The 136,887-nt window shown below is 50.5% G+C and overlaps 5 protein-coding genes across 9 annotated transcripts in view; 2 read left to right on the forward strand and 3 right to left on the reverse strand.

The window, feature by feature from the left end:
- Positions 1-58,361: 58,361 nt before the first annotated feature.
- On the reverse strand, positions 58,362-63,864 carry SOST (sclerostin). Its single transcript, XM_032322824.1, has 2 exons — positions 63,065-63,864; positions 58,362-60,354 (listed from the first exon to the last, which is right to left on the reverse strand). The coding sequence occupies exons 1-2, from the start codon at positions 63,282-63,284 to the stop codon at positions 59,933-59,935; spliced, it is 642 nt and encodes a 213-aa protein (XP_032178715.1). The 5' UTR covers positions 63,285-63,864; the 3' UTR covers positions 58,362-59,932.
- A 9,494-nt stretch (positions 63,865-73,358) lies between these two features.
- DUSP3 (dual specificity phosphatase 3) lies at positions 73,359-85,335 on the reverse strand. Its single transcript, XM_032320589.1, has 6 exons — positions 85,212-85,335; positions 84,952-85,003; positions 84,409-84,533; positions 83,705-83,864; positions 80,898-81,124; positions 73,359-75,177 (listed from the first exon to the last, which is right to left on the reverse strand). The coding sequence occupies exons 1-6, from the start codon at positions 85,270-85,272 to the stop codon at positions 74,972-74,974; spliced, it is 831 nt and encodes a 276-aa protein (XP_032176480.1). The 5' UTR covers positions 85,273-85,335; the 3' UTR covers positions 73,359-74,971.
- Positions 85,336-85,418: 83 nt separating this feature from the next.
- CFAP97D1 (CFAP97 domain containing 1) lies at positions 85,419-88,491 on the forward strand. The gene is made up of 6 exons (XM_032320591.1): positions 85,419-85,591; positions 86,101-86,171; positions 86,439-86,557; positions 86,952-87,075; positions 87,804-87,860; positions 88,363-88,491. The coding sequence occupies exons 1-5, from the start codon at positions 85,468-85,470 to the stop codon at positions 87,858-87,860; spliced, it is 495 nt and encodes a 164-aa protein (XP_032176482.1). The 5' UTR covers positions 85,419-85,467; the 3' UTR covers positions 88,363-88,491.
- Positions 88,492-96,392: 7,901 nt separating this feature from the next.
- On the reverse strand, positions 96,393-121,619 carry MPP3 (membrane palmitoylated protein 3). 2 transcript variants are annotated; one of them, XM_032320587.1, is made up of 20 exons: positions 121,516-121,619; positions 121,126-121,202; positions 120,200-120,262; positions 119,919-120,037; positions 119,589-119,666; positions 118,155-118,235; positions 117,773-117,910; positions 114,037-114,118; positions 112,614-112,699; positions 111,123-111,197; positions 108,124-108,320; positions 106,055-106,119; positions 104,703-104,723; positions 104,170-104,211; positions 102,704-102,868; positions 102,520-102,600; positions 100,072-100,165; positions 99,781-99,889; positions 98,082-98,204; positions 96,393-96,723 (listed from the first exon to the last, which is right to left on the reverse strand). In XM_032320587.1, the coding sequence occupies exons 3-20, from the start codon at positions 120,222-120,224 to the stop codon at positions 96,547-96,549; spliced, it is 1,758 nt and encodes a 585-aa protein (XP_032176478.1). In that variant the 5' UTR covers positions 120,225-120,262; positions 121,126-121,202; positions 121,516-121,619; the 3' UTR covers positions 96,393-96,546. The 2 variants fall into 2 exon arrangements, with proteins under 2 accessions (XP_032176478.1, XP_032176479.1); XM_032320588.1 differs by lacking the exon at positions 121,516-121,619 and having other exon boundaries at positions 121,126-121,358.
- Positions 121,620-135,934: 14,315 nt separating this feature from the next.
- CD300LG (CD300 molecule like family member g) overlaps positions 135,935-136,887 on the forward strand; it is a 13,104-nt gene continuing 12,151 nt past the window's right edge. For all 4 annotated transcript variants that reach the window (XM_032322096.1, XM_032322099.1, XM_032322098.1 and 1 more), the window contains exon 1: positions 135,935-136,052. In XM_032322096.1, the coding sequence (XP_032177987.1) occupies positions 136,010-136,052 (43 nt within the window). In that variant the 5' untranslated portion in view covers positions 135,935-136,009. The remainder of the gene's footprint in view (positions 136,053-136,887) is intronic.

Below are 136,887 nucleotides of genomic sequence, written 5' to 3' on the forward strand. Positions count from 1 at the left end.
TGGGTTTATTGGAGTTGGGGTTAGAGTTCCATTTCCAGGCTGGGAGATGGAGGAAGCCCCTCCCTGACACCTCCCAGACACTGGGTCTGCAATTTCACAGATCGTCACCAGGTGTCAGTGGTCTCCCCAAGGCGGGCGGGGGCGGCGGGGGAGGCCCCTGAAACCGAAATTACCGCTTGGGGGCGCTGGGCTGTAATCAGGGCTGGTCTAACCCCATATTAATGGGGTTAGACCTGCAGTTCTCGCTTCTACTGCCCTGACACACCTGTGATGATATTCACTGGCACCCTGCTGGGAGCTCTAAGAGTCCTATCACACAGGATCTTTGGGAGGATTAAATGACTTAATACAAGGTCGAGTGCTGAATCAGAGCCAGGCCCGTGGCTGCGCTACCTGAGTTCATTAGCTCTTATTCTAATAAGGCCCCACCCTACCCACTTACTGTTCACTTGCGTCAGATGCCAGGTTCAGAGCACTGTTCTTTTAAGATGGTACAGAAAGAGCTAGTCAAAACCGACCTCTCATCTAAGACAGCAGGGCTGGCGCCATGGGTGGGGGGACCTGTATGGTGACACCGGCCCCGCCTTAGAAGGCCTCACATTTAGTTTCTTCCTCTGCTGTTGCCATCTCAATATTCTTCTTCTTTAAAAAAAAGAAAAAAAGATTTATTTATTTGAAAGAGAAAGAGACTGCATTCAAGTGGGGGGTGGGCAGGGGGAGATGGGGAGGAGACTCCCCACCCAGCGTGGAGCCTCTGGATACGGAAGGCCCCTTGCCTCTCTCCTCCTCTGCTCACATCATCACAGGTGGGCGCCCCTCGTGGATTTGCCCCAGCCTTTTCCCGCCCCCCAAACCAACAATTTAATTAAAAAGTTCAAGCATATACCAACACTGGAAGAATTTTAGAGTCCACACCGTGTACCCCATGAACCTGCTATGAACACTTCTTGTACCTGCTTCATTGCATATCTATGGTGAGGCTTTTGCCACCTTATCGACGCTCACTCTGGGTAGCTGTCAAGTACTGGGCTGTCGTCTCTGCTTCCAGGCGAGCTGGGAGCTTCCGGCCCTGCTGTCTGACCCAAGGAAGACTCCTGGGCTCCAGGCTCAGACGGAAGGCAGGAAGGAGGAAGGAGGAGGAAGAGGTTCTGGAATACCCGCCGGGGAAAGGTGGGGGCATCAAAGTTCCACCAGTCCTGTAGGGTGGAGGTTCAGAACAGATTAGGAGAGTTCTAGAATGCCAAGAAAGATGTCATTCTGGAGATTGTGGACTGAGATTCCTGCTTGTGACCACAGTTCCCATTAGTTCCTTATGTGCTTTCAAATGCCCCACATGGGGCTCCAAGCATTTGTCCCAGAGCCCCGAAGCCTTGTGAGGGGGGCAGGGAAGCAATGTTTCTCCTTGCTTTGCAGTGAGGGAAACTGAACCTCACAGGTTCCTTCAGCGACCGGCTCAAAGAGGCAGATCTAGGAACAATGTATAGGTCCTTGGACCCCCCCCCCCCCCGCCGCTTTCTTTTGATCCCATGAGAGAAGGGCAACAGTGTCACATTCCCCTGATAATTTGAGAAAAACCAAACCACACCAAACCAAAAAGCAAACAAAAAACCAAAACAACCCCCCTGCAAACCCAACCCCTACCCTGCCCCCCCCACAAACCCTTTCTCTTTGGGAAAAAAGAGGGTATCTGTACTGTGATTTACCTCTGAGAGTGTGGTTGATCACCCTTCAAAGGGCTAGAACTCATTTCTCCAGTTTTCCAGCTTGGGCCTGGAGCTCAGAACCTTGGGCTTCTCCCTGCCCCGCCCACATCCCCGCCCCCTCCCAAGTGCCACAGGCGGGCGACACCTGTATTATTGCTAAGGGTTAAAAAGCCCCCGAATCAATAAAACCCATTAATGAGTGTTGGTACCTCGAAGGCTACAGATAAACCCCTTCTACTCAGTGAGTTCAATCCCATAAAACAGCTCTCCCCTTTCGATCCTGGCATTCATTTGATAGAAAATGTGGAGAAATTTTTAAAAGGTGACTTACTAATTGCCTGTAAAATAAAAGGCAGATGGAAGCTTTATTACAGTTGAAGGAAGTCGGGAATATTAAGGTAAAATGTCAAATAACAATTGATTTTCCTCAGACATAAAGGGGCGATTTATGGCTTCCTAGTTACTACAAATGAGAAATTATTTGAAGTTCTAAAAAGTATGAGAAGAAATAAAGATTAAATAGAAGATGAAATCATAGGGATTTCTCGGGGAGGTGACCTCAGTGCCCCCTGGGGGCTTGAATTCATGTGGCTGAGGGCCCGGGCAGCTGGGGCTTGCGTGGCAGCTTCAAGATTTAGAGGCGAGGGGTCTCTAAGGGGTGTTTGCTTTGTTAGAGGAACGAGGAAGGGGAGATGGGGTGAGACATGGTAGCAGTTGGGGTGACTGCATTCAGGATGAGGGCAGATGGGATTATTAGAGCTGGAAGAGAGCTCTGCCCCCCTATCTAGCAGGTATTGGGCATCTGGGAGAGAAAAGGGCCAGCTGGCTTCCCTGGGACCACGAGGACCATCTTCCAGGCAGGTGGGAGCCCAGCCTTGCTGATCCTTGGACAGCAGGGACCACACACCCATCTCATGGTACCACAGCACTAGCCAAGGTTCTGTGGTCACTCCCTGGTCTGGGCTAACCTGGTCTCCACAATGAGAACCTGAGAGGACTCACTTCCTGGCTGTCAGACCCTGTGTGTAGGCTCGTCTTAGCCTGGGGTCCCCCACCAGAAGCTTATTACCTGAGACACATATTTAAGGGCAAGCTGTTTATCTGAGAGGTGCTCCCAGTAAACTCCAGTAAGAGAGCAGGGAGTGAGGCAGGGAAGGGAAGGCGTCTTACAAAGGCCTGGCATGAGGCAAGTCGCCCCAGTGCGTGATGATGGCTTCATCCCTGAAGCTTAGGCAGCCAGTGTGGGAGCCTCACCTCCTGAGTTATCCCACCTGAAGGGGAAGGGAGCTGGGGTATTTATACACCAACTCCACTGTCACTGGGGGGTTGGGGGGGTGGGGACATTCATCCTCTGGCAATTCTAGGCCCCTAGGGACTCAGACGTTTAGTCCTGTGGGCTCCAACAAGACGGAGTCCTGGGGATCTGGGCCAAACACCTACAGCCTTGGCCTCTGTGCAGAATGGATTTGTGTTAATCCTTGTAACTCCCATCACATGCATATCAGAGCTCATGCTTTGTGGAAGGGACACTGGGGCTGAGGGAGGTTTTGACTTCCCTGCTAGTCATTAGGAGGGTTCAGCCCAACTAGAAGGGTGCTCCATGATTTCTGACCTTTGTGCCCAATAAGTTCTTCATGGTAAGACACACCTGGGATGCGTGTTAAGTGGCCTGTCCCACCCCCACACCCCCGACTCTGCTCTGGCAAGGCAGAGTGTGGGGTAAGAGGGGTGTCCAGAATATGCACTTTAATGAGCTGCCAGCCAGGACAGGCAGGGCCACCAGCCAGACTTTGAGAACCGACTAGACCACAGCCACAACTGGCCTCTTTGTCCCAAGTTTCCACCTTCCCTCCTCCCTTCCATTTGGGTCTTTTTCTGGGGGCTCCCTCTGGGCGCCCTCTGAGCCACACCTCTGCCCCTGAGGGCCCAGGGAGAGAGAGAGGAATCCAGACCCCCACAGCTGAACTGAGTAGGGGCCCTCTCTGGCTCCCAAGGTCATGAGGGGTGGTGGGGACGGGGCTGAGAAGGGAAGAGTGCAAGGGAAGTGTCCAAGGCTGCTGTTTCTGCAACCTCTCTGGAGTAAGAGAAGTCCTTAGGAAGAAGGGGGAGAGTTTAGGGCGTAGTGATAACCCTTGGGGGGAGTGGCTTCTTCTCCCAATACTGGTGCATCAGGCTGCAGAAAAGCCTCAAATAACCCAGAAAAATGGGAGAAAAGCCCCCACTGCAGCCCAGCGCAGAAGAGTGGCATCACAGACTAGGGGGCAGCAGGTGTGGGAGGCAGTGATATGCACAGTGACCCCAGGAGATGCCACCCTCTCCAGGGGTGATGTGGAGGGACCTTTGGGGTAGGGAGTCTGCAGACATTGTCAGGTAAAGTTGCTGTGACAATGTTTCTCTCTAACCCTGTTAATTTCCTTTTGCTGCTATAACAAAGTAGGGCTCATTTGGTGCCTGAAAACAACACAGATTTAGTATCTTATGGCTCTGGAGGGAAGCAGTTCTAAAATCCAGGTGTCAGCCAGGCTGCGCTCTTTAGGGGATGAGGATGTGGACATCTTTGGGAGAGGGTGGGTCTTGGTTCCCCCCACTTGTGTGATGAAGGTCAGCCCCTCCAGCTCCTTCGCCCTGAGTTTTTCATGGAGAGTGTATAGTCATTCCGGTTCAGGGCCTGGCAAGTCTCCCCGCTGTGTGTGCGCTGGGACGTGTGTGTGTATGTTTAATCCTCTACATTTGGAAAGGGTCCTAATCCAATAAATGCTTAGGAGATTTCTCTAGAATAGATTAATTTTTACTAGAAAAAAAATATAATTGGTTGATGTGAAGGCTACTGGCCTGACAAATCCTCCTTGGCCATCTATCCGAGAAAGGAAAGGACCCCATAGACTCGCACATAAATATGCCATCCTCCCCGCAGGCCTGGCGAAGCACTCCGGGGAGGTTTCCCTCTGTGATTTATTCTTCATTAATAAGCTCTATGCTATATTAGGATCAGATTTATGACGCTGCCTTTCCAATATTTCTGACATTTCATCTGCAAAGAATTATAAACGGTATCTTGAAACTTTGCGGCTTCTCCTGGATGGTGCCTGGGCACCACAGGGCCAAGGGGAGTGGGTGGGGAGCAGGACCAGAGGTGTGTTTCCAGGGGGGAAGGAAACTTCAGCTTGCTTTCGGGTGGCCTGAGGGTTGTGAGCAGCTTGGGAGGTGAGCGGTTCCGGATCGACGGTGACAGACCCCGGCCACGGGCCGCAGTGATGACAGGGACATCTTGTAGACACCTGCTAGGGGGCCGGGCATGGTGATTCACACATTCATCAGTTCAATGAGTATTTATTGAGTACTTACTCTGTGCCAAGCGTGGTGCGTGTTGCTTGCCGGTGGGGATACAGCACAAAAACCCCAAATGGAGCAAAGACCAAGATCCCGGCCCGCTCACGGATGATGTCTAGCAGAGGCAGGAAAGCGGGGGCACCGCAAATGAGGGGAAAAGGGTTTTGGCGGAAAAGGCAGGGTGAGGGGGGCTAGGATGCGGCGTGGGGTGGGCTGCAATGCTCGACTCGGGGCAATGTGACTCCCCCCTTCACCGATGAGCAAAGAGGCTCAAGGCAGATAAGAAGCTACACGGTGATGAGTGACCCGTAGGGATGGTTTGCAAAATGCCCTCTCAGCCTCGGTGTCCGTTCTTCTCCGTGGCTGCACACCAGAGGCTCCTGGGGACCTTAAAAATACTGTCACCCGGGTCCCCATCTCCCCCCCCCCGCCCAGGACGTGGGGGTTTCAAGCTCTCCATGCACCCCCCCCCACACCCCCGGGTAATCCTGTTGTGCTGAGAACCCCTGGCCTCAGGGCCCAACCCAGGCAGTAAAGGCAGGGAGAGCCGCCTGTGAGTTCCAGCACTGCCTCTGCGCCGCAACCCCCAACCTGTTTTCTCACCTGTAGGATGTGGGCACGAATATTTGCCCCTGTGTTGTGAGCATGGTACGTGGGCCATAGGGGCCATGTCCCAGGCTCCTGGGCGCCTTCTCCCCCAGCTCCTCACTCCCAGTCTCAGCCCACTCCCTGCCCCCCTGCCCCACAGTGGCTCTGATGATTCCACACCCACTCCACAGCTTGGAGGCCACTTGCTCAGAGATCCCGGAGCTCCCACGTGGCAGAGGGAGACACAGACTGGAGACCTTCGATGCTGCCAGATCCGGCTGTCTCTGGGGAAGCAGAGCTCTCATGCTCCTGAATCACATCGAGTCTGGGGCCCCCACCCTGGAGCACAGGGAAGCCACCTCCCACCCCCAGTATTTACCGGTGTGTATACCTCTGAGCACCCCACGGGGCTGGGGCAAGATCCGAAGGGGCCGGCTCGAGGATTCACAGTTTGCCCTGGGGAAACCCCTGGCTACAAGGAAGACCCAGAAAGCCCAGATCCTCGGGCACTCTGTAGTGCTGACAAGTGCCCCTAGAGGTCACAGCAGCGAGCAGTGAGGGCAGCCAATGCCTGGAGGGAAGGGCGGCAGGAGGGTAGCCCTCTGTCCATCACCCCCATTCTGTTCATGGGCTCCCAGTAGGTTCCAGCATGGAGGGATGGGGCACTCACTCTCCACCCACTCCCTTGTTTGACAGATGGGAAAATTGTAAAAACTCAGAAAAAATTAAGGCACTGGGTAGAAAGGGCAAATGACAGGTGTATGTGTGAGGTGTGTGGGGGCAGACAGAGGTCCAGAGAGGCTGTGACTGCCCTGCCTAGCAGTGGGGATATTCAACCAAGACAGGGAGGCTTCCTGGAGGAGGAGGGGCTAGGAGAGGCTGAAGGAGGGAAGCCTCATGTGGGAGTTGGAGGGCGCTGTGAGGGCGTCTACCACCAGTCCTCTGCCTGCATTTCTCCCAACATTACCTTTTCTCTCCGGAGGGCGGGGGAGGGGGCGCTCTGTAGGCAACAGCTTGACTACAAGCTGGCAGGATGAGCTGGAGGGAGAGGAGCCCAGCAGGGCGAAGGGAAAGGCCTGGAAACCCAGGTGGAGGGGGAAGGTGCTTTCAGGCTATGGGGGCCTTGAAACCAGGCCTGTGCACTTGCACTTGAGCACTGGGCAGTCAGCATAGCAGAAGGGCGTGATGAGAATCCAGCCAGGGGTTAAGGGAGGAAGCAAGAGGCTTCAGGTCACAGATGCTAGGCCAAGTAGGTGAAAAGTGATTCAAAAGCTATAAACCTCGGTGCAGGTTCTGATGATGCTACTGCCTGAAAGACTCACGGAGGCCTGGGGAGGCCCCTGAGGAGGAGGCTGGAAGATTATAAATACCCCCACCTCGGACCAGTGGGGGCTGAGAGGAAGGACAAATCCAAGGGAGACACTGGGACCAGGATATTCATCTTGTATAGATGATAAAGGTGGAAATCAGCAATTGTCGGAGCTAGAGAAGGGGGAGGGGTGCAGCTGCCATCTACTGAGTCCCGCCGGATGCTATAATAGTGCTGGGGAAACTAAGGCACAGAGAGGTTAAGTAATTTGCCTTAGACCACCCAACGAATAAGTAGCAGAGCCTGGATGTGAAGCCAGGCAGACTCATTCCAAAGTCCTTCTAAAGCCAGATTGCCCAAATTTGTCCAGCAGTAAGAATTTCCTGGGAGGTTATTACAAATGTAGATTCCCAGGCAGAGGTTCTCAATCAGTGGGATCAGGGACCTATTGCTTCTGTCTGTTGCATTGGCTAACTAATGCTTCCCTATTACTCAGGTTCAAACACAACGTGGATGATAGCTTGTGTCTGGCAGTAGCTATCCACAACCAAGTCCAGACATGAATAATGGTAACACCAGCTCACCTTTCATGAGCACTCACAGGGTCAGGCTCTAGGCTAAGCATTTTACGGACATGATGCCATTGAATTCTCAGGACAACCTGTGAGGAGGCGTGTTCGCCTCGTGTTACCTCAGAGGAAGACCCGGAGAAGTTGTGTGACTTGCCTAAGGCCACACAGCTTAGAGAACCCAAGATTAAACCTGTTTTATCCTGGGCCAGAACTTTCCTTATCACTCCACTCTACCCCACGTAATGTTTGGTCTAGCTGGCCACTGAATTCCCCCTCCCCCTCGCAGGGGAATGAGATTTTTCAGCTGTAGGAAGTCTCTGTCCTGTAGAAATGCACCCGGGATTGACTGCACATTAAGGAGGTTTTTCAAATGTGTCCACATCAAATATTATTTCTCAAAGCAATGTCCTTCCCCTCCAGTGTGTACTGACAGCCTCCCCTTGCCAGGCCCTGGTAGAGAGAATGAAGGAGTTGGAATCCCTACCTTCAGGGGCCTGAAGCCAGGAGAATTTTGTGCTCACTAAAGCAGAACTCTGAGCCTCGGCAATACAGATATTTTGGACCAGATCATTCTTTATCATGGGGGGCTATCCCGTGCACTGTAGGATGGTCAACAGCATCCCTGGCCTTTGTCCATGGGATCCTAGGAGCACCATCAAAAAATGTCTTCAGATATAGTCAAGTGTCCCCCAAGGACCAACGCATACCCAGTTGAGACTTCTGTATCTTGTGCTCATTGTGGACTTAATTTCATTGACTTCATTGACATTGATCTAAAATGACCAATTCCATGTTCATATTAACATTTTTTTTTTTAACCAGCAGCCTTTTATTTCCTAATATAGCACCACTCAAACTGAAGGTACAGCTAGATTTTGTGAATAATGCCTAAAGGATTTAGTTTTGTGGGCTGCCTAGAAATTTCTGGTAGCTCAGACAGAAGTGAAACACCAGTCGGTGGCGCCGCAGCTGAGTTCTGACCAGCACTCTGGATCCCCTTTAAAGCCATCTATATTTGGGATGCTTTGCTATGTCCTGGGGGTTTGAAAAACATATTCCTCCCTTCCTGTCCTTGAGGTTCCGGTTATCTAGGTCTTGGGTGCGGCCTGGGTGTCTGTGCGTTTTGGAAACTCTACAAATAATTTAGAGGACCATCCAAGTCCATTTGTAATATAATATTTCCTCCCATTCATTGTTGTCCCCAGCCAGGCTAGAAATTAAGCCCCGAGTCTCGCTGGGATGCAGTTCTAAAATTGGCCACGAGGTGTCGCTCTTCATCCATAATTCCCGGCCCAGTGGCCGGTGGACAGCTTGGATGCAGGTGTTTCGGCCTTCCCAGATAGGCCTTGGCTGATGGGTCAAATCCAAGGCATCCTGGTGCCTACTAGATGTATAGCTTCTCCACAGTTGTGAACTGTCCTGGCTCCCTGCTGGCCCCTGTCTCAAACCAAGCCCCTCTGCCGACATGAGCTGAAAGGTACCAACAGGGCTATGACTGGTTCCTATGGTGGTGTTTGGAACCACCAAAGGTAGAATCATTAGGGCAAAGGGACCCCAGAACATCCTGTGCAGAAGGCTGCAAAGTTTTAAGAACATGGTGTGGTTTTGGACAAGTTGTCTACTCTCTGCCTCAATTTCTTCGTCTGTAAAATGGTGTAAGAATGTATCTTATATGGTCAGTCATTAGGCGACTAAAGACAACAAATGCAGGTAAAACACATGCTTATGTCCTCCATAAATGACAGCTTTTGTTGTTTTTATAGCTTCACATATGGGTAAACTGAAGCTCTGTGAAGGGAGATGACTGACCCAAGGTCACTTAGTTAGGTCAAGCTGGACCTGGAGATCCATCTCAGAGCTCCTCATTCCTGGGCCACTCGCATTTTCAGTGTTCTGACTCTCCCTTTAGGGAAATGTCAAAACCTCAGAAGACAGCACAAAGAATAGTAAAAGATGGCTTTTGAGGCAGTAAGTTCCACTCGAAGTCTGGTGAAGCCCTGATTCTGGCTTGGAGACAGAGTGGCTGTGGGTGAGGATGAGCCTGTATCCCTGGGGGCCACGAGGAGACCAGTGGCTGAGCCTCCAGGGGCACAGTGAGTTCCCAACCAGAATATCAGAAAGCCATAGCGACTTGACAGATGTCAACGTTCAGCGTAATTGGAAAGCTATGGGACACCTCCCCCAGCTCCTAAGAGGGGTGGTCCTTCGCAGGGGGGCCGTGAATCCAAGACTTAGCACCAAACTGGGAGCCCAGGGACTGAGGCCTAAATCTGGTTCCACTGCAATTTGCTGTTGGGCCTTTGTCAATTACCTCCTCATTTGCAAACTTGGGGAGTTGGATGAAAGTATTGGGGAGTTTCCTCCTGGCTCTCACCATTCTTTCGTGGCCCCCACAAGCTCTTTGATTTAGCTAGCAGAGTCCCAGAAAGGGCTAAGCAGCCCGCAGCCCCTCCCCAGAGGTGGCAGCCCCTCTCCTCCTTCAGACAGGAAGGTCGGGGTGAGGCCAGTATGGGACCTGGCCGCTGGCGGTGAAAATGATAATATTTATTTCCTAGACTGCGTTTGTTCCCTCTCTCTGTAGCCTGGCCTGCAGTGCCTTCGTAAAGATGTTGGCGTGGAGCGGGAGAGTGGCTCAGCCCCCCTCTGAAATGGATACACCGGTCACACCCCCTCAAGGCTGGTCTCATTTGCCTTCTTCATTTTTAGACACATTCCAAACTTTTCAGCAAATTACAGTGTTTGCCAACTGGCCGTCTGGGGCCCAGGAGAGATGCTATTTATAGCGGTGCTGGGACACTGCCATCCCAGAGCAGCTTGTAAGAAACTGGTCCAGGGTGGCCAGGAGCAGCGTCCTGTGCCCTGGGGAGAGGCTGGAGCTCCTGAAGCAGGGTGGCAAAACAGGGCACCCCCCCAACATACACACCTGGGCCCCGGGGTCTGCCCTCTATGCCCTGCATATCAGGGGGCTCCAAGGAGGTTCCCAAGAGCCCGGGAGAGAGAATGCAGCACTGCTCTGACCACGGAGCAGAACTGAGGTGAAGACTCACCAGAGATCAGCTCCTGATCATGCTGATTGCTGGTCTGTTCCACCTCATGTACCCCCTCATCCACTCACTCCTTAGGGTCCAAGTGCAGCCCGTCACTCCCTGAGAGTGTCAAGTCACCTGAGCCTCCATGTTCCCTGCCCTGTAGACGGCAGATCTGAGCTCCACGCTTCCTTGGGGCCATAAGTGTGAGACCCTGCAGGGGGGCTAACACCCAGTAGGTGCATAATAAATGTGTTTGTATTGCTGTCCTGCCCTGTGCTGGGCACTGGAGCGCACAAGAAATGCGAATACATGTGGTCCTTGTCCTTGAGAGGTTTGGTCCCCGGACCAGATGTGGGACACAGAGCAGGGCCTTGCCCAGGAGAGCAGCACACCCTCCCCATTAGTGCTGGGCTTTACAGTTTACAGAGGGTTCTTGGGGGTACTTGCTGTTCCCTACGAAGTATGGTGATGCCCATTCTCCTGGGGGAAGGCTGGACACTCGGTGAGGCCAAGAGACTTGCTCAGGGTCACAAGGTCCGTAAGTGAAGGAGCTCGGGCCTCCTGGTACCTTTTCAGGGCTCTGTTCTTTATTTTAACCTGCTCTCTTGGACTTCCTGGACTCTGGGTCTCCCCTCAGTGGGAACACACCACTTTCCATGAAGAACTCAATTCTCCTGTTCTCTCTTCTCTAACCTCGGAAAACCCTTCCCACTCCAGAATAAGCTTTGATTTGGTCACAGCCCACACCCAAATTACGGAGGGGTCCCTAGTACTGGCCTCATCTCCCACTGAGAAATCAAGGCTGGTTTACCCTCCTCTCTAAGGAAAGGCTAAGGAAGATGCCTTTTTTAAAAAAGGAAGCCATAAATGTTCTTAGATTATGCAGGGGTTTTTTTTTCTTTCTTCTCTGTATTTTCCATATTTCCATAAGAAGCATGTATTACTCCTACAATTAAAAAAAAAAAAAGTGAACCATCATCTTAGAGAATAAAAAAGGCAAGATATGCTTAAGTGCCAAATGGCCAAGGGGCATACGATGCACTGGTCACTGAGGACGTGACTGGCCCAGCCTTGAGGGAGGGGTGGGAGGGGGGAGAGCAGGGAAGATAGTGGAGGCACAATAGCGGGCCCTAGAGACTGTAAACTCCATGAAGACAGAGGCCTGCTGGGAGCCCCTTTGTCCCTCAGCACCCTGGACAGCGCCTTGCACACAGTAGGCTCTCCATAAAGATCTATTAATTACAAGGCAAGGCAAAGACCTGAGACCGAGTGCCCTGAGGCCAGGGGAGAGGGAGTGGGGGACCCAGCTAGGCTGGAGGGAAGGGTTTACCCAGGGAGCAAAGGAGAACTGAGACCCAACTGGAGAAGCCCTTCAGTGCAGGGCCTAGGAAGTCAAAATGTCAGCCCCTGAGGAGTGACATTTTGAAATCAGCATTTTAGGAAAAAAGCTGGTGGCTCAGCAGGTCAGCACTGACCTGTGAACTTGAATGGATTCTGGGAGGGGTTTATGAAGCTCCCAGGTTTCAGACAGTCCTTGGAGAGCCCCTCACCTGCTGATGGGCTCAGTTTAAGCCATGTCCAGGGTGAGAGGACCACAGGTCACCTCAGAGACATGTCTAAGCAGGGAGCCAGTGACAGAATGCCCAGGGTCCCAGAGACAGGGTGGAACTAGGGAGCTGGGAGTTGTCCCCACCTCAAGGGCTCAGCTGGGGCTGGCTGGGAAGAATGTGAAGCAAAGGGCTGGGCACTGGGGAAAGTCCAGTTAGGAGCAGTGGGGAGCAGAGAAGGCAGCAGGGACAGCTGGAGAGTTGGAAGGGGAGCAAGGGTAGGGAAGGGTCATCAAGACAAGGTGGGGAGAACCTCAAAGAAAAGCAGGAGAATGAGGGCTGGGAAGAGGCTTCTGGACACTGGCTGGAATCTGGCTTACACTAGTCCGGTTCTCACAGATCTCAAACCAGGGGACTCAGCCAGTGACCATCCCCTCCCGCAGTCCCACTTTGTCTTTTCACATATTCTCAGGCTTTCATCAGACAGCTAGAAACAAATTATACTAGGTGTTGTTGATAAAATTCCATGTCCTTCCCACAATCTGAGCCATCTCCTGTCACCCCCTCTTCCCCCCGCCCTTGATGCCTCCTGCTCCAGCCACAAAGGCTCACTCCTATACAAAGCTCATACCTGCTTCAGGACCTTTGTACTTGCTGTTACCTCTGCCTGAAATTCTCTGCTCTAGTTAACGACATGATTCATTCCCCAGCTTCCTCCAGCTCTCTGCTTACCTTACCCAACAGCCTTTCCTGGCTGCCCAGCTACACACTGCCATTCTCTTCCCCTTCTCCAGCTTCCTTTGCATGCGTCCCTGTCACTATCTGACACCATACCTTTTCTAGCTGGCTGGTTTATTTTTTGTTTCTGCCCATCTTAGTTAGCTCTTGCTGAAATACTGCTGTGGAACAAACCACCCCAATACCCGGGGGCTTAAACAACAAGAATTTGTCTTATTTATGAGTCTGTTAGTGAGCTAGGTTAGGAAAGCTCCAGGCTGCGTCTCGGGGTCAGATCTGCTCTTCAGTCTCCTTGGAGCAGGGCATAATATTCTCATGGAGACCGGCAGGAACATAAAGCCACAGCACATTTTTAAAAATAAATTTATTTTAGAGGGAGAATGAGAGAGGGCACATGGGGGAGGGACACAGAGGGAGAGAATTTTCAAGCAGATTCCCTGCAGAGTGCACAGTCCTATGTGGGGCTTGATCCTACAACCCAAGAGATCTCAACCCGAGCCAAAACCATGAGTCAGATGCTCAACCCAACAGAGCTGCCCAGGCACCCCAAAGGCACAGCACGTTTAAAGGTGCTCATAACATGCTGCTAACATTCTACTGGCCAAAGAAACATCATGGAGATGTGTCATGTCAGGAGAATGGGAAGTATAATCCTTCTACAACAGGTGTGTAAATGTGTGGGTGGGTGAAGATGGGGCAGGTAGCGATCCAAACTATCACATCCCCATAAAACAGAAACACCATGGGGCTGGGACTGCGGCTATATCCGCCTTTATCCCCAGAACCTAGAATAGTTCTCCTTTCATAGCAGGGGTGCAGTAAGTACTTGCTAAACGAATATACAGAGCAACCACTCAGCACTCAGATGACAAGGCTGTCCCTCTCTTCCCACATTCTGTGCCTGCAAAGTTAATTGTCCCCCCATCTCCCTAACCCAGCTCACCTGCCCCTGCCCATCCAGCAGAAGGTCTTGCTGCTGTAAGAGGACATGGGAGCCTCTTGTCTGCGCTGAGGTCCTAGTGGTCCTTAGTGAGGTCCTAGGGAGTGGCTCACCCCTCTCCCTGCTCACCTAGACTTCCATCCCCCAGGACCCTCTGGAAGAAGCTTCCAGGGCTTCTCAAGCTCAGCCAGCTCCTACATCCAGCCCCTCTTGTTGTCCCAAGCTTGGACTTGTCTTCTGACCTGAACACAGCTTCTTACCTGAAGCTGACTTCAGAGTCCTGGCCAATGGGAGGCTAGGGAGTGGGGAGGGGAAGGAGGTTGGTTCCCTGGGGACCCTACTCTTGAAGAGTTGGTCAGGCAGGATTGGAAAAAAAAAAAAAAAGGTGCTTAGGCCATCACTGGGATTCAGAAGTGGACTGTATGTTAGATCATAGTATTGTGTTGATATTCCATTTCCTGATGTCGATCATTCCCCTGTAGGTATATAAAACCACGTTTTTGAAATACTTAGGGAGGAATGTCATGATCTCTGCAACTTCCTCTAATGGTTCAGCAAAACAAAAGGCTAAGAAAAATAATGTGTATGTTATTATGTTAGGTATACATATGTATACAGAGAAAGAGCTTGAAGCAGATGAGGCATAATGTTAAGAATGAGTGGAACTAGATGACAGGTACATATCTAGGTAGAGATAGAGTTTAAAAGATTCTTGTGACTTTTCTGTGGGACTGAAAATTTTCTAAATAAGTTTAAAAATAAAACCAAAAGCTGACAGGTAGGGCCTTTTAAGCACCGTCTAAGGGAGATGTCCCCCCCTTTCTCTGTCCCCTCGTTTCCTCTCAAGCATCCCTGCCCCCACCCAAAGGCCCAGGGTTTTGTTTACTAAACAATGAGCTCTCACCCCCTGATTTCATCAATTATAAATGTGCTCGCTACTCACCGCAGGGCAATTTGTGACGGACTGTGGCTTGTGGTGAGAGTAGGACCATCCAAGTTCACCGCAGCCGTGAGCAGAGACGAGGCTTAGGGCCAGACACAGGGCTGTGGGGGCGGCAGGGGCACCCAGGCAGCCCGGCCACCTTCCTGTTTTTCAGCCAAGCCAGGCTGCAGAGGGCAGCGGGCAAGGGGGTCACTGGTCAGGCAGGCTGCTGCTGCCAGGCCAGCCTGGTCCGATCTTGTGCAGCCAGACCTAGAGGCTCCTCAAGAACCTGAGGTCCCAACTCCTGGAAACAAGCAAACACTCTGGCTAGCCCTGCTTTAAGTGCCTTATCTATATAAATTCATTTTAAAAATTTAGGAAGAGCTATTGTTATTATACCCATTTTGCAGATGAGAAAGTGAGGCACAGAGAAGTAACCTTCTCAAAGTCACTGGTAACAGAACCAGATTTTACTCTAAATTGTGCCATCTTACTATGTAATTTATACTAATAGATATTATATGTTTATCTGACATCTAAGGGCTAATATGTTTAACTGACATCTAAGAATTAAAACCAACATCAGCAAGGATTTCACTGCTCCCTGAGTAACATCCTTGAACCCCATGTGAATAATATCTTTTCTTTCTGTAAAAGCATCCATGAGCTCTTGCTGCCAATTTCTCAAGCGGAAATCCCCAATCTGTGTACAGTTCTCTTTCCTACCTAATTTCCCACCTCCCATTCCGCTTTGTTCCTGTAATATCCCGTTTCCTGCCTGCAATGCACCTAGCTCAGGAGGAGCCCACCCCACCTAGCCAGGCTTCAGACCAGTCACGTGACCCGGGCCTGCCCACTCAGGTCACTGAAACCCCACCCCTTCCCTCTGATTGGATTAGGGAGAGACACGTGACCCACCAGAGCCAGTGAGGATCTCTCCTGGGACTTCTCTCTGAACTCCTGGGGAGAGAAAATCTCTCCTAGTGCTGGGGTGGCAGAGAGCGAACGCGGGTCAGGAGCGGTTTGCCAACCGGCATGCTGTTCCCTCAACTTCCAAGTTATCACTCTTAATAATTCCAAATCTTTGGTTTCCTCTACATTCTTCCTCCCACCAATACTACCACAGCACTCCAGGGTTTATGTGGTTTCTCAGAGTTTGGGAGTTAAAAACTGCTTTTGGCCTTGTGGCTTCGCTGGCCACAGTGAGGGTCTGAGTCCTGGCTGCTCGCGGCTGATCACGGGGACGGCTTTAGCCGGCCTGCCCTTCCTTCCCGGTTAGTTCTCAGAGCGCCGGTGCCCTGGATCACTCTTTTCCGCACAGGCAGTGAACGAAGTCAGATGGTGGTGGCCCTCAGTGTAGAGAGGTTGGTGGTGAAGCAGAGCGCGCGCCAAAGTGGGGGCGAGAAGACTTTGGTTGGAAGCTAAACTTTGCTAGTTCCTAACCAAGTGTCATCAGGCATGTGCGTTAATCTCCCCGAGGCTCAGTTTCCCCCATCAGTAAAATGGGTACTGCTGAAGGCTCAAGAAGGCTTTAGAAGCTTTCCCTGGACTGTAGGGCACCCTGCTTCCTGACGGAGACAGAAGTGAGTTCCTCCTCATTGAGCTTCTGGTCACCATGAGGTGGGAGACTGAGCTCGGGTCTTTGAGCATCCAGGTGTGGCTGGTTCTGTACCAGTGGGGGCTTTCCCAGCCAGCACCAGCCACATAAGGAGCCGCCATCAGTTTGCAGAACGAGTGAGTAGATGGGGATTGTGCCGGAATGCAAACGTAGATATTGTCTTGCTTTAGTGACTGTTAACTCGAAAGGATCGTTCTGGCCACGGTAACAGCGCCCAGAACCCAGAAATTCCAGGGTCTGAACGGAGCCAGTGTTCATGACACAAAGTGGCTTTGGGACTCTCTTCTACCTCAGAGTGGGCAGAAAAGTCATGGGCTTGTGGGAGTTGTTCTTCAGAAACGGGAGATCACTCTTACCGAGGAAAATTTAAAGGAAGGTGGGAGACAAAAATAAAGTTGCGTTTTGATGATACTAACTGTGCTTGTTCGGCCTACCAGTTATACCTGCCACCACAGAAGTCATGAGTTAGGGAACCCAGCGGTCTAAAATTATATCCAAAAGGCCTCTGAGGGCATGGGAACAGGGGGTTCTTTGGTTAAAAATGGGAATTAAACCCCAAGAGCCTTCTTGGCCTGTCAGCCCCCATTTCTAGGGACTCTGTCCTTGAGTCTTGCTGCTTCCCCCATAGGCTGCTAGAAGTCTGAAAGCTTCCTCCCAACCCCCCTTCTCCAGCTCCAGTCGTGGGAAGGGGAGACCCCAAGAGCCAAGCCAAGTCCTTTTGGACCTGGACCCAGATTCCCATCCGAGGGGTGGTCTGGGCAGCAGCCAGCCAAAAATGGGGTAATTATTTCGAGGTACAGGGAGCTCAGGTGGGCCCCCCAGGCCCCCACCTCCATGTGGCCAGTGAATGGCCGTGGAAGAGATGGTGCCAGCAGGCGCCTGCCCACCCCTTGCTGGGTTCCCAGGCCCCTGGAGCCCTCTCATAATAGGAGCCATTTGCCCCATAACCAGTGGGTGACCAGGTTTTTAATCTTAGAGGCCCCTTGGATCTCAGCTGGGAAGTGGGATTTGTCAAATGGGGAGGGGAGGGCCTGTCTCCAATGGGCCGGCAGCTAAATGTAAATGAATGCCTGAATATGAAATTGGGATGGCTTGTGTTGCTAGTAAACACAGGGGGGTGTCAAATTGGGATGCCTCTTTGCTTGACCCTCGTCCTCTCTCCTTTGAAGCTTCTTCTCTGGCTTGCTGTCTGTCAGCTACTGCCCAGCAGAGACCTTCTACGCAGTCACCAAAGAAGCTCTGGCTGTCAGGAAGGGTGAAAAGAGCCTAGTATCCAAACCTGCCTTACTCTCTGCTATAGATGGATGTGTGACCTTGGGCAAGTCACTTCTCCTAATCTGGGCCTCAGTTTCAGTTGGCAGACAGACTTGGAACTTCTTGAGGTACCATGTTTTGTTTTGTTTTTTAATATTTTAGTTATTTATTTGAGAGCATGCATGTGTGCAAAGTGGGGAGGGGCAGAGGGAGAAAGAGAGAATCCCAAGCAGGTTCCACACCCAGTGTGGATCCCCACATCAATCCCCATGTGGATCCCCACATGACCCCGAGATCATGACCTGAGCTGAAATCAAGAGTTGGACGCTTAACTGACTGAACCATCCAGGCCCCCCTAGTTACCAGGTTTTTTATGCCCATAATCCATGACCCATGGTCCTGTGACCCAAGTCTTCTTGCCCTCAGGTTACGGGGAAGAAGACACCACCAGGGAGAGGGCAAACAGTTGTCTCAGGCCTCACAGCAAGGCCAGCATCTGAAGCCACGTCTCTCCTACTCACTGCCTAAGCAACTTCTCCTTCACTGGGATCTCCAAGCGAACCTTCCAGACTAAAGGTAGGGAGCTGAGATTTCAGCCCCCAGGCTCTCATGCCTTCTTCATGGCATTCGCTGCCTGGCCACCAAGCATCTTTCTGCTGAGATTAGTTCTCCTGTCTCCTCTTTCCCCAACTTCCCCGCCCCATCATTTTATTGAAAAGTCATTAACATCCACCACCATTTAAATTAAGGTGTGATGGCTTGATTTACATAGATTGTAAAATGATTACTTCCATAGATCCAGCTAACGTCCATCTTCTCATGAGATACGATAAAAAGAAAAGAAAAAAGGAAAAATAAATTTTCTCTCTGTGATGAGAATTCCTAGGATCTACTCTCCACACGAATTTCCTGGGTATCCGACAGCAGGTGCTGGCTGCATTCCTCACGCAGTCTGCTCCGTCCCTGGTTCTTCTTTATCTTATAACTGGAAGTCTGCACCTTTTGACCATGTTCCTCTATTTCCCCCTCCCGCAACCCTCCACCTCTGGTAACTGAAATTCTGATCTCTTTTTCTTTGAGGGTTTTCTTTACTTTTTCGGATTTCATAAGTGAGATCATATGGTATTTGCCTCTCTGTGTCTGGTTCATTTCACTTAGCATAATGCCCTCAAGGTCTGTCCATGTTGTCCCAATGGTAGGGTTTCCTCTTTTTGTGTGTGGGGGGCGCTGAATAACTTTCCATTGTATATATACACCACGTCTTCTTTATCCATTCATCCATCCATGGGCACATGTTTCCATGTCTTGGCTATTGTAAATAATACCGCTCTGACCATGGGGCTGCAGGCATTTTTGAGTTAATGGTTTCATTACTTCCGGATAGATGGTAGTCCTACTTTTAATTTTTTGAGGAACCTCTATACTGTTTTCCTTTTTTTTTTTTTAAAGATTTTATTTATTTGAGAGAGAATGAGAGAGAGAGAGAGAGCGTGCACACGTGAGAGCAGGAAGGGTCAGAGAGCGAAGTGCACTCCCTACCAAGCAGGGAGCCCGATGCAGGACTTGATCCCAGAACTCCAGGATCATGACCTTAGCTGAAGGCAGTTGCTTATCCAACTGAGCCCCCCAGGGGCCCCATACTGTTTTCCATAGCAGGTGCACTGATTTATGTTCCCACCAAACAGGGACTCTCTCTTGTCTGCACATCCTGGCCAGCATTTGTCACCTCTTGTCTTTCCAGTGATGGTCATTCTAACAGGTGTGTGGTGATATGCCACTGCGGTTTTATTTACTTTCTTATTTATTCTGCCATTGTGGTTTTAATTTGCATTTTCCTACTGACTAATGATGTCAAATATCTTTTCATGGACTTTTAGCCTTTTGTATGTCTCCTTGGAGAAATTTCTACTCAGTTCCTTTGTCCACATTTTTAAATTGGGTTCTTTGGTGGGTAATTGTTTTCTTTTCTTTCTTTCTTTCTTTTTTTTTTTCCTGTTGCTATAGAGCTGTATGGGTTCTCTCTATATTTCAGATATCAGATATGTGTTTTGCCAATATTTTTTCCCATTCTGTAGGTACCCAAACTTTTTTATGCGTGCACAAGCTGCTCAAGGTTTGACCTTCGAACTTCACTTTCCTTTTCTGTAAATTCAGCTTCCTGGGGTTGATAATCTCAGATGTCACTTCCTCAGGGAAGTCTTCCCTGACCGCATCACATGAACTCATCACCCTCGTGGGGTCATATTATTTTACATCTTCATTTGTCTCTCATCACCTGTTTCCCCCACTAGAATGAAAGCTGTACAAAGGTAAGGGTTTTACCTGGTACTCCTGCCCTTTTAGCCCCAGCCCCTAAAACCATGCTTGGGAAACACAGTGCTCAGTATGTATCTGTGGTTTGGTGTTTTGTCCATGTACCGTATGAACAAATGACTTGATTCATGAAATGACAGAGATACCATTTCTGGAGTGTTTACTGTGTGCCAGGCCCTGTGTCAATCTTCACCCCCACCCACAGCTCCAAGGAAGGTCAATTACTGTACCCATTGTACAACTAGGGAAATGGAGTCCTGGGGAGGTTGAACAACTTGCCCCACATCCTACAGTCTGGCTTTGAACCTCTGCACATCTGAGCCCAGTGCCCATCAGAATGCTTTGTCAACTCAAGGTGCCCTAACACTCAAATGGTCTATGTCAACAGAGCATCTCCTGGCCTTGTTATGAGCCACACTTCGGACCTCAGTGGAGTCCCAAGCACATCCAACCTTCTCGGCTTCTTGCTCTTGCCAAGGGGAGAAGCACTGAGGCTCCACAGGAGCCCCGAGTACAGAGCCCTGGATCCTTTTCCTCTCATGGGCAAGGGTCCAAAATTGAAAACAAACACTTTAAAATAAAAGCCATATTAAAAAACAAACCCAACTTTCTGCCTTAAAATATTGTGAGTCAGGGGGGCAATTAGCAATTATGCTGTATTTTATTATGAGAAGATGGAATTCTAATTGGACTGATTTGAATTCCACACACCTCCACAGATTGTTTTGGGAATTAAGGTATCAGTTGTATCGGTAATTATGGTTTACCATTAAATTACCCCCCCACAGAAAACTGTTAAATTGTCTGTGACGGTGCTTAAATTTAGCCCAGACCCATGTCCTATGAAGACTGCGCGAGTCAACACAAGCCACCCGGAAACCGCTGGGTGCCCTGTGCCAGGCGGTAATTAGGGGTTGAGGTTTCCAAAATTTCACCTGAGACAGCACGGACAAGCCCCTGGGCTGCAGGATACTCACGTGGAAGGCTTGGACGCCCCCCCGGAGTGATGTTCTTGGATCTTGCCCTGCTTTGCTGAGCTGTAGTAAGCATTCTGGAAGGCAGTGTGCCTTGGCTGATAGGTGACACTTGGTGACAGCAGCACAGCAGGAGCCCTAGGCCTATGAGGGACAGTGTATGGCTCGAGGGCATCACAAGCAGACCCCCCTCTAGGAACCTCTTTCTGATCTTTCTGTGTGCGACACACACAGCTGTCAGGACCAGTCGGGAGGGAAGCCTGGTGGTCATGACATTGAAGGGTTATAAACAGGGCTTGTTGCTTGGGATTGTCTCAGTGTGTGAAAGACCTTCTCCCTCTCTCACCTTGGCTTCTGCTGTGTCTTCTACCCAGAATGATGTCTCCCCATCCAGATTTTACAATCCTACCCACTCTTGAAAGCTGGATCCAAATTCCATTTTATGGAAGAAGTTTTCCAGATTTCTTAACCAAGACAGACCTCTCCTTCCTCTGGCCCTATTAGGGCTTGCTTTCATGGTCCTGGCCAGGGTCTGCATGGTTGGGATTTTGATCTTAGATTTGTCACCCAGGCAGCAACTCTGAGAGGTGACCCCCATCCCTGCCCATCGCACGGTGTTGGATCCAGGGAACAATCACAGGGCGTGTGTTAAATGGAACAAAACTGCCCTCCCAAAGTGCTTTTTCTCTTTTCAATATTCGCTTCATGCCAGATCCTTTATAAACCCATACTCTGTATTCCTCCCCATCCCTATGAAGGGTAATTCTCTGCTTTATAAATGAGAAAACTGGGACCACAGAGAAGTTAGATAACTTGCCCATAGTCACATGACTTCTTAAGCAGGGCCGCTGGGATGCAAACCCGGGCCTCAGAGCACCATGGCCCAAACACGAAACCTCCATGACAGGTGCCCTCTGCATCTCTCTCTCTGTCTGACAGTGCTTTGAAAGGACCCAGCCAATGCAGGAGTATTTTCTATGTATTTTCTATTTCAAGAATTCCCCTCACTCACAAAAGATTCTATGGACAGTTCCTTTCCTCTGAATACAGAACCAAGAAGTGGTAATAGGAAACTGGCTTTTTAATCTCACGATGCAAAGGAGCTAGTTTTGCCATGGCCTCCTTGCCACGACCTGGTGGAGCAAGGGTAGGATGAACCACACCACGTGAACTAAGGAGATCGCCCTCCATGGGGGGCGGAGTGGAGACGAGATAAGGAATCTTGCCAAAGGGTATAGTCTTCGAGGAAGATAAGGATCACAGGCAGGATCCGGATGGTTCCTTCTAGCACCATCAGTGGCTGACACATGGCTTTTGGCTCAAGTCCTGGTTCTCTGCCAACTTAGCTAGTAGCTGTGTGACCTTGAACAAGTCACTTGACTTCTCTGATCCTCGGGGTCTTATGGGGTATTGTGGGGGGCTATTGTGAAGATACAGGGAGATGATGAATGTAAAGGGCCCCGTATAAGACTTGACATTTATGAAGTGTTTAGGATATATTAGCTGTTTCTATCGTAGGATTCAAGGCTTCCTCATCTCTGGCACAGACCGCGACCGGAGCCTCAAGCCCACCATCACTCTCCACAGTCCAGTCATACCAAGCAGCCACGATGGCCTGAGCAGCCTCTGATTCTGTCATGCCTCTATGCCTTTACACATGCTGTGCCTTCCGCCTGGAATGCCTTTCCCTTTCTCTGCTACCCGCTCGAGTCCATCTCCTTGTCCCTCAGACCCAGCTAGACAGTAGCTTCTGTGTGATGTTGTCCTAACTCCTGGGCAGGCCTGCTGCTCCCTTGACCATTAGCCCCCCTCCCCTTTTTAAAGATTTTATTTAGTCATTTGACAGAGAGAGAGAGAGAGAGAGAGAGAGCACGCGTGCGCACAAGCCAAGGGAGTGGCAGACAGAGGGAAAGGGAGAAACAGACTCTCCGAGGAGCAGGGAGCCCAATGCAGGACTGGATCCCCAGACCCTGGGATCATGACCTGAGTGGCAGGCACATGCCTAACCCACTGAGCCACCCAGGCGCCCTGAACTTTAGCCCCTTTAGTTCAACCCTGACCACTGTGAGGATGAGATGGAATGACATCTGAGAAAGCCAACGGACAGCGGCTGGCAGGGAGTAGGTGGCCGTAAATGATAACCAGAGCTGAGGTTGTTTTCCCATCCACGTCCCTGCCTGGCCAGGGCCTGGCTTCCTCATGTCTACATTCCAGCACAAGAGTGATGCCTGGGACATTCTCAGTAACTATTAGACATTTGTCTTTTGGGGCTGGGGGGCAGTCCACATCCCACTTGGGGTGTGGTACAGGCCTGGAGTAGGCCTGGAGGGAAGAGATCCTACCACACTAGTCCAGGAGTCCACATCCTCTGGCCCTCTCTGGGTTTGGACATGTAACCCATGCTGGGCCTGCCAGATGCTTCCCCATCTTGCCCAGAATCCACACATGGCAGTGACCTCACAGCAGAGCGGTGGCGGCCAGCAGGGGTGGTGCCTGGGCAGCCTCCTAACCCAACTTCCTGAAGTGTGACACTGGCTGGTTTCCTGTCCCCCAGCCTCCCTTGCCCATGCCATCCCGGTGCCCAGCCTTCCTGCAGACCCCCTGTGCTCACTAATCGCCTTCCAGTTAACTCCTCTGCCACTTCTCAGCCAGTGTCTCTTCCTGTCACTTGCAGCCAAGACCCTGATCGGGGCAGAAGGAGTGGAGGAACAGCCGAAATTGACCGATGTGCATTTCAGAGCTGGGCTGGACACGGAGGTGTTCAAATGCCCCGTAAGTGCTGCAAGGGGGTCCTGACACTCTGGGGAGCCAGACGCTGTGTGAGCCTGTGAACAAGAACACGGTGTGAGGTTGGGCTAATGGGCCCGGCAGGCACTTGGGGACGATGATGTAGCGCGTGTATCGGTGGGGGCCCAACACAAAGTATAAAATAGATTATGCCACTAGAACTGGAGGCACTGGACAATATTTCAGATTAGGGACTGGGGCTGAAGGGACTGAACAGAGCTGAGTGCGGCGGCGGGAGAGGATTGCCTGTTAGTAGGCAGCACTTGTGGGAAAACATGGCTCAAAGCAGGGAAGAACCAGCCTTGAGTGAGCAGCCAAATCCCCCAGTTTATACCCATTTCCTCCCAAGGGGAAGTCAAGGTATAACCATGACCAGTCCAGGTAGTTCCCCTGGGTGTGGTCTTCCCTCTGTCCTCTCCAGCAGGGTAGCCAAGGGGTCATGAACTTCACCCAGGGGGATGGAGAGTCAGAGGCGCAGCTGGATCCCAGAGCCTGGTTGCCTAGTCCTCGTGTGATGCCCTCCGGGGATGGTGTGGTGGGACGTCCCTTAGGCAGCAGACTCTGGACACAAGAGTGGGGCCTTTGGGGTCATCAGAAAGCACTGTGGTACCTCAAGCCCAGCTCTCCTTGGCAGGTAGTGATTTATCCCAGGAGCTTTCAGATTCCCCGTCCTGCTCTCTCTCTCCCCCGTCAGATGCTCAGACTTGTTCAGCCACTGATGGCGCTGACCTACCCAGAACCTCATCTCCTGAGCCAAGTTGGGACTCACGCCCCCTGAGCGGCTTAACCAAAGAACACATGGGTTTCTACAGAAGAGGAGAAACCAAGTCTGCCCTCCCTTTGCCCAGCTGTCCCCTCCCATTGTCCCCTCTCTGTGGGAGACAAAGCATCACACCAGGTGCTTGGAGTGTGGACAGGAGACAGTCTGTCTTACGTTTCACCTTACAGTCCCTGTCTTTGTAAACACAGAAGGTGCCACTGCAGCCCAACCTGGAGAAGACTTGGCTGCTCCGAGAGGGCCAAGAGGGACCTGGTTTCTCCCAGCGGGATCTCCAGCTGCCCCTGCTTAGCCCATCACTGAGGGATCAGCTCCACTGCAGGGAACAAAGATGACAAGAAGCCAAAGACGAGAATCTCTCCCTTTTCATGATAAGCTGGCTCAGCAAATCTGCTAAAGGGAATTCTGAGGGCTGGATGGCGAAATGAGGGTTTGGGGGTGACAGGTCTGAACATCTGATGGAGGGAACAGACGGGGCAGGAGAGGGAGTCCAAAATCCAGGAAGTGTGCCCTTCCAGAAAGTGCCGACACGGGGGGGGGGGGGGGGGGGGGGGGCTCTCAGTCACCCTTCATCTACATCCACTTGGAGCTGCCCCCAAGGACCCACTCTGCTGATCCCCAAGGTTATACGCCTTGCATGTGGCTAGCAAAGTGCTTGTACACTTTTGGTTAAACTCCTCCTTTAAAACTGTAAATTATCAGACACAGCCCTTTTGGAAAGCAATTTAGCAATAATACCAAGTGACATAAAAATGTTCATAGCCTTTGGCCCCATAATCTTCCTCCTGGGAATTAATCCTAAGGAAATAATTCATCAGGAAGAGAGAACCATTCCATATCTACAAAGACATTTACCGCGATGTTATTTATGATAGGGAGAAACCGAAGACACCTTCTCCAGCCAACACAGGGGGATGGTCTTGTAAGTGATGGTGCAGCTGTTCAGTGTAACACTGGGCCGCGGGTATTTCACGGGAAAGTGGAAAATTCTCTAACAACCAAAACCAGTATTTAGAAGTTAAAGGGATGCGGAGAGGGAAGGGGGGTAGTTAAAAAAAGAAAAAAAAAGGAGCACGGTATTGTACCTGTGCCACGATTACGATTACTACGGCGCAGACTGATCTGTGCGGTTCAGGGGTGAGGATAGGCCCGAAGCTAGGAAAACTGAAATCCCCTGCAGGGGGATGGGAAGGTGGGTGTCACCGAGCTTCAAATGTCCTCCTCCATGGCTGCAGAGCCCTTACTGAGAAATCATGTGTGTGAGATCATACTTGGCCACCGCGGGTTTTGGCTTTCTTCCTCGCCTGCTGCCCGCCCCCCCCACCCCAGCCGCCCGTCTCCCACCAAGCCTTGGGTTTGGCGCCCCCGAAGGAAGGTGCCGCTGCTCCCCCAAGTCCGCACGGCCGCGGCTCCCATTTTGCTCGGAGCTCTCGGCGGCAGGCAGAGACTTGGGGTGCTTTTTTCATGAACCTAATTCAAATTAGCTGTTGAAGCCGGTCCATGAAAAAATAGCAGCTCCGCCCGCACGCGGGCCTGCGGGGGCGCGGGGAGCGCCGGGGCGGCTGCAGCGCGCTCTCCGCGGCGGCCCGGCCCTGAGCTCATTTCCTGGGGCGCGCGCGCCGGGCTATTTCAGCCTGGCGCTGTGCAAACAGGACAATTTACTGCGGCCAAAAGGCGCCCAAATTACAATCGTATCGCACACAAATATCCGCCACGCCAGGCCTCCGGAGGCTGGGGAGGGGCCTCTCTCCCAGTGCGGGTGGCCGCGCGGGGTCAGGCGGGTCCGCGGGGCTCAGCCCCTGGGGCCGGGAGCGCCCTTCCTGCTGCGGCCCTGCCGGCTTGGCCCTGCCCCAACCCCCGTCCCCAACCCCCATGAGCAACGCCTGCTCCCCCGTTGCTGAAAGGGGGACTACAGGAAGATGGGTCCTCTCTGAGCCGCAGTGCAGAAAACCTTAACCTTCTGGGGGTTCTTCCTGACTTAGGGCTGCTTCTCTACATCCAGGATGAAAACCGTCCCTCCCTCCAGCCACTGCAGCCCTCAAAATCCTATCTCCTTGCTCGGAAAGCTCTTGCCTTTCCATCACCCTTTAGAAAAAGGCCCTGAATCCTTAGCCTGGCAGTCAGAGCACCGGGCTTCCGGGCCGGTTCGCTGTCTCAGAGTGAGCCCCCACACCCCTCGTGTTCAAGGCACTGAGAACATGCCAGACCTGTTACCAATGTCGTGGCTTAGCAGTTGCCTTTTCACTTTGCCTAAATCTTTCCAGTTTTCTCTTCCTGGTGAGCTCTCATACATTCTTCCAAGACCCAGCTCACTGGGCGCCTGGGTGGCTCAGTGGATTCAGCCCCTGCCTACGGCTCAGGTCATGATCTCAGGGTCCTGGGATCCAGCCCCGGCATCGAGCCCCGCATTGGGCTGTCTGCTCAGCAGGGATCCTGCTTACCCCTCTCTGCCCGACTCTCTGCCTACTTGTGATCTCTCTCTCTGTCAAATAAATAAAATCTTAAAAAAAAAAAAAAAAAAAAGACCCAGCTCACACGTCCCCTCCACCACGAAGCTGTCCTCATCCTCCAGGCAAAGGCAGACCTGTTCCCTTCCCAGCACTGTGCAGAAGTATATGGTACTTCTCCTGTCCTACAATTACTTGCTTAGGTTCCAGTGACATACTGCCTCGTTGTTCACGAATATGCTCTCCTCCTCGCTGGAGGAGAATTCTAGTTCCCTGGTCCATTGGCCTCACTCAGGCTTAGCCAAGTGACTTGTGCTTGCCAGTGAGTGGGACGGGTGAGTCAGTGGGGAATGGAAGCTTTGAAGGGCAAGCATGGTTCACCGTGCTCTTTCCCTCTGCTGTGAGGATGGCCCTGCCCCAGCCAGAAACCTTGTTGCTGGGGTGGCATGGGGCAAAACTAGTTTAGAGTGCAGCAGGAGCTGACACATGACACCCATGAAGGGTGAGAGAGAAATGAACTTGACCATGGTGCTTGACGCTGAATCATCCGTTCCTGCCGCACAAACCACCTAATCTTGACTTCTACAACCTCTTCTCTCTTCCCAGGCTTTATCGTCACCAAATCAAGGTTCTTCGAACGGCTGATAACATTCATAGCTAAGGTTTGTTGAGTGTCGATTGTGTGATCCCTCTTGCCAGGCACAGTATCCTTTCAACAGCGCTGTGTGATGGTTACTCTCACAGAGAGCTTGCAAAAGAGAAAGGGGCTCAGAGGAATGTTAGGGACTTGCCTGAGTTCTTCAAATCAAGAGAGGGGGTGTGGGTTTTGAGCTCAAATCTGTCTGATGCCAGAGATCTGGGACTTTCTGCCATTCAATGGTGCGTGTTCTCACTCCACCAGCACTTCCCAAGGAGGACCTGTGGAGGGCAAGACGGAGGCTGTAACTATGGTGGACACCTGTCTCTTCCCCTGGGCTAAGAGCGGCGTGACAGCGAGGGAGATCTTCATCATCCCTGATGCCTCATTCATTCAGTAACTCCACAGAGATTTACCAAGTCCCTATTATGTGCTGGGCACCATCTTATGGGCTGGGGACACAGAAATAAATAGAGCAGGTAGAAATCTCTGCGATCAGTGGTTGTCTGGGATGGGGGTGGGGGTTGGGAAGGGGGGGAGTGCAGGATGGCTGCAACTTTGGGGGGGGGTGATGGAAAGTGTTCAGTATCTTGGTAGCAGGTTACTTTCACAGGTATATCCGTCCAACAAGACTCAGAAATGTACTTTTGGAATGTACGTTTATAATATGTACTGATACCTCAATTAAGTTGGTTCTAAAAAATCTTTGCTCTTATGTAGAACCATTCTACTGGGAAAAACAAAGTAAATACATAGATAAATAAAACATATCTCAGAAGGTGGCAAGAGGTGCTGAGAAAAATCAGGGCAAGGGGATCCGGAGTGTGGGGTGTTGCAATGTAAGATAAGGGGCTCCGGGGAAACCATCCCCAGAAGGGAGAGTGCAACCAGACCCCCACAAAAACACACCTTCAACTGCACCCCCAGCTCATAAGCCTTTTGGAAGCCCCTTTAAAGAAAAGGCATGGAAAGATTCATTATCAGATTCTAGAAAAAGATAGTGGGACTTAATTACCCCACAGTGAGCAGCTTTGGACCCAGGGTTCTATACATTAAGTGAAATTGACATGACTTCTGAAAATCGGGCCCCTCCCTTGGGCGCTGATGAAACTCTGTAGCAAGGCTGTATCCAGGGATGGCACTGTTTTCTACGCGTGGTGAATCCACAGCTACTGTATGTGGGATGAATACATGCCTCTTCCTCCACCCTTTTGTTGCTCCGTCCCTAGACCATTCATTCACACAATTTAGCTGTTTCTGACACCCCCAGTGGGTGTTCCCTGCTCCTCTGAAGCCCAGGGTCTCAGTGTCAGCTCCAGGCCAACTGGCCTGATGCTCCTTTTTCTCTATATAACCCCACCTGTCCAGGATCCAGGTGAAGCCCTGAGCTAACTCTGGTCTTTCCTAAACTCTAGACATTCCTTTCTGTGCCTTTTTCCTCCTCGTGGAGTCCCCTTCCAGCATTTGGTTCTCTCTTACAGTTCTTTTTACCATCTTGCTATGGCAGTGAGGGTACAGGAAAGAATCCTTTATCAGTCATTTACACCTTAGTGCGAAATAGTTTAGATCTGTGTGTCTCCCCCTCTCTGATTCACAGAAGGAAGGTTGACCTTTTACTCTTAAAGAAATTTTAGGCTGAAGTTAGGCTGGGGAGGGGATATGATATGACCCTGACATTGCTCTACAGAGAGAGGCAGCAGTCCCTCTCTCCAGAGGCTCTGCTGGCCACACCATCTCTGCTGTTCCTTGACAGGTGCTCCGAGAGGCAGAGGCAAGGCTGGGTTCTTGCCAGCTCCTTACAACAGAACAAGAAAAATGTGAAAATTCTCACTCAGTTTTCTCAGCTTTCTGTTCAGAAGAAACCCTAAAATCAGCATGGCTCAAGATTCAAGTGGTCCTCAAAGAGACAGGATCACAAATGTTGGCGAGGATGTGGAGAAAAGGGAACCCTCATGTACTGTTGGTGGGAATGTAAACTGGTGCAGCCACTGTGGAAAACAGTATGGAGGTTCCTCAAAAAATTAAAAAATAGAACTACCCTACAACCCAATAATCCCACTTCTGGATCTCTAGCCAATGGAAATGAAATCACTATCTTGAAGAGATACCTTCATTCCTGTGTTCGTTGAAGAATTATTCACAATAACCAAGATATGGAAACCACTTGTATCCATCAACAGATAAAGGAAATGTGAAATATTATTCAATTACAAGAAGAAAGAGGCCCTGATGTCTCAAACGACAGGACTAGGCCTTGAGGGCACTAGGCTAAGTGAGATAAATCAGCCAGAGAAAGGTGAATACTGGATGACCTCACTTATATGTGGAATCCGAAAAAGCTGAGCTCATAGAAACAGGGAGTAGAATGGTGATTGCCGGGGGCTGGAGAAATGGGCCAATGTTGATCAAAGAGTATGGACTTCCAGTTATAAGATGAGTACATTCTAGGGCACATCTAACCAACAGCATGACTAGAGTTAGCAACACTGTTTCGTATACTTGAAAGTGACCAGGAGAGTGGGTCTTCACATCACAGGGAAAGCTAATCATGGGAGGTGATGGAGGTGGGAGCTAACTTGATAGTAGGATCATTTTGCAACATACACGTGTATCAAATCATTGGGTTAGATACCTTAAACTTACACAATGTTATTTGTCAATTGTATCTCAATAAAACTGGAAAAAAAAAAAAGATTGGTTGTATATTTTCAGAAAGAGATTTGAGGGCACCTGACTGGCTCAGTGAGTTAAGCTTCCAACTCTTGTTTTAGGCTCAGGTTGTGATCCCAAGGTTTCGAGATCGAGCCCTGTGTCGGGCTCTGTGCTCAGTGTGGAGTCAGCTTGAGAGTCTCTCTCCTTCTCCCTCTGCCCCTCCCGCTTGTGCACTCTCTCTCTCTCTCTCAAACAAATAAATTTTAAAAAATTGATCAATCAATTAATTACCTAATTAATTGAAAGAGATTTCAAGTGCCCCAGAGAACATCCAAGAGAGGGTACTAAGAGTTCAAGTTTATTTTAACACCCCAAAGCTCTTTTACCACTTCTTAACTTTCATGACCTGAGACTTTGGCAGCATCCAGGGGACTTCCCTCATCTGAAGTCAACTTTGCCCCAAAGGTATCCATTCAGACCTCACTGATTAAGTGCCGTGTGCCAGGCAGTGGGAAAGCAGAAATGTGTAAGGTCTGTCTTCAAGGGGCTCAAAGTCCACGGGAAGGAAGGACTAGAAGCAAATTAGAGCACAACAGCGTGCTAAGTGCCACAGTAGCCAGCCATGTGCGTGGCTGGCTGAGAAAATACAAAGCAAGGAACCACCACTTCTTATGGGAAGCTCGGGACGAAGTTTGAGTTGAGCTGAGCCTTGAAGGTTGAAGAGGAGTTTCTCACACAGAGAAGATGGAACAGTGTCTCGAATACATTAGGAGTCAAAACGTCAAGTGCAGGGATGCCTGGGGGGCTCAGTCATTAAGCAACGGCCTCTGGCTCAGGTCATGATCCCAGAGTACTGAGATTCAGTCCTACAGATGCCCTGCTCAGCAGGGAGCCTGCTTCTCTTCCACCTGCCTTTCTCCCTGCTTGTGCATGCACTCTCTCTCCCTCTCTCCCTCTCTCTGACAAATAAATAAAATATTAAAAAGAAAAACATAAACAAACATGAAAAATGTCAAGTGCTTACCAAGCTCAGATAGGTAGCATAAGTAATGGGTAGGCAGGATTAAGGCAGCAGGGATTGTTGGAGGTGGTGAACTAGAAGGCACACATTCACCTACAGGGCCTCTCTGCTGTGCAGACAGCCTTGTTTGGAATCAACTTCCATTTGAGCCATCTGCCCAGTGCCTTTGTGCAGTGCACAACCCACACAACCAAACATGGCTGCCCTGACTGTTTAAGCTGGCCATCAGCTGCATATTGCCTTGCTGAAGAAGAGAGCTTGGTTTTGCTACATTCTGCTTTTTCAAGAAAAGCCAGACACCCAGGGTATCATGTAGAATTTTCTAATTTATTGAACACTGTCAAGGCCAAACAAAATCTAACCTTAGACTGGATCAGCCCTAGAGTTCTGGTTTGCAGCTCCAGGGGCAACAAATCCCCAGGACATGTTTTACTCTCTCTCCTTCCCACGTGCATCACAAAACACAGCCTTTTTGCTGGGAACTGACAGGGAAAAACACAGTCATTGATGACCCCCCTACAAGCTGCTGCAAAGGCCTGACAGAAAAACCAGACTGGCCGCCGAACAGGAGGAAACAACGTGCAGCTGCACAACAGTGGCCACCCCATGAGATGAATGGGTAAAACTTTAATTTATCTTGGCACTTTGCTTTGAGAGAGCCTCCCCTACCCTCTCAGCTGTCCCGAACCCAAACCCCTCCTGTTTTGCTAATGATAAATGACAAGTAGTGGACGTGACTAATTAAAGTGCCCCCAGTAGCCAGCGCTAAAACCCACGGCCACAAGCAGAGGACATATTCAAAGCATTCCTGCTGCCCCCCTGCCTGGGGTACAGGCCCCAGTCTCCTTCCTGCCCTGGCTAGAGCAGGCCCCAGCGGCCTCGCACAAAGGGCCTTCCTAGGAACTGTCTGGGCTCAGACCTGTCAAATGAAAATCACCCATACAGGCCACACAGTAATTAAACTCCTGGCATTCTGTTGACAGAAAGTGTTCCTCCTGGGGATTCCCACAGGCTGCTGAAGAACTGTCTGGGCTCTACAAGCTCCCAGCTGATTACCAAGGGATTTTTAAAGTTGGCCTTGACTGTGGATCAAAAGGGGGATCGAAGTTCAGGGCGTGAGGGCAGGGGTGGGAAGTGCCTTATAACAGAATTTCACATGTGATCTTTCAGCTTGAAGCACCAGCACCTGCTTCTGCAGGACCAAGATGGGGACAGATAAAAACAGAGGTTCAAGGTCCTTTTCTTTATACTTCAACCGTTTGTTCACTGACGCATCCCGAGCACCTAAAACGGAGCCTGGCGTCTAGTAGGTGTTCAATAAATATTTGTTGACTGATCAGCTGGAGATGTGCAGACGTGAATTCTGCAAAGCGGCAATAAGGAGCAATTCCTGATTGAGGCCCTTGAACCAGCGGTTTCTAACTGTTGCCACAAGATGGTAGATGTGATAAGGATGAGGCCAATGTCTTATTCAACTGACTGTCCCCAGAACCAGGCAGAATGCCCAGCCCAGGGCCGGCACGCAGTGGTTTCTTAACAGTAGCTGTTGACCGAACGCCCCCGGGGGTGAACCGCATTCCCGAGCTGGTCCTTTGGAGCCTCACTGAGGTCTGACCTGGGTGTCCTTTGGCAGCGCCTTGAGCTGCGGTGGCATCAGCCGCTGTGGGGGCAGTGACAAGGTCAGAAAGGCCTGGAGTCAGACCTGCGGCAGACGCCACAGCTAGAATCTGGTGCTCCTATCCCACTTGACTACTGTGTTCAGCCTGAGCTGTGGATGTCCATGAAGGGAGGGTCACCAGCCACAAGGACATGCAGAGGAGGGAACCCAGGTGATCTGGCAGCATTTGGTCCCCTGAACATCATCCTGGAGGTCAAGAAAGCAGGAAGGACTCACACCAGGCCACAGAGCATCAGGCCAAGAGCCCTGAGCCCTCCTCCTGAACCAGACCCTACCCCAGGTTCTAGCATATTCTGCTGCAACAAGCAGGGTATGTGTCACTGTTTTAAATCATGGCTCAAAATTCTCGGACACTCTTCCTCTTGAGATCGGGGGGTCTATGTCTACTTCCGTTGCACATTGTGACACGGCTTCAATGAGTAAAGAATAGCAAAGTGGCACCTTGGGACTTCCAAGTCTAGGCCATCCCAGGCCCCTGGTTCCTGCTTTGTTACCTGGAACTCTTACCTTGAGAGCGTGAGCTTCTGGGTAAAAAGTCCAATTACACCAAGGCTGCTATGCTATGCGGAAGCCCAAACCACATGCAAAGGCCCTGTGGTCGACAGTCCCTGCTGGCCATCCCAGCCCGGGCTCGGGACATTTGAGAGAAGAAGCCTCCAGTGCTTTCCGCTCTCAGCCCTTCGAGCCACCTCCAGCCACCTGAGTCTTCCCAGCTGATGCCGCAGACATTGCGGAGCTGAGCCGAGCCACCCCATTGAGCTCCGGTCAGATTCCTAACCCTCTGAATCTGTGAGCCTAACACAATGGTTGTTGACTTGTGCCACCAGGTTTGGGGCGATTTTCTCCCTCGGCCACAGGTAACTGAGATGGAGTGCCATCTGGGCCTACCCGGATCGTCTGGTATCTGTGCTTCCGTCAACCCACTGCTTAAGCCGTATCCGCTGGCCAGTAAAGGTGTGACCCTTGCTTTTGGGGACTTGGGTGAATGAAGGCCTTGCCGTGTGTGGCTGGTGAAAAAGGGATATGGATTCTGGAGCAGGGCCCTGGCAGCATCCCAGGGATGGAAGGAAAGAAAATGGAAGGAAAGTGAGACGGACCGGCGACACCCTCCGTTCCCGGCCCCAGCCATCCTCCTCCCATTTATTCAACGAGGGCTCTTGGAGCATGGACGAAGGGCCAGGCCCTGTCACTTGGACTCTGGGACGTGGACACAGACCCGTCCAGCCAGAGACAAACATTAGATGATCCTTTAATGCACGTGCCTTGTCCCTAGGAGGGACTTGCTTCTTCTTGTGACCTCCTCCTGAGGTGAGCATTATCATTTCTTTTTTGGAGGGGGACCCTGAGGCTCAGAGAGGGTAAGTGAGCTTCCCCAAGTCACCCAGCAGGGGAGACATCAGATGGAAAAGAAGCCCAAGCAGGACCCTCCAGTGTCCCCAGAAAAGCCCAGGCACAAGTGACCACAACTGGGCTGGCTCTGGGAGCGACAGCTGGGCCAGCACGCTCAGACTGGCCACGTGAGTCCCAGGATCAGGAACAGCATGAGTCCCCCGCAAGCCACAGGCACTTGCTAAGCCGGCTGGGCCACCCCATCTTCCCAAGAGGAGGCGGTCCTCTCCTGGGAGGGGCTGATGGGGCTTCTAAGTCCTCTGCAAGTCCCTGGGCCATCACACTGATTGGTCACTTGTTAAATGCGGGCAGGAACAGCTGGGACGCCCAACCCAGGCCTTGATTTTGAGTCCCAGGGGGCAGGGGTGGGGCATCCGGGGCTGAGGTGGGACGCCCAGACTGCCTGGAGGTGCTGCAGGGGAGTGGGTTTCAGACCTTGGGGTGTAGAAGGAGAACCTGCGGAACAGGTCAAAATGCTCAGCTCCCACCTAGAGAGCTTTGGATTCAGTCTGTCTGTCCATCTGGAGGGAAGGCCTGGACACCTCTATTCTTGAGTTCCCCTGGGGGTTCTGACACACAGGATTCACACCCCAGCATTTGGGTACCGCTGTCTTAGAGCACGCTCTCCGATGCCCTCAGCGGACAGAAGGGGTAATTAATTCAGGGGACTGTGAAGAGCGCCCTCACCTCCGTCAGAGCGCTCAGCCCTGGGCCAATGGCAGGGGGGTCTGATGGAGACACTCAGCCTCCGCCTCAGACCCCCACCTCCAGCTGTTTCAGATTCCAAGGGAAATCCTGTCTTCCTCTTCTCATTGAAGTGGGGAGTCAAAGTCATGGCCAGGGGAATCAGACTGGCTGGATCTGATGCCCAGCTCTGCTACTCTCTAGCAGTGGGACCCAGCAGTTTGGGTAAAGAGCCAGCAGGGTATTCTAAAATATGTATTTTTATGTTTTATCCTTTTTATGCAGTCTTTAGAATAACCGAAAGGGGAGAGAAAGCTAGGACACTAGAAGAGGCAGACAGGCGATTAAGCAAATAATTCATTAGGTAAATTGGCTGCAGGCTAATCGTTCGATTCCCGTGACACTGGACAACTTACTTGTCCATTCCAAACCTCAGTTTCCCCACCCATAAAATGAAGCTGATGAAACCTACTCACAGGGTTGCCCAAGGGACGTTGTAAAGTGGCGTGAGTTACGTGCCAGGTAGATGGTAAATATTCAATAAATTTGACTTCCCTCCCTTCCTGAGCATTCGGACCACACAGAGGCCTCCCCTGCTCTTGGCTTTGGCTTTGAGGAGCTTGTGGTCGCCGGCAGGATTTCACACTGGAAGTACATGCATTCCAAATTGATACCTAACTGTATATTTTTTGGTGTAAACTATATGTCGACTCTAACTTTAGCCCGGGGTAGCTTTGTTACTTGTTTCCCTTTCATGAAAGCTATAATAGAGGAAGAGAAAACCTTGCCTTGTACATTCCAATTCCTGAATACACAATTTACAATTTTCTGGGATATTATTTAAGTTTATTTTAGTTCTGGAGTCTCACCATCCCCACGGGGAGCTTTTTTCAGTTCCGGGTGGGCTCTAGAAAGGACTGGAATGTCTCAGAGGGTGGGAAGGATAATCTTCACATTTGTTAAAAAGCAGGGCCTGGGGTCTTTGCAGGATCTAGGACTTGGAAGCTTCCCAGACACCACCGAGGGTCTCAGGATGGAGGCTGAGCTCAAACCAAGCTGTCCTTCTCATGGCCCGGAACTCTGGTAGTTGGGCTCCCTGACTTTTTCATTCTCTGCTCATTCTGAGCCACTGAGGGACATGCTGGACCACAGTCTGGCCATGGTCCGGCTTCCTCTCTTCTTTCTGGAAATGATCACAGGACTCTGCTTGTAGGTTGCCCCACTGTGTGAAAGACCTGTGACATTCGTCTGGTTCTCAGAGGACTCGGGGGACCCCTGAGGAAAAGATTCTATTGGCCATATGGTCAGTGTCTTCCTGTGTCCCACCCACTCCCTGCCTCAAGCCCTGTTCTTGAGACAAGACCTCTGGCACTCCATGACAGGACCCCAAGGAAGGCCCTGGCCTTGCTAAACATCCTCCAGGAGGAATTCCATTCCTGGCCCTGCGGGGTGTGCTGTCCTTACGGGGGACGATGGTACGGGGCAGCCTCACACGATCTCCCTCCTTGTTCTGGCTGCAGATAATAAGTTCCTGTCCTGGAGTTTCACACTAGGATTCTCAAACTTCCGTGTGCGAGAGAATCTGATGTGTTTTTAAAAGCACCCCGAGGGATTCAGAGGCAGGTAGTCGCTTGTAGAAACTCTTGGTTACTGAAGTTGTTTTAAAGCTGTTCCAAGTTGCTGGATGTCTTTGAACTGTTCAAAGTCCAGAAGAAGGAGGCACCCTTTAAGAAGGCTCATTGTAGGGGCGCCTGGGTGGCTCAGTGGGTTAAAGCCTCTGCCTTCGGCTCAGGTCATGATCCCAGGGTCCTGGGATCGAGCCCTACATCGGGCTCTCTGCTCAGTGGGGAGCCTGCTTCCTCCTCTCTCTCTGCCTGTCTCTCTGCCTACTTATGATCTCTGTCTGACAAATAAATAAATAAAATCTTAAAAAAAAAAAAAAGAAGGCTTTTTTGTAAAGCAGAAGACCCACTCCCAAGGAGAGCAGGCTCTGGGCCCGATAATCACAGGAGCAGCGGGGAATGGTAACATCATGGGGCACTAAGCACGGTTCCCCGCGCTCACAAACCACAGCCCCACGAAGGAGGGACTCTTTATGTTTTCATTTCCCAGACGAGGAAATAGGCCCAGAGAGGTTGAGTGGGGTGTCCAAGGCCCCACAGCTACCCTGGGTCTTAACATAAGAGTCTGGTGGAGATACAACCCAGGTCTTTGTAGAAAACGGCCAGAAGCTCTCTAACCCGAGCCAAGAGCACAGAGAGAGGGATCAAGGGATGCACACACTGGTGAGGGGAGCTTGGCACTTATATAATAAAAAATTTGCCTGGTCTTCGTGGGTTTATGGGAGAGAGCTTCTAAACCCTTGAAATTTCCCCAGTGATGGGAGTCTTGGTAGGTCCCTGAGATCACCCTGAGTTTCTGTGAACAAGGTGACTCCTGGGGACCCCTGATAGTTTCAGGTTAGGGGTTGGTCATCTGAAAGGGTTGGGGTTCTGAGCCATGTGATACCAGCTTGTCCTCCGGGGAGGGAACAGGGGCCGCAGATTGGGTTCTGTCCTGTGGCCCATGATCCAATCATGGATGCCTATATAATGCACCTCCAGTAAAAACTCTAGTGATTAAAAACAAGTTTGGTTGAGGGTTTCCAGTTGATGAACACATTGCTGTGTAGGGGGAGAGGGACACATTCTGATCCCACGGGGACAGGACAGGGAAGCTCTGCGTGCAGGACCCTCCTGAATCACTTCATTTGTCTTGTCCTGATTTGCATCCTTTATAAAATAAAACTGTAATGGTAAGTAAACTGCTTTCCTGACTTCTGTGAGCCATTCTAGCAAATTTTCAAATACGAAGGGGTTGTGGGAAACTCCAAATTTATAGCCAGGGACTCAGAAGTTCAGGTGGCCCGGAGACCCCCAAACTTGAGGCTGCTGTCCGAAGGGAGGGCAGTCTTCTCGGGACCCTTAACCCCCAGAGTCTAATACTCCTTCCGGGTCGTGCTGAATTGCATTGTGTATCATAATACTAGATTCATGAGTGCCTGATTCGAAAGCAGGACTTTATTTGCTTAGTGGCTGGGAGTCACAGGCTTATAAGAAGGTTATTGCCAGGATTAGTAACTGGGATTCTGGAAGTATAATCCAGCAGAGACTGAGGCTGGCCAGAGTTCTCCTTGAGCCCCAAGCAGCCTTGGTCATGCAGACTCAATACAGGCGGGCAAGTGCTGGTTACCCACGATGCTTCCTTTCTAAAAACAAGGAGCCGCTACAAAGCAGCCCGCATGCACTGGGAGCGTTGGAGCCCCTCGGGGTAGGCCAGCCAAGAAGCTGCAGAAAATTCTCAGTTCTGGGAACAGAGGGGCAATGGCTTCTTCCTGGTTCACGTTCTGCAGACATCAAAGGCCATGAAAGAGTCCTGGATGCAGACCGAGCCCAAGCCTTCTCTTTAAAACAAGGGGTGTCAGGGTGCCTGGGTGACTCAGTTTAAGCATCTGCCTTCAGCTCAGGTCCTGATCCCGGGGTCCTGGGATGGAGCCCCACGTCAGGCTCCTTGTCAAGCAAGGAGTCTGCTTCTCCCTCTGCCCCTCCCCATGCTCCTGCTCTCTCTCTCTCTCTCTCTCTCTCATGCACAGGTGTGTGCAAAAATAAATTTAAAAATCTTAAAAAAAGAAAAAAGCCCACACACAAGGGGTGTAGCAGCAAGAAATCAGGGGACAGCTTCCCCTCAGGTATTTGGGAAACCCAGAGCCTCTTTTCTGAAGCTTCTTGTGCTCTCCAACCTGCTTCTTTCCAACGACAGCCAAGCGCTGGGAAATTGTATTCCGACATTTCTTGAATGTCCACGGCAAGCTGGGCAACGTGCCTCATGCTCCCCCCGCCCTGCTCCGCCCCACCCCGCCCCTGGATCTGATTCAGTCTTCACTGCAGCCCTACCCAAGGAGATGACTTAATCTCTGGGCCCACTGAGTGGAGCCACGAAGTTCAGTTGGATTTTGCAAGACAAAAACCTAAATCTATTTTGTGGCTGCCGATACACATTCCGACTTCACCACATCCGCGGTCATTTCGACCACAAACACAAAAGGTGCTATAAATTCATTTCCATGCGGTATTTCATTGTTTCTGGCATCCTTCATTTCTTGATAACTCAGCCAGTCCAAATAGCCCGTCCAGGTCTGTCATTGATCCCAAGAGCCCCATCGAGGTGTCCTTGATTTACTGACGGTGTTAGGCCTTAATGGCTTACAGCTGTTTTTTTTCCACGAACTCTATTTTCTCATCGAATTTGATGAGAAAAAAATTTTCAGAGAGATGCTAGTCAGGAAGTTTAATTGCACTCACAGAAGCAGCAGGCTTTTTGCATTTTTATTTAATCTCTGTATTAAATAATGGTCAGCAGAGAAAACTCGAAAAATATGGGCATATAAAGAGGTGGAGGAAAAGCACCCATAATTTCATGGCCGAGAGATAACTGATATTAACGTTTTGGCTTGCTTTCCTCTTTTTTCTATGCACATGTACATGCTTGAACCTCCCTGGGATTATCTCTCTAAGATTTTGCCTTTGGTCCCAGCAAGCAGCAGAGGGATCACCTGGGATCCTGTTGAAAATGCAGAATCTTGGGGGGCCTGAGTGGCTCCGTGGGTTAAAGCCTCTGCCTTTGGCTCAGGTCATGATCCCAGGGTCCTGGGATCAAGCCCCGCGTCGGGCTCTCTGCTCAGCGGGGAGCCTGCTTCCCCCTCTCTCTCTGCCTGCCTCTCTGCCTATTTGTGATTTCTGTCTGTCAAATAAATAAATAAAATCTTGGAAGAAAGAAAGAAAGAAAGAAAGAAAGAAAGAAAGAAAGAAAGAAAGAAAGAGAGAAAGAAAGAAAGAAAGCTACTTCCAGTCAGTGAACGGGAGAAGAATTAGGCACAAACAAGTCAGCTGCAAGAGACTGGGAGCAGGGGACAACAGTCGAAAAGACGGCTGCCCTGAGCAACTCCACAGTCTCACTTTTATTAGATAGAAACAATAACCAACAGAAGAGCAAACAGAAGGTCAAACAATCACATGTCTTGTGGACAAACAAAAAGGAGGGTAAAGTTTATAGTTAAATAAGCACATTCAAAGGTCTCATCTAACTAACAACAGGCGCTTTAGGGAAAAGAAAAGAGATATCGTTTTTTCCCCCAAAGACCTGTTGCCAGTATGTTTTTTTTATTATTTTAAAGATTTCATTTATTTATTTGACAGAGATCACAAGTAGGCAGAGAGGCAGGCCGAGAGAGAGGAGGAAGCAGGCTCAGATTTTATTTATTTATTTGACAGAGAGAGAGGGAGAGAGCCCAAGCAGGGGGAGCGGCAGGCAGAGAGAGAGGGAGAAGCAGACTCGCTGCCAATCAGAGAGCCCAACCTGGGGCTCGATCCTGGGACCCTGGGATCTTGAAGGCAGATCATGTCTGTCCCGAGCTGAAGGCAGACACTCAACTGACTGAGCCACCCAGGTGCCCCAACTTAACTGACATTTAATATACACTGATACAAGGGCCGAACTTAACTCAAAAGTAAAGTATAAAACCCATAGGAAACTTTCCATAGACTTCTACAGAAGCACTATGCCCATCTTAGTGCATAAGTCTAGTCATTAATTATACCATTATCATATCCAATAGGTTTATTACTGTATCAGAGAACCCATTATCCTAACCATGTCAGATAACAGACACTCCATTATCTCCAACATACAATGCAGAGGATACATCAAGTCAGAGTAATTCTGAGACCAAGTTCCAGATTATGTAAGATGTTGTGGGTTCTGTATTTTTAAATTTATTTTATTAAGATACAACTCATCTACAAGGCACTCAACTCAGTTGGCTGGTGTCTGACTCTCGATTTCGGCTCGGGTCATGATCTCAGGGTCATGAGATCAAACCCTGCTTTTGGCTGTGTGTTGGGCATGGAGCCTGCTTATGATTCTCTCTCTCTCTCTCTCTCTCTCTCTCTCTCTGTCTCTCTTGGCACTCTCTTGGCTCAGTTGGTTAAGTGACCAACTCTTATTTCAGCTCAGATCGTGATCTTGGGGTTATCAGATTGAGCCTTGAGATAGGCTGGTGCTCAAAGCAGAGCCTGCTTCTCTCCCTCTCCGTCTGCCCCCCTCCCTCAAAGATATAACTCCTAGACCACAAAACTCACCATTTTAAAGTGTACAGTTCAGTGGTTTTTTAGTATATTCCCTGTCCCACATTCCCTGGCAACAACTGATCGACCTTCTGTCTCTAAGGATTTGCCTCGTCTGGGCATTTCATATAAATGGAATCCTGCAGTACGTGGTCTTTTGAGTCTGGCTTTTTTCACTCAGCATCGTGTTTTCAAGGTTTGTCTATGTTGTAGGAGTCTCTCACTTCCTTTCACGTTATGAGTGAAGAATGTTCCATTGCATAGAATTAGTCCATATTCTGGACATCCATTTCTCAATAAATGGACACTGGGTTGTTTCTACTTTCTGGCTATCAATAATGCTGCTATGTATACTTGTGTACAGGTTTTTTATATGAACGTATCTTTTCAGTTCTCTTGGGTGGATATGGAGGGATGGGCTTGCTGGGTCCTCTAGTAACTCTGTATCTAACTATCGCGGAGCTGTCAAACCACTTTCCACAGTGGCCCCACTATTTGGCATACCCACCAGCCACATATGAGGGTTCTGATTTCTCCATAGCCTTGACAACGCTTATTATTTTCCTTTGTTTAAATTTTGGATGATAGCCATCCTAGTATGTGTGAAATGGTATCTCACTGCGGTTTTGATTTGTGTTTCCATAATGTTTCATGATTTCAGGCATCCTTTTTTGTGCTTACTGGCCATTTGTTTCTCTTCTTTGGAAAAATATCTGTTCAGACTCTTCGCTCATTTTAATACTGGGTTATTTGTCTTTTCAATGTTGAATTTTTAAATTCAATATTTAAAAATTTTAAAAAATTTTTAAAAATTTTAAAATTCAATATTATTATATTATTATATATTCTTGCTAACCTATAAAATACATGATTTGCAAATATTTTCCTTGTGGTTTTTCTCTTCACTTTCTTGATAGCATTCTTCGATGCACAGAAGTTTTTTAACTTGATGAAGTACAATTTACCTATTTTTTCTTTTCTTGCTTGTGTTTTGGTGTCATATCTAAGAAACCATTGTGTAATCCAAGGTTGTTGAGATATACAACTATGCTTTCTTCTAAGAATTTTATACTTTTAACTCTTTTTAAAATTAAAAAAAAATTTTTTTTAAGATTTTATTTATTTATTTGACAGACAGAGATGACAAGTAGGCAGAGAGGAAGAGAGAGAGAGGAGGAAGCAGGCTCCCTGCTGAGCAGAGAGCCCGATGCGGGACTCAATCCCGGGACCCCGAGATCATGACCTGAGCCGAAGGCAGCGGCTTAACCCACTGAGCCACCCAGGCGCCCTAAAATTAAAAAAAATTTTAAAGATTTTATTTATTTATATGAGAGAGAGAGAGCATGGAGGGGGAGGGTCAGAGGGAGAAGCAGAACCCCCACTGAGCAGGGAGCCTGATGCGGGACTCAATCATGGGACTCCAGGATCATGAACTTAGCTGAAGGCAGTCGCTTAACCACCGAGCCACCCAGGTGTCCAACTCTTTGTTTTTTTAAAAAGACTTTATTTATTTATTTGAGAGAGAGAGCACAGAGGGGGCAAGGGGAGGGGCAGAGGGACAAGCAGACTCTCCATTGAACTCGGGGCCTAAGAGACCCAATGGGGGGGGGGGCTTGATCCCAGGAGCCTGAGATCAGGACCTGAGCTGAAGTCAGATGCTTAACCAGCTGCATCACCCATGTGCCCCTGTACTTTTAACTCTTACATTTGGGTCTTTGATCCATTTTCTAGTTAATTTTTGTATATGGTATGAGGAAGGCTCCAAATTCATCCTTTTGCGTGTGGCTCTCTAGTTGTCCCAGCATCAATTGTTGCGAAAACTATTCTTTTCCCATGAAATGGTCTTGGAACCCCTTCTCAAAAAAGAATAGAATACTTAGGAATAAACTTAACCAAGGAGGTGAAAGACCTGTACACTGAAAACTACAAAACACCCCTGAAAGGAATTAAAGACACCAATAAAAAGACATCCTGTATTCAGAGATCACAAGACTTACTATCATTAAGATGTAATATTACCCAAAGCAAATCTACGAGTTCAATGCAATCCCTATCAAAACTCCAAAGCTGTTCTGTGTTTGTGTGTGCCAAAAAAGAACAATCCATCTTAAAATTCATTGGGACCACCCCAAAGATTTTGAATAGCCAAAATCATTTTGAGAAAGAAGAACAAAGTTGGAGGTTTCACTCTTTCTGATTTCCAAACTTACTACAAAGTGAGTAATCCAACAATGTCGTACTGGCTTAAGTCAGACATATAGACCAATGGAATAGAGAACCCAGAAATAAAATCTCATATGTATGGTCAAACAATTTTTGATGAGGGAGCAGGTCCATTCAATGATGAGAGAACAGTCCTTTCAACAAATGGTGTTGGGAAAACTGGACACCCACAAGCAAAAGAATGGAGTTCAACCCTTCCATTAAACCTTATGCAAAGATGAAGTCCAAATGGATCAAAGACTTAAACTATAGTTTAGTAAGAAGTACCACGATAAAATTCATAGAAGAAAACACAGAGAAAAAGCTTCATGACTGGCTTTGACAATGACTTTTTTGGGTATGACCCCAAAACACACACAAAAAGAGGAAAATCGGTAGATGGGACGACATCATGATTAAAAACTTAAGCGAGTCATTGGATGCATGAACAAATGAACAGAGTTAAAAAGACAATCTGCAGAATAGGTAACAAAATAAATAGATAAACAAAATGAGTGACTGATGAATGGGTGAACAAAATGTGGTATATAACGGACTATTACACAGCCTTGAAAAGGAAGGGCAGTCTCACACATGCTGCGATATGCATGTACCTGGAGGACATTGCATTAAGTGAAATAAACCAGCCACAAAAGGACAAATACTGTATGATTCTACTCACGTGAGTTCCCTAGACTAGTTGACTTACAGAGACAGAAATAGATGATGGGGCCAGAGGCATGGGGTTATGGGACGTTATTGTTTAAGAGATCAAGAGTTTCTGGTCTGCAAGATGAAAAGAGTTCTGGAGACGGACAGTGAGTCTGATGGCACAACATTGTGAATGCACTTAATACTACTGAACTGTACATTTAAAAATGGTGAAGATGTTGAATAATATGGGATGTGTGCCTTACAACAATTAAAAAATTTTCTAAATCAATTGACCATACATATATGGGTTTGTAGAAGCTTTTTATTTTTCTTTTTATTTTTTAAGATTTAATTTATTTATTTGACAGACAGAAGTCACAAGTAGGCAGAGAGGCAGGGAGAGAGAGAGGAGGAAGCAGGGTCCCTGCTGAGCAGAGAGCCCGATGCAGGGCTTGATCCCAGGACCCTGGGATCATGACCTGAGCTGAAGGCAGAGTCGTTAACGCACAGAGCCACCCAGCATAGAAGCTTTAAAAAAAAAAAGCAACAAAAAAAACACTGTAGAAGCTTTTTAAAAAATACTTTTTCGGTACCCCAATTCCTATGCCCCAAGAATCTATTGTTCCAATAAGCGGCCATGCTTTGCCAACCCGACCTAGGATGGGATGACCTCCAACATTTTAGCAGCTTGCCTCCATCCTAGTTGTTCTTTGAGCAATAACCTCTCTCCTGTTCCAGGCGGTCCTGATGCTACTGGTCATGGTGGGGCACCGGCGCCCTCCCCTCCCACCGCTGACCCAGCTAGAGCCATCAGGCTTGTCTCCCTGGCATTTGGATCTGGAGGGAGTCATCAATGGGGAAGAGCAGAGATTCCTGCCAAGAGCATCACACTACAATGTCAAGGCCTTGGGGGTTTCTGAGAACCACGCCCCATCTGGCCCGGCTCTAAGATCTGCAGACAGCCTGTATGATATTCACTTATCGATTCAGTGCAGCCACATCTACTAATGACCCTTAAATCCTGTGCAAATGTATTCAAAGTGGCCCCAGGGGTTAAACATCTGGTGGTTCTCTCTCCAGCAGCGGTATGCTGCCCCACAGCCTGAGAGATTTTCCGTTCTGCTTGCTATTAAATATTTAGTTATTGCATATTAATATACGTCAGAAAGGCACCCTCTCCCAGCCTGTGTGGGTCATGGGGTTATAAAGTGGTACCTACCTTCTGGAAAGCAATCAGGCAATATACGTTAGGAACCCCAGAACTATCCTCCTCCTGGGAAAATAGATAATAATAAGTACAGAAAAATCAATTTGGGCAGAGATGCTCAACATCCGCGTTGGCACAACCACATGCCTTGCATTCTCCCCAGCCTCTCCGTGGGGGACACAGGATGGTAGCCAGCTTCTTCTTAGTTAGGGTGGATCTGCAATGTGCCACCCTGATGATTTATGATGTTCCAAGGCTCCCTGTCCAGTAGGGATGAGGACAGAGAGGGGAAGGAGGCTGACGAGACCAAAGAGTCCCATCTACCATATTTATAATAAATTATGATAACCATATTTATAATAATAATTCATTTATAATGAAAATATTTCAAACCATCCGATGTTTCAAATGCCCTCTTGTGCAGTCAAGGCTATGACCAGAGTAGGATCCCAGGGGCTAGGGATGGGGTAGGGAGGTAGTCTAAGCAACAAGGCATCAGATCTGAGGATGGCAGGCCAAGGCCAAGGGCCAGTACTAGAGAAGCACTCTGGATTACGTTTTTTTTTTTTTTTTTTTAATTGGGTAGGGTGGGCGGTAGGGGTTGTCTGGAGGGCCATGGGTCCAGATCTAATATTCTCATGGGTCTCCCGTTTAGCCTTCTACCATTCTCTTCAAGTGTAGTTGCACGCTTCGTGCTAGACAGTAAGTCTGATAAGACCCAAAGAGGACATTTGTCCCTTGGCCTTGATCGTGTTAGTACCCTTGGATAGCCAGTGCCGCTTGTGCTGCCTTAGGAATTGGTCCTTTCCTTGTGAGTTTCATTTTGCTACACTATTGTCTAATGAGAGCATCCAGCTGTTCAGTGTAAATATTAAAACAGCTGGTGATCTCTATAGCCTCTTTTGGCATCTCTTCATTGCACGATATTCTAGGAGTCTCAAAAATGGTAGGTAAATCAGGTTTTTCCAGTCTTTGAGAAGGCATCTTCTAAGTTGTGAGATCTGAGGGGTGAGTGCAATCCTCAGACCGGAAGACAAAGCACAAGGTCTGCAGCCATGAGGACTCAGGAAGAGGTCAGGGAGGAAGGGACAGGATTGAGAGCACCAGGACTTGGGGCTTGAACAGGACTGGGTACACTGAGTGGGGGCCTGGCCCTAGGATAGGACACAACACACTAAGGGGAGATGGGCTGAAGACCACAGCCAAACCTTAAGGAAATCATGGCCCATCAGCTCAATGGCCCAGGTAGCTGTTAGGAATAATGGTTTGGAAGCCCCCACAGCAACATGAAAAATGCTTTTGGGAGCACCTGGTTGGCTCAGTGGGTTAAAGCTGCTGCCTTCAGCTCAGGTCATGATCTCAGGGTCCTGGGATCGAGCCCTGCGTCGGGCTCTCTGCTCGGTGGGGAGCCTGCTTCCCCCCTCTCTCTCTGTCTGCCTCTCTGCCTACTTGTGATCTCTGTCAAAAAAAAAAAAAAATATTAAAGAAAAAGAAAAATGCTTTTGTTATTATGCATAAGGCATCACTTTGTGGATTTCCAACACATGCGCACGGAGGAAGCAAGACTAGAGTTACACCTAAGTGCAAGCCATGCTTGTGTTGACTGGGAGGGGTGGAATTGTGGCTATGTTTATGTGCTCAGTATTTTAAAATAAAATAATGGCACAAATCAAGGATCACTGAGTCCCGATCTCATCCAGCAGCGCTCGGACGCATTGGGAGAAGCCCAGGGCGTGCCAAATACCCACAACACGGCTGAGAAGGCCTGGGAGGGCTCAGGGTCTCTCTCTCTCTCTCTCTCTCTCTTCCTCGCCTGGGGCCCTGAGCCACCTTCTGTGGGGGACAAGGCAGGGATTAGGGGCAGATGTTGAAGCTGGCAAGGCCCGCCTGTGTGTACGCCAGCTCACTCAGTCCAGCTGTCCCAGTTCCAGTACCTTCGAGGTCCATCTGAAGCAGCCTTGAAGAGGGTCACGCCCACCCCACACGTGCCCAGTTTCCCAGCCAATCAGGCCCAAAGGGCCTCCAGGAAAGTGTCTTCCTCACTGCTGTGCTGGGGAAGGAATCTGCTTCTTGCTCTAGCAGCTCTGGAGACCGGCACAGAAGGTCCTCAGAGCACGGGCTGCTATGCCGTCCCATGCGTGGGCCTGAGCCCACCCACCACCCACTTAGCTCTTCTCAGCATTCCTGAGAAGGCAAGGAGACTTTCTCGGGGTCAAGGCATTGCTGGGCCTCCGTGCCCAGGCCAGGCTCCTGGCAGGGCTCCACAACTCACCTCTACATTTATGCCCATGGCCTCCTCCCTGGTGGTCTGCCTTCAGCCCTTCAGGGAATGTGGGAACATTTAAATCCCCTAGGATTTAAAAGCCCCTTGAGGGCTTTCAGTGAAAGTAACATATGACCTATAGGGACTTACAGATATTTTGACAGTAATTATTGTTAATAGATGATGCAAATGTCACTGATTTTTCTGCTAGAAGAAACAGATGTTTCTCCTATTAAAGAATCCAATTTAAACTATAAAAAACAGATTCGGGCCGGTCAGAGTCAACCTGGTATGGTGGACTGCCTGCGTCAGAATCACCCGAGGCGGTTGGTTAGAAAAATGCAGATTCCTGGGCTCCGCACCAGAGCCACCAAACCAGAATCTCAGGGAGGCCAGGACTGGGAACCTGAATTTTAACAAAGTTCCCCGGGTCATACTGGAGGACAGAAGTTGAGTGGCTTCTGGACCTGGCTCCCTGGCCAGAGCCCCACACCCTGAACCAGCAGGCACGTCCTTGTCCCCAAGAGACTCTGAGATCTGGGGATCCCCCAGGGGCCTCTAAATTTAAAGCAGAAAACACAGCAGGCAATGGGGGCTGCTTTATGGGTTTGTGACAAGCCCTCTAGGAGCACAGGGTTGGGGGGGGTGTAAATCGTTCAGAGTCAGGGCAGGGGTAGGGGGCCGAGCCGAGAAGGCTGGGGAGCTGGGTGGAGCAGGCTCTGTGCCCTGGTTCCCTTAAACTGAGAAAAAACGCTTCCCAGAACCCCCTTCTCCACAGGGGCCTGCAGCAGAGTTGCTCAGAAGAGGAACTTCCAGAAGATTTGGAAAAGAGAAGAGAGGCAGCACCATGGCTCTCAGAAGGTTGTCTTCCACGGGTACTGCCAGAGACAGAGGCGGGGATGTCCCGCTGTGCCCACTTGTCCTTGTGCTCCTCTGCGCCCTGTCCTGCCCACGGGCCTTGCTGAGCAACGGCTCCCACAGCCTCTCCATCGGCTCTCTTCCTGCCCCCCTTGGCCAGCGGGACACGCTTGGCTTCTCAAATTTCTCGGCGAGCTCCAACTTGTCACCCATGGCAAGACTTCCTCTGATTGCCCCAGTCTCCTTTCAGAAACATCACTGACCTCAGCTCATCCCACATTTGGGTAAAGTCTAATGCCTGTAATAATTCCTTTATTCCCATATGCGTGGCTGCCCTGGCTGGACCCTTTCCAGTCCTTATCATGAATCCCTTTTCAAGAGCAGAAAAAGCTTCTTTGTAACCGCCTCTCCCAAACACACACACACACACACACACACACACACACGGCTTACCTGGGACAGATCTCTTAATAGCCAGGGCTGAAGAAGGAGAGGTCCCTCTCACCCCCACGTGTTAGGGCAGCTGTGCCCTCTTTCGGGCTGCCTCCCAGGAGGAGGGGGAGGTGGCCCGGTCCTTCCGTGAGGCACTTCCTCGGCTTCAGGTCCTCTCCAGGAGTCCTGGAGGGCTGTTCTCTGGTTTGGACTTCTGGAAAGCAATCAGGCCTGCATGAAGACAAGATCGGACAACAGGTTGTCTAGGGCTCCTCTTTTCCCCCAGGGGCCTCTAAACTCAAAGCAGTTTCCCTCCAGGGAGATCAGATCATCCCCGGTGGAAGATGGTTCAATTCATATCCTTCAATACGAGTCCCAAGTCACAGGATTTTCAAATCAGGGTCTTTCTTCTCTGCAGTCCTGAGCGTGACAGCCAGCCCCCATCCTTGGGATTTGGCAGTGAAAGAGCACTGGCGTAGCAAGAGCAAACTGAGGGAAACTACAACCCACCGTGAGAATACCACAGCAGCAGCGGGGCGGGGGGCGGGGGGTGTTGCGGGGAGGGGGATGCTCAGAGGGCACTTCCGGCGAGAGCAGCAGGTGAGGCAGGAGAGACTTTCAGTGAGGGGCAAGCGGCATAAGAACGGGAGGTAAGAGACAGCTGGGGCTTCGGGGAACTGAATGGGGCCCAGGGAGGCACCTGGGAAGTGTCCGGGCAGCGGAAAGAGAAGGAGCAGGAAAGCCCGGAGGTCTGATCAGGTCTACCCCAGGGCCTGGCCAAGGTGAGGGCTCACCATTCTGGAACCACAGTGTTAAGCAGCAGAGGAGCAGAATCAGATTCTGCTCCTTTGGGAAGACTGGCTTGGAGGAGGTGAGACCAGAGGCCAGAAAACCTCAGAAGCCAGGACAAGGGCAATGTGGAGCAGGGAGCCGCACTGGAGAGAAATGAGGAGATTAGAGTGACATTAGGCAGCTGGTAGGAGGGAGAAATCACGTACGTACATGGTGGTCGGTGGGTTGGATGCAGGGTTTGTGGGGGGCAGGAGGAGTCATGGGGGACCCCAGGCATCTGGCTAGAGTCCCTGAAGGATTGCAGGTGCCCAACTGGTCAGCCCTGAGAGCAGAAGCTTCAGCGTGAACAGTATCGTTAGTAGAATCAAGTCTTTAGGGAAGGCATGATCATCAGAAAAAAGGGAGAATACGGTGATTGAGGGAAGGGAAGCATCTCACGCACCAAGAGACTAAGAACAAGAGATTGAAAAGTTCAGAAGAATTTTCCAGGTCTCGGGTCTCTCACTCCTGCTCCAGGAAAGGAGCCACGTGGGCCAACAGACGTGATATTTCAGTGACACCTGCCCCGGTGGCTTAACCGTGTAGCAGGGCTGGTGGCCGCTTCCCCTTGCTGGTTCACAAACTTGGTGAACATTTATGGAGCACTTGCTGTGTGCAGGGCTCCGTGGCCTCAGCACTGGGCACACCGTGGGGAGAAGGCCCTCAGCCCCTGCCTGACAGAGCTTTCGATGGGGCGGCAGAAGCAGACGCGATGTGACACTAATGCAAAGTGACAAATCACGAGAAGCGTTGGGAAAGAGAATAGCGGGGTCCTGTTTCAGAGGGGGAGAGGTCAGAGGCAACGTCTGAGCCAACCAAGGTTGGAAGGCAGAGAATTCAGGCAGAGCGTCCCAGGTGGTGGGAAGAGTCTCGGATGGTGCTTTCGAGGAATGGCAAAAGAGGCAGTGTGGGAGGAGGGGGGCCAGGGCTGGGTGGAGGCTGGGGACTCCCACAGTGGGAGACCCGCTGAAGAGGAGGTGGGGGCTCACTGTGCAGGGCTTGGGATGTTTTAGCAAAGTCGGGACCAAATGGTACCTCGGGGTCCTTGTCACCCCAGGTTTCAAGGACATTGTTCCTGATCCCCCCTACCCCGCTGTCATAGCAAGCCCTGGAGTCCACTGAGAAGAGGGGGCACTCGGACTCCTAAAACAGGTGACCCAGAGGACGCCCCTCGGTGCCCTGCACACCGTCTAGCAACTGTTTTAGAAAAGTTCCCCCTTTTAAATTCAACTTCTCTTCACCAAGCTGACCAGGGAAAAATAAGTCCCTACAAATAAGGGAGAGTCATTATCTTAAATTGAGGCTGGTTTCTAAGAAAAAAGAAAAAACCCAAATGCCACTGGCCAAAACCTCACCCCCACCCACCCCCAGCACATACGTGAGGACAGTGGCTCACCGCCCTCCTTGCAAGTCCGGGGCTCAACACGGGCCCCTGTGTAAAGGGAAGGAAGCAGGCAGAGGAAGGAAGGCCAGAGATTAGAGAAGCTGACAGATGTAAATAGCCTCAGAGGAGCCACGCTGTCCCGGCGCTCCTCCCCAGGGAGCCTTTTGTACCAAGGAATCTGGTTGCCTGAATGAAAAATGATATCATTTATTTCTTTAGTCAGAGCTGAGCTGTTTTCTTCAAACATAGAAATAACTTAACACCGCAACACCAAATTGTTGGCCAAGTGATAGAGATATCTGTAATTTAGGCATTTGGTAACAACCTAGGTAAACAGCCAGGGACTTGGTTTCTTGGGAGGGGCCCTGTTCCCCGCAACAATGAGACAAAGCTCAGAGGGACTCAGATGGAAGGAAAGCTTTTGGAAAAGTTGTTCCAGAGCTCTTGCTTGCTGTCGAGCTCCAAGGAAGCTGGACTTTTCCTTCCTGCTGCTCAAAGCATGCTTCACCGACCAAATGCCCGTTAATTCAACAGATATTTACCGAGCACTGACTGCTGTGGCCTGTGCAAAGGCACTGGGGCTACAGATGTGCAAAAGCTGGGGCCCTGCCCTCAAAAGACTCAAAAGACTCAATCCAGAGGGAAGGCAGCCAAGTTCAGCCCGTGTGGCAGCCACTATGAGGCAGTATTCCCTTGGCACAGCAGCATTTGACTTGGCCTGAAAATGAAGAGGACTTTCCAGGCCAGAGAAGTGGAAGGAGGGTGTCCTAGATGGAATGAACAGCAGGTGCAAAAGCACAGAGGCTTCAAAATTCCTTGGGCTCTTTGGAAATTAAAAGAAATACACTATTGCAGGGAATGAAGTGCTATACAGGCCAGTGGTCGACGGTGTGACTGGACAGGTAGGCAGGAACTAGATCACACCTCTGTGAGCTATGGTGTTCAGAGTTTATCCTTTAGGTAATAGCGAGCCAAAGAGGAATCTTGAGCAGGGAAGTGATATGATTAGATTTTTGTATTAGAACACTCACTCTTTTCTGTTCTGAAAAAACTCTACCATACATCATATTAGGAAACTAACGCACGCAACTTCTTTACAGCATTGTTGGTGACAGTGAAAAAGCAGAAAACATAATAAACATCCAGAGGTAGAAAAATGGATAAACAAATCATGGTGTAATCATACAATGTAATAGGACTCAATATTTAAAATGATCCAGCATGGCCAGATCTTAAAAGCATAATATTGAGGGATGCCTGGGGGCTCAGTCCGTTAAGCACCTACCTTCAGCACAGGTCATGATCCCAGGGTCCTGGGATCAAGCTCCGAATCTGGCTCCCTGTTCATCAGGGAGTCTGCTTCTCCCTCTCCCTCTGTGATATCTCTCCCTCTTGCGCTCTCTCAAATAAGTAAAAATAAAATCTTTTTGTAAAAGCATGATTTTGAGTAGTAAAAAAAGGTGAATTTTAGAATATGTATGGTATGGTAAAATGTGCATAAAATTTAAAACCACATGTCTATATATTGTTATAAATAATATATGTATAGAAAAGTATAGAAACATGGATTGTTGCTTCTGAAGGGTGAGGGAAAGGCATGAGGAAGGGGAGAAACACAAAGAGAAATTTATCTAGAATGTTCTATTTGTTTTTACGAGAAAAGAAATAATGGAGCAAAAATGCTAAAACAGTGAATTCCCTGCATTTAAAAAAAACTTGAACTTTGTTTTTTAAAAAAACAAAGATCCATCTGGTGGTGCTGTCGAGGACAGGGGAGAGACTGAGAAGGGACCTAAGCCAGTCTTGTTGCCTCCAGCCAGCTCTCCTGATTGGAGGAGAGTTGCGCGTCAGATCCCAGGAACCCCCAAGAACAATGCACAAGGAAACATTTCCACCCCCACCCCTGGCCACTTCTAGCCTCCGGGCAGAGCTGATGTGCAGTTCTGGCCTCTTGTCTGGTGTCTCTGGAAGACGTGGGGCTCGGTCTTGTCCAGACCTGGCCACCATTCTGATCTGATGTGAAGCACAGTTCATAGTCCCCGGATGCCAGTACTGGTTCTTGGACACCTGCTAACCAAGGGGGCAGAAACAGGAGGTGCTTAGAATACCTGGGAAGGTTTGACATCGTATGCTCAGAGTAGAGATAGTGTGTGTGTACATGCGTGTGTGTGTGCACGTATACACATGTGACTGCATATGCAAAACCGAGGAACAGGATGAAAGCAAACCTTCTAGAAAGGGGTTTGCAGTGCATTCTGGGACTTGATGGGAATGTTCTTATACAGTTCAGAGAAGTAAGAATGAATCTTTCCAGAAGGAATTCATTTTTAGGCAATTTTTACTTACCATTCAGATCTCCATCCCCTGACCTAGTGGGAATACAACAAACACGTCTATGTATCCACATACATTTATGTGTCTGGGCTAGAGCTGTGCCTGCCAGGAAAGAAGAATCGATACATTTATGTTCCTACTTTCCTGGGCCAAGCTAATCCTTGCTTCCTTCCCAGCCTGGATTTTGTGGGCATCCAGTAAAGTAAACTGTGACTTTTCTGCAGTTACGTATAAATTTCATGACTTAGGTGTCTCCTAGAAGGAATACATCTGCTGGATGCCCACAGCCTCACTTAAACGAATCTATCATGCTTTTTTTTTTTTTAATTAATTTATTTGACAGAAATCACAAGGAGGCAGAGAGGCAAGCAGAGAAAGAGAAGGGGAAGCAGGCTCCCTGCTCCATCCCAGGACCCTGAGATCATGACCTGAGCCAAAGGCAGAGGCTTAACCTGCTGAGCCACCCAGGCGCCCCTATCATGCTTTTGAAGAACAAAGACATCCATAGCTACATAATGAACAATATGCAAAACATTCTTCTCTGGGAACCATCCCTTCATCTTTAATATACAGAGCCAGGAGAACATACAAAGAGAGACTCACTCTCTTGTACACACACACACACACACACACACACACACACACATGCCACACCCCTCCCCACTATAATTATAATTATCATGCTGGTTTCCAGATCAGGGGTTAATAGCCTTAGCCTGGAGACGCCTGAAAGGCACCCAAGGCAATTAGCGGTGTCCCTTCTTCACCCCCTACAGACTGTCAGAGCCCTTGCACTCGCTGTCTGCTTTCTAGCCCATGCATCCCCAGGTCCCTCTGTGGTTCACTCTCTCCCTGAATTTTGGTCTCAGCTCAAGTCCTGCCTCCTCATGGAGGCCTGGCCTGGCCACCTCCAAAGCTCTCTCTCTCTGCTTACCAGCTGAATTTTTTTTTTTCCCCAGAACTTTTCACTCTTGGGATTACGCTGTGCCTTTCTTTGTTATTCAGCATATGTCTCCCTGCTGGTCCTAGACCATGAACTTCACGAGTCCCATTCATCACAGCCATATGCCCAGAGCCTAGGGCGGTGCCTGGCGCACAGCGGGCATTCTGTCCATACAGATGGACGGATGAATGAGCACCCCCTCTTTTCCTCTCCATGCCTACCTTCTCCTTTCCCCAACTTCCTCTCCTGGCCCCATCTCTCCTGCCTCCATCTTAAGCCTGCTGGCAGGATCAGCCCTCAGGAAGCTGTAGGGCTGGTGAGATCCGCTGGAATCTCTCCTCCTGTCTGTGGCCTACCCTCCCTTGTGAGTATCTCTCTCCCACCTGCAACTGCCACCACCAGGCTCAGGCACCTCAGAAGATTGTAGGGAAACTGGAGAGTGGGGGGAGGGGGAAGGGAGATTGTACCAAAGGCAGGGCTGCCAGGTCACAGGGTAGAAGGTCATTCGGGTCATCCTTTAGCACCCAGCACGCAGCTTCTGGCTTTTTCCATAGAAGTCAGCACTGCCCTAGTAGGGATTCAGCCCCCCTCCTCCAGCTACCGGAAGCCTCCTCCCCCCTGCCCCGATTGACAGTGTCTGACCCCACCCCAGCCCCCCGCCTCTCTCTCCTTCCAGGCTTCTGCTTCTTTGTGCAATAAACTTGGAGCGAGAGAGCCAGCTCCGTGCCGGGTCCCAGGCCAGCCTCGCCCCAGCCCACCGGGTGTGCACCCGCCTTGCTTCTTTTCCTCCACTGCCTCTCCTCCCTGCCCCTCCTCACCCAGGCAGTCTGCAAAGCTCAGCTCAGCCGGACCCCACCCCTACCACTACCTGGCTCCCCAGAAGCTCCGCCCCCCCCCTCAGGTCTCTACCTCTCTGGTGCCAAATGACCACATACTCCACAGCGGTATTTTCCACCTGACTCCCCAGCAAGATTACAAACTGCTGAGGGGAGGAGCTGTGTCTTACCCTCAGAGACCCAACCTACAAGGACCCAGGCGAAGCACTGCTTTTGCTAGAAGCCGGATAGTCCCCTCCTCTTCCCACCATCGTCCACGTGTCCGAGTCGGTTCCATCCACCTAATCCCCAGAGCAGAAGAAATCCGGAATACATTGAACACCGATGCAACCACAATGCGCCTTAGACACGTCCTGTATGCTGGGTACTGGGGGTGCCCTGGTGAGCGGCCACAGACCCAGAGTCCCTGCTTTTCCGGGTCTCAGAGTCGGGGTGAGGGGAGAGATTTATGGAACACTTACAAGAATGAGTCTATCCCTGCGTCCCTATGAAGGTGAGCTCTCTGGAGGAACAGAGCCTTGCTCAGGAAAGATGAGGCAGGGCAAGTGGATACTTTGGCTGAGACCCGGAGGATGAACAGTAGCCCTCGAGGAGGCGTGCCGGGGACATCCCAAAAGGGCCAGCACCTGAGTCCCAGCCATTCCACAGAGAGCTGTATCTCTTACATCTGCAGCTGGAAAAGTCATGTAACTGACTGATCGAACAGGGTATTTTTGAGAGTAAAAGCGGGAGCTATTAATAACTTCGATGGGCCAACAGGTGTCCGTGTCCGGACAAATCGGGCGCCTGGTTGCGTGAATTAAGAGTGACATTCCCCCTGCTTCCTGCCACTCTAGCGATGAAAGGAACTTCAACCCCTGGTCGGAGCTTCCGGAAGCCTGAGTTTTCGCCTGCCCTGGGACAAGGGAGAAGACAGACGATGCACTCCAGGAACGTGGAGGTGGAGGGGAGGGGGAACCAGGAAAGTTTACGCAGGTCCCAGAGCTAGAGCCAGTGATCAGGAATGAGGGCAGGCCCCTGCCAGGGAACAGGTGGGAGGTGGGCGGGTGGCACCAGTTTCTAGCGGCATTGACTCTGAGCTTGGTGTGTGGGCTCCCCCCACTCCCTGGTGGCCCAAGTCCTGCCCGCTTTAGGACAGGCATGGACATTTGGGTCCCTGTGGTTTCTTCGAATTTCTTCTGCTCTACCTCCTTAAGCAAAAGTGGCCTGATTGGTACTTGGTATATAGGGAGAGCCTGATGCAGTGTGTATGTGTGTGTGTGTGTGTGTGTGTGTGTGTGTGTGTGTGTGTAAGAGAGACAGAGACCTGTTTCCCTCTGCCCCTCCGTCTGTCTGACTCTCAAGACTATTAATACAAACCCCACGTCTGGCTGAGCCACGAGAACATGAGCTCCCCACAGCAGAACGCCACCCCTCCCGGCTGAGCCTGTTGTCTGTTCCGTTTCTGATCGGCGCCAGGCTCATAGACCCCATGTAGGTAGAATATAACTTTCCATAAATAACCCCTAGCCCGACCTACAATTTAGGCTTTGGGTTTTTTTTTTCCCCTCGTGGTAATGGGATTATAGGCTGGGCTGATCCCTCCTGGGTCTCGGGGTCCCAGAAAGCAGACCCTAGGTGTACCTGGGATTGGGCATTGCTTGGGATTCCCAGTTTCCCCCCATGCTGCCTGGCCCACTGCGAGGACTCAGTGCATGTTGAGGAATGTGGCGGATCAAGTCTCATGCCCTCACGAACGCAGCCATGCACCTTCAGCCCCAGTGCCTTTGCTCGGGCCACACCCCGCACTCAGAACCCTGTGCCACCTTCTCCACCAGCCAAACCTCTAAGCAGCACCCACCTCTGTGAAAACTTCCTGAAGTGTTTCCCCTCGTTCCTACCACAAAGTGGATTACTCCTATGCTTGATCCCTTAACACTCTGTACAATGTGGCCTGATGACTTGCCCATGTGCCCACCAGGTTGGGGCGGCTTGAGTGAGCATCTGAGCAGGAATGAAACCCACATCAGGCTGTGGACGAATGCTTAACCCCTTGATGCCCCAGTTGCCTTAGACCCAAACACAAGCCTGGCTCCAGAGCCCGTCTCCCCATCCACTGGACCACAGGGCGTCTGGGGGCTGGACCATGTATCCATTTCTTACCTGTTCTCACTCCCAGCTCTGAGACACTCCTCTCAGTGCGTGGATTCCCTGCAGGCTCTCGCTGGGGCGTCCTCGGGGTCTAGAGAAAAGACACCCACTGCCTACTATCAGAAACTTGCTGGTGATGATAAGGAATTGAGGAGGGATCATTGGGAGTTAAAGTGAAAAGTCCTTGGTGCTGGGGGGGGGTGCTTTGGGGTGGGGTTACCCCAAGAGGGGCTGGACTGGATTCAAAGCTTTGACTCATCTCTCCCTGTGGTGACTGAAGAGTAGCTCTTGTGTGTCAGGCAGTGTCCAGCGCTGTGAGACACCTTGGTGACACAAGACCGAGGGAAGGACAAGCCGCTGTCCCTGCTTGTGATCTTCCATTCTCACCAGGGAGGCATACAATTCGTGCTTGGGAAAACACTTGACGGAGCCCCCCGGGGAGCTGGAACTGAGTCGTATGTGGCTTGTGTCACTCTCAGCACTAAGCAGGGCTTGGCTAGGTGAGCCACATGATCGGTGAACCAGTATCAAATGGAAGACGTAGAATGAGAAACCGAAGTCATGGCAGGGACAAAGGGCCTGGGGCATCTGAGGAGAGCTCAGCCGGGTTTGCAACATCCCTGGAAGGTTCAGGTTCAAAGGTGGCAAGGAATATGAACCCTAAAACTAAAACGAGAAGGAGTCATTGTGGTGGCCTTCAGACGTGGGGGTAAACTAAAGCAGAGATGAGTGTAGCAGCGGTGTGTGGCCACTTGGGAGTCGGAAGGAAGTTTGGTAGAGCTGGGCGGGGGTGGGGTAGGGGACTCAAGCAGGGAAAAGCCTCTCGAGTCAGGCTGAGAAGCCGGAACTCAATCCTGGGCAAGGAGGAGCTAGGGAAAGATTGTGAGTAGGGGTGTGGCGCAATGAGAATGGTGTTTCTGGAAGACTGTGGAGGGCAGGCTGCTTGAGGGAGACCAAGCTGAAGTTATGACAATGGTTGCGGTGAAGGAATGAGGTCTAGGTTTGGAAAGGAAGGGACAGACATGACTTTTCAAAGGGAGGACATAATTGCCACAAGGGCCCCTGTGGCACGGTCAAAGGTGCCTCCAAGGTTGAAGTCTGAGTGACCAGGAGGATAAAGATGTTAACTTTGACGAAATGACTGTGTGTGGCTGACAAAATGAGACCACATCCTCTCTGAAATGGTTCATTGTCTTTATTAACAATGCCTCTGGATTCGGAGAGAACAGACTGGTATTTCATAAAGCAATATTAACATGGTCATTTCTCTACAAGAAAAACTTTTGCATAAATAACTTAAGTGCGAAAATAAATACGTAACTTAACTCTTTTTAAGAACCACGACTCTCATTCTTGTGGACAAATCCCACATGAAAGGATTGCAAAAAGCGACCAGCCCGGCAGGCTCTCACATGGTCTGTGCTTCTGTTTAAAAAAAAAAAAAAAAAAATTTTTTTAAACAATGAAAAACTACACAGAAAGTAAGAGGTGTCTGGAAATGACTTTCCGAAAGATTTTTGGATGACAGCAAACGGGCTTTGCGGGTTTTTTCAGCATATGTACAGCACTTGTAATTTTTCCCCAAGTAATATTATTTTAATGTAAGATGCGCCACCACCGGTAACAGTAGTAAGAAGCTACTTGCTAGACAGAATCACGTCTGTGAGTGCTAGGCGGGAGGAGACACCTCCAAAGGGATCTGCTGGTCTTAATGGGGGGCTGGCTGTTCCTTGGGCCTGGCAAGCCCAGGGTCCTGGGACTTCAAGCTTCTCTGCAGAAGGTGACTTTAAAACATGGCCATGGTGGGGGATGGAATAGGGGATTGATTCCTGGCCGGTCTCCCCCAGCCTTCCCCAGCCTTGGGACCTTCTCCTTCTCTACCCCAATTGCTGGTATCTTTTCTGCATCCTTTGGGGTGGAGTGCTGGAGGTAGGCAAACATCTGGGGAGCCCAGGCTGGAAAGAACGAGCTTCTTCCAGGAGCTTGTCAGCCCTAAAAAAGACTCCCCCCACCACCCTTGTTTGGGTGTCAGATCAGAGGATTACAGTTCTGAATTCTAGCCATGACCATGACCACGGCAGTAATCCAGTCCAACCCCCCTCTCTCTCCTTTGCCCATTCAAACGGCACCCAAGGCCTTGGAATCATGTGACAGTAGATTCCTCGAGATACAAATCCCAGGCCCACCTTCATTTTCCAAAGAGGAAATTGAGGACAGACTCTGGACAGAAAGGGAAGAGCGCGGTCCAAGGTCATCCGGCGAGTTAGTGGCAGAGTCCAGACTGGAAATCCTATCTACGGACCCCAGTGCTGGGTTCTTGGCACAACAAGGCACTAAAGGCTTTAGGAGGGGGCAGAGGAGTGGAGGAGGAATCTTAGCGAACTTTCTTAACCAGTCCCCGGACTCTCATTCCCCACCGCTCCCATAGAAACCCTGGGCGGCGAAATGCTTGCTCTTCTGCCGTCCTCTGAAGTGGAACCAGCAAAGGTGGGCGGCCCCGGTGGGCGGGGCTGTGTGGCTCAGTGTGTGTGACTCTCAACGCCGTCCCTGCCCTGCGGGACCCCCCTGGGACGCTGGGGAGTGGGGGTGGGGAGGCTCTGCTGGCCCCCCTCCCCGAGATCCGCAGGGCCGGACTCCCTCCTGCCGGAGCCCGGAAGGTCTCCGCCCCCTGCCCCGGGCTGCAGACATTTACAAGGAGATGCAAACAGTCAGACCGCGCGCAGAGGGCAGAAACTCCCGCGCCCGGCTTAGGGCGCGGGTCGGGGAGCGCGGCGCGGCGGGCGGCCTCTAATAGGCGTTCTCCAGCTCAGCCTGGTTGGCTTTGGCGCCCCGGGCGCGGGGCCGCGGCTTTCGGCCCTTCTGCGGCCGCGCGGCCTCGGGCCCGAAGTCCTTGAGCTCGGACTGGTTGTGGAAGCGGGTGAGGCGCTTGCACTTGCAGGAGGCCACCAGGCGCACTTTGCGCGCGCGCGGCGCCGCATCCCCCGGGCACAGCAGCTGCACCCGTTGCGCGCGGTAGCGGTCGGGGATGCAGCGGAAGTCGGGCCCGCTCGGGCGCCACCACTTGCCGCGGCCGATGGCGTTGGGCAGCAGGCGCGCGGGGCCGCACTGGCCCGAGCACACCAGCTCGGTGACCGGCTTGGCGCTGCGGCAGGGTCCGTCCGTCACGAAGCGGGTGAAATGCAGCTCGCGGCAGCTGTACTCGGACGCGTCTGCGGAGAGAGGTTGCGTCAGGCCAGGCGGCCTCCTGCACGCCACCCACCCCGCCCAACCCGCCTTTTCCAAACCTGCCACTTTCCAGCTGCTTTTGCCCAGGTATTCTGGGGCTGATGCAAAGACCTCTGGCCCACCCTTTCCCCCTAAAACTTTGGAGCCAAGTGTCTGTTGGGGTTCAAATACCAGCTCCAACGCTGTGTGATCTTGGGCAAGTCATTTAACCTCTCTGCGCTTCCTATCTGTAAAATTGGTTTGTCCTGAGCAGTTAGGGAGTGAATCCATGGCGTATATAACGCAGGGTCCGCGGTGAGTATGTGGTAAGAGCTGGAAGTACTGGCTTTTATTATGTGTTCTTCTCCAAGGGGGTCTTTTTCTCCCTCTATAAGTCACATCGTGTCGGCGAGTGCCTGGTCTAGGCAGAGCAGGTGCTAGCCACACCCTCTGCATGATGGCCTTGGCTTCTCCTAAATTCTTTTTCCAGCCACTTGGGAGGGTTGGTGAGGGGATGGAGAAAGGAGTAGGGGTTAATTGAAGGGAATAAATCAGGGCAGCTGCGGAGGAGGCGAGAGATAGAAGAGGAGGTGGGGAGGAGTCATTAGACTTGAAAAGAGCCAAAGGCTGCTTGTCCAGCCCCCTCATCATCACAGAGGACCGGGAAGCCTAGAGAGGGAAAGGCCCTTGCCCGAAAGGCAGAGTTGGGTGTCCTCACTGTGCTTTCTTGGGGCCCCAGCCCCTCTGGGTTCCTATAAGGGTGGAAGCTGTGTGTCTGAGCACCCACGTGGGAGGTTGGGGTGGGGGCGGGGCACAGGGCTGCCTCTCACTGCAGTTACTTCTCTATCAGAGGGGATGGAGCCCTGTCTGAAAACCTATAGGTTCAGCTGCTGCAAACACTTATTAAGCACCTGCTGTGTACTAGGCATGCTGCTGGGCACATCTCTTTTTTTTGGTGCCATTTTAATGGATCTCCGATGGTGGCCCAGCCTTGCTCCTGGGTTGGGGTGGGGACGGGGGATGGGGAAGATTGTGCTCTAAGGTCTGGCTTGGTCCCCCGAAGTCACCTTAATCAACTCTCCTACTGTGGGCTTAGACAGATGGGAGCTTTTTAAACAGCTGGTCCTCATATGAACATCTGTCTGTCACCCAAGGGGATGAAAAACAGTCCTGGGACCAAAAGCAGAGAGAAGGCCAAGAAGCCAGGCCTCCACTCCCCAGGCTCCGGAGAACCAGCGGAGCAGGGGAGAGGTGGGTCTGTCTTCCTCCAGTGGCTGACCTTCTGGTTTCTGGGCTGGCTTTCCACCCTCACCCTTGCTCCCAGGCTGCAGGGGGAGTGTGTGGGGGTGGCCTGTTTGCCAAGGGAAGGAGGCTTTGGGGCTTTCCAAGAATAGTACCCTACATCAGGCACTTCTATAGAAGGTGACTTTGTTTTGAGCTTACAGTTTCCTTGGGGGCCTGTGGCTTCTCCTGGGAGCCCAGGGAGGTGGGTATTTTGTATTTGGACCCCATAGAGCCCAGGAAGCAGTCCCTTAAGCTTAATCAACCTTGCCTGGGGCGGGGGGAGTGGCGGGGTGATATGCTCCTGCCCTCCCTTTTGAAGACTTGAGGCCTTCAAGTCTTCAGGCCCCTGGTGGGGCTGTCCCCTTGGCAGAGCCCCACATTCCCAGCTGGCTGTGGGGCAGGGAGAGATGAGATGAGGGGGCCTGGGCAGTGGACTCCTCTCCCACCCAGACAATGACTGGAGGGCAGTGAGGCCCTCCCCAAGAAGTGTCATTCCGGCCCCACCCCCAGCGGTTCCAGCCAGCTGTGCACACAGCCCCCTAGGCTTTGCATGCAGACCTGACCAGAAGCCCAGATGTGCCCTCCACGAGAGCCCTTGCCTTGTCACAAGGGTCAGGCCCCCTCCCTAGTAACGAGGCAAGGCTTGGACCTGGGGACAGATGGGGTTACCTGCATCCACTGCCCTCACAGAGGATGCTACTTCCCCTCCAGGGCCTGGACAAGCAGCTTCCCATTCCTTCAAGGGCCAGCTCACTGGGAAGACTCGGGGTGGCGGGAATGTCCTCTTCCCATTGCTTTGTGGGGACTTGCTCTGGCTTTCTGTCCCCAGCACTCCCCCCACCCAACCCCACCCCACGTCTCCACCAGGGCTATCTTGGCATGGGATCAGACTGGGGTCAAATCTCAGCTCTTCTACTCCCTACCAAGTTACTTCACATCTGGAGCTTTTGTTTCTTCACTTTCCAATTGGGGGCTCACCTCCGGGGGCTCCCCTGCGGTGGATCCCCAGGGTAGGGTTTAAGTACAACCTGGGTAGAGCGTCTGCCTCCCGCAGGTGCTCACGGATGGGAGGGCTCCCTTGCCTGGTTCCCCGTCCAGGGATGCCAGCGGCCAGACCCGTCTCCTGTCTTCTCAGGAGGGGATTCTTGGAAACTGTCTGCCTTCAGAGGCTCTGAGTCCCAGAGTTATATTCTCACCACCTCAGCATCCTTCCTGCCCCAGGCTCCTGTGGCCAGCCGCCCCCACCCCAGCCTCAAGCCTCCTGAGCTGGAACACCAAGGCTATGCTGGCTTGCCACCCTCCCCCTGCCTCCAGGCAAGGCTGTCCCTCCATTAGTGCTGACAACGGGGCAGAAGGTCTACCCCAGGCTTCAGAACCTTCCAGAGAGCCACCCCTCGTGGGAAAAATGCTCTCCTCTACCCCCATGCATACCTTTGGTCTCAAAGGGATGGTGAGGGGGCCTCCCTCCGTTCTCCGCCCGGTTCATGGTCTTGTTGTTCTCCAGCTCTGGTGGGGGCTCGGGGAACTCGCCAAGCTCAGGGATGATCTCTGTGGCATCGTTCTTGAAGGCCCGCCAGCCTTGGCCCTCCACTACCCGGAAGGCCGCATGCACCAGCAGGCAGACGAGATACACAGCGAGAGAGAGCTGCATGGTGCCAGCCGGAGGAAGGCAGCCTGCCTTGCAGTAGCACAGGCTCCGGTCCCTAGCCTGGGACACGTTTGCCTTTTTAAAGCCCCCTCTGCCTGATGCCAACCAATGAGGACAGGCTGGGGCAGGGCTGGTCCCACGTTTCTCTCAGCCCAGGGGGAGGGAACAGGGTGTGCTCACTGCAACCCCTCCCCAAAGACTTCCCAGGCACAGCAAACTCCCACATTGCTCTGGTGCTCCCAGGTGACCTAGAGAGAGGGGTGTGTAAGGCGAGCCTGCCCTCCAGCACCTCCCACGTGCTGGCAGCTGCGGTTTTCAGATATCACAATGAGCTCCAGCTCGTAATCTTTACCTCCTTGGGCCTCTTGGGCTTTCTCAAAAACAAACTGTGGACCAGCATCACAAAGAAAACGATGGCTCTGAGCCCTCAAAGGGCTGAGCCCCACCAAGTCCCTTTCTCAGGCCAAGTTCATTTGTTACCCCAACAACAAATGGCCCAAGGTCTCTATCTTTGGTCCCCACAGACCGAGGCAGAGGCAGAAGAAAGCTTTTTAAGATATCTCACTGGTCCCAATTCCATGAGGCTCAGCATTGATTATCCTGACCAAGAAAGCCCCTTGTTGGCAACCCTCTGGAAGGCAAGAGAGAAAACTGGAAAGCCACGAGGAGGGGAGGGCATCTGCTTGCGCGAGGAGGAGGGATTCTGGTTACAAGTCCAGGATGAGCAAATCAGCGGGCACTGGTGATGGAAACCAAGAAGGAAATCTTGGGGCTTCCGTGCATGGTGACAGGGGCTTCTCGGCCAAGATGCTCACTGCTGCTTGCAGACGTATGTACCAACAGCAGTCATTTCCCTGGCCAGGCTGTGGTTAGGAATGGAGAGCACAAAATCCCTTTTCTTAGCAAAAGCCAAGGCCAGCATTTTTAATGCTGATTCTTCATCTCCTCTCCCCCCCCCCCCCCCCGTGTTCTCTAGTCCATTAAGACTAGGGTCTCTAGTCCTCAAAAAGAGCTTTGAGTCGTATATGGAAAACCTTGCTGGTGCATGCTTTGGGACGCACTCCACGAAGCCATCCCAGGTCCGGCTAGCCACAAAGAAGCCAAAAGGAACTACCACCTTGGCCCCGGAGCAGAACGAGGGGAGGGGTAGAGGTACCGGGGAGGAAGGTTCACACCTGAGGTGCAGGAAAAGAAAGGAGAGCCATCGGAAGCTTTCACTGCTGGTGAAGGAGGAGGGGCACCGGACTCCTGGACCTGAAGGAGGCAGGGAAGAGGGCTGTGGCCCAGGTCCCCTTGGTATTTCCACTGGGCAATGAATCAGCACGCCCCACCTGCAGAGCCTTGCGAAGGCCTTTGCCACCTGCCTTGACTTGTAAGCCGCTGTGTCCATCTGAAGCCGTCTGTCCCTCCTTTCCACCATCCATCACTCCACACATAAATGCAGCTGCTCTGACAGTTTTACAAGCCAGACAGAAGCCCCTGCAGGAAGGGCTCTCTCTGATACCTGCTTCCTAAGTCAGCTTCCTTCGGGGCAGACGAAAACAGCTGTGCCCATTGTTGGACGTGATCTATCTCTCCCAACAGAGCCCGTGGGTGTTGTGAGAAGCTGGCCCTCTGCGCCCCCTCCCCTTGTCTCTGACCCTCCAGCCCCCTTTTCCCTTGCTCTGGAATGTGGACCATTAACCCGATCATGGCCGGACAACTGCCTTCTTGCCTCAGATTTGGGAAAGTGCAAGTTCCGAGGCCGGATACTTTGAGCGGCCGCGATCTGGACGCTGAAGCCCCACCTGCTGGTGGGAGCTACAGACACAACCGCCTGAACGGGAGCTCGTGGGGCCCATCCCCGGAGCGCTGCTGCCACCTGCTGGAGACAGAAGGAAGAGCCAGCGGCTGGAGGATGGCGAAGGGTTTTATTTCATTTCATTGTTTTATTTGGAACTGAAGTCTTTGTTAAAAGAAAAAAGAAAAGAATCCAGTGGGTTTGAACCTATGAAGTGTGTCCATCCTTTTGAATTATTCTCTTCCAAGGTATAGCCCTGCTCTTCCCAGAACGGCTCACAGAGAACCTGCTAGGATATCATCTGCTTTTTCACTTTATGCTAATCCGGTTTTATGTTTACTCAGTTTGAGAGCTTGTCATTGTTCAGAGTTAAACCCCTGGGGTTTTAGCTGACATCTGTTGTGGGTATGTTAGGTTATTTCCAATGCTTCCCTAACCTCAGTAGGGATGCTATGAATGGATTCCTTGTACAAAGTAATTTTTTGAGTTAAATTTTGAGATCATTGTAAATTCACATGTACTTGCAAAGAATAAAACAGGAAAATTCCATGTACCCTTGGCCCAGTTACTCTCAACGGTAACATCTTGCAAAACTGTAATACAATATAACCAGGATATTGACGTTGGAACAACCCACCAATATGTATGTACACGTGTGTGTGTGTGTGTGTGTGTGTGTGTGTGTGTGCGCGCTTCAGTCTATGTCACTTTATCACATGTGTAAGTTCTAGTATCCAATCACAGCCAAGATAAAGAACAACTTTGTGACCATGAAGATCCCTCTTGTTTTCTTTTGATAATGACATCTACCTTCTTCTCATGCCCCCCTCCCTATCTTTCTCCCTTAACCCATGATACCACTAATCTGTCATTTCAGAAGTGTCATATAAATGGAATCAAACAGTATGTAACCTTGTAGGTCTGGCTTTTTTCGCTCCACACGAAGCCCTGGAGATTCATCTTGGTTATTTCATGTATCAACGATTTGTCTTTTTATTGCCAGATAATATTCCATAAAATAAGTTTTTTTTCAAAGTTAGGGTTTGGGGCAACTGGGTGGCTCAATGGGTTAAGCCGCTGCCTTCGGCTTGGGTCATGATCCCAGGGTCCTGGGATCCAGTCCCACATCGGGCTCCTTGCTCAGCGGGGAACCTGCTTCTCTCTCTGCCTCTCCCTGCCATTCTGCCTGCTTGTGCGCTCTTTCCGACAAATAAATAAATAAAATCTTTAAAAAAAAAAAAAAGTTAGGGTTATTTCCAGAAGTGAACAATGGGTTTGGGAGGGTGAACAGTTGGCCGTGGGTTGCAGGGTTGTCTCCCAGAAAGCTCAGCCAGGTCCCTGGTCCCACCAGTGACATACAGGTAGACGTGTGCCTACACATCTTGGTTTGGCTGGGACTACCAAAATCAAGCACCTCAAACTGGGTGGCTCGAACAACAGAAATGCATCGTCTCATAGTTCTGGAGGGTGGAGCTGTGAGCTCCGAGTGCTGGCAGGATAGGCTCTTTGTGTTCTCTGTGTTTCATGCCTCTGCCCTCGCTGCTGGTGGCTTTACTGGCGATCTTTGGTATTCCTTGACTTCTAGAAGCTTCCCCCGATCTCTGCCTTCATCTTCACATGGTGTTCTCCCTGTGTGCTTGTCTATGCCTTCATTCCCCCTTTTTTAAATAAGGACCTCAGTCATATTCAACTAGGGCCCACCCTAATGACCCTGTCTTGTCTAATTATATCTGTTACAACTCTACTTCCAAATAAGGTCCTGTTCTGATGTACTAGGCGTTAAGATTCAAGATATGAATTTTGGAGGGGCACAATTAGCCCATAGCAGCACGTGCCTCCACAAGGTGGCCAATGCTGGGTTTGGGCTAAAAATCTTTAAATTGCATTTAATAATTTAACAGTTGTACCTAAATTTCTAGCAAGGCTGTTTTTCTACGTGATGATTTGCTGGTTCTCATTTCTACCAAGTTGCCTGTTCATATGTCCATTTGCTAAACATTTCATGAAGTGAGACCCCCGCCCCTCCCACCAGGAGCTGTGAACTGATTTGCGCTCCCCCTCCAGGAACTCCTGTACTGGGGAAGAAGACAGTTCCAGTGAAGAAAGTGGTTAGTGCCATTGAGGAAAGGTTCAGTTGCTTTTTTTTTTTAAAGGGACAGGATGTTATGCGCCTTCAGAAGAGAGCAGTGTCTTCTGCCTGGGGTGGATCTGGGGTTCTGATGGGAAGAGATGGCGTTAGGACCACACTTTGAAGGACAGGTCAAGTTTGGAAAGGAAGTTATGCTCCTTTGAATCCTTGGGATTCTAGAATCTTTGATCTCTAAGAAGCCTCCAGGGGCATCTCTCTACTTGTTTCTCAAGCCATCTGTCTGCAGTTCATGGGAACAGAGGGCTCCCCTTATGGGCCTCATTTCTACACAGACTTTGCTCCCACAGGTCAGGGTAAAAGGGAGCATCCCGATTTGGAGGGCGATCTGTTTATAAGCAGTTGTCTGTGATAAGGGACATCCAAATCACCCTGTATTTTTTTTTTTAAGATTTTATTTATTTGAAAGAGAGAGAGAGAGCACAAGAAGGGGGAGCGGGAGAGGGAGAGAGAGAAGCAGGTTCCCCGCTGAGCAGAGAGCCTGATATGGGGCTTGATCCCAGGACCCCCTGGCATCCTGACCTGAGCACCTGATCGGAAGGCAGACGCTTAACTGACTGAGCCACCCAGGCGCCCCAATTCAGCCTGTCTTTGTTCAGAATTGAGAGCTTGTTCCACGGAGAGTGTTAGGGTCTTGCCACAGGTGGAAAGTAGAACTCTTTCACTTGTTCATTCAGCAGCTTCTGGGACAAAGTTCATTCAGCAGCTTCTGGGACAAAGTGAGGAGTCTCAGAGAGCTTTCACACACACACACACACACACACACACACACACACACACACACACACAAGCTTAGAATGGGCTAATGGTTCCCCCAGCCCTAGCAAAATAGTGCTTCCGTGTCCTTTCCGGTAACCAAGCCCTCCAAGGTGGGTCCCAGCTCATCCCCAACTGTCATTCAGGCTACCACCCTCTGCCTGGAGGGCTCGTTTCTGCAAACCCTAAATAAAAAAGTATTCATAAGACTTGTTAAAAATGGTAAAGATGGGGTGCCTGGGTGGCTCAATGGGTTAAAGCTTCTGCCTTCGGCTCAGGTCATGATCCCAGGATCCTGGGATGGGCATCGGGCTCTCTGCTCAGCAGGGAACCTGCTTCCCTTCCTCTGGCTCTTCACCTGCCTTTCTGCCTACTTGTGATCTCTGTCAAATAAATAAATAAAATCTTTTTAAAAAATGGTAAAGATTACTTTGCTCAAGGGAGGACTCTGGGGATAGGAACCTCTGCACTGGGGTCTTGCACTGGCGGAGAGAGACCAGGCTCAGCTCCAACCGCAACAGGAAAGTGGGAATCTGTAGCCCAGGAGCAGGGTAGGGTCAGTGGCCAGAAATCCCCTAAGAGGAGCAGGAAAGGTGGGATAAACCAACCAAACCTGATTCCTGCTGAAGGCAGCCCCCGGCAATCAGACTTCACCTGCGGGATGGTGGGGGTGAAGAACCCGATTTGATATTGAGGAGGATCAGATGTGGAAGTTGGGGGGATTCTGGCTAAAATGGGACAAAAAAGACACAAACATGGAAGTCCAAAAGTCGGGGCCCAGTTGAAAAAAAGAGAATGAGTAAAGTCTGGCCAAAGACAGGTTCTGTCTCCCTGTGTGTTTGGAGACTGACTACCCTCTTCCAAACCCAGCTGTACCTGCCCTCTGCTCTCCGTTCTCCTTTTCAAGTCCTCTCTCTCTTCTTTCTGTCCTCTTGCCTTTCAGGAAGGCTGCCCCAGTGCTCCATGCACCTGGAACGTTCCACTGGAAGGTCATCCTATTCATGGGCTTTCAGACTAGGTTTCTCAGAACTCCACATTTCCACATGGATGTCGTATGGTTTTAAAAATATGGGGCGCCTGGGGGTGCCTGGGTGGCTCCGTGGGTTAAAGCCTCTGCCTTCGGCTTGGGTCATGATCCCAGGGTCCTGGGATTGAGCCCCGCATCAGGCTCTCTGCTCAGCGGGGAGCCTGCTTTCCCTCTCTCTCTCTGCCTGCCTCTCTGCCTACTTGTGATCTCTGCTGTCAAATAAAGAAATAAAATCTTTAAAAATAAAAATATATTAAAATATGTACATTTCCATTATTTAAAAATATAATAAAGGAAAGAAAGGAGGGAGGAGAACAAACCACAAGAGACTCTTAATGATAGAGAACAAACTGAGGGTTCATGGAGGGAGGTGTGTGGGGGATGGGCTAAATGGGCGACGGGTCGTAAGGAGGGCACTTGCTATGATGAGCACTGAGTGCCGTATCTAAGTGATGAATCACTGAATTCTACTCCAGAAACCAATATTGCACAGTATGTTAACTAAGTAAACTTGTTTTTTAAAAGATTTTATTTATTTGAGAGAAAGAGAGAGAGAGAGAGAGAGAACACAAGTAGGGGGAGTGGGAGAAGGAGAAGCAGACTCCCCACTGAGCAAGACCTTGGAATCATGACCCAAGCCAAAGACAGTTAGATGCTTAGCCGACTGAGCCACCAGGCACCCCCTAAGTAAAAGTTAAATAAAAATATAAACACACACACATTAATTAAATGTGGTGTGTTTCCATTTTTAATGAAACGGAGACCACCATTCACTGCATTGCCTCTAGGTTAACCGATTTTAGTGTAGACTTCAAAAACAGAATCTCTGTGAATTTGAACTTCTTATAAATGGGTCATCAATTCAGAAGGCCATGGCTCAGGGACTCTTTCTAAAAATTAGGCTTGGGCAAGACACCCCTATAAAATTATATATTTTTAAAAAGTCATCTCTACAGCCCAGCGTGGGGCTCAAACTCATGACCCAGAGATCAAGAGTTGCACACTCCCACTGAGCCAGCCAGGCAGGGTCCCCCCGCTCCACCCCCATAAAATTATACAAGAAGCACAGAACAATCCTCCTTAGATTTGAGTACTGGGATATGTTTGACACGGCGCCATCATAGCAGATGACAAAAATTAAGAGGATATTAAGCAGACAAACTGCAACTGTTATTCCTAAGTGTCATTTCGACATTCTGTGCTCATTAGAGCAGCCTGGACCTCTGAAATTAGAGTATACAGAAATCACAGCACACCATACACAACGGAATGCTAGGTAGCTAGAGAAATGACGGGTACTCTAAGAAATAACTATTTGTTGGGCACCTGAATGGCTCAGTTAATTAAGAAATAACTATTTGGATTTTTTAAAAATTTATTTGACACAGAGAGAGCACAAGTAGGCAGAGAGGCAGGCCGAGAGAGAGGGGGAAGCAGGCTCTCTGCTCTCTGCTCAGCAGGGGCTCCATCCCAGGACCCTGAGATCATGACCCGAGCCGAAGGCAGAGGCCCAACCCACTGAGACACTCAAGCACCCCAAGAAATAACTATTTGTTAAGCACAAAAGCAAAGTGCAGAACGTTTTCCATGGAGATCTCTAAATGCACACGTTCACGAATGCGTACTTACATATGTGTGGAATTTTTCTTATTCTTTTTTTTTTTTCAAAGATTTTATGTATTTGCCAAAGAGAGAGACACAGAGAGAGCATGAGCAGTGGGGAGCAGCAGGCAGAGGGAGAAGCAGGCTCCCTACTGAGCAAGGATCCTGATGCGGTGCTCAATCCCAGGACCCTGAAATCATGACCTGAGCTAAAGGCAGACACTTAACCAACTGAGCCACCCAGGTACCCCAGAGAGAGTTATTTCTGTCGGGGAGAAAAGGCACCCAACTCTCTTGAGTTTTTTAACCAGAGAAAAAAAGCCAATGCTTATCACAAGGGAGATAAATGCTAACAGCAGAGTTGAAGGCATCTGGGGGCAGGGCTGTGTTTGGGGGCTGCCCATTTGTAGGACCATTCAAACCCCAAATGCTACCTAAGGGCCCACCCAAGGGCCACCCAGTCTCCTACTTTCTTAGGAACGTAAATCTACCTCCCTCATTTAGCATGGGCCTCTCTAGTCAAGACTATTCTAGTCAATTATCCCTCAAAAAAGCTGCAATTTTTTTAGAAATTAAATAAATAAAAAGATTATTCCCACCACAGGAAATTTCTGGTACTGGCAAGATGTTTAACCAACATCTACTGCATAAAACTAATCATCACAGGACTGAGAATGAGCTCGGGAGGGCTAATTTTTAGATGATACTTATTTTTGAAAGTTAGAAAAAAGCAAACATAAGAGCATCAGAGAAAATCAGCAGAGATAAGAAAGACCCAAAAAAGACCATTTCTACGTAATGTAAGACATTTATTTTGGTTACAGTTAGTGTTTTAACACTGATTTGTGATACAACAGACGTTAAACTCACTTTCCTTTAAAACCAATGTTAATACCTGCCCCTTTTCTGTCCAGGAAACTCACGCTTTCACAGTCAAATTACCCTGAAAGCTGACAGGAGATAAATCAAGCTTCCAACCACTCTCTGCTCTCTCAACGGGAGAGGGCCTCTACTTCCAATCAGGATAAAAAGTCTTAACTTGGTTAAGACCAACACTGTTGGCTCTTCAGTGGTTCTTGGTACTGGTTTTATGGCAGAAATCTCCTGTGAGGAAAGTGCATATCTTCCTATTATAAGATCAGTGCTTATTTGGATTAAAACATTAGCATCTTAACATTAACTTGTGACACAAAAGGCACCAACATTCCCTTTCAAACCATCCATCACCATGGGTGGAACACAGCGCCACCTGCTGGTCACTGTATTGTTACATACACTATAATTCTCAGGTGGTGGTAAATTCCAGGTGGGGATTCTCAGAGAACCCTATACAGTGTCAGAGCCAAAGGGACCTTAGAGGTCTTCTAGATGAGGCCCCTTGCTTTGACAGATGGTGGTTTCTGCTCTCCAGATAACTCAGAGTGGCAGAGAAACAGACCAGCCTGTGGAAAGTATACTGTTTTTAGATTTGAGAAGAAAACCATCTAGTGTTCTAATTTGACCGAGGTGGGGGTCTGCTAGTCAAAAAAAGGGATCAGATCACGGAGGAGGATAAGAGCACCCTGAGTTCCTATTCCATCACTTCCCAGGGGTAGAAAGCCGTCCAGAAAACGACCATGGGCAGCTGGGCACACGCTGGCTCTTACACCATAGAATTTTATTTTACTCAAAAATTAGGAGCTAAATCTCATGACGTAAAGATAGGGTTTCTGGGACCAAAGACTACCAAGAAATCCCCGTTATCAGCATAAAAGTAATTGCCCAAGTAAAGGCAGTAATTTTCCCAGTGGCCTTTTCTTCCTCAGGCCCCCACCAAAAGGCCTTCAAGAGGTCCTGATTAAAGGAGCCTGAGTAGCTAGCTGCCCCTGTCCCATGGTGGGACCACTGCTGACGGGTGCGAGGGGGTGCCCTTCCCCCCAGTCCCAGAGCCTCTTCCAGAAGCAGAAGGGAAAGCTCCAACTTAGGGACGCTATGTGTTTCCTGGAGGAAGAGGCATACCTTCTAACCAAATCAGGGACCCAGGCTTCTTGCTTCCTGCTCCTGGAGTGGGGATGGGCTTGTATCAAATCCCTCCCACGCTCTTCCGGACCCCCTCTCCCCCTTGGCACCGCAGCTTGAATGGTTGTACTCCATCCACAAAACTGGCCCCTAGGCACACCGGCTGGGTCAAGGGCATATGCCTGCCCCTGGAACTCCAAGGGGGTTTCTTTCTTGATGCGGAGCCTAGTATGGGACAAAAGATTCAGTTTCAGGAAGCAGCAAGCCTGAAATCTTAACTCGGCTCTTCCTCAGAGCCGGGACGGCCTGGGCACCCTGCCCTCCGTCAGTCTGAACCCCAGTTCCTTTTTCTTCAAAGGTCACAATACATGAATAAGCTCTGCCAACTGGATAGGGTTATTGGAAGGATCAAGTTAGATTAAGTGGGATGGTTCTCGGGAAACCGGAAGGTGAGGTACACGGGTTAGAGGATGGCCATTTCACTGAGGTGGGTTTATGTGGGCAGTCCCGTCTCTGGGAGAGACCACGGCTCCTAGTTTGTTCGATGCGGCTGTGGTCATAGAGGAAAGCGACCGTCCAGACCCCGCGCTCTGGCCCTGTGACGGGAGAGGCCACGACACCCGGGAGTGAGGCCCTGCGGCACCCTGCTTCTCCTCGTCCAGCCCAACGCCCCTGGTCAACTCTGAAAAAGGCACATTCCCCACCTCGACAGGTGAACACTGCCTGAACTTCCATTTACAACGGAATTTTGAAGACTCGACAAAAGTCCTTCTGGTAAGACTCCTTCTGCAAATCCTTGCAAGGGATCCTACCACAAATTCAGGTTTCTGGGAGCTTGATAACACCCGCCAGAACATCACCCTGCATGGGTCTGGGGCTCAGAAACAATAAGAAAAAGTTAAATTCTGCGAACTTTTCTAGATCTCTGTGTGCGAGGAGCTGGGGGCGGGGGCGGCAGGTATGGCTGAGGACCACCTCTCTGCTTTCGGGGAACCTGAAGACGACAGGAATGCATCCCTTTCCATGGCAACAATCACTCAAAGTCCTAACAAGACTGTTTTCAAAATAAAACTCCTATATTCTGACACATGTGTGCACACGAGAAAGCATCATCCTTATGCTTAGTCCTAAAAAAAGGTGGCTCTGTTTTGTTTGTTTGCTCTACAACCAGTCTCCACTTGGAGGCTCCGCTGTGTTTCATTTTGGCCTGGCTGACTCACTTTTGCTCCAAGGGCTCCGGGATCGTTCTTGGCACCACAGAGCCCTAAGACCCACCTAGAAGTAGGCGGGGTGAAAGCCTGCTCCTCCATCCTCTGGCTGTGTTTCTGAGACACACACCCCCCTCTACACCCACACACGCACCCTGTAATTGGCCAACTTCCTCCTTCTGTCCTTGGAATAGCAACAGAGACAAAAAGCAGTTGGCATGAGTAGCTCGAGCTCGCCCACGCTATAATTCAGGACAAAACCTTTATAATTCTTCAAATGGTGGGGGTTTTAAATAGGCTGGAACTTCAACACCCTGTTTTCTCAGAAAATAATAATAATAATATAAAATAAAACCATGCCCAAGACATCACTCTTCTAACAATCCAAGTGACTGAGAGCAGCGGTCCAGGAGAGATATTCCAAAGCAGCGGATTCTGAATGCAAGCCTGCCAAAGATTGTGGCATTCTAGATACTGTGGACTGACAGGAGTCCTACAGAGGAATGTCTGCCCACCTGACGGCCTCTTTGTTTGGGTATCTTTAATCCTACTGAAATACTTAAAATGCAGTCTCTTCATGGGAATTTCCACCCACTATCAACTGCTGGCCAGCGGGGGCCAGCTTCAGCCCTCAAAATGCGAGCCTCTGCCTATGAACAGCTGGGATATGTGAGGAGGAGGCAGGCAGGGTGGGGAGAGAGGGGCCTGTGTTTGCATAGTTCCCTTACAGGGCTCGAGGTGCTGCGGTCCCCACTCAGGAGAGGACCCAGGGTGCATGGCAGGGAGCGGGGGAGGGAGGCAGGGGGCAACAGAGGTCAGGAAGGGCCCCTGGGGGCATCTCGAGCCTTTCACTGCCACAGACCTCCTGCCTTGGGTCATCCAGGAGAAGCATGCACGTCACAGGCCTTCCCCCTCTGCGCCCCCACCTCAGGGAGAGGACATCATAAACTACAGGCACAGGACACACCAGGGAGCGACAATGCCTTCCTTAGCAAGCTTGTTTATGTGCTCCCCAGGGGGAAAGTGGCCCAGGGCTGTGTTGGGACAGACTTGTGGGCAAGTGCCTGGTGATGCTGGGAGCAGGGTACACTGTGTTTCCTAAACATGGTGGCTTCGGACACCTCGACCAGGGCCTCCCCAGCCTGCCTCTAGAGAAGAGGCCGAGGGGGTGCCCTAGAGTTTCAACTTCCCCTCCTTGACAAGTTTGTCATTGAGCTGGCACAGCTGGGCCAGGAAACCATCGTTGGGGCCGATCTCACGGTTCTGCCTCACGATGCTCAGGGCAGACTTGACGTCCATCTTCTGACGCATCATGAGGTAGGCGATAACTAGGGTTGGAGAGCGGCTGTAACCTTCCCGGCAGTGGACGAGGACCCGGCCTGGAAGAGAAACAGGGGCTCGTGAGCTGGAGCTGGGGGCTGTCCGCACACAGCCCGACTCAAGTCCCAACTCTTCTGGGGGAGCACCGATGAGTACCCCAAGACGCCACTGTGCTGTGAGGCGGGGAGATATGTACATAAGCACATCACCCTGGCAAACTGTGGGGCAGTATGTACTCAAATGGGACACACGCAACCCCTATGGCCCAGCGGGGAGGTACACGCATGCCCACAAAAGACACACACCCAAATATTTCGAGGGTGGCGCTGTTCCTAACAGCTGGCAGCTCCCAGAGGCCCATCAATGGCAGGACAGATTGCTGACAAGGAGGGGTGCCTGGGCCACCCAAGCACATGACTTTGATATTTCAATCAAAACCAAAACACATGAGGCACCTGGGTGGCCCAGTTGGTGAAGTGTCTGCCTTTGGCTCAGGTCATGATCTCAGGGTCCTGGGATCGAGCCCCGAGTCGGGCTCCCCCACTCAGCAGGGAGTCTCTGTTTCTCCCTCTGCTCCTACCCACCCCGCTCATGCTCTCTCTCTCCCTTGATCAAATAATTAAATAAAATCTTAAAAAAAGAAGAAGAAGAAGAAAACACAGAAATGACCCAAAGGTCCACCAGCAGGTAAACGGACAAACTGGGAAGACTCGCCAGCGTTCAACGGGAAAGGGCAACAGCCACAGGCAGCCACACGGATGGACGCCCCAGCAATGATGCAGACAGGGCGGGGCCGAGAAAGCGAACCCGCCGTGCCATTCCATTTATACAAAAGTCTACAAAAGGTACACTCCTGTCTGGTGACAGAAAGCAGAGCAGTGGTTGCCTGGGAATGGAAGGCAGAGGGGGCGGACGGGAGAGGTCACAGAGGCGCCTGAGGAAACGCCAGGGGTTGGGGGGGCGACGGGTGAGCTCTCTGTCGCCCTTGAGGTGCTGGTTTCACAGGTGTACGCGTATGTCGAAACGTCAAATCGTGGGCTTGGAATACGTGTGATTTCTTGACTGTCAATGACACTGCAACCAAGCGGTTTCAAAAACGTAAAAGGAATATATGTATCAAATACAAACACAGGGACAGAAAATCAAAACACACAAACGGAAACACCCTCTCACGTCCCCCCTCCCGCCATGGCCCATGAGGCCCGACGAAGTCCGGCCCCGCTTCTGCCAGATCTGTTCCCAGGTGTCTGCTCCCACAGCCCTCCTCTCCACAGCCATAACGCCCTCCCCGGCCCTTCTCCTCCTCCCTGTTCTCGTGCGCCCCCCCTTCCCCCGCCCCCCCCAAAGGCCTTGTTTGCTGTCCCCCTAGCCTAAAATGGGGAAGCTCCACAAGGCAGGGCTGTCCATCCGTTTTGCTCCCCACTGTATCCCCAGCACTTGGTGAAAGGAAGTATCAACCAGTCCCGCCACATTGCATTTCCACTGGGGGGTTTCCCGGGAGCCCCAAGCCTTGGCTTCTCTCTGCCACCACCCCCTCCCGCCACAGAGCCTTAGTTCAGGTCCTCGTCGCCCTCACCAGGGCCCCCTCCACACCTCCAAACCCAGCTCTCGCTCTACCCCCACCACCAGCAACCCACACTCCACCCAGTAGCCAGAAGGGGCTTTCTAAAATTCAAATACAACCCGTCACCCTTTTCAGGGCTTCGGGTCTCTAACGTGTGGCTTACAAGGCCGAGTGCCCGTGGCCCGGATACCTTCCCATGCTTTTTCTCCACCCCTGTGCCTCTGCACATGTCATTCCCTCTACCTGGAACGTATTCTCTCTCTTGGCCACGTGGCAAACTCCTACTCCTTCCTTAAAACCCCAGTTCAGGGGCTCCTGGGTGGCTCCGTGGATTAAGCCTCTGTCTTCGCCTCAGGTCATGATCTCAGGTTCCTGGGATCAAGCCCTACATCTGGCTCTCTGCTCAGCAGGGAACCTGCCTCCTCCTCTCTCTCCGCCTGCCTCTCTGCCTACTTGTGATCATTCTATGTCAAGTGAATAAATAAAATATTAAAAAAAAAAATACCCAGTTCAAATATTTCCTGTGTCAGCACAGGGATTTAGAACCAAAGCCTTTGGGGCACCTGAGTGCCTCAGTTGGTTGAGGGTCTGATTTAATTTGGGTTCATGTCTGAGGGTCATGAGACCAAGCCCTGTGCTGAGCCCTCCCCTCCCCCCACCCTGGGGGCACATGTGCACACAACTCTCTCTTTCTCTCTCAAATAAATAAATAAATACAACTTTTTTTTTGAGGGAGAGAGAACACATGCGTGCCGGTGGGGGGGGGGGCGGGAAGTGGCAGGGGAAGAGGAAGGGGACAGGGAGAATGGGAGAGGGGAAGCGGGACTCCTTGCTGAGCTCAGAGCCAGAGGCAGGATTCAATCTCCAGAACCCGAGATCATCATAACCTGAACCGAAACCAAGAGTGGGACACTCAACGGACTGAGCTACGCAGGTGCCCCGATAAATAAATCTTAAAAAAAAAAAAAAAAAAAAAAAAAGAAGAAGAAGAAGAAGAAAAAGGGGCACCTGGGTGGCTCAGTGGGGTAAAGCCTCTGCCTTCGGCTCTAGTCATGATCCCAGGGTCCTGGGATAGAGCCCTGCATTGCATTGGGCTTTCTGCTCGGTGGGGAGCCTGCTTCCTCCTCTCTACCTGCCTCTCTGCCTACTTGTGATCTCTATCTGTCAAATAAATAAATAAAATCTTAAAAAAAATAAATAAAAGAAAAACTTGAAGTCATGTGAATGTGGGTTTAAATTTTAACTTGCTGGTTGTGATGGTTACAGGTCAACTCAGCCTGTCTATGACCAGGCAGCTGGTCCAGCACTAGTCTAGAAGGTATTTCGTGGATGTAATTAACACCAACTATCCATAACTATCAGTTTCCTTCAGTAAAGGAGACTGCCCTTGATCCTGTGGCTGGGCCACATCCAATCAGTTAAAGATCTTAAGAGCAAAAAGTGAGGTTCGCTGGAGATGAAATTCTGCCTCGAGGCTGTAATAAAGAAGGCCCGCCTGAGTCTGCAGCCTCCCAGGCTGCCCTCCAGATTTCAGATCTGCCAGATCCTACAACCGCGGGAGCCAATTCCTTAAAATAAATAATATCTATTGCTTCTCTTGGTTCTGTCTTGCTAGCCGGTACACTGCTTATGAACTCTACGACCCACTACCCCCCACACGCCTCCACGTCCTCATCTGTGGTCACAGTACCCGTTGCGCAGTGTTTTTGGGGGATTGAAGGAAACGTCCTATAAAGTCCTTAGACCAAAGACCAGCATACGAACTAACTCCTAGCCAGCAACAGGAGTTGTCTGGTGCAGCCCAGTACTTTCTAGGACAGCAGCCCGGCTCTGTGTCCCTCCCGGCCACGCACGGATCTACTCTCCTGCGCCAGACCGCATGTGCCTTAAAGGGCAGACTGTGGGGTACTGATTTTTGGATGCCCTACAACTTCTAGTATGCACTTGGTGCTCAAAAAATGTTGGCTGATTAGCCAAGTGGTTGAGTCTCCACCAATGCTTCTACCCTGCCACTATTTTGAAGGAAATCTGGTGGCCCAGAGTCAAACAGAGTCTCTTCTGTTCCTATCACGCTCTGCTCAAAACATGACACTATTCTCCCCACGCCTCCCATGCAGGAAGGAGGACCTCGCCCGCCACTCCCCTGCCCATTCTCTCTCTAGCCAGCATACCCAAAGGGTGTGGAGGGAGGCTTTCCCTGCCCCAGCCCTGATGAGAGAACCCTTGCAGAGCCACTGCCTCACCACCCGGAACATACTCAGCAGCCCAGGACTCCCAGAGCCGATCAGGAAGGGGAAGGTTCGAATTTCCAGCCTTCCAGGCCCCACCCAGAAGCCATTCCTCCCTAGAGGCCTCCCTTGATCCGGACTGGAAGTGACTGCTTCCTCCTCTGGGCACTCCTGGCTCTTCCCACTTCTCCGAAGTAATGGGGGCCTGGCTCCCCCGAGCCCTGCAGCCTGTGGGAAGCCGCTGTGTTTCTGTTGACTCACTTGGCCAGTCAATCTTAGAAGCATTTACACTTGCCTTGACAGCCCATGGAATTCATTTTTGTCACTCACTCAGTAATTATCTGCAGCGTGTCTGCTATGGGCCCAAAGCTACCTCACATGCTGGAGGGACAGACAGGGACCCCGTGGATCCAGCCAGAGGGCAGGTCTCACGCAAGACAGTTTGCCAGAAGACGAGGTAGGGAGAGGCAGAGAGAACTTTCCAGAAGGACAACTCAGCCCACGCTGCCTCCCGCTAAGCCGGGAGGTCACAGAAAGTCAAGGTCTGTTCCTAGGGGGATGGAAAGGGGAAACAGAGTCGGAAGGCTCTAAGTTTCCTGAGCAGCTGACCAACCCATGTACGAGAAGAGCAAAATCCATCCCCTTAACTGGGACCCTTGTTCCCATCTACATGGGGACTCCGTACAGCCCGAACAGAGGGGGTGACGTACATGAGACCATGAAGGACCACAAAGGGCCTGACAGTGAAGCCTATAGACACCTCCCTCCTGAGCCCCAGACACACAATAACCAACGTCTAGTACATGCTGTGCACTGGGAATCATTCCAGGGGGAGGCTGCTGGGCACAGGAAGCAGAGATAGGCTGGGAGCAAGGGGGTATGGGGGCTCACCTCCCCTGCAAAGGTTGTGGGTGGGGGAGGAAGAGGCTGGGAGAGGCAGCTTGAAGGTAAAGGCAGTCCCTGAGAGGAACAAGCGATAAGCAGAAAGGGCAGGTGGCCAGGGCTGGTCAACTGACGTCTGCCCTCTGCGTTCTAGGGTTTCCCCCCCAGGGACGGCCTGCCTAACTGCCAGTGCCTCAGCAGGTCCCCCTCAGTCGCAGATGTGGGAGCCGCAGGAAGCATTCAGAAAGTGGCTGGAAGATGTGGCCCGTGGGCCATCACCTGCTGAGCTCCAGGCGAAGCCCAGCCATGGCGGCCCCATTCCCCTGGCCAGGCATTCGTGTAAGCCAACTCCAGCCAGCGAGATCTGAGGGGAACCCCACTGAGGATTTCTGAGGGCCCTTCCACTTGCTGCTCATTTTTATTTACTTACTTATTTTTAAGATATTATGTATTTATTTGAGAGAGAAAAAGCACAAGCTGGGCCAACGAGCCGAGGGAGAAGGTAAAGCAGACTCCCTCTGCCAAGCAGGGAGCCTGACATGGGGCTGGATCCCGGGACCCTGGGATCATGACCTGAGGCAAAGGCAGACGCTTACCTGATTAAACCACCCAGGCGCCCTCCTACATGCTCTTTAAGAAAAGGAAGAAACATGGGGACGAGATGGCTGCCTGGTCTTTTGCCGTACTTTGTCCTGCCGGGATGTGGTGACTGGGTCTGCCACCGCCATCTTGGGACTCTGAGGGGAAAGCCCAGAGGGTAGCAGAGGGGGGAGGGGGAAGCACCTTGTCCTGACACGGCCACTGAGCTGCTGAATCAACCAGCCCCAGAACTCCTTTACCTCAGCACTTCTCACCGCAGAAGATAAATCATTATTGCTGAACCTATTTGGGGGGCATGGCAGGGAGTGGGTAGAAATGAACTCTCAGCCAGCCAAAGTCCACTCAAACACCAGGACCCCAACCAAGGCTGCCACTGTGAGAAACGTTTATATATCTTGGGTAACGTGGGGCATTTTGACAGAGAGGAAGCCGGTGGCGGGCCTGTTTTCTAGAGAAGTCCGGTCAAAGCTGCCTTGCCTTGATTCCTGGTCTGCAGGTGCCTTACCATTCTTTTGAGCCAAGGCCTGGTCGATGAAGTCTGCAGCCCTTTCAAAGTAGGCGCTGAGGTTGAACTCCTGAGTGTCGTTGGCCTTGATGCCCAGGTAGGTGATGCCGGAGTCCTTGTAGAAGTTGGCATTGGTGTTGACGTGCATGAAGGACCTACCCTCGGCGGCATTCAGCACGTGCGTGATGCCTAGTTTCTGCAGCTTTGGGATGTCTTGAGCCACAGACCTGGACAAGAGACAGCGGCAGGGGATGACTCACTCACCAGCTGGCAGCCCAGGGGGAGGAAGATGGAGAAGATTCTAAGTCTCCCGGCAAAGCGAGGAACCCTCGGCGCTCGGCTCCTGCCAGCTTCCCCTCATCTTAGGAGCCACCTCCCTCCCTCAAGCCATATCTAATTACCAGCAGCTTCCCCAAATAGCCGAGGCGGTTTCATGCCCATGTCGTTCCCTCTCTTTGAAATGCCCTTCTCGAGCTTCTCCGTGGACAGACACCCTCTCATTTTTCACCACCCTCTGCAATGTGTCCCCATCTCCCCTCCACCCCCAATCTGGCATCTGGCTTCCTACCCTGTGGTGGGGGGTACAGCCTAGTGGGCTCAAAATGGGCTCTAGAGCCAGACTGCCTGGGTCTGAATCCAACCCTCAGACCTACCATCCAGGTAACCTTGGGCAAGCCACTTAACCTTCTGGTGACTCAGTTTCCCTGTCTGTCAAATGGGGAGGCTACCCCTTGGGGTGGCCCATGTTACATGAGTGGGCCTATAGACAGAGGCCAACACTGTAGTCCGTGCTCTTCTAATGCCTGATTGTGATGCTTTGTTCTGAGCCCCTCAAGGGAGTAACCCACTCCACTGCCCAGCACCTGCTATCAGCACCCGGCACTTAGTAGGCGTCAACTGACTACGTAGTGAATCCGAGAAAAAGAAGGAAATCAGCATATTTGAGGCAGCCTCCTTCCTTGGATCATAAAATACAGTAGCCCCTCCAGTCCCCCAGAGGGACCCTTTCTGTCACGGAGCACCAGCCACATCTCTGAGGCTCTCCTGGGTGAGTAAGCACTTGGGGACCCAGTGGCGCCAACTCTGGGGGTTATAAAACATTTGATCTCAATAGTCAAAGGGCTCCTTTATGTCATCTCCCAACAACGTCCCAATTCAGACAGCAGTTTATACTTTACAAAATGCCTTCTCCGACAGGAGATCTCGTCTGCCTGAAGCAAACCCTGGCCTTGAGCTCTGGTCCCACTGGACAGTGGAAGGATGTGCTGCGGGCTCACACAGACAGCTGAGCAGCGAGCTGGGAAGAGGCCCGACGCCAGCTCTGTTCTCTCCCCCCCCCCACTCTGCCTGTCATGTTCACATCAACTGCATATCCTGAGTTCTAGAAAATGAGGCTCATACAGGATCCTCTCTGCCATGAGAGCCCTGATTTGATTCAGGGGCTCCCAACAGGCAGGGAGCATGAGGCATTCCATGCTGAGTGCCCCCCTCCCCCAACACACACCCCTGGCCAGGTCAAAGCCAGATTGGTTAATTGGCCAGGGGACGTGTTTTTCTACAGTGGCCATCGGCACGGGTCACGCTGGCTGCCACCAGACATTCACAAGCTCGGTTTCCACTCAGGAAGTGGGGGCAGCTATTCAGCTATTCACTTGTGCCCAAGTGCCCTGGAGAGCAGGGTCTCCGAGGGAGCCAAGGCCACTTGCTGCTTCCGTGTCAGGACAGGGCGCTATCCTCAAAACTTTGCAATTTCCTGGGCCCTTCGGCTGAGGCTCTGGGACTGATTTCGCTGTCCCGGCTCACCAGGCTGCACATGGTTGTAGAGCAGTGATCGATTCTCTGAAGGTGAGCTCCCATTCACCTCCCTTCTCCATTAAACATTCAACAAATTCACCATTACCATTACTATCACTGTGAACGCACACTCAAGCGCCTGACACACAGTAGGTGCTCAATATGGTGAATGAATGGACGGAGTGGATGAGATTGTCCCCCATGACAGTGGGACCTGCTTTAAAGACCTTATTTAGCCCCACGATGACCCCCCTTTTTGTGGCAGCCTTTAGTAGGATAAGGAAGCAACACGTTGTAGTACAGGATAGGGGATACAGACATGAACGAGACATTAACCCTGTCCTCCCGGTCCCTCAACCACCCTGTGCCACCATGTCCTCCAGGGTGAAAGGAGAGAGGGGAGTTAATTCTGGGTTTCCAAAATGCAGACCCTGGCCCATAGAGCTTAGGGCGTTGGTAAATCAAACCCTATCTGGAAGGCAGGAGAAGGAGCGAGGAAACCCCAGCCCAGCCCTCCGGATCCCTCATTTGGAGTATTTCGATTCCCTGATCTGGTCTGCCCTGCCGGGGAAAGTTCTACGCCCGGTTTGTGACGTCAGCCGGTTGCTATGGCAGCGAAGGCAGACATTCCGCGGTGACCTCACTGCAGAACCAAGCAGCTGTCACATGACGCGCGGGCTGGAGACCGGCCGGGTGACAGAGGGCCACCTGTTAGGTGATCCCGGTGGCCCGACCCCGCCCAAGGCCGAGCCCCTAGCGGGTAGCGCCAGGCTGGCCGAGCGCCCCGGAATCCGGGCCCCCCGCGAGGGGGGAGGACCGCGCGGGGCCTGGGCGGGGTCTAGCCCCTCCGCCTCCACCCGCGCGGGGGCGGGCGGCGACTCCAGCCCCTGCCCGGCCCCCAAGGTGTTCCAGGAGGTCGACCACGCCCCACAAACCGCCCCCCCCAACCCCGCATGCCCGCGACGCCCCCACCCCAGCTTTCCGGTGGGCGGGGCGCCCCAGCGGCGACTCACGCGTTGCCCACGTAGATCCTGGGGGTGACCTCGTTGCAAGGCTGGCTCGGTAGGCTGTAGCAGCCGCTGCCGTCCGACAGCAGGTCGTTGAGATCCTGCACCGAGAGCTCGAACGGGCCCGACATGGCGGCGGCCGGGCCCTGCACGCCCTGGCAGCAGCCTGCGAGGGGAGAGCCGCCGGGTCAGCTGGGCGGGGGCTCCCGAGCCGGGACCCGCCCCGTCCCGCCCCGGAGGCGGGCCCGCCGGGCGCGGGAAAAGGCGGAGCGCGGACCGCTGGCGCGCTCAGCTCCCGGCAGGGAGGCGCGCCGCCGGGGCCCGCGAGGACGCTCCGGGGGACCCGGGCCTGCCCCCCCGCCGGCGGAGGTGGCGCCACCCGGGTGTTTTAGGGGGTCCTCGGTCCATCCCCAGCTAAGGGCTTTTCTGCATCATTATAAACGGGAAAGTGCTGTAACAAGTTTGGATTAAACGCAGAGCGACATTAATTGTCCCAACTGAACGGGGTACGCACAGGTTTTGCTGTTTTTGCAGTTTTAGCGGGACACCCGGATTCCGCCTGTGAGCTGACTCTGCCTGCTGCGGACCAGCGGCATTGACATCCCGGGGAGCTCGTCAGAAACGCAAAGTCTCTGCCCCAGCCCCACCATGCCGAATGAGAATGTGCATTTTACAGCCCGCCCCCCACCCCGGCCCCCCGCGATCCTTACAAAGGTTCAAGTTTGGGAAGCCCAACTCTGAGGCACATTTCTTCCAACATTTATCCGGCTTCAAAGCTTGGACTCTGTGCAGCCAGGCTTCACATTCTGACCCTGGCAAATCAGCCTCTCTGAGCCTGTTTGTTGGGGGAGGAGAATAAATGGGGATACTAGTAGCACCTAACTCCTAGGGTTGTTTGAAAGATTAAATGTGACACCAAGGAAATCGCCCAGCACTGTATAGTGAGCACCCAGTAGGTTTCTGCCTCTACATCGGCCAATGCCATGAGCACCCACTAGGTGCTACTCCACCTGTACTGGCCTGGAAACCACCAGGCTCCTTCGCAGCCCTTCCAGGAGCAGCTACCAGCCCACCATGAGCCGTGATCGCGTTGGCAACCCCTCATTTGCTGAAATCCCACTAAAAGCAGAAGACAGACTCCGTCTTTCCCCAGTGCGGATGGCAGACTCCCGCCCCACCCCCACTCCTCCAAAATGCAAATGTCCCGGGAGTTTAGGAAACCCCCCCATCCTGAGCCCAGCAGCAACACGAACTTGGTTCTTGAGCAGCAGAGCAGCCTGTTGCTTTGAAGTTCAGATTCTTCATCTGCAAAACGAAGAAATTGCATGAGCTTTTCACGAAGGCCATCTTTCACCTGCCCCCATGAGCTTGGGGTCTCGCCCCTCAGGAGGATCCACCGTGGTGGAGAATCCTGAGCTTACAGCTGAAGGTGTGTGAGCGAGCCTGGACTTCACCCCCACCCCTACTTCGCACCCGCACCCGGAGCCTTCCTACACCTCCCAGCACACCACACCTTTTCCCCCTGCTGTTGGGGGCATCCACATGTCAGGCAGGTTCTGAGTCTTGTCCCCCATCTTGGTTTGGACCTGTGTTAGCCTTCAAACAGAAGTCCAGGGATAGCCAGGCACACTCTGTCACTCCTTTTCCTTCCCCAAGACCTGTCCCTGATGTCATAACGGGGTAACTATGACAGCCTGTCGTGGGGACAGCTAACTACCTCACAGAGGAGCCTGGGTGCCTCATTTCTGAAGTGAGACTAGGAAGAGAAGATGAACAATTCCCTGGATTATCTAGCCTACCCTGTAATCGTCTCTAATCACAGACAGAGCACAACCTTCAGGAAGAAACTGGACTTTGGCCACTATGTATTTCATAAGAATAGAATACAAATAGGTATGTGGACCGTTGGAGTGGGACATCTGCGATTAGGGGTTCTGGAACAGTTGGCCTTAGAGAGATTGGCAGTAAACCAGACCACTACTGGCTTTGCGATGATACGACCTTATCAGTTGGCTTGGGTCAAGAGGATGTTGGCATCCGTGACAGATTTATCTCCCAGCAGGAGTTCAGTGGTTGGAAACGCTCACTTAAACTCTTTTAAAGCCAGAGTAAGCTAGAAAGAGGCTAGGACTCCAGCTCCCAATGGGCTAGTCTTACTGGGAAAGGACATTTATCTCTGTTTTACTTGTTCTGGCCCTCACGTTCTGTTATTTATGCTAAAAACTCTTCAAAGATGTCTGTTTGGGAAATTAAACGAACATAAAATCCCTGAACCGGAGTAAGGTCAGAATTCAACATCGTCCTGTTTACTAATGGGGGGCAGTTGTCTAGCACGGGAGCGGGTTTTCAAGGCAGCTAGGAGGACCCCTCTGCAGTAACGTGGCTCTCTTTTACCCTCTTAGTGAAGGCGACCGTCGATACAAAACCTCCAGTGGCGCACACACATCACATTTTGAAACTGAGCAAACTACAGGTATTGGCTCTTGCCGTCTGTGGATGTACTTTATTGATTTTTTATCTATGTCCCGAAGAGGTCCGGTTTCCCAGAGCCTCATAAATACCCTCCTCCTTAACAAATCCAGAGATTTGTTAGGACTCCCCGCCCTTTGCGCACCAGCCGTCCCTGCGCACTCCTCCCAGTCTCCACTGCAGCCCTTCCCCACCATCCCAGAGAAGGGTGATGCAGAGCGCCAGGGTGTTGGCCGCTGTCACCACGGAGGGGGGCCTGGTTTCTTACCAGGGTGAACAGAAGCGAATTGACAAAATCGAATATGAAAACAAACAACTGTGTCAGAAGATTGCAAATGCCCATCGTGGTCCTGCCAAGGTGGATTGCTGGAACGAGTATTTTTCCAAGAGGTAGTGTTCTTTCTCCTTTCCTGTGTTTGGGAAGTCAGAGTCAACTTCCCCCTTGTCGGGTTTTAGTGCAAGGTTCTCCTGAGCAGGAGGCGTCCTAGAGAGAAGGCATCTTGATGGGAGACCAAGTTAGGGAAAATGAGAAGTCTCCAAAACAAGGTCCAAGCTGCAGCCGGGCCAATAGAGTAGAATTCTCTAGGGGACATCAGGGTTGAGAACCACTGATAGGAACCTGCCAGTGTTGTGTACGGACCCCAGAGTGTCGTCTGGTTCAACAGGTGTAGGGGGTCTCAGGGCTCAGTAGGAAGCCCTTAGGCAGCCTGGGTTTATGACATCACGACTTCATCCAAGAGGGGATTTTTTTTCTCCAGCCATCTCAGGATTTTATGTTTTTCAGCTTAAACAGAGAAACAAGGAACCGGGAACTCGTGAGAATCACCGTGGAAAACCAGGGCATTCTGAAGAGGCTTGGTGATCGCAAACCCCACTATGACCGCAGGTTGTCCGAGATGGACTGGCAGGCACGTGGCTGCTCTGTGTGCCTCCCTTGTGCCTGCGCAGTGCATCTGCGTTCAGAGTAGAGTCAGTCTCAGAAGGCATTCCTTAAGCAGCTGAAGGAGAAGTCATGCAAAATGCAGCAATTGGTAAAAGAGAAACCACCCAGAGCCAACAAAGCTAAGGACAGGAGGGGCGCCTGGGTAGCTCAGTGGGTTAAAGCCTCTGCCTTCAGCTCAGGTCATGATCCCGGGGTCCTGGGATGGAGCCCCACCTCCAGGGAGCCTGCTTCCCCCTCTCTCTGCCTGCCCCTCTGCCTGCCTCTCTGCCTACTTGAGATCTGTCAAATAAATAAATAAAATATTAAAAAAAAAAAAGCTGAGGACAGGAGCTAATCCATTTGCTCTCTGGGTAGCAAAGCTGCCATGTATCAGTTTCAAAAACTATCTAGTGGCATCTTCCGTCAAGCTTTAATTCATTAAAAAAAGAATGTACAAGCAAGGAGGAGGAAGGGTACATGATTCAGTGTGCGGTTGATTTCCTTCATTTAGGAACCAACTTTCAAGAAGAAAAAAAAAAAAAGGAAAAAGCCTTCTGTGGTGGTTTTCTTTTCTTTAAACAAACAAACAAACAAACCCCACTCCCTGACTTTTGTCTGTAAGCCTTCTCTAAGCCAGCCTTAGGAGCTAGACCTCTAACTTTAGCCCCCGCTCTGTGGCATTGACAAAAATCTTTCTGATTTTTTCCCTTCAAGAATTCAAGGCGCTACATCAAAAATACAACAAGATATCTTCTCTCCCGAGATGAATAGGTATGTCTTAACATGGCTGCTTCTTACTGGGAAATAACAGTGATCACGTTTGATAGCAAAGCCCTAAGAGCCGTACGGATGGAGCACAAGGGACCCAGTTTTAAGGGGATGGATTTTTGCCCTTCTGTAATATAACAGAACTTAGAGCCCTCTGTTTCCTCTCTCCAAACGAGTAGGAAATGGCTGGCTTTTGTCATCAGCCTTGAGTCTCTCCATGAGTCTAAAGGGAAGTGATTTGTTCCAGTAAAATATAAACAGGAGGTCTCGTGATTTTCATATTGAGCGAAAGTTACATTACAGGTCTCTGTCACTATTCAAGTACTATTGTGTTGGCATTTTGTATTATTTAACATTATTAGGAATGACTAAGTTGTGTGTGTGTGAGTGAGTGTGTGTTTTGCCCCTAGGGAGAAGGATAAATGGACACTCAGGCTCTCCAAAGTATAGTTCCATATAATTGATGTTTCTCCATTTCTCTCCCTCTTTTCTCCCTGAAAACAGGGTTCCTCACCATGGAAAAGATACAAGAGAAAGCCCTAGGATTTCTTAGCTGCTTAGAATTTCAAGACACTCCTAAGTGGCTGAATGCTTAATCTTAGGATGCTACAATAAAGCTTGGAACATAAAATGAGTAAGTTACATTGAAAGTATGTACCCAAAGGCGTTAAGTCCCATCCCAAAATGGAGATGGAGTCGGGCAGGCAGAAGGCAGGATGCAACAAGCATTTTTATTTGGGGCTATAAAAAGGAGTTTCTATGAGAGCGTAAGAGAGAGAAATACCTTTTTAAAACACACACCATCGGGGCGCCTGGGTGGCTCAGTGGGTTAAAGCCTTCGCCTTCGGCTCAGGTCATGATCCCAGGGTCCTGGGATCGAGCCCCTGCTTGGGCTCTCTGCTTGGCAGGGAGGCTGCTTCCCTTCCTCTCTCTCTGCCTGTCTCTCTGCCTACTTGTGATCTCTGTCAAATAAATAAATAAAATACTAAACACACGCACACACACACACACACGCCATCCTCAGCATCCTAGAGGGGAGGAAAGTGGGGTAAGATGACCCACTCCTAAGTACAGCTCTGTCAAAATGGAAAACAGAAGCACGTGATAAGATTAAGGTTCAGACAACACAGAGAACAAATGCCATTAGTCTCTCTGTGAATACACAGCATTGGAAAAGAATGCTTCATTGAAGTTTCCGTGTACTCTGTTCATTTATAGGGAGCAGCAACAGTGAAAGTGTCAAACACATCTCAAAACATAGGCAAGACAACGCAGCTTGAGGGCTGTGACTGGTCGTGCTGGGTTTGTGCCTGACATTTTAAACTTTTTATGAGAGAGGGTGGACCTTAAGTATTCTCATCACAGATAAACTTTTTATTTTAAAATAATTAGATTCACAGGAAGTTGCAAATAAATGTTCGGGGGTGCGCGTGGGGGTGGGGGACTTCACCCTTCACACAGCCTCCCGCAAAGTTAGCACCTGGTGTAACTGTAATACGATATCAAACCAGGAAGCTGACATTGGTGCAATCCATACAGTGTATACAAATTTCACCAGTTATGCATGCACTGGTGTGTGTGTGTGTAGCTCTCTGTAGTGTTATCAGCTGTGTAGCTTTGGGTAACTAGAGTCACATTCAAGGTACATAATTGACTGTACCATCATCAAAAGACTTAATGGTACCCCTCCCCTTTTTTTTTAATTTGACAGACAGAGATCACAAGTAGGCAGAGAGGTAGGCAGAGAGTGGAGGTGGGTTGGGGGCGCGGAGAAGGAAGCAGGCTCCCTGCTGAGCAGAAAGCGGGATGTGGCCCTGGATCCCAGGACCCTGGGGTAATGACCTGAGCGGAAGGCAGAGGCTTTAACACACTGAGCCACCCAGGCACCCATGTACCACCCCTTTTAATGACAGCTCCCCCTTCCTCCCATTCCTAACCCTGGGCAGTCACTAATAGGTTTTCCATCTCTGTAATTATGTTATTTCATGAGTCTTACATAAATGGGATCATGTGGTAAGTATCCATTCTTTTGAGCCTGGCTTTCTTAAATTCCATCTAATTTCCTTGCAGTTCATCCAAGTTGTGTACATCAAAAGTTCATTCCATTTTTACTGCTGCATAGTATCCCATGGCATAAATGTACCAGGTGTTTTGGAACCATTTAACTGTTGGAGGACATTGGGATAGTTTCTAGCTTTTTTGACTCTTATGAATAAAGCAGCCATGAATATTTGTTACAAGATTCTGCATGAAAATAAGTTTCATTTCTCTGAGAGAAACACTTGAGAGTATAATCTGGGATGAACACTTGAGAGTTGTATGGTAAGCCCATTTTATTTTATTTTATTTTATTTTATTTTATTTTATTTTATTTTATTTTATTTTATTTTTAAAGATTTTGCTTATTTATTTGACAGAAGGAGAGATCACAAGTAGGCAGAGAGGCAGGCAGAGAGAGAGGGAGGAAGGAGGCTCCCTGCTGAGCAGAGAGCCTGATGCAGGGCTCGATCCCAGACCCTGGGATCATGACCTGAGCCGAAGGCAAAGGCTCAACCCACTGAGCCACCCAGGCGCCCCGGTAAGCCCCTTTTAAAAGGAACCACAAATCTGTTTCCTGAGTGGCTGTACCATTTACATTTCCACAGTGGATGACTGATTCCATTTCTCCACATCCTCACCAGCATTTGATAGTTTTCATTTTAGCCATTCCAATATGTGCATGGTGACATTTCCTATGGCCCTAATTTGCAATTCTCTGGTGATTAATGAAGTTGAACATCTTTCATAGGCTTACTTGTCATCTGGATGTCCTCTTGTGTGAAATGTCTGTGAATGTCATTTGCCCATTTCCTAACTGGACTGTTCATTTTTTTAAATATTGAATTTTGAGAGTTCTTTAAAAATTCTAGACCAAATCCTTTGTTGGATATAGGACCTGCAAAACATTTCCTCCAAGTCTATAATTTGTTTTTCCTTCCTCTTAACAGAGTCTTTCGTAGAGCAAAGTATTTTTATTTTGATGTCATCCAGTTTATCAATGATGAAACTGTTCTGTGTTTTGACCATATCGATAATCAATCGATATCAGTCAATCAGTCCTGGTGACACTGTGTCATAATTTTGCCATGTGCTACCTCTGGGGAAATGGGGTAAAGGTCACACAGGATCTCTCTCTATGTAAATCTCCAATTATCTCAAAAAGTTTCAAGAATAAATCATATGTCTGATTTTAAATTCATTATTCACTGGTTCCAGTTGATCTCAGTTTGAGGAATCACCTTCATCTAGATTCTTCTCTAGAGATACAGGTTAGAAACCTGGGAGTCATCCTTCACTTTGCTCTCTCTCCTTCTCCCTGAGTACATCATTTCTTTCTTTTTTTTTTTTTAATTTTTAAAAGATTTTATTTATTTGAGAGAGAGAGCATGAGCAGGGAGAGGGGTAGTGGGAGAGGCAGATGCCCCCCTGAGCAGGGAGCCGGATGCAGAACTCAATCCCAGGACCCCAAGATTATGACCTGAGCCGAAGTCAGACAATTAACTGGCTGAGCAACCTGTGCGCTCCAGCTCTGCCTACACATTTTCAACCCAGCACTCGTACCGCTAAGTGTCTGCACATGCAATTGTTAATTTTCCCTCATCTGAGAATGTCTTCACTTCCCTTTCGTTCCTTAAGGGTAATTTCATCGCATATAGAATTCAAGATTGATGGTTCTTAGCTCTCAGCACTCTATAAATGTTGCGTGACTTCTGTCTGCCTCCATAGTTTCCTTTATAAGCAATACTGAAATAGAACTCAAATTGGTGTTCCTTCCTGGTTGTTTCTCCCTGTTTTTCAGATTTTTTCTTAGTCTTTAGGTTTCAGAAGATTAGTTATGATGTGTCTTCTTTGGTCTTAACCTACTTGGAGTTTATTGACTTCTTAAATCTGTAGGTTTCTATCTTCCACCAAATTTGGGGGCGTTTTCAGCCCAAAAAGTATTCTTTGAATACTTTTCAGTTCCACATTTCCCCTCACCCAGGATTCCGATTTTTCAAACATTGGTTTTTTGTTATTGTTCCCAATCCTTGTCTTTTTTTTTTTTTTTTCCCTTCCAGTCTGTTGTTCAGATTGAGTAAATTCTATTGATCTGTCCTTCAGCACTCTGCTTTGATCTTCTGTCATTTCCATTCTACTACCGAGTTCATCCAAGTTTTACCTTTCACAATAATTTTTCATTTCTGTAATTTCCATTTGGTTCCTTCTCATAACTTCTATTTCTTTGCTAAGATTTTCCAATTCAAGAGAATTTGCAATAGCCTATTGAAGCATTTTTATTACAACTGCTTTAAAATCCTTGTGAGATAAATTGTAACATCTGAGATAAATTCCAACATATCAGTATTGGTATCAGTGGATTGTTTTTTCCTTACATTGTTGTTTTTCTGGTTTGGGGTATGATGAGAGATTTTCTAATTGTATCCTGGACTTTTGCGTTATTATGTTAGGGATCTTTTCATTTTATTTACATCTTCTAGTTTAGCAAGTAGGAGACCTGCTTAGGTGTAGTGCATTGTTTTTTATTTTTTTTTTTATGGACTTTAGTTCCAAGGGAAGTTCATTTCTCTTTCCTCTTTCTTTCTTTCTTTTTTTTTTTTTTTAGTTTTATGGTTTTATAAACACAAACACGATATGCATATAAGCTGTCTGTCTATGCGTTTTCTTCACTGTGCCACCACGCATTGGGATTGACTTCTCTGATGACCAACTGGGTTATTCTTTCCAGCATGGTCTTGCAGTTCTTGGATTGTGACCAATCTCTGCCCAGTGAGATTTGTTGCCCATCAATAGCATTTCAATCTCCTTGATGTTGTGGACTAGGGACTTCCAGAAACCACTGGGCAGCATGCGTTCTGTTTCCCTGTTGCTCCTGTAACCAATGCTGGGCATCAAGATCTGGTTCTTGGGGCACCTGGGTGGCTCAGTGGGTTAAAGCATCTGCCTTCAGCTCAGGTCATGATCTCGGGGTCCTGGGATCGAGCCCCACATCGGGCTCTCTGCTCAGCGGGGAGCCTGCTTTCCTCCTCTCTCTGCCTGCCTCTCTGCCTACTTGTGATTTCTGTCAAATAAATAAATAAATTCTTAAAAAAGAAAAAAGATCTGGTTCTTGATTCTTCTGGGCACCATACTGTCAATGCCTCGGGGCTTGCGCTGGTTGCGTTCATTTTGACATGCCAGTCTGACAGGTGCCGAAGAACTTCTTGGTCCCTTGTTAAGCACTTCAGGCTTCACCAGAGGTCTGAGAGCGGCCATGATGCCGAGTAAGATGGCTGCCACCAAGCCAGGCAGCCCTGAGGAGGAGACGGCAGTGCGGTTTCTGACCCCTGGCAGTACTGTTCTGGTCTGCATTGGTGCTGCTAGGGTTCCCGCTCAGTCCCTGCTGGTGTCTTCTATGGTGTCAGAAGGTCCCTCCTTGGATTGCATGGTATTGTGTCCTTTGTTTTTTTCCTTTCTTCTTGTTTCCCCCCCCATCTTCCTTGTCTATGTCTGTTGGTGGTTCTGGGTTGCAGGCCCTTCAGAGCTTAGTCCAGGGTATATGGCAGATGAAAGGAAAACCCAGGAAAATCCCCACATTGTTGTTCCTCAAGTCCTGAGGTCCCTAGCCAGCCCACCATTGTCTTTCTTCTTTTTTTTTTTTAATATTTTATATATTTATTTGGGACAGAGGGTACACAAGCTGGGGCAGGGGAAGGAACAGAGAAGCATGCTCCCTGCTGAGCACAGAGCCCAACACAGGACTCAACACAGGGCTCAATCTTAGGATTGAGACATGACCATGACCCAAGCCAGACACTTAACCTACTGAGCCACCCAGCAGCCCCACCCCCACCCCCACCCCCACACCAAACCATCATCTTTCCAGCTTTCAGGGTCCTTTTATCATTGTTTTTAAACTTCCAAGGTTTTCAATGGTACTTAGAGGAGAAGGAAAATGTGATTCTACACCATCTTGTTCTGAAACCACAAGCCTGACTTTTAAAGGAAGCAATAGACTGAGACTATATTCAAAGGGCAGGGGGAAAAAAGTAGAGGAAGAAATTGCCCCACATCAACTCCTCCAGAAAAATGCTGCTTATTGATTCTGACCTGGATGACTTACGACTGGGCTTTGGGCTTGTGCTGGTGTATGTTAATTAACCAAATCACCGAGGGCTGTCGCTTCGCTGTGCATAATCCCTGTGACTGGGGCAGGGGCATCAGAGATGAGACACTGGGTAAATGGATGTAAAATTGTTAAAGGCTACACTTTTGATGTATGTACTCAAACATGCAAGGGTAAAAGCACGATTGGTTGACGTTGATCCTCGCTAAGCACTGCCTGAAGGATGGATGGTTGGAACTTTCTTAAAGCCCCCTCTTGCAAAGAGCGGAAGGGATGGCAGAGGAACTTACAAATTGCTGGATCAAGGATGGCAAACAGGATTAATTCACTTGCTCATTCTGCCCAGTTGATAACTGGATAACTTTGTCCTGAGAGATCCCAAAGCCATGCCTAGATTCAGCAGGCGTGCATTTTCAATGAGTCCCATCGGCCACTGATAGGAGAATGGGCGGTGGCAGCAGATATGCCCTACCCACTGAACATCCCCAATCTAGAAGAGTCCTCTAGAGCCCACATTCTTCTTGTAGACACAGAGCTTACCCAAGTTTAAAGGCTCATGGGGGAAAGAAAGCTGTATCTTGAGGGGTGTGTAATAAAGAGATTTCTTGGTATGGGGGCCCAGAGCTTTTGCCAAGATTTTGCCCAGGGGTTCAGAATGTATGTAGTTCTAGCTGGAATGGGACTGGGTGTATCATTCACACACACCCCACCACTATCTATGTGTAAACAAGTGTGTGTGTGCATGTGTTTTTTAACAAGACTTTTCCGCTTTTTACAAACAGTATGAACACTTTACAAACAACCTCTGTCTCTGGGGCCCTACCCATTCTACTGTCGCAGACCAACAGCAGGTAACAGCTTATCTTAGGGGCAGGCAAGTTACTTGGATGGGAAGTGAGGCAGGCATCCCACTTCCATGCCCTGCTTCGTGATATGCACGAAGAGAATTATTACCATTTTATCTGACGATTGCGTAAAAATATTCCGAAGCCAAAAACGCCTGTTGAGTAAAATGACAAAGGGGAAAAAAAAAGCCAACTGGTGTTCAACCCCTCTGTTCGTCCACTGGAGGAAAACCCACCCTAATGGGATTTTGCTAGGAGTCGGTTAGTATCTCTCAAGAGTCATTTTGACTTAATTGTTTTCAGCCTCAGACCTGACTTTAGATCCTGGCTCTCCCGTATAATACACACAATTTTGTACGTGTCCTTCACACTTCAGGGCAGTTATCCCAACCCCCACATCCCAACCCCACCCCCGCTGCTATTTGGGAAAACTCAAGACTCATTTCACTTGTTAAGGATTTGTGCGTGATCAGTGCAAAGAAGTCCTTATCCTTTTGCTAGAAAGATCTGAAGAATGAGATCCTGGCAGGTGGACCTACCAGGTTAGTGAGCTAGAAAGTTGCAAAGGTGGCTTTGGGTGAGGAGGTAAAATGGAAATTCCTAAAGAGGCAGCACATCTTCTTCCTGGTACTTTGCCCTGAACCTGGCCCCCTTTACTCTCATGAGGGCAAGAGCTTGGCATGGGTAAGCAGCTTCTTGGCAGTCTCAGAAGTTTCTGCCACGCTGAATTTTATTGTAAATTCAAGCTATGGTGAGAAGGGCGAGAGGGACAAGGGCTGGAACGGAAAAAAGCAAAGCCAGGGCTTAAGGTTAGAAGTCTGAGGGGATCTAGAAAGGGGACAAGCTGCCTTACATTCCTCCAGAGTCCCTGAAAACAGCACAGAAATTCATGATAATGGTGAAGTGTGCCTTAATCCTCAAAAAAAAAAGTCTGTGTGTGTTTGCTATTTAAGAAGGCAGAGAACCAAGATTCCTACTGCCAAGCAAACACGATCACAAAGGTTAAAACCAACATTGTAGTGCTCGAGGACAAGGGAGCTTCGGTTGCAAGGAAAAATCTCCGTGGGTAAGGATAACTCCATTTCCAGCAAAGCTGAATCAGTGAAGTATCCCTCTGTTTATAATCTCTGCAAATAGGTACCTTGTAAATCCCCCCCCCCCAAAAGACAATGGCTAGATAACTTCTATATAATTTCCAGGCAAAGAATCAGGATCAACTTGCTTCTGACACTTGAGTGAATGAAATGTTACTTTGTGATACACCCTCTTTTCAATTCACGTTCTCCATTCCAAAGGGATGCAATGAAAAACAACAGACAAGGGGTGCCTGCGTGGCTCAGTGGGTTAAAGCCTCTGCCTTCGGCTCAGGTCATGATCCCAGGGTCCTGGGATCAAGCCCCGCATCGGCCCCTCTGCTCAGCAGGGAGTCTGCTTCCCTTCCTCTCTCTCTGTCTGCCTCTCTGCCTGCTTGTGATCTCTGTCTGTCAAATAAATAAATAAAATCTTTTAAAAAATAAAAAGAAAAACAACAGACAAAACCAATAACAGACCAGACTCCACACACATATTCTTCTGCACAAGGACGTTTATGGAAAATTCTGCTCCTCTCCACACTTAAGATTCCTTGATGGTAGCATGGGGAAGGGCTAGACGAGGGGGTCCTCCTCTAGCTCCTCTCCAACCCAGATGTTCTAGCATACAGTTACCTGACCCAACTAATAGGCACCCAGTGAGTGTCCTTGCCCAGCTTCTCCAAGAGCGCTCTGAGCTGGCTGTGGGCGCTCTGGAGGTCCTCCTTCACCAGCACGCTGTCCACCAGATGCCCGTAGTGCTGATCTATGAAGGCGGCGGAGGCAGCCATCTCTTGCTGCTCCTCGTCCTGCAAAGAAAGGGGCCGTCATGGAGCCACTGGGTGGTCCTCCCTCAAAACAAGAAACCTCCAGTCTTTTTCTTGGGTGGTGTTCTCAGGTCTTGCTTTTAAGTGATGGGTGGGTGACTTGGGCCCGTGAATAACCCGTGGTGTACATAAGAACAGAGTGTGGTGATAACACCCAATCACACGTCCAATAATGTGGCCAGGAGATAGACACAATCCTTGTCTGTCTTCTCAGAATATCTACTGTTAGCTCTTAGAACCTGTTAACCTCACCCATGACATGGGCTTTGGGTGGACGCTAATTCTATATCCGTGTGTACCAATAATGTCAGTATCACACTTCCGGGTGGAAGGTATTTCCAGAGAAGGGGGTACCATTGTGTTGCGTGTCAAGGCGGTTAAGTAATTACGGCAAAGAGCTACAAATACTATTAACTATAAGCAAAGCAAGCATTTCTGGAATCAGCGAGGGGGAGAAGGAGGAGGATAAGTGACTCTCATGCCCTCTGAATTCAGACTCCTAAATTCATCACGTAGAACTTAATTCTTCTTGCCATTTCCTCATACCAGAGCCCATTACAAGCACAGTAGCTAGAGTGGAGTTCTTTACAAAAGTGCTGGGACAATCCTGACCAAACACCCCATTTCCCTGGGGTCCCCGACTTCCTTCATCAGACTGCTTTCCTGGCCCCTAACGCTGAGGGACAGGTAGCCGGCGAACCCTCCTTTGCCCGGCCTGCAGAGGGTTTGCTTCTTTATTCAAAAACACCTTGAAGACGCAGAACCTGAAGCAGGTAGTTGACTGACATTTAGCTTCTGCCTTCTCTCTTGTGCTCACAGAAATTCAATGCTCTTACAACATGGGGGAGCCATCCTCCCCCAAAGAGACCCCCATTCCAAAATATTCCCTCCTCCTCCTCCTCTTCTCTCTGTTGCCATCAGCCCCAGGTCCCAACTTTAGCAAGAGCACTTGTGGGGTCAGAATATAGGTTCTAAAGGCCTAGGCAAGGGTTGGGCATGCTGCCACAGAGACAGGAGAGACTGGATCCGAAGCTGGTGTTTCAATTAAGAACGACTGGGGTGTGGCCTGGGAATTGAACAGATCAGTGGGATCGAGTCTTTGACAGATGTCCCCTATTTTCTGGGAGGATCCTTCTGTGAAGGAGTGAAGGGTGGGGAGTGATCCCTGTCTGAAGCGGGAGGCACTTTCAGCTGCCCTACTTGGGCTTTCCAGTGACCCGACCATCTGAGTCTGGCCGACAGGCAAATGGAAAGACAGCCCCGTGCAGAAGGTACGAGGACCCTTAGGCAGCTGTCATGAACCCTTTCAGGCCTTGAGAAATGATCCACTTTAAACTTACAAGTGGGGCTGCTGTGTCCTCACAAGCAGGGGACATGGGTGGTGTCTTCCTCTTCTCCTGAATCGCAGGCTTGACAAATATAACATAGGGCTTGAACTCTGAGGTCCTCAGTTGTTGCAGTGCCTGAGAAAGAAAGTTCAAAAATATTACACATTTGAGAAATATTTTATTATGAAACCCTTTCTGAATGTTCCGTAAGGGTGTGCTGTATCTCAGAACCTCAGGGGCAAGGGTCCTGATCGCATGGTCTTGTGACAACGGACTTCCACTGGGCAGACCAGCTGCTCATTTTCCCGTCCTCCACTTTGACACTGGACTTGGCCGGGCCCCAGAGGCCCGCTTGCTGAGAATGACCGTTCCGAAGCCCCGGCTCCAGGTGCTGCCGTCTCTCTTAGCTCTGACCCCACAAGCTCTGATTAACCTTCATATGCCCTTCTCCACGTGCCCCGTCCTGATAGAAGATTTAATGTGCAACTCTTATTAGTCAAACGTCAGTTTGGACTACACTAATTCAAAATATGTGTTATCACACAGGCCTCCTTATGATATTCAGAGAAGAAAAGGTTTGCTAAGCAAATGAAGAGTCTAAGAAACCATTTGAAACAAATGGTACAGACATTAGAAGCTTTTCAATATGCAAATCATCCTGTTAGCGCCTATGACCTATAATGTAAGGGCCTCAATTTGGAAACACTGGCATTAAACATTTATGTACGCTCTGCAGCCCCCCCATTCAATAAAATCACTTTTCAGATAAAATTTTGCAATTCAGACTTTTAATTTTGCTGATCAACCCCCAGCAAGTCCAAATGCGAGAGAGTTTTTCCTTCATAAACATAATGTACTTTTTGGAATCTGTCTCAAGCCAACTCCTGTTAAATAAAGCCTACACCTTCTAACATAAAATCAGCTCCATTTCTATAGAGGAAAAAAAGAAAAACCCAGAGTGAGTTCAAAACTTCGCAGTTTTTGTCAAAGACAAAGTTAAAAAGATGCTTGAGCCCCCGTCAAACACACGGCAGGCAGGGCACGCAGAACTGGAAACAGGTTGGAAGCCCTTCACGGGGTCACGTCTCCTTCCCTTTCCTCTTTGAAATGGCTCTCTGGGTCGTCTGTCTATCAGTGATTCCCTGAGCCGCTGACTTGACTTGTCCTGGGGGCACAGGGGCGGTATCCCAGTACAGGGAGCTGGGCCGCGGCACCCACCCGTGCCCTGGCATCTAACTCCCTGTCCTGTCACCACGGATCAGCGGCGCCTGTGCTACTGCCTGGTCCCCTCCACGCAGAGGCCACGACCCCAGGTCTGCAGGCCACCAGGGGGTCTGGGAGCATCCTCCTATGAATGCCATTTTGTGTATACATGTGCCCGTTTCGGGGTACAAAGCTTTCCTTAGATTCTCAAAGAGAGACCTAAGGAAATTTTAACATCCAGTCCCTTGGACTAAAAAAACCTTAGACGGAGGTCAAATGTTCTGTGTAATATACAGCTCCCTCATTTATTATTTTATTTTGAGAGAGAGAGCAGAAGGAGAGACTTTCAAGCAGACTACCAACTGAGCACAGAGTCGGACGCGGGGCTAGATCCCACGACCCTGAGATAGGACCAGAGCTGAAATCAAGAGTCAGACTCTCAACCGATTGAGCCCCCCCATGTATATATTCTGCCAACAGAAAATGCCCAACTGGCTCAGAAACTCACGTCCGGCTCCACGTCCACCAAACACACTTTGTTTTTGGCCATCACCGCCTGAATGGCATCCAGACTGGTTCCGTAGAGGTTTTCCTTATATTCGCCATGCTCCAGAAACCTAAAACACCACCAACAGGCCTTCAGCTCCTGAGTTTGCCTAAATTAGCAGGCAAAGCTGGATGGACTTTCTACCACCACTCCTCTCCCTCGTCCCCTGCCTTCCCAAAAGCGCTCCCACAAGGCCAGGCGGAACACCAGCCGGGACCCCCGAGGGCCAGCTGGGCCGTCAGGCCCACGCACCTGCTGTGATGTAAGTCAGCCTCGAACGCTTGCTTAGAGACGAAGTGATATTCCAACCCCTCCTTCTCATGGCTCTTTCGGGGCCTGGTGGTATCTTTGAAAGAAAGGAAAAGGGAAACCGGGCAAAGAGATGTCACCTCGCCGTGCGGGAAAACAGCAGCGAGCCTAGGTCTCCCCTTGGCCCCTGGAGCTCATTGCTGTTTTGTGCAGGAAACCACCACTCCCATTCCTCGGTGTCCCCGAGGGGCAGGCACTCTCCCCAATGTGGGAAACGAGGCTCCCACTCTGCAGGGGAGGACAAATGAGATGGAGGGAAATCAAGCCCAAGCCGGGATGTGAGCTCTGTCCCATGCCACGTGTTTGCCCCTAGCGCCCCGCTAGATGGCCTGACCGGGGTGGTGTGGGTGGTTAAGAATCGCAGGAGGCATCTCTAGCCCTAACTGTTGATTTCCTCCTCGTTTTCCTTTCTGCGAGCCATGGGGCCCCAGATACAGACGGCCCTGCTGGAGGCCTTTAAATCCTTATTCAGTGACTTCTCATTTCAAGAGCAGAGACGTGAAGACAGACAGTCCTGTGACGGACAAGATGCGTTTCAGCAAATCTGGCTCTCATACAACTTAGCGCAAATCAGGCAGCACTTCACTGGTTTCTGTGATAGAACTGAGATGTGCACTTCGGGGGAAAACCTGGTCCTTCCCAGGAGAGCACACATGAAGGACCACATTGCTCTTTTCTAGAACATTCCGCAAGAAACGATGGGGGTCCTGAAGGACAGAATTTTCATGACCTTGGGGGCCAACCCAGGACGCTCTGTGCTCAACATGTGGCATCTCTGTCCCACATTGGGGAAAGCTGCTAGGGTCACTTTTCTGATCATGTCATTCACTTGCTTAAAAACTTTTTATTCACCACCGATAACATTCTAAAGACCTTAGAGGAGTATCTCCTCCCACATGATCCACACAAGCCCCCCACCCCAAGTCCCTAATGCTGCGACCCTGGGTCACACCTCCATCCCTTTGCACAACCAGATCCCTCTGTATAGAGAACTATTCCTTTCTTCTGTGCCTGGAAAACTCCTATTGATGCTTCAAAACCCAGGATTAAAGTCACTGCCTCTCTGAAGTGGGAAGCCTTGGGAAGCTTTGCTTGACTCTTTCAGGTCCGAAGAACAAGGGGCAGGGGGATGTTCACCTATCTGTGGGGTGCCTAAAGTGGGTAGGCCTGACCAACCATGCACCCCTGCCCCGGGGGATGGATCTGGAGGTTCTGAAAGATGCACATATGAGCAGCTTCCACAGGTCCTGCAGGTTTGGAAGGCAGTGGTCCTCGGAAGCCTACCTCCTAGGTCCATCAGGGGTGCTGTCGCTATAATGGCTTCTAGAGCCCTGCTGCCTCCCTCCCATCCCTGCCACTTTAGACAGGGCTCCGAAAGACAACTCTGACAACCTACAGACTGGAGTATGGGCCCTGAGGCCCAGGGGACAAGGGTCTGGTAAAAGAAAGGATTGGTAGCTGCCCTCAGAACACTCTGGAAAGGTCTCATTGCTGCCACCAGAGCCTTCCCTTTCAGTGACTACGGGGTGCCCACACTGCATCCCTCTGAGGCCAGAAGTGAGTGTTCCAGAAAGGGAAGGGACAGCCAAGGACAGGTGTGGCAGGCAGGAGGGGAGACGCCCTTTGTGCGGTCTCATCAAGGATGTGACTGGACAGGCTTCCTGGGTTTGAATCTTGGCCCCACTACTTCCCAACTGTGTGACACTGGACAAGTTAATAACCTTTCTGAGCCCCAGTGTCTTCCTCTGCAGTATACGATGGTGATCACCCTTCTCCTCAAGGGTATCAGGAGTGCTGCCCAAGCCACTGCCCATAGAAGCTCCCAGACCCTTCCTTCCCTTCTTCTGCATCACATGCAAAACCAGGGCCCCCTGCCTCCTTGGTCTCAGCTTCCACAGCTGCTCCTAGCCTCAGGAACTGGCAGGGGTGTGAACACCTTGGAGGGTGCCTGGCCACTCTGATGGCCTAGAAGCCAGCTACGAGGGAGTGCCCGAGCAGTCTCAGAACTCATCAGGCTCCCAACTTCTCTGTCCTACTCTCTTACTCAAGCAGAAGGCGGGGGCTATCGGAGTCAGAGTCACTGTGAAGAAAAAGCTGGAATGCCCCCTTGGAACCCAAGGTTGCTACTTTACCTGCAGTGTGCTCTAGACCTATCTCCCATTCCAGGAAGGAACCGAGAAAGTGGTCCTCCAGCTTCTGCCTCAGAGGGTCCTAGTGGACCCCTGAAAGTGAGTTTCTTATCATGCCTAGGTCCCATGATCTGCCCAGAGCAGGCAGTGCCCATCGGTCCCTCAGACCCGAAGTAAGGATTAGGATGGATCTGGGGAGTCAAGTCCCTATAAACTCTTCACACACGGGTGTGCACACACAAACCCCCGTCGGCCTTCTTACGTGGAACGGCGACGCCAAAGTGCTGTGGGTTCTCTGCCACCACCTTCTGCTTCAGCTCGTGCAGTCGGGCTCCTAGAGATCCTGGGAAACGAGAGGAAGGCTGACCAGGGTCCCTGCTGAGCTCCCTCCCCGCCAGTCCAGGAGGAAACCCGCCCACTCCCTGGAAATGCAGGCCCTCACCTACCAATCAGAACCACCAAGCGGGGCCGTTCACCAGGCTGGTGCTGGTACCTGGTTACCTCCTCGTAGGTCAGCAACTCTGGAGACTCCGCTCCTGCACACCCCTTTCCTTCCTGGGGGCTTCCCGGTCTTTCCCTTCGGCCCAGCCGGAAGCTTCTCCGAAGACCAGCTTTGCGGGAAGGGCGGGAGAACTGTGGCATCTTTCCCAGGATCTCCCAGTAAAGACTTTCTCTACCTGGCCACACCTGGAAGGGGGGTGCTGAGTCCCACTGGCCTCTCCCAACCACCTCCTGCTACAGGAAGGGGCTGATCAGGATGCCTAGTAAGATGAAGAAAGGGTGACCATCTGGCCTCCAAAATTAGGGTTCAAGGTCACTGTTTTATTTAAAGATGTTTATTTGTAGATAACACAGGGGGAGGAGCAGAGGGAGAGAAAGTCTTAAGCAGGCTCCACGCTGAGTGTGGGGCCTGGCACAGGACTCGATCCCATGACCCTGAGATCAGGACCTGAGCCGAAACCAAGAGTCGGGACACTCAACTGACCGCGCTACCCAGGCGTCCCAATCTCTGTTTTATTTAGCACGTGGCTGACTTTGGCTGGGTCATCACCTCTCTGAGCCTCAATTTCCATATCCATGAAATGGGAATACAAATCTACAAGGGCAACAGGTGGTCCTGGTGCGGGGGGCAGGGGGCGGGGGGGGGGTGGTCCTGGATCCGGGAAAATGCTCTACAGGGTATTACTGGGGCAACTGGCCAAATTTTAATATGAACAGTGTATTAGATGATGGAACTGCTTGCATGTTAAACTTCCAGAATTTTAATAACTCCCCTCGGTTCTATAAGAGAATGTTTCTGTCCCTAGGGAATACATACTGTGGCATTTAGGGATAAAGGGACGTGATGGCTACAGCCCGAGTCACAGGACTCCGGAAGAAACCGTGTGCGTGTGAAAGAGGGGATGACAAGCAAATAGGGCCAAGAGTTCTGGGTATAATTCTTGCACCTTTTTGGTAAGTTTGAAATTACTTCGAAATGAAAGGTAAAAAAAATCTCTGCCAGTCTCTAAGGCCTTTGAAAAGACCAAGCAAAATAAAAGCAGCAAAGGACTTTTGGAGACTGGTAAAAGGCTGGCAGAAGGCTCCGTCACTGAGTGGTGGTGGCACACACGGACTAGACCGTGGCCGAGACCGTGATGAGAAGAGATCGGTGGTAACGGAGCGCTCCGCGTCCCTTCCCTGACGGAGCTCTGCTCCCAGGGGGCTCGTGGAAGTTGGGGAGATCCCAAAGCCTGGGCTGGTCAGTCCCTCTCCCCTGGCTGACGGAGATGAAGGGGAATGTGGGTCCCCCAGGCTCGGCTGCTCTTGGAGCTCAGATCACCCTGCCTCTGACTTCCCCTAGTCCAGGAGCCCACGGTTGGCTTTGCATAGGCGGGGCACGGGGTGCTGGGGGACGAGGCCCGATACTTACCCACATAGTGTCCTTTGAGGTACCCTTCACAGTCACACGTCTCTGGGAACCAAAAAGAGATAGGCAGACAGTGAGCCTTGCTGGACACATAGTCTGACCCAAAGGGACCCGGCTCCTAGGTGGCCACGAGGAGGCCACTGGGATGATGTCTCGTAGGGGGCCGGGAGAAATGCCACGTCCTGGCTCTCCAGGAAACCAAGTCCTTCTGTTTCATTCAATTCTCTATGCTTAGGCCATGCTTAGACTTTGCAGGACCCGGCAGGAGTTCTGGGCCAGCAGGCCCCTCTGGATTAGGCTCAGTGTGCAGGAGGAGGGGACAGTCACTCGCCCCGTCCCCCCTTCCTATCTCCTGCCTCCCACCCAGCCAGCATCTGGGGGAGGGGGGTGCTATGTGCCGGGTGGGCAGGGAGGAGCTCTGTTCCCTGCAGCTCTTCACACCTCAGGGCACGGGGGGTGGGGAGGAAAAGAAGCCCCTCCAGCTGCAGACAGTCTACACTCTTGTCCGGGCACACAGGGGATAAACACCAGCCTACCTTTGTCACAAGGCTGATCATCTTCGGTTTGCACAAAAGACAGATGGAAGAGCGTTAGTGGAGGGGAACCAGGAGGCTCCGCAGCTGAGAGGCAGCCGTGGCCTCGTGTGTACAAGGAGCCCTCCATCTGTCCCCTCTTTCTTTCCTCCAGCAAACCTGTGATCCGAGCTGTGGTGCATTATGAAACCGAGCCTAGCTCTCATTAGTCTCCCCGTGTGTGTGTCTCATTAGCGGCCCAAAGCAAGCCGGTGCAGCACTGGCATGAACAGCTCCAAGGCCGATTTACTCAGCAGCCCTTCTGCCTTGAGAGCTGGTCTGGAAGACTGGCCGTGGGCAGTGGCCCCCAGCCAGGGAGCAGCTCACCCCAGGATGCCTGCCATGGGGCCGGGACCTGCTCTCTCTTTTCCCGGGCTTGAGACGGGCCTGGTCAAACTCAGGTGCCGGAGGATAGAGCGGTGCAGAGCTGGGCTCCCCAGCTCTGCTCTGGTCACCTGACACCACTCTGGGCCACTCATTTGGTTCCAAGTCCCCCCCTCTGCCCCCGCCTGAGCCTGAGAGGCCATATCGCGGGCAGCTTCATCTCTATAGAGGGCTCTAACCTGGAGGCTGAGGGCACAGGCCCTCTGAAAACCTGACCCCAGCCCCGCTCCCTTGACCTCATGAGCCTCCATTTTCCCACGTTGGAAAAGAGGATGTCCTGACTCCACTCCTTCCCACTATGATGACTGAAAGGCAAGGTGGTTGGTGAGTGTGTCTTCTGAAGGTACGGGCTGCATGGGATAGGGGGGCCAGATAAAACAGAGGACCTTCAGTTAATTCTGAATTTCAGATACACAACAAATAATTTCTTAGCATAAGTATGTCCCAAATATTGCATGGGCTATACTTACACTAAAAACCCATTTATTATGTATCTGAAATGCAAATTTAACTGGGCATCCTTTATTTTTATTTGCCAAATTGGGTGCTAAACTCACAGCTTTCTCCACTCCTGTCCAGCATCAGTGGTTCTAAAACTGTCAGGATCAGAGAGCCGCTTGGTAGTGGACACTCTTCCAGAGAGAGAGAGACACACACACATGCACGCACACACACACACAGACATGTTTGCATGCTATTTTGGAAGAGGTATTTAACATGCCCCCTAGTATCATCTATGGGTCCCAAATACAGTAGCTCCTCTCCAGAGAATAGCTCCCCCCTCCCTGACCTACTCCAGTTTCCCCTCCTGCCTCTGGAGGCCTGTCCAGCTCAGACGGGACCCCTGATGCCGTCTCCAGTCCAGTGCTTGCTTCTTTGGGGCACAAAGCCCCTGAGTCCTAACCCCAGCCCCTTGCTGCCCATCTACTCACAGGGAGGCTTCCTGAGGCTCTGTGGGCTTGGCAGGGTGCCGGTGGCTCTCCGGTAGCTTAGTCGCCTATGGGGACACAAGGAGATGGGCAGGCCCATGATCTCACCACAAAACCAGTCAAAGAGAACCTTCTGGAAAACTAAGAGAAACCAAAGCCTGGATTGCACAGGTGGGTACATCCTGACATTCCAAGGGCCTCCCTCCATAGTCAGTGGCCGTGAAGAGAGACACTCTCACAGAAGCTCATTGGTTCACAAGCTGGAAGAAAGCAAGTCTCCTGCTCTAGGAGAAGCTCCTCCAGCCCAAGATGGTCACACATGGGGATGGGGCCCATGCCACATTGGTGACTGGTGGTTACTTTCCTAGGGCTGATTCTCAAGGAAGGGAGGCCTCTCGTTCACTCTCACCCAGCCTCCCGAGATCTGGGGACGCTGGGAGATAGCACAGCAACTCCCAGGAGAGTTGAGGGCGAGGGTGACCCTAACTTAGCCCCCTCTTCCCCGTCATCAGGGAGCTCAGCCGGACACATTACCCAATTTGATCATCAGTGGCCAGGCAGTCACCAAGGCCTCACCTCGGATCCTAGAAAACATCCTGGACTCTTGGAGGGGTCTAGAGTCCCACATTCAAATGCAGCTAAAGAGCTCTCCCCCCAAGACCCAAGAAGCCCAAGATGCATATGGGTCTGAGGTTCCTGAGGAAAGATGGCAAGGGTTCTCCAACTTCAGCACCTTGGAACCATCTGGACCCTGTTGGAACACGGAGCTCAGGACCGGCCCCTAGAGTTTCTGATTCAGCAGGTCCGGGGAAGGACTCAAGGGTTTGCATTTCTAGCCAGTTCCCAGGGGATGCTGACATGCCTGACCTAGGGACCGTGTACGGGGGTTGGGAGCACTGAGGCAGATGACCCCTGACATCTGTCACTGCAGCATTCCACACCCCCAAAAGATGGAAGAAGGCTACAGGACAGGCAATGCAGGCTGTCACTGCCCCACCCTCCGGGCCAGCATTTACACTTCTGGAAATCTATCCAGAGGAAATCATTCGAAATAGGAGGAAGAGTCTCCCGAGCAAGGTGATGACTGCGGACTCGTCGCAGCGGAATGGTGCAGACAGCTTAAAAGTACAGCCACAGGGAAGGAACGAAGTCACCCAGAGACGCCTCTGTGCACACCCAGGTGAGGCCAACCCCTCCCAGGATGCAACCTCGCAGAGCCCGGTTCCTCCTCCCCCAGAACCCGTCACATTTCTAGAAAGTGTCTGAACCACCGGCTATACTCAGCTCCTCGGTGGGGCGGGCGACAGAAACCATCCTCATTGCCCGTGAGTGCGGTCTGCTTTCTGATGGAATATCATAGAGCTATTAAAAACCACACAATAAAGACGAGGTAATAATGTGGGAAATGCTAAAGGCACCATGTGAAGGGACACGGGACACGTGCCCCCCCGCCCCACGCCCCGGCCAAAAGCATGACTTCCCGTTCTTTCTGCATCTCTCCCATAAAAAGCACACGAAGGGGGCACCTGGGTGGCTCAGTGGGTTAAAGCCTCTGCCTTCAGCTCAGGTCATGATCTCAGGGTCCTGGGATCAAGCCCCATATTGGGCTCTCTGCTCAGTGGGGAGCCTGCTTCCTCCTCTCTCTCTGCCTGCCTCTCTGTCTACGTGTGATCTTTGTCAAACAAATAAATAAAATCTTAAAAAAAAAAAAAAAAGCACACCAAGGGCATCTATCATGATGCCTCGATGGTGGCGACACTTCGGGGACTTTGTTTTCCCTCGTCCTCCTCTTCTGTAATTTTATATTTTATTTTTCGACTTTCTCTAAGTACGTACTATAAAACATATCCGCGTTCACGGACATCATAGATTTCCATACGTGTATTTAAATCCCCAATGGCCGTCAGCTCTGGTTAGAGCACAAGAAGACCGACCACAAGGGGGATGGGTACTTAACCTAGGCCACGACACCCCGCTCGCCCCTCCCGCTGGGGCTCCGGCCGGGGACCCACGCCTCTAGCCATGCCACAGCTGCACCCCCCGCCCACCCCGACAACACACCCCAGACCCACCTTTCCTGGAACTGCTTGGAGGGGATGAGGCCAGCTCGAAGGTTGGTGTCCCCTACTCGCTTGGCCTGCCACCACGTGGGATCGTCCTGGCTGACCACCTCCAGGACCTGCCTCCGCTGGAAGGGCAGGCCCGCCTCCTGGCAGGGGATGGCTCGGTCCTCCCGGGGGTCATAGTGGAAGAGCGCCCGCATGAACACCTGTGGGGGGCGTGAGCACAGGTGTGTCTCTGCCACATCAAAGGCCGGAGGACACCTCTCATGGGCCAGCAGAACGGGCAAGCAGCCTTGAGGACAGAAAACTAATGGTTTCCTCTTGTTCTTCAAACCGTTTTGAATATTATAGTCAGGAAATCCGTCCAGGTTCAGAAAATTAAGAGATGGGCCCCTCTATCTGATTTTCTTTTCTAGCCTAAGTACTTCTTTATTTACCCAATCTGCTATCCTTGGAGCAGCCTCTTAGCATTACACAAAGCAACAGCTAGGCCTAGGAACCAGCATGATTTTAACAAAAATGTTATTTTTTGATATGCTGACTGTCCCTAATGAAGTCAGTGGCCATCGGTTAAATAAGTGATCCAGACGCTTTGATGAGAGCACGGATACCAACAGCACAACTGTGACTGATTTCTTGTCACCACTCTGCAGTGGGCGACTGATGTCCACTTTTTTTTTACAGCTCACCCTGCCCCATCTACCCCATCCTCGGTCACCCCCAGCTCTTCCCTTTACCCTGAAGTCACCCCTCCAGAGAAGATGGCATTTGTTACACTTTCTTGTCCTATAATTCAGTGGATGGATTTAGTTTATTTATCTCTATGACCAGACCACTAGGCCCAATTACTTTAACAAACAGGAAAAAACAACAACAACAAAAAAGAGTTTTCTGAGACAGATCTAAGTCATATTCCTTTATGTGTCAACCAGAAAAAAGATTCAGTTAGGGGCACCCGGGTGGCTCAGTCGGTTAAGCATCTGCCTTCAGCTCAGGTCATGATTCCAGGGTCTTGGGATCGAGCCTGAAAAGGGCTCCCTGCTCAGTGGGGAGTCTGCTTCTCTGTCCCCCAATACCCCTCCCCTTGATTGTGCACATATGCGTGCTCTTTCTCTCTCTCTCTGTCAAATAAATAAACAAAAATCTTTAAAAGAGAAAAGAGTCAGTTAGATAAGGTAAGAACTTTCCGGCCAGATATTCTGAGGACAGACATTCTCACCCATAATCTTATATGGCCATCCCAGCTCAAGCTTCTGGATCAAGAAGAAATATTTAGGAAGGATGGGCTAAGGGACAGGTTACCCATTTTCTCCAGGAAAACCATGTTTTCTCCCTGTGCCAAGTTAGAACCTGCACAAGCTGTCTATGGAGATCATATTAGCATATCCAAGAAAGAACCAGCTTCCATCAGGTTAAGAGTCTATACTAGGCAAGCCCTAGGGTTCAATCTAAGTATGCAAATAAGAAATAGTCACACAGAGATGATGTCTTCGTTTGCTGTCAAAATCTGACATCCGAGACATTGCCCATTATTGATCCCCAATCACCAAAATACTTGTCAACATCTACTCTGTGCCAAGTGCTGTGATGTCCCTTCTCTTCCTGCATTCTGTGCCCAGAGGCAGGGGCTGGGAATCATCTTTCTTTAGAGAAATGGGCATGCTTCCTTCCATCTGTTGAGGAGAAGTATGTCCTGCCTTTCCTCTTCTTTCTGCCCTGGTTGCTAGTTCAGATCCCAGTTTATTTGAAATCAAAGCAATGCCCTCTCTTGTCCTCTCTACCACCACCTCCACTCGGGTCAGAATAATCTCTCCCAGAGGCATTTTACAAGAGCCTCCCTAGCAGGTCTCCCTGCCTCTTGTCTCTACCCATTCCAACCCCACCCCTGCCATGTTGCCCGGGAGCTCCCACATCCCCCAGGGTCTCACCATTTCAGTGCCGCCCCTCCAACCAGACCTCCAGCAGCCAGCCCTGGTGTCTCTCTGGCCAAGGGCTTTCTCTGGCCACTGCTCTACTCTAATGCAGCCAGCAGGTAATGCTGGGAATCCATACCCGGATGCAGCCTGGCAGGAGTGGGTGCCCAGATCTCCCAGCTCCCCTGGCTCTTGGGTGTGAAGACACATGTCTATGCGGGATCCCTGAGTTCCCACCAGGATGATGCACGCTTTGTTGCACTCATTGCCTTCCCTTCCCTGGGGGGTTTCCTGGGGTTACCTCCAAATAAACTACTTGCACTCAAATCTTCATCTCGGGGCTGACCTCTGAGACCTCAAACCAGGCCGGGATTACGCCAGCACCCTTAGGAAAGCATTCAAGGCCATTCAGAAGATAGCCTTAACCTACCTCCCAGCACAACACCTCCAGAGCCCGACCACGGTGCTCTCACCAACCCCCGAATGTACTCCTCTCCGCACCTCTGAGCCTCGGTAGATACAGACCTTTGAGTGCGAACTTCCCACCCCCTCTTCTTCACCGGCGATGTCCTACTCACCTTCACCTGTCTCAAGCCTCACTTCCAGTACCCCTACTACCCAATCCCTTCCACAGTGTCCGTGACTCCGCTCGGAACCTTTCTGAAACACGAGCACTAATCACATAGCAATGAAACACCTGCTCCCTGGCCTCCCTCTCTGAACCAGGAGTCCTCAAGGCTACCAACTGTCCCTGTCTCCAGCATCTGGCATAGCGCCCGGCACAGAGGAAGTGCCCAAAAAAGGTAGGCTCACCAAAGAATTAAGCAAATGGCAGTTACTTAATTGGTCCCGAATCCAGCACATTTGGTACTTTCTCCTCTTCGTGGCCCTGATTTTCTATTTCAATTAAAATAACCTCGTCTTTTATTAGTAAGCCACGTCAAATCCTGTTTAGAAAGAGGCAGGTACAAATAAATGAATCACAGCGTGACTGAGTTCCAGTTTTCTACTGAGCGCATGTTTGGAGAACCAGACATGTGATCTCTTCCAGAACGACTGCTTCAAGGCCCTCCCCCACCTCCAACCCCTCCCTACCTTGCTGTCCTTTAAACGGTCCTCCTCCTGGGTGGCTGGAATGATTTTCAGGGTAATGGATCCCTGGGACTGAGCCTGAGAGGAGAGAGTTCGAAGCTTACCACCTCCCACGTCTAACCCTCACCCTCGGTGAGTTCGTGTCTTCCTGCCCCGATCTGGAAACTCACGTCCAGAAGGACACGTCAGACATGCCGCCTCCCCCGTGGGCCCCATGGCGGCTCCCATGAATTAACTAAAGCAAAACTCGAAACCCAGTATCCGCAGGGTCATGGGACAAAGGGACGTGGAACTCTGAATGAGCACCAAGGACAGCGCACGCACTGAATTCAGCCTTTCCTTCCCTCCTGACTTCTAGAGCCCACAGGCCACCCCTCTTTCCTCTTTTCTCAGGGTTTTTTCATAACCAAGTTCAGTTTCACTTCCCCCCTTTGCTCCCATCTTGCCCATCAGGCTCTCCAACCTCAGGCTACCCCTACCTTGCCAGGGTTTCCCCTTCCCTCTATCTGACACAGACCCCGCATCTCCATGGTGGCGGGGCGGGGGAGGGTGTGCGGGGAGGAGGGCGGGCACAGGGCAGAATGTGGTCCGCCCATGAGAGCACATCTGGCCCAAAAGTCTCCCTGAACCAGCACTGCCCTAGAACACAAGGAGCCCGGGGCCTAGAACCAGGGAAAGGGCAGGGGGGGCAGGGACAGGAAGACCAAAAGAGCCTGCCTGCAACCAGGGGTCCCAACAGTGGGGTTCCCTCACTTCAGATTGGCCCATTTCTGCCCCCTCCTGAACCATCAGAAACTAGCAAAGAGAATTGTGTTGGGGGAGAAGGATAAAGAAGTGTTGTGCCTGAGCATAAAGAAGACACAACTATGACTAGAGCTTTTGACAACTGTAACTTGAACTAGCAGAATGGGTTCTGGAGGTTGGTTGTGTCCCAGCACTTCAGGCCCTAGAATCCCCTCACAGACAGGAAGTGCTGTATCCTTTTCCTGATGTTTACATCCTGATCACAACCACACATTGGAGGAGAAACCCTCCTCCCTGTTCCTACTTTCCAGGAAAGGAAAGCGGAACCCAGGGGGACCTAATGGGAGGCCCAAGGCTGCCCGGCTGGAAAGTAGTGGAGGCAGGATTTGAACCTAGGACCAGCTGACCCCCAAAGCCCTTGTTCTTGGTCCTCCCTGTACCACAGCTTCTTTTTCCATATTCCTCAGCCCGCAGGAAGAGGAGGCCCTTTGGAGGGCATGTTGCAGAAGGGGCCTTGGGAAAGGGAGTGGGGCTATGCTGAAGAGGTCTGAGAGGCAGGTGTCCTGGGAATACCACTCTTCCTGACTCCCACCCCAACTCTGGGCGTACTGCAAAGCCACTTTGCCTGCAGCCTCCTCGTGAACACAGAGACTGAGGCAGAATCCTCCCCGGCTCCTAGAAGTACCTTGTTTTGGTCTCCAAAGACCACCCCCCACTTCCCCACTACCCCAGGACACATGCAGCACGGACCAGAATCTGGCTGATCTCATCAGGGCGCTTATGCAGGACTGTGATCCCATTCACTTCTCGGAGCTCATCTCCAACGTGGACCAGACCTAGGAGACACAGGGGCTGCGAATCAGCACAGGCCCAGGGCACCACAGGAACCCGCAGGAGAAGCCCACCACACATCCGGCAGACTCAAGGTGTGAAGATGGCCGGCAGGCCTGGATCCGGCTGAGTCCTACTGTGTACAGGGTGCCCCACTCAGCATCGGGGCCTCCAAACCCCCCAGGGAAATCTCCGGTCTGCAAGCAGCCAGCTGAGACCCAGAGCAAGTACACCACTTGCCCAAGGCCACTCTGCTAAGATATAATGGTGCCTGTGTCCAAACACACTTATTTTGTCATCGAAAGCCTGGTTTTTTCCGTTAAAACCTCTGTTTCTTTAAAAATATCATTAACTGGGGCGCCTGGGTGGCTCAGTAGCCACTGCCTTCAGCTCAGGTCATGATCTCAGGGTTCTGGGATCGAGTCCCTGCTCAGCGGGGAACCTGCTTCCCCCTCTCTCTCTGCCTGCCTCTCTGCCTACTTGTGACCTCTCTTTCTGTTTAATAAATAAATAAAATCTTTAAAAATATATATCATTAACTTTTCACCTTCCTGGGTTAACAGACATACTCTTAGAACGTCTTTCTCAAATCCCAAGAAAACTTAAAGTCACCTGGAAAGGTGTCATCGAGAGTATGAAACACACCTGCCCACTGGCCTCTGCTCTAACAACTGTCTCTGCCCACGAGGCCATAATTGCTCCTCAAAGAGACAGCCGGCAGCATGGGCAGCCCCCAGAAGGTGGTCAGATGTGCAGGATCTTGGAGGTGGACCCTACACCTGCTGAATCCGAATCTTCGTTTTAACAAGGTGCTTGGGGGGCCGGGTGGGTGCTTGTTAGTGTTTGAGAAGCACTGGTCTCCACAGGGGTGATCCCGGGACTTCTGGGGTAACACCTCTCCCCACCAGGAGGTTTGCCTCCCAACCGAGTAGTTGTTTCACACAACAATGATTCTCCACCTGTTTTCCGCCCAAACAAATCTGGGGAGTGAACACCCTTTCCTCCATAAGCGTGCCAACCATGGTGGCAGGGATGGGCGTCCCTGCTCCGCAGTCAGGAAACCGTGCTGTGGGTTTGGCGACCCCAGTCCTCAGCGAGGCCAGCGCAGGAGCCCGTCTGACCAACCCCAGTGTTCTCCGTGCCTGAAGTATGTTCAAACAATTACAGTTTCTACCAGGCTCGGGAGGAAGAGAATTCCAGCCCCACTCCCGGAGAGCAAAGCAGATCCCAAACAGGGGACCAGATAGGAGAAGGAAAGGAGACTCGTGGCCTTGGGGCGGGTGGGGGAAGACTGGGACACAGTGGCTGTCACTTCCACCAGGCCACCAGGGATGCCACTCACCGCTGCGGTCTGCCGCGCCCCCTCGCATGATTCTGGCCACCACGACAGCCCCAGAGTGCTCATCCCGCCGGATGGTGGCGCCCTGCATAGGAGACAGAGCAGACAGGCTCTTCAGAGGCAGCCCCAAACCTCAGACCCAGAGTCTCTGGACCCCACAGAGCCTCCCCGTCTCTCCATCACCCCAGAGGGCACATCAAGGACAGCCCTTTCCAGCGCTGAGGACGCGCGAAACCAGCCTCTCCTGTTAATACAGCACAGCGATCCCCACATCTCATTTTGGGGATGAGCGAACAGGGGGTCGGTGAAGGTCAGCATCCCCAAGGTCGCCCAGCTGCGAAAGCATGAAAGATTGTGGGACTCCAAGTCCAGGGCTTGTCTCTCCCATCACAGCCCTTGTCTCTCGGAAAGACATTTAATAATAATTCGGAGAAAACGCGGTTGCAAATTCTAAACCTCTAATCAATCACAGAGTACCAAACCCTCTGTGGTTGCCGAGAGGCACCAGTTATGACCAGCCAGAGCTTTGAAACCAGAACTTGGCCCATGGAGCCCAGCAGAAATGATGTCTCAGATGAGAGGTGCTAACAAGCCCTCAATTTCATGCATCCTGCAGGCGGGACCGCAGCAGGCAGGGCAGCAGGATGTGACGCACTGCACTCGGGTGCTGCACGACCCTGGGTTCAAATACACCTGCCACTCCCTGAAAGCATGCAGCCTTAGCAAGGAAGCCCCTTATCTCCTCTGAGTCTGCTTCCTCTGGGGTGGGGGACAACATTTAACTTCCTGGGGCCGGTGCACAGATTCTATTGGGTGATACGGGCAAGCCTCAATTATGTTGCACAGCCTAAGTGCATGCAGTAAGTGCTCAATAAATGTTAACCTTTTATTATTGGCTGTTACTGCAAACACAAGGGCACGCTTGTTACTAACTCTGATTATGTCACCTATTTGAAGTCTGCAGGACAAATACTGCTGGAAAGAGAAATCAGCAGCCAAGAACCCCACGGTGTCTTGCCCCCCTAGACCTTCAAACTTTCCGGCATCTCCGTCCATCCTGTCCTCCTTTCCCTACTCTCAGCAGAGTGGCTCCTCCCATCTGGGCTGGTGCCTCTGTCCCCTCCCTCCCTCTCCGGCAGACTCAATACTTGCTCCCTGCTGGCTCCTCCTGACTCCAAAAATACTATCACGTCCCCCTCATAAGTAAAAAGCCTGCCCCTCCCTCCAGCAGCCCCCCATCTCTGCTCCCTTGGAGCGAGCACCTGCTTCCTCTGCCTCCTGCCCTCTAAGTCCTCTGCCATCTGCACCCTCGAAGACAGCGGCCACAGCACTGACCGCCCACCAGCTGCCGGCTCCCACACACTCCCAGCCTTCTTGCCTCTGCCTCCCGCCTGTCTGCCTCCAGTGACCCCCACACTTTGCGACCCTCTCCTAGCCAGGGTGCTGGTGACACCCCTCTCTCCCGGGTCTTCCCAGCTGACGACAGGTCTCCACGGCCGGGTCCTCCTCTATCTGCCTTTCGGATTGTGATGAAAGGCGCAGGATTCAGACCCGGACCCCTTCTTGCCTCACTGTCTGTTCTCTACCCGGGTGGTCCAGACCTCTCAGGTGTGATCTGAGCCCCTCCCGGATGCAGGCAGCCGCCAGAGCTGTGTCTCGGAACAACTATCCCTCCACTTCCTGGAAGCCTCCGCTTTTGCGTTCAACGGGACCTAAGCTCCATTCCTTGCACGACGGCCACAGTGCCCCCCTAGTTGTCCCAGATGGACACCTGGGCACTATCCTGGGCATCCCTCCCACCCCCAGACTCCTGCCTAAACAAGGGCAGTCACAAATTTTCCATTTTCCAACATACTTCTTGCATTTCTCTTCCCTGTTCCCACAGGCCTAGGTCAAGCCCCCCTCTCTGGATCTCCCTGTCGGCTCCCCACCTTCACACCGGTCCTCTGCTTCTGGCCTCACTCTCCGGGCCACCTTCTACTCGGCAGCCAGGGCGATCTTCCCAAACCGCAAATCTGATCATGTTATTTCATCTGTAAAACCGTACAGTGGCCTCCTGCTGCCCTCAGGAACAAGCTGTGACACTGCGCATGGGCCATCGGCATCTCCCTCTGGTTCTGCCCCACCTCCGTCACTCCTAACCACAAACTTGGCTTTCCACATCCGCACCGGGAAGCCCAGAGCACCTTGAATATGACAGAGTAGGCAATGAGCCAGACAGGAGCAGGGAACAAGTGTTTTCCCACTGATGAAAGGGTGGAGGCCAAGTTCCAAACAGCAAGGACAGACCCCAGGGGATATGCCCATGTTCTTCCCTATGACCAGTGCCTTATAGCAACCTAGAGCTTCATTGTAATACATTTACATTGCGGTTTTAACCCCTTATTCTGTCCTCCCTTCCCCCTCCCCCAGAATGGCTGCCAGAACAGGTCAGACAAGGACCATATGGGGTCCAAAACATCCACCCCCAAACAAAAGGAGTCCCTTAGATGACTGGCTGCAGCCTTTGGTAAAAACCAGCCCAGCTATGACCCATAACTTAACCAAACGTAAAAAGACAACCCTGATCTCCCAGTGTCCCATCTCCAGAGGGTCCTTTCCCTTAAACTGCTATTAAACCTTTGCTTGCTCCAGAGTCTGGTTCTGAATTCTTTCTTGGCCAAAACCAAGAACCAAGGCCGGGGAACAGGACTCTCCGTTGACAAATATATCATGCTGTTTCCCTTACCCTGAATTTGCTCAGTTCATTCTACTGGGTGGGGTGCTCTTCCTCTCTCTTTTCCTCCTGGGAAACTCGTTCCTTTTCTTGGAATTCAGCCTGGGCGTCACCTCTTCCAGAAAACCCCCGTCACTCTCCTGTGACCTCCCAGAGGGCAAGGACTAAGTCTTCATCACCTCTGATCTGCAGGTGCCCAACACGGTGCCTGGCACACGGTATGTTTGCTGTGTCAATGGATGCCTGCCCCATTTTTGCAACGGGGGAAACAGAGGGGGCAGAGAGCTCCCTTTCCATTTGCGAAAGTAGTTTAGCTGAGGGCCCTTGGTAAAAGGTGAAAATTCAAAATGCCAGCTGAGGCATTCTCTGGGGCAAGCAATCAACTCTCAGACTTCCTCCACACTCCCCCGTGTAATAAACAACCCCGTCCCTTTGCTCTGTAAATCAATGCTGCACTTGGACCAAAATGATAACAATCTGTCAGCTGAGGAGAAGAATGGCTGCTGCCCAGGGCTTCCTCAGTATTCAGAGCAGGATTTGGCCAACTTTTCTGTAAAGGGCCAAATGTAAATATTTCAGGCTCCGCAGGCCACACCGTTTCCGTGGTAACTACGCCACATTGCCGATGCAGCGCAGAGGCAGCCACAGACGATACGGAAATGAACAGGCATGGCCTCGTGCCAGTAAAACTTTATATACAAAAACTGGCAGGGAGTTGGGTTTGGCACTTGGAACCTAGTCTGCCAACCTCTGATGGGGACCGTGATAATCAGGGCTGCCCTGTACAGCTGCGCAGGTTATGTACTGCACAAAGGAGCTTGGCCACAGTCAAGGGAGGCTGTGTACACCCAGAGAAAGAGGTACCCTGCACACAAAGATGTCACGGGGACTACTGGCAGCCCCCAATAAAGCTGCTATCACTCACTCCGGAGACTTTGGCGTGGGGAGGGGGGGGGTCTCTTCCCAGTTTTCTGGGTGGATGGGAGATAGAGGGGTGGGGAAAGAGAGGTGGGTGTCACATACCAGGGGCTCCTTGTTCTTCACCAGGCGGACAATCTTCACTGATTCTTCATCAAAATCCTCATCAATATTATCAGGCAGAGGGGGAAGAACGGGGTCAAAATTCTTTTGGGCAACGGTGTCATGTACCATGAGCATGGCCTGTCAGGAAAGCAAGAGAAGTGACGGGCCAGCCCCAGAGCTCCCAGGGATCAGGGGGCCTTGGCCTAGCAGTGATTTGGGGGGGTCTCGGGTCGCATGCCAGAGAAACCACTACCCAGACCCTGGTACTGAGGACTCCCCCACTCAGAACTCTCCTTTCCTCAGCCTCCCTGCTGAGCGCTCCCCACGGCCCCTACTCCAGGGGAACATGAGCTGCGTGGGCAGGCAGGGACTGTGTGACTACCCTGAGGTGGGGGGTGGACAGCAGCTGGAGCAGCTCCCTCTCGTCGCTGTGCACGGAGGCGGCCTGCAGCTCCTCCATCACCTGTGGAGGAACGAGGCAGAACGTCACACGCGGCTGCCCAGGCTTCAAGCCTGCTGGGAGTCTCCAGAGAAAACTCTGCTTCCTGAGCTTTCGACCCAAGGGTCCTCGAAGGAATGGTGACAGCACCCGAGAGCGCATGGGACACTCAGCTACCCCAAAACTGACACTCAGGGAAATCACAGCCCAGATCAAAAGAGCCTGAGTAGTTCGTGTGGGCTACTCCTACTGGGAGCTAACTTACTAAGCCCTTACTAGGTGCTATCTGCTTCATGAGGACAAATTTTTTTTTTAAGATTTTATTTATTTATTGGACACAGAGAGAGAGATCACAAGTAGGCACAGAGTCAGACAGAGATAGAGAGGTGGAAGCAGGCTCCCTGCCAAGCAGAAAGCCTGATGTGGGGCTCGATCCCAGGACTCCGGGATCAAGACCTGAGCTGAAGGCAGAGGCTTTAACCGACTGAGCCACCCAGGCACCCCTCATGAGGACAAATTTCACAGTGACCTCAACATAGCAGGTATTCTCATCTTGCCATGTGACAGACAAGAATGACACAAGAGAGACTGAACATCTTGGCCAAGGTTGAAAAGCCAGAATTTGAACCTGGGTCTGTGTGGCTCTATTATCTGTGCTCTCACTGCTGTGCTATTTTCTAGATGAAGAAACTGGGGCTCAGGGCGGTTGAATGACCTGTGGTAGGTCCCAGAGCTGGTAGGAGAGGCAGTGCCGAGCCTGGGAGCCTGAGAGCCTAACGCGGTCCTCATCACGTCACATAGCGCAGAAAGGAGGGTAGGTCTGCGCCCACGCCCCGCCAGGCCATCTCCTGGGGTTAGGTGAGTATACCCAGGAGCTGGCCTTGGCAATCAACTTCCCAAACCACGCAACATAGAGAGCAGGTCCACGGGAAGTTAGGAAGTGTTCCTTTAAAAGATGGGAACCCAGAGCCAGTAGAGGCGTACCGCAAGTCACGTGACCCCAGGACTTTACACTGGGCCTCCCCAAAGCACAGCACAAGGCGACTGTTTGACCTTCATGTCGCCAGACCTCAACAGTCTGGAACTGCTGATATGATTCAAATGTTCTCATTTCACAGCGGGGGGGAACAGACTTTCTCGGGAACACACAGTAAGTGAGCGTCCTCATGTCCCTGTGTCCCTTGGCCCAGTCCGGGGCTCACAAGTCCCCTTTTGCCCATTAAGAAGCCCAAGGAGGAGCAGGAGGAGAAGCAAAGGAGATGTCTCTTCCCCCTTTGGGCTCCAAGCCCCTATGTCCCCGACAATCTAAGCAATGGTGATGGAACCCTATGGAGTAGGGAGGGGGGCTAACAACGTAGGGGAAAACCTGGGGCTTACATCCTCAGCAAGGGCCACAGCGCTGTGCAGAACAGGGGTTGGACTTTGCCTCTCGTAATAGCGAAGCTTCTCGTGAATCTGCAAAGACAGTCAGTTTCAGGCTGGGGCCTCCCAGGTCAGCAGCCCAGGTGCACCAGAGACACCCCACAGCCTGCCCACGAGATAGCCACAGAGTGGGTCACGGATGGGTCAGCCCAAGAGAAAGCCACCCACAGTGGGCCAACGAAGACCCTCCCAGGGCAGGGGAATGGTTAAGATGCACTTGGGGGCCTCAGCCAGCTCTGAAAACCTCTAGAAACCCTCAGCAGATGGGATGAAATGGGGCTTTACCTTCATTAAGTAACTGAGGCTTTTTTCACTGAAAACATCCCTCAAGAAGCCCATCTCTTCCTTGTGATTGGAGTCAGGTCTGAGCTGAGAAGTCAACAGTGCCAGGGTCTCATGCAAACCTGAGAAGAGGGTAAGAACACGAAGTATAGCCCATGCAGGATCCTGCAGTGTGGACACTGTCTCCCCAGGCTCTATCTCCTAGGGCTCGCCAGCAGTCCCTGGGGCTGGTGGGCAGGGTCTTATCTCAGCAGCTTCGGGCAGGCCCCGGGAAAGGCACTCACCAGAGTCCTCCGACAGCACTGGCATGTCTGTGCCGCTCAGCTCCCGGGCTCTGCCTGCAGATTCTGGGAGAAGGAGGGTAAGTGGGGTCGATCCATATTCATTCAACCAACAGGGTTTACACGCCTGCTGTGTCTGTCCATGACCAATTTGGGGACAGAGGGGATGGGAACAAATAACTCTCCGCTTGTTTTTATTTGTTTTTTCATTTGTTTGTTTCAGAGAGAAAAGAAAGAAAACTAAGACATGTTGGCACCCCAGATGTGCCAAGCATTCTGCTGAGAGGTTTCATATGACACTTTTCTCAACGTGCACAGAGCCCTGAAGAATGGGCGCTAATATCCCCATCTTGCTGATGAAGAAACTGAGGCTCAGAGGCGTTCAGCAGCTTACAGGTCTGAATCCATACTCCGGTGGTCTTTCCCGGCTGGTCTCAAAGGTATGAGGTTCCCCTTGCTTACAGGGGGCGCTCTGCTCTGCGGCACCCCCTGTGCCCTGTTCCCTTTCGAGAGGCCCTGCTCAGGTCTTGTCCTCCACAAGTCCGTTGTTCACCTTCAAGCCTCTGGTCATACCTTCAGCAAGTACCCATCTGGGCCTACAAGCTCCCTCCTTCCCCACCGCCCCCAAGTCCCAAACTGAAGGCAGTACCCCCCAGAACAGAGTGCGAAAAGGTAGAGAAATGTGAGTCGGGTCTCCACTACGCAGGACTGGGCAGCCCTAGCTCAGGAGCCCCTCCCCCCAGCCCCCCAACGTGCTCTGCAGCACGTGGACCTCAAAAGTCCTCCTTCGGAAGGGGACAAGGAGAGTAATGATTCATTCATTCCGCAGACATGGAGCCAGACCCGCGGCGCGGAGCACCGGGGACACCAAGATGCGAAAGAATGGTACTGGGCTCTCCAGCCACCGCGCCGCCCTCCGCCAGACTCACCCTCTGGCTTCTTCTAGCTGTGCCCCCCCTCCCGCGAGGCGGCCAGGCACAGACTCCAGCTCGCTTTCGTTAGGAACCTGTGGGACGAACAAGGAGCGCAGCTGGCCGAAGGGAAGGGGAACCCCGGGGGCCGCTTGCAGGCGGTGCGGAGGAAACCCAGAGGCTGGAAAGGAGCGGGGCGCACCGGGGTGGGGAGGGGGTGAGCGCGGGGAGGAAGGCCGGGGGCCGAGGGGCGGGGACTCAGCGCCCCCTCCCCCAGGCGGGGAGCTCGGGGGGCCGCGAGGCAGCCGCGCGCACGAGGGGCGGGGCTCGGCGCCTCCTACCCGCCCCCGCCGCGCCCCCTCCCGCCGCCTCCCGGCTCCTGGGTCGCTTCCCCGCGGGGGTTCGTACCTGGGCGCTCCGGGATCTCCGTTCCGCCACCGGGAGCTGCGCGGGTGCCGGGAGCCTCTGCCGCCGCTGGCTCCGCCTCCCCGGCCCCTCCCTGTCGCGGCCGCGCGGGGCGGGGGTAGCGGAGCCGGAGCGGGCGGGGCGCGGGAGGAGGCGGGAGAGGAGTGCGGGAGGAGGCGGGGGAGGAGCGCGGGGAGCCTGGGCGTCCGACCCCGCCAGTCCTCTGCGGACCCGGGCTCGGCTCTCGGGCCTCCTATGTCCGCCGACCCGGGGTCCACCCACCCAGCCCCCAAGGAGCCCTCCGCCTCTGCCTGTGTCCTTCTACGCGGCCCGCGGCCAGCCTTGCCTCTTCCCCCCCACCGCCGCCCGCACATGCCCCACCCCCGCGAGTTGAAGGCTGGACGTTGCTTCACGTATTATTCAATATCGCAAACATTTATGGAGCGCTCTGCAAGTACCAGGCACTGTCCCGGGGGCTGGGGCTTCAAAGACGACCAAGACAGACAACCTGGATTTGAGGAACTCGCGTCCCGGACGGGGACCAGTCAGAGGCGAGGGCGAGGAGCTGTAACAATGCCGCGTGCTGGGAAAGATTTATCGGTGCCCTGTGCCCTGGGGGCGCGGGGAAGGGAGGGAGGAGAAGTCGAGCTGGGGAGACCGCCTGGCTCAATTCTGCCCTGGTGTAGGGGGGGTGGGGCTGCGGAGCGGGGGGTGAGAGGCGGGGAGAGGCAAGGCAGCTTGTACGCCGGGGCTTCTCCCGGGCGACGGGCTCTGTGAAATGGCCGTGAAGATCACTGACTTTTATTGTGCTGCCTTCATGCCCAGGTTCTGCTCAGATCACTTTGCATCCCATTAGCCCTTGAGATAGACACCATTATTATCTGGGCTCCGTAATTGAGGAAACGAAGGTTCAGGGGAGGAAGATCTGTCTGGAAGAGAGGGCAGAAGAAGCTGCTGGGTGAGTGAGCAGGTGGCTGTGGGTATTAGACAGTGAGGAGTAAGCGATCGAGTTCCCTCCGCTGTCTCCCAGCAGCCCAGACCGCGCAGCAGCACTCGTCGGGAGTGGCGGACTCTGAGATTGCGTCTGAGACTGAGTCTAGCATATTCAGAAGACGAAATGAGTTCCCAGGACCCCGCAGTCTGCAGTACACGGGGAGGCTGTCAGTGGCAGAGTGTGTCAATGTGATATTTCCCCTCCTTCATCAAAAATGATCTACACCAGTGCTTCTCAAAATGTAATGTGCCTGTGAATTACCTGGAGGTTGCATAGGGTTAAAGGGATGCTGGATTTGGCATTTCCAACAGGCTTCCAGGTGACCTGATGCTCCTTGTCTTGGGGACTTACTGTGAGTACAGAAAAGACTGCATGAAACACATTTTTACTTGGGAGCTTAGTGTTGGAGAGATACCTAGAGCCCTCCGATATATGGTCAAATGATTTTTTTAAAAGATTTTTTTATTTACTTGACAGACAGAGATCACAAGTAGGCAGAGAGACAGGCAGAGAGAGGAGGAAGCAGGCTGCCCACTGAGCAGAGAGCTGGATGCGGGGCTCGATTCCAGGACCCTGGGATCATGACCTGAGCCAAAGGCAGAGGCTTTAACTCACTGAGCCACCCAGGCACCCCGGATCAAATGATTTTTAATGAGCGCACCAACAAATGATGCTGGAACAACTGGATATTCATGGAGGCGGGGGGGGGGGGGGGACCGCCATCCCTATCTGGCACCACACACAAAGGTCAATTTAAGAGGGACCATAATCCAAAACATAAACTTCATTGATAAATCTTCTAGAAGAAAACATAGGAGACTATCTTCTCAATCTTTTGGTAAGCAAAGATTTTCTTAGAAAGGACATCAAAAGCAGAGAACCTAAAAAAATTGATCAGTGGATCTCATCTAAATTTAAAACTTCCGTTTATCAAAAAATGCTGTCAAGAAATAGGCAAGCCACATACTGAGAGAAAATACTCTTAGCAGATATTTCTGACAAAGGACCCGTATCTGGAATAAAGAAATCCTGCAACTCTATCATAAAAAGACAAACAACACGGCCAACCAACAAACAAAACCAGGCAAAAGATGTGAACACACACTTCACAAAAGAAAATATATAAATAGCCAATAGGCATAAGAGAAAGTGCTCATCCCGTATCATTTGTCATCAGGAAATGTAAATTACAGCCATCAGCAGGTATCACTGTGCGTGGAGCAAAGAGTTGCCAGCTGCAGCTCTCCCAACTATTATGTGCCTCTAACATGGTACCACCACTTTGGAAACTGTTTTGTATCTACTTTGAAAAATTAAATACACATCTACTGTGTGATCCAGCAATTCCATTCCTTGGTAGTCATCCTAAAGAAATAAAGCCATCTGGCCACAACAGCCGTATAAGACTATCCAGTGCATCTTTATTCATAATAATCAAAAATGGAGAACAACCCAGATGTCCTTCAGCAAATGAGCGGATGAACTGTGGTATACCCACACGGTGGTATATTTGCTCATCGTTAAAAAGAAATGAGCTACTATTCATGGGGCGCGTGGGTAGCTCAGTCCTTAAGCATCTCTGCCTTCAGCTCAGGTCATGGTCCCAGGGCCCTGGGATCCAGCCAAGCATCCCATCAGGCTCCCTGCTCAGCAGGAAGGCTGCTTCTCCCTCTCCTACTCCCCCTGCTTGTGTTCCCTCTCTTGCTGTCTGTGTGTGTGTGTGTGTGTGTGTGTGTGTGTGTGTGATATAAATAAATAAAATCCTTTAAATAAATAAAAAGAAACAAGCTACTATTCAAAGAATATCCCCAGTATGCAACAATGTGGGTGAATGTTAAGATATATTATGCTGAATGAAAGAAGACAGACAGGGGTGCCTGGGTGGTTCAGTGGGTTAAGCCTCCGCCTTCAGCTCAGGTCATGATCCCAGGGTCCTGGGATCGAGCTCCGCATCAGGCTCTCTGCTCAGTGGGGAGCCTGCTTCCCCTCTCTCTCTCTGCCTGCCTCTCTGCCTACTTGTGATCTCTCTCTCTGCAAATAAATAAATAAATATTCTAAAAAGAAAAAAAGAAGACAGACAGGAAAATACATACTGCATGATTCCTGGGGTGTTGTGATCTTGATGCTGTCACTGCACTCAGAGGACTTGACTGGTTCAGAAACCCAGAGTATTATTACTATTATGCGTATTAGTTAAATTACCCCAGAAGAGGGAGAAATAGGAACAGACCCATTTCAATAGAGTAGAATGGTTGGGGTGTCTGGCTGGCTCAGTCAGTAGAGCATGTGACTCTATCTCAGGGTCATGAGGTCAAGCCCTATGCTGGATGTGGAGCCTAGTTAAAATTAAAAAAAAAAAAAATAGAGTAGAGTTGTTTAAAAATTGACCCCTCCGAAAGCACTGGATAGTTGTGCAGGAGAATTCAACCAAACACTTCAACAGGTATCCATACCTCTTCTAAAACATAGAAACAGAAGGAAATCTTCAAAATTCTTTTTATGAAGTAAACGTAGCATTGAGATGAAAACCTGTGAGAGAAAGGAAAAAACAAAGAAACCCAACCCACAACCTATCTCACTCAAGAAAAAAATCCTGAAAACTGTATGAGCAATTTTACCAGGACACCCAAAGAATACTACACCATGATTAAGTAAGGTATATTTTTTAAAAGTGTTTGGTATTTGGAAATTTAATGGTTTGCTATTTGGAAATTGACTACTGTAACTCCATATAGAGTAATCTATGAATAGAATAAAAAGGGGAAATTAATATTATCTCCATAGATGCTTCCATACATGATTTTTTACAAATATCTTTCAAAAATGAAGGTAAACATAGGTTAAAAGTTAAACCTACGAAGGTTAAACATAGAATTACCATATGATCCAGCAACTCCACTCCTAGATATGTACCCGAGAGATGAAAATGAAAACACAAAAGCCTGTACAAGAAGGTTCAAGCAGCATTATTCGTGATAGCCAAAACGTGGGGAAAAAAAAACAAAAACAACCCATGTCTATCAACTAATAAATGGATACATAAAACGGGGATCACAATACAATGGGATAAAAAGAAATGAAATAATAAAAAGGAAATGAAGTCCTGATACGTGCCAAAAGAACCTCACACATGAGGGTAAATAGAAGAAGTCATTCCAAAAAGACCACACATTGTATGATTCCATGAATATGAAAAACCCAGAATAAGCAAATGTACAGAGAGAAAGAGATATGGTTGCCTAGGCTGGGGCAATGAAGGTGAGGGGTGAATGCTGATGGGTACCAGCGTTCTCTTTAAGATGATGAAAATGCTCTAAGATTATGGTGCTGGTTTTACAACCGTCTGTTGACTATACCAATCCCTGTGAATCTACTAAAAATTCCACTAGTCAATCTCTGTGTATACTAAAAACCATTGAACTGTACACTTTAAATGGAGAGGTTTTATGGTTGTTAATTATATCTCAATAAAGTTGTTTTTTATAAAAAGTCAATGGACGGCTGCCTCCAAATTATAAGGGATCATCAGGCTGGATTGAAAAAAGCAAAACTTAACTGTATGCTAGCTAGAAGAAACTCACTTTGAATATAAAAATACAGATGTGATAAAAGAAAACGAAGGAAAAAGGATGTGCCCTGAAGATACTAATTAAGAAAGCTGAAGTGACTACTTTAATGTCCGGCAAAGATAGACCTCAAAACGAGGAATAGTGCCAAGGAGAAGGGGGATATTTTATAACAAGAAGGAATCAGTTGGCCAAGAAGCCACGTCAGCCCTAACTGTGCATGAACATTATAGTTGAACTCAAGGTATCTGCCATTACCACCAGTTATTTAATACTGCTCTGGGTGTGGTGGCCAATATGTTTGGATGTTTGGGGGAAAAAGAGCAGCATAGGGTGCCCGGGTGATTCAGTCAGTTAAGCATTCCTTCAGCTCAGGTCTTGATCCTAGGGTCCTGGGATCGCACCCCATGTCGGGGTGGGGGGTTCCCTGCTCAGTGGGAAGTTTGCTTCTGCCACTCCCCCTACTTGCACTCCCTCTGTCTCTCTCTTGAATAAATAAATAAAATCTTTTTTAAAAAAAATAAAAATTTTGGGGTGCCTGCCTTCGGCTCAGGTCATGATCTCAGGGTCCTGGGATCGAGCCCCACAGCAGGCTCTCTGCTCTGCAAGGAGAGTGTCTCCCCCTCTCTCTGCCTGCCCCTCTGCCTACTTGTGATCTCTGTCAAATAAATAAATAAAATCTTTAAAAATAAATAATAAAAATTTTTAATAATTAAAATAAATAGAAATAGAAGTCCTGAGGAGATAAAGAGAGCAGAATATGCAATTCATATTACAAATTCAATGACTTTTTTATGAACAGAGACAAATAATTATAAAGTATAATGAAAGAAAAAAAATTGCATAATAAGAGAGTAACCAAAAGATTGAATACTTACTTATGTATGGGGGGGAGGGACATTTAAAAAACTATTAAAACATGTATACAACAAATGGTAACTCAAAAGATTCAGAAAAGGATAGCTTAATGTTGTAAAATTCTCTCCAAACCTGATGTAATCGCAATTGAAGTATAAAAAGGATCTTCAGGGGTGCCTAGGTGGCTCAGTGGGTTAAGCCTCTGCCTTCAGCTTGGGTCATGGTCTCAGGGTCCTGGGATTGAGCCCTGAATTGGGAGCTCTGCTCAGCGGGGAGCCTGCTTCCCCCTCTCTCTCTGCCTGCCTCTCTGCCTACTTGTGATCTCTGTCAAATAAATAAATAAAATTTTTTTTTTTTTTTAAGGATCTTCAGAGGAAACTTAAAATGCTACCAAAATTCAGGGCACCTGGGTTGCTGAGTCAGTAAAGTGTCTGCCTTCAGCTCAGGTCATTACCCCAGGGTCTTGGTATAGAGCGCCACATTGGGATCCCTGTGGGGAGCCTGCTTCTCCCTCTGCTTGATGCTCTCCCTGCTTGTGCTCGCTCTCTCTCTCTCTGAAGTAAATAAATAAAATCTTAAAAAATAAAATAAAATGCTCCCAAAATTCATCAGAAAAATGAGCCTTGGTGAGCAGCAGGAAAGTTCTAGAAAAGAAGTTATAGGACCAGGTGGGGTGGTGTGCCAGGTGCTAGCCCCATCTGATATGAAACATTTCTGACACGAAAACAACTTTTTAAAGTTTAGTACTGAAGAAACCATCAACAGCTAGACAAATAGAACAGACCAGAAAGTGCAGAAATAATCCTCATGTATATGGTAATTTAACTTTTTAAAAAGATGACATTATAAATAAGTGTGGGGGGAGGAATTACTAAAAAAAAATAGTGTGGGGACAACTAGCTACTCCGTATGCAATAAGGAAAAAAAGAAAGCTGGATCCCCACCTCACTCCTCACACCAAAATACTTCTCCAGTGGATTTATTTTTATAATCTTGGAGTGAGGGAAGGCCATTCTAAGCTCAAATCTAAACCCAAATCTATAAAGAAAAAGATCCGTGTGACTAAGTGAAATGTAAACACTTTTATGGACAAAATATATTATTTGTAACATGGGGGGATATGGCATGCTCTATGATCAGTATTTAAATTCCTGAATTTACAAGCATTCCCATAAATCAAAAAGGTGGGGGGAAAAAGGAAAATGGCTAAAAAATACTTTGCTACAGAAGAAAAAGATATAGTCAATAAACATACGAAAAGATGCCCAACTTGACTCAAAATGAAAGGATTCTAAACCAAAATAAAAAGGATGTATGTCCCTTTTCACCTACTAAGACACAAAAATGTGTAAGTTTGTGGATGACTAATGCGGTCAAGGATGTTGGGAAATCAACAGGTTTATATTGGAAGGAGTGTTAATTGGTGCAAACTTTCTGGAAGAGCATTTAGCACATTATTTACCAAAATGTTTATATGTACCTGTCCTTTAGCCCTGGGGATATTTGGGGAAGCAGGCTGGAAGGAGAAGTAGGCAGAGAGAAAGAGAGGGATGTTTGGGTGGAGAGCTAGGGAGAGGCTTGCACCCCAGAACAAAGAAGGTGACTCAGGGAACAGTTGGCCAAGATGGGCAGGCGGGGGTGGCGTCCCCGAGCCAGGGCTTGGTCAGGATGCAGCGAGAGAGGGAGAAGCAGACCGCTGAGCAGAGTCCAGTGCGGGCGGGGCTCTATCCCAGGACCACAGGATCATGACCTGAGTGTAAGGCAGACACTTAACGGAATGAGCCACCCAGGTGCTTGGAGTCTATCTTTACAGGCAGAGGTGGGGAGAGGAAGCACCTCTGAAAAAGAGAGAATGCCAGTGATCCTCAAAGAGGTGAAACAAAGAACCCTTGAGGCTACAGGTCTGCCTCCCTTGGTTTGGCACTCAGCCCAGACACGGAAGGGAACAGGGAATCATTCCAAGAGGAGAAAGGGGCTCCTTCCCAGACAAGCATCAAGAGGGTAAGAAGAAGGGTCTGAAGAAAGGGCGATTTTACCGCTCAAGGAGAACCAGGAAAAGTACTTGTAATTGTTTTTTTTTTTCCTGATAACTTTTCCTATTTATTATTTTTGTCACTCCACCTCAAAAACACAGTTTTGGTTTGTGAAACAGGACGGGCACACAGGAAAGTACGTGAACAAGACAATGTCCCAAATCAGTGAAAAGTGAACACTCATGGAGCCACCACCTGCGGGAGTGGGGGGGAGGCGCCGAGAGGAATACAGGGCCCCCTCCCCGCCAGCACGCACCTGACATCTATAGTAATTACTTCTGCTTTCTGGTTTTACCATCTAAAAGTATGTATCCCAATACAATACCATTTTTCTGGTCTGTTTGTAAGTTTTCTAAATGGAATCATACAACGTGTCTTTTGTAAGCCTGGCTTCCTTCACTGAGCATAATCTTTTATTAGTTAGATGAAAAGATTAAAAGACCGCCCTTCCCCCTCTACTCTACTGTGTTTCCTGTCACCCATCAGCTGTCCATACTGTACCTCCTTTGGACCCAGGCAAGAGGGGCCCATGCCCTGGGCTGCCAGCTCTAGCAGCCCTATAAGAAACACGCACACAGGGCACCTGGGTGGCTCAGTCAGTTAAGCATCTGCCTGCGGTTCAGGTCATGATCCCAGAGTCCTGGGATCGAGCCCCACATCAGGCTTCCTGCTAAGTGGGGAGTCTGATTCTCCCTCTTCCTCTGCCTCCTGCTCCCCCTGCTGTGCGCACACTCTGTCAAATAAATAAAATATTGAAAAAAAGAAACACACACACACACACACACACACCCCATACAATGTGTCAAAGAACATACCGCATGTTTCATCACAATTGGAAACTTCTTTGCGATTATTTTTTTTCAAGACTGCTGGGTCACATCTTCTGTCTTCTTTCTCCCCGAGTCTCCAGTAAACTGTATTCTAGACATTCTCATTTGATTCCCCATTTCTCTTACCTCCTCTGTTTATCATCCTTTCCTTTCTCAGTTCTTCCTTCCAGATGGTTTCTTCTGACCCATCTTTCAGTTCACTGTGACTGTTTCAACTGTGTCTAATCTAAACCTCAGGCATTGGATTCTTCACTTTCATTATCACAGGTTTTTTCAGTCTTGGAATTTTATGTCGTTCTTCTTCAGATCTGCTCTGTCATTTTGTATATTTTCCACTCGTCTGCCCAACATTTCAAGCTTGACTTGTACTGCCCTGAACAGAGTAAGAATTCTTGGGTTAAGGCTGGTCCTGCTATTTTCAACATCTGGCGCTTCCACGAGTCTGTGTCTGTGCTCAGCTACCTCCGGGCGGTCTCGCTGATGGAGTCTTGTCTCCCCATACAGCTGGTTGTCTTCGACGTTATATTGGATTGGATTTGCAAAAACAATTTTTACAATAACTGGAGACTCAGGCTGATGCTATTTTCCTCCAGAAAGGATTCTGCATTGGTATCTTTGTCTGGATGTAGGGGTAAGGAGGGTGTTACCAGAACAAGACCATTTTATTTTTAAAGATTTTATTTATTTATTTGACAGACAGAGATCACAAGTAGGCAGAGAGGCAGGCAGAGACAGAAGGGAAGCAGGATCCCTGCCGAGCAGAAAGCCTGATGCAGGGCTCAATCCCAGGACCCTGGGATCAGGGCCTGAGCCGAAGGCAGAGGCTTCAACCCACTGAACCATCCAGGCGCCCCAGAGCAGGACCATTTTATTTTTATTTATTTTTATATTTTTTAAGACTTTATGTATTTATTTGACAAAGAGAGAACTCACAAGTAGGCAGAGAGGCAGGCAGAGAGAGAGAGAGAGAGAGAGAGAGAGAGACTGGGAAGCAGGCTCCCTGCTGAGCAGAGAGCCCAACATGGGGCTCCATCCCAGGACCCTGAGATCATGACCTGAGCCAAAGGCAAAGGTTTAACCCACTGAGCCACCCAGGCGCCCCGAACAGGACCATTTTAAATTCAAGTTTAAAGCTTGAAGCTTTCGGAGACACCTAAATGGCAAGAGGCTGAGTGAAAGTCCACAGTGGTCTGTTTTTTGCAGTTGATCCTTCTCCCAAAGTGTAGCCCTTTGGGGTTCTAGCCTAATGTGATAAAAAATACATATACCACATTCCCCACTCTCGGAGGGCCATAGACTCCTAGCTCATCCCTTCTGAGGATGCTTCTGAATCAGTACATATTCTCAAGGACAAAAGCACCTTGCACGCTCAGCTCCTCTTTCTGGATTTCTACTTGCAGACCTCAGCCTGGTAACCTCTCACACTCATGTTCACTCATCACTGATTGCTTAAAAAAATAAAAGAAAGAAAGAAAGAAAGAGAAAAAAAAAAAAACCCTTCTATTGTGAAATAATTTTAGATATACAGAAACATTGCGAAGATAGTATAGAAAATACCTGAACATCCTTCACTGTTTCCCCCTGATGTTAACATCTTGCATAACCTGATACATTTGTTGCAATGATGCAACTGACATGTGTAGGTTACTCTTAAGGAAACTCCAGACTTTTATCAGGATTTCACTAGTTTGTCTACTCATATCATTTCTCTATTCGGGGGATCTAATCCAAGGTACCCCATTACTACATTTAGCTTTCAAAGATCTTGCAAAGATTTTAAAATATATGTCTGTTTCATCCCACTTCTGATGGAAGATGGTTTTAATCACCCCGCGTTCTGGGCTGCCCTCCGCCTTCATCTCACCATCCTTCCTAGAACTAAAAAGTCCATCACTGAGTCAACATAAAATCTCAAAAGGAGTTTTCAGATTTGTTTCAGGGGAGGAGGTTGAAAGATTGAGTTCGCAACCGGCTGGGGCTGTGGGAGCCGTAGGTGGGCTAGAGAATGGGATGTGGGCGAGAAAACGACTTCTCCTGTGGTTTCCGCTATGACACAGCAACAAACAAACTGTAAGATCTCAGTGGCTAAACACTTGGAAGTCTGTCTGTGGCTCACACCAAGTCTGCTGCAGACTGGGGAGCTGTCAGGGCGGCTTTCTCCCAAGCAGTGAGTCAGGGATTCAAGTAGGCTTTTCCCAGCCTGTGGCTCATTGCATCTTAGTGGGGGACATTTCATTCGCACTCCTGATGTTTCCTTCCAAGAAGGGAGAGGCCCACTGGCATAACACCCTCGGTGTCTCCCCCCATGCCTTCCATTACTGGCTTGATGAACTTGGAAGGAGAAACAAGGCATGACTCGCCCAGCTCTCTATTCTCTCTCTCTCCTGGGAGCTGGCTCGCCTGCAGAGTACTCGTTCTGGACAGCCTCTATGGCTGGGGTGTGACAGGAACAGCCCCAGCCCCACGGTGGGGGGAGGCCTGCAGTCTTCTAGCACTGTCTGAGACTGTAGAAACTCGACCTAATTCTGCCCACTCTGCTCTATCCAAAGCCTTGTGAACACACCTGTGCAAACACAATTTACACAGCTTATAATTTTTTTTTCATGGATTCAGTCATCCTCTAAGGTAGAAGCTCTCAACCCAGAGTAGGTTTGCCTCCTAGAGGGACATTTGACAATGTTTAGAGCCATTTTTGATGGTCACAATCAGCATCTAAACACCCTACAATGCATGGGACATCCCCTCCTAACATAGAATCATCTAGCCCAAAAGGTCGGTAGTGCTGATGTCAAGAAACTCTGACCTAAGAGGGAAAAAAAATCACCATCTTCGATCAGAGGAAGTGACTTAGTCCGAGCAAGTCCAATGCAGAGGGGAGCCAGACCTGGGGGACGGGCGAGCTGGGCTCTTGTCTGGCCAGATGTTGTCTGGCCCGATAACAGACCTCGCTAACTGCCACCCCAAAGCTGAGTCTTCAGTTTCAATGCAGGTTTTCTCAGAGGACTCCAGGGAAACGTGAGAGTTCTCTCCCATTCTCCCTTCTCCCAAGGGTGGTTCTAAGTCCTAGAGGTTGTTAATTACCACCAGGACCTAGAAAAGTAGGGAGCAGCCTTTACTGTTACTTGCCCAAGCCAGCATCCACTGGGCTCTCCACTTCCTAGGGGCTCTGGAGTGGCTGCTTCTCCCTGGGTCTGCCGCCCATCCCATCACCCCACCCTTGACATCTCCAGGCTCACAAATGCCATGATATGTGAGGAGGCCACCAGAGAGCCACAGGGTCAGGAGCCCTTTTGCCTCACTGCTCTCCTGTAGGAAGCAGGACACAAGTGCGCTTTCCTCTCAGATCCCCAAACCCAGGGAGAGGGGAGGTCAATCCACTGCTCCTCATATACCCGTATACCCAAGGGGGCAGGACTCACTGCAGCACCCACACCATTGCTTCAGTCAAGACCCTTCTCCCCAACTCATGCACTATTTTTGAACCTTATGATCTGTTTCTAATGGAGTCCTCAAGCCTTGCTCCCAGCTAGGTGCAGGGCTGGGAGTGTAGAAGGAAGGACTTCGACATATGCATGAAGGACAGCTCAGGTCATGATCCCAGCGTCCTGGGATGGCTTCCGCTCTCTGCTCAGCAGGGAGCCTACTTCCCTTCCTCTCTCTCTGCCTGCCTCTCTGCCTACTTGTGATCTCTGTCTGTCAAATAAATAAATAAAATCTTTTTAAAAAATATGCATGAAGGAAGCAGGGATGATGCATATGGAACCCAAAACTGTCTTCATAAAAATACAATTTTGGGTACCACTTTCTTTACTTTTGATACATGACAACCATAAACAATATGACTCCTCGTACACTTAATTTTTAAAAATCATAATACCATGCCTGGACAGTAATGGAAAAAAATAAAAGGAAAACAATTTGTAACCAAATAACACATATTTCAAAATGTCAGTGCTCAGGCCCCATGACACTAGAAAACAGTGAAGTGTCAGATACTTGCTGGTGCTTAAAATAAATCACTTAGGACTTAAGAAAAGTAAGAAGATCAGAATTTATTCTGTAGAAGGACAAAAACAGAAAAGAGAGAGATGATGATCAAAGGCTACAATAAATACGATTTTAATCTGTGTTTTTAAAACGGCAAAAACTGATAAACTTTTGATGTTTTTTAAAAGATTTTATTTATTAAAAATATTTTATTTATTTATTTGAGAGCGAGACAGAGATGGGGAGAGAGAACACAAGTGGGAGGAGAAGGGTAAGCAGGCTCCCTGCTGAGCAGGCAGTGGGATGTGATCCCAGGGTCCTGGGATCATAACCTGAGCCAAAGGCAGAGGCTTAACTGGCTGAGCCACCCAGGCGCCCAACCTTTTGTAGTCTGTACATGTGATGGAATCAGAGCCTGGGGTCCCTGCTCATTCAACACCAACAGTGCCCCCTAGTCATTATGAAATTGAGACATGTCTCCCTACATTGTCCAAATCTCTCTCTCTCACACACACACACATTCACATTCACACACACACTGCACACACACAATCTCTCCTCCCAGAACAACTGAGTTAATGCTTCAAATATTAACCCAGCAAATGAGAAAACTGTCAATTGTACAAGTAGAAGCACATACGCTAAATGTTAACCCTGGTTTTCCAAAGGAGAGGGGAATTACAGGAAACAGTCCCATTCTTTTTTATTTTATGTTTTTAACGTTCCTGAATTGTGTAAAATTTTGCTTGCAACCAGTACGAACTTTGCAATCAAACCCCCTTCCCCACACACCCCCCCCAACCACAGAGCTATTTTGAAAAACTATGTGTCAGGGCTCCCTCTAGTGTGCGTGTGTGTTCTGTTCCTTTAAAGGAGAGTTTGTTGGGGCGCCTGGGTGGCTCAGTGGGTTAAAACCTCTGCCTTCAGCTCAGGTCATGATCCCAGGACCCCACATCGGGCTCCCCTCAGCAGGGAGACTGCTTCCCCCTCTCTCTTTGCCTGCCTCTCTGCCTACTTGTGATCCCTGTCTGTCAAATAAATAAATGAAATATTTTTTTAAAAGGAGGATTCAATTTTGTGATAAGAACTTGCTAATTCACTTTTTAAATGCCCAGACAACTCAAGGCGGATGGGGAGACCCGACCTTGCAGCGCGGCTCGAACGTGCTTCCCGGTATCCCGCTCTGCCCAGCCCTTGGGCTTCCCTTCTCCCCTTTCGCAGCGCCTCCTGGTGACCAAAAGCGGTACTGCGTCCTCTGGGAAGCGACGGAGGAAGGAGGGGGCACAGCCAGAGGGACCCTGAACCTCTGTACCATTGACCACTTAGCAGTCTGGTAAAGCTTATGGGCCTCGTCTCGGAATAACAGTCTTTTTTTTTAAAAAAATATTTTATTTATTTTTTTGACAGAGAGGGATCACAAGTAGGCAGAGAGGCAGGCAGAGAGAGAGAGAGGAGGAAGCAGGCTCCCCGCTGAGCAGAAAGCCCCATGCGGGGGCTTGATCCCAGGACCCCAGGATCATGACCTGAGCCGAAGACAGAGGCTTTAACCCACTGAGCCACCCAGGCGCCCCTCGGAATAACCGTCTTTTAAATATATAAAAGAATATATATATGCCTAAAAGAAAGCCAATAATGTTGAAGTGGTTATCAAAATATTTATGAATGTGTGATATAGTAATAAATGGGCTTTATTAATGCTTTCAGTAACCAGCTCTAGTGACAGGCCTGGTAACTAATTATTTTCCAAGTAGTGAGAAGCACATACGATATTTCAAGCTATCGGCGACTTGATGTGCCAGTGGCTGATTTTTTTGGTGACAAAGTCACAGACAATGCTAGCACAATAGAAGGAAAAAGATTAATCCCTTAAAGGTTAATAAAAGTCAGTATGTAATTTTTTCATTTTTGAACTGCCTGAATTCTTGGTCTGCACACAGACCCTCTGAGGGTAGACATGGTTAAGACCCCCACCCTCCTTAAGGGGTACGGGTTTGGGAGAGGCGCTTGGGTGGTTTGGGGGGTGGAGAGGCGATAATCCCCGTTGGCTGGCAAGCGCCTAGGGTAAGTAAAGGGAATCGCAGAGGCGCCTCCCTCTGCGCAGGGAGGGGGACCCTGCGCGGCCCCTCCCCCCTTCATCCTCCTGTGCCTCTGGAGGAAGTTAAAGCCCCGCGCGGTTTCTGAGAGGAGCTCCCAGTTTCCGCGTGTGCTCCTGCATGTCCAGCGCCCACCATGTGGGCCCTCATCCTGGTATGGGGCTGCCTCTTGCTCCCAGGTGAGATGGGGTGGGAGAGGGTGGAGTGGGGAGGGGAGGTGGGGCTCATGCCCAAGCTGGCAGAGAGAGAACCTATTCTTTCATTCTCGCGACCCACTGCTGCCTGATCCTTCCGGGTCTCACCCCCACCGCACTGGTCCTCATACCACTGGGGGGGGGGGCGGGGCAGGGGTACAGGCACTAGCTGTTTCTGAAACGCAGAGCCTGCTTTTCTCCAGACGTCTGGGCTCCAAACCCTTCCTGATTAGGTGGCTAGGAGGGAAGCTTTACCTCTCTCATCTTTATTTTCCTACTCTGCACCCAGCCTGAAGGCAGACAAGACACCCTGTACACGGTTGCCATGGTAAACTCTGCAAATATTTCTTGCACCTCTACTGTGCCACTCACAACAACCCTGAGAGATAAGGCATTGTCCTGATTCATCAGTTCAGGGGTCTGCCTCTTTTTTTTTTTCAACCTTTTAACATCAAATGTCAGGATGTGTCTTATAAAGGATGACAATTGTTCAAGTGACAGTGCTTTTTTTTAGTGGTATATAAAATTATAGTGTATCTTACATATGAGAGCGTCTTAATTTCAATGTACCTGGACTTTATCATCATCATCATCATCACCATCATCACCATCATCATCATCATCATCATCATCATCTTCTATAGATGGGAAAACCCAGATGCCCAAGGAAGGCAAGCAACTTCCCCAGGGTCACACAGCTGCTATGAGGCAGTGCTGGGATTCAAACTCCAGGCTGTCTGAATCTCGAGCTTCCCCATCACCACCCTTCCATACGCCAGGTTTAGGGTGTTTAGGGTGTTTAGGGTGTTAGGGTCTTAGG

The sequence above is a fragment of the Mustela erminea genome, chromosome 18, assembly GCF_009829155.1.
Source record: "Mustela erminea isolate mMusErm1 chromosome 18, mMusErm1.Pri, whole genome shotgun sequence".
NCBI classification, from domain to species: Eukaryota; Metazoa; Chordata; class Mammalia; order Carnivora; family Mustelidae; genus Mustela; species Mustela erminea.

What these genes read in the sequence shown, in the direction of transcription:
- MPP3 (XM_032320587.1), bottom strand. Translation starts at nt 120,224, where the DNA reads ATGCCAGTGCTGTCGGAGGACTCTG. An exon ending in TGAAGAACAAGGAGCCCCTG is followed by an intron (nt 114,119 to 117,772) that starts GTATGTGACACC and finishes TCTCCTATGCAG; the next exon opens with GGCGCCACCATCCGGCGGGA. An exon ending in AGGACACAGCAGCCCCACTT is followed by an intron (nt 96,724 to 98,081) that starts GTAAGTTTAAAG and finishes CTTTCTTTGCAG; the next exon opens with GACGAGGAGCAGCAAGAGAT.
- DUSP3 (XM_032320589.1), bottom strand. Translation starts at nt 85,272, where the DNA reads ATGGGGGACAAGACTCAGAACCTGCCTGACATGTGGATGCCCCCAACA. An exon ending in CTCTGCTGCTCAAGAACCAA is followed by an intron (nt 84,534 to 84,951) that starts GTTCGTGTTGCT and finishes CCCAACAAACAG; the next exon opens with GCTCAGAGAGGCTGATTTGC. An exon ending in AGGATCTACGTGGGCAACGC is followed by an intron (nt 81,125 to 83,704) that starts GTGAGTCGCCGC and finishes TCTCTTGTCCAG; the next exon opens with GTCTGTGGCTCAAGACATCC.
- CFAP97D1 (XM_032320591.1), top strand. Translation starts at nt 85,468, where the DNA reads ATGAACAATTCCCTGGATTATCTAGCCTACCCTGTAATCGTCTCTAAT. An exon ending in TAAGAATAGAATACAAATAG is followed by an intron (nt 85,592 to 86,100) that starts GTATGTGGACCG and finishes TTACCCTCTTAG; the next exon opens with TGAAGGCGACCGTCGATACA. An exon ending in TGTCCGAGATGGACTGGCAG is followed by an intron (nt 87,076 to 87,803) that starts GCACGTGGCTGC and finishes TTTCCCTTCAAG; the next exon opens with AATTCAAGGCGCTACATCAA.
- SOST (XM_032322824.1), bottom strand. Translation starts at nt 63,284, where the DNA reads ATGCAGCTCTCTCTCGCTGTGTATCTCGTCTGCCTGCTGGTGCATGCG. An exon ending in CCATCCCTTTGAGACCAAAG is followed by an intron (nt 60,355 to 63,064) that starts GTATGCATGGGG and finishes CTCTCTCCGCAG; the next exon opens with ACGCGTCCGAGTACAGCTGC.